A 119,138-nucleotide genomic window follows, 5' to 3' on the forward strand; every position below is an offset into this window, starting at 1 on the left:
TACATGCATAATATTCAATGTTTATATGGCTAATAAACAATTATTGACCAAATTGTTGTTTTTATAATTTGCATTGTGATATTGTATTCTAATTCTTTTAGTCTAGTTAAGCCATAATAGAAATGAAAACAAATCAGCTCAAAAAAGTGTTTATGACTGTAAGACTGCGTCGATACACAATTCAGATGAAATTTATAGTTGAGAATGTGTCTAGACATATTAAGACATCATTAAGAATGTCGAGATTGTGTCGAGACATATTCATACATCATTAAGAATGTCGAGAATGTGTCGAGACATATTCATACATCATTAAGAATGTCGAGAATGTGTCGAGACATATTCAGACATCATTAAGAATGTCGAGAATGTGTCGAGACATATTCAGACATCATTAAGAATGTCGAGAATGTGTCGAGACATATTCAGACATCATTAAGAATGTCGAGAATATGTCAAGACTTATCGAGACAAATTCAAGACAGTCGAGAATAGGTCAAGACAAATCAAGACACATTTTAGACTGTCGAGAAAGTGTCGAGAAAAATCGAGAAACAATACAGATAGTCGAGAACAATGTCGAGAATATAAATACATATTTCAGACAAATTAAGACTTTGTCGAGAATTTTTACAAAAATTTCATACAAAACGAGAATGTCGAGTAAAAGTTCATGCAAATCGAGACAAAAACTGGTCTTTTCAGACTTTTGGAATTTTGTAGTGCTATCAGCAAAGATTCCATTAAAGCGATATGCGGATGCATATATACACCATTGATTGACTCCTATGCCATATCACCAGATACCATCGACATTAGTAATTTGGATATGCACATAGAGGTTTCAACTGATACCAACTGGTCAGAAGTCCAAGCTATGGATCCACTACTCCACGCATGGAGAAAACAGCTGAAATCTGGACAGAAACCAGTAAAAGGAAAGATATTATCAAGTCCACTAAGTAAACAGTTTAACCATCTCAGACTTATAGATGATGTGCTTTACAGAGAGATTACCATCGACGAAAAGATACATCATCAACTCATCATACCATCTTCACACATCAAATTAGCATTAGAAGCACTACATGACGAAATGGGACATCCAGGGAAAGACAGAACCACCAGTCTAATAAGAGAACGTTTTTACTGGCCTGGGATGAATAAAGATATTGAAGAATGGATTCAACGATGCGAAAGATGTATTAAGAGAAAGAAAGATCCAGGAAGAGCACCACTAGTCAACATCACAACAACTCAGCCAATGGACCTTATATGCATTGACTACCTTACTCTAGAACCATCAAAGGGAGGAATTCAAGACATCTTGGTAATCACCGACCACTTTACACGTTATGCACAGGCCATACCAACACGCAACCAGACTGCAAAGACAACTGCAGAAGCATTGCTCAACAACTTCATCGTGCATTATGGTTTACCTAACAGAATTCACTCAGATCAGGGTCCATCCTTTGAAAGTAACATCATTCAGGAACTTTGCCGTCTAACAGGGATAAAGAAGTCAAGAACCACACCATACCATCCGATGGGCAACGGCATGACTGAGAGGTTTAACCGTACATTACTGTCAATGCTTGGGACTTTACAGCCAAAAGATAAGATCAACTGGAAAGTGTACGTAGCTCCGTTAGTGCATGCGTACAACTGCACTCGTCATGAAGCAACAGGGCAATCACCTTACTTTCTGATGTTTGGCCGACAACCAAAGCTTCCCATCGATTTAGCATTTGGACTGGTAAAGGACAAAGATAGGAAACCACACACCAAGTACATACAAGAATTGAAGAACAGACTAGTGGATGCCTACAAGCTTGCTTCCGAATCAGCAAAGAAAGCGCATGAGAAACAAAAAGAACATTACGATCTGAAAGTTAGAGGAGCAGTGGTGGAAAAAGGCGACAAGGTATTAGTGAAGAAAGTTGCATTTGATGGAAAGCATAAGCTGAGTGATAAATGGGAGAACGATATTTATTTAGTATTATCACAACCTAATAAAGACATACCAGTGTACGTTGTACAAAAAGATAGTGGCGAGGGGCGTAAGCGTACATTACATAGGAATCTTCTATTACCTGTGGGATATATTTCAAGTCAACCACCAACGGCAGAACCATTACCTAGACCAGTCCCTAGACCAAGAACGAGATTGCAAAAGAAGATCAGCTCTAACACAGACTGTACTATGGAGGATACCGATATCGAAAGTGATGATGATTATGAGATATTCGTACATCAACGACCAATGGTTGACAACACTTCATCCAGTGTTGATGATGATGAAACAGATAGTCTTGATGATCACGAAGAAGTACTACACACTCCGGAGTCAGATGGGGACGCCCATGATATAGATATAGAGGTACAGGAACTAGATTCCTTACACGAGGATGAAGAGCAGGAGCCGTCTTTAGAACCAGAGACGCTAGATCCAGCTCATGATGATGATATACCTCCAGTTGTGCCTCGTCGATCAGGCCGAGAGAGGACGCAACCTAAGTGGTTACAGTCTGGTGATTTTGTGACGAAGTCTGCAGTTCCACCTATTGATACACCTGTATTGCCACCAGCTGAGTGGAGACAGAAGGCAGATTACCTGTCTAGCTGTATTGCTAGAGGTTTATTTTCAGGGATAGAGCTAGAAGCAGGGAAGGCTTTATTAGCCATTTTGACCGATCATTGATGTTTTATATTTTAGCTTTACTATTGATACTATTAATCTTATATTTGATAATATTTCAGTGGATTATCCTGATTGATTCCTACTGTATTTATTAGTGATTGCAGTATCAGTACATTGCAGCTTCAGATATAATACTATTTCATTTTTATTTTTCATAGATATTATGTTGTATACTCTGAAATGACGTGGACGTCATTTTAGATGCCAGGGGAGTATGTGGTAGAGTGTTTAGCATTAATATTTATTTTCTTTTAGAATAATTAATATTAATAAGTAGTTTTATTATATGTTTATTAAGAGTTCATCAATTCTTCTATTCTCTTATATCTTCTTAGTACATTTCTACTCTATTTTTCTGGTTCATTAGTCAGTCAGTCATGTGTCATATTATCTTGTCTACTATTGGTCACAGTCATTAAGTTCATAGTTTTTGCCACTCTTTTTGATATACCTTGAGAGAAAGCTTTACATGTAGCAGCCATATTTAAAATAGTTGTATAGTTAAATATTCTGGACACTTATTCCATATTAATCAGGTCAGTTACTAATATTTCTAAGTCTTTAATATTTGCACAGTATTCCTTTAGTTTGAATCTGAGAGAAAATGTATTTTGAATAAGTCAGAATGATTGTGCATGGATGATAGATATTTTATTTTAAAGAAGTATTTTCATGAACTCAGAGCAATAATATATCATAGATATATTAATGATACATGTATTGGTACAGTTATTTTATTATTATAAAAGGTCCAAAGTAATGTTTTCTGAACATTAAACTTATTGTTTATATAAATGCTATGCTGATATAGTTAGTTCATTAGACTTATGTAGGTTATATTTGTATTTTTAACAGGACCAGAATATCTTCATATTCTATTGATCTGGTGATGTTTCCAAATACGGAGATAGACCTTTGTACCATATACATGGTAAGATCAGTGTTACATGTATTTTTAGTTTACTGTATTGTCTGTGTTTGCCTATTTAATTTTAGTTCAGTATATGTATTGTTTGTGTCTTGTGAATAGTAGTTACCTGTATGTCAATTATTACATGTAAACATTATAGTAAGAAATTGTAGTTCATTCATAAATCTATGAATGAGTAGCGTAATACAATTGGACATATGTAGTAATTAATCCTGACTTGGTTTATAATTGAGTTTGATTGAATTCATATAATTATAATATACACTTAAATAGTATTGGTTGTATTCTTACAGAAAAGAGCTAGTTTATCGTATTTTATACATGTACTTTCCGTTTTATGATTTAGAGTTATATCCCTTTGTACACTGTACTGTCTATGTATTTACGTTTTGTTATTTGTGTACTTTCAGGGTTGATTTATTTATGTCGTATGAATAAATGAATAATTAAACTTGACGAATCCTTTTATTCGCCACAAGAACCCTATTACATAGATATGGGAAAAACATTTTGCACATGACACGCAGCCGATTTGTCTCACCTGGACTGTCAACATTTGTTGCATGAGATTCTTAACGTAAGCAGTAATATACAGCAGGAGTGAATATACAATCTATACCAATGTATGTAAGATGTGTGTGATAAGGATGATGACCGTTATAATTATAATAGATTTCTAATCACCTATCAGTGTCACCAAACGGATATACAAATGAACTGAGTGTATGATATACATGTAGGACGAATAACTGAACTCTTCGTTCATGAGTTTATCCCGAAACACCTGTCTATAGATGGACTCACTGGTCATAAATAAGCGAACCGGTTAAACCCCGCCCAGTCAAGTGAAATAAATCAAGTAATATACATGTATATTCGATAAAATTTATATAATTGTCTTAATCTATCGGGGAATATACATGACTTTTTGTTTACTTCTATAGTTAACCAGAGACATAAATGGTATACACAACTCCCATTCCATAGGGACTTCCTTAGTGAAAATTCTGCATGGATGTTCATTAAATATTCATGCAGTGATTTTATTTATTTTCATTTTCACTTTTAATTTGATAAAAAAAAATGTCGGTACACAAAATCTAATTACACAAGTTCGAACCGTCAAGCTGTCCAATAACACCAATAACTCCATACTGCTAAAACTTTGATAGGTTTTTCCATATGAACTGCATTTTGAATAATTAAGCATATTCACCTGCGCCGGGAAAGGGTATATTCACCGCGCAGAACGTCGCGTGCTTTTACGTGTATAAATTTGGTAAAAGACGTTTTATGTACTATTGGTTTTGGTAAAAAAAAATCATTACATACATTTCTCTCGGAATATAACTGCCTTTTGTTTCGGTAAATATGTGGTTTAATTGACTTTTCAACCGTTGGCCTCAGTGGATATCAGTTTTTCACTGAAAACTTGAGTCAATAAAACCACACATTTAACTCATCAAAAGACAGTAATTGTATAATACTCATTCATCGATTTATATTATTGGTATTTATTTCTAACTGGTAAAAACCTAAAAAAAAATAATACTAAAAAAATCGAACAAATTAGGTAAAATGGACAATTTCGTATTTTTTTCTGTACTGTGGGACAGGGACTTTCTATAGTATCATATCGTGTATTCGATTTCAAAATGAAGTGAGTTTTTAAATATTTTAATTGTTTTTTTTATTAGAATTTTAAACCGGAATTTATCTTTAACAAATATTTTTGTATTATTTTGTATATTTGCATTTTATATCCGTGTATTCGGTTCCAAAATGAAGTACACTGCAAATATTGCGGACGCCTGACGCGTCTGGACGCGTTCCAATCTCAAACACAATATGTTCAGTTATTAACATTAGTGTTCCACATTGAACGCCAGCGTTAAAAAATATAACACATTGTGTTCAGTCTTTTAACGCACATGTTCAAGACAAGTGTTCTAAATTGAACACTGAAAATGTTCTAATATTGTAATGGGGAGTGAAAAAATATTTCATCGCTTCAGAGTCAAACAGACGATGAATAAGGGTGATTCGTATTACGTTTGACGATAAATGTATTTTAGCTTTATCAACACAAGCAAATTATAGTTCGTTAAAAAAAATTGATACATGTTACAAGAGCGTATTTAAAAGCGTGCAAATGATTGATTTTTAATATAAATCTTTTTCCTTAACGACTTTAGTTCTATACTTATACTTTTTAAACAATTTAAATGCGCAAATGCTCATGAAAACGTTGCCATTGTAAAAGCGTTCTGGAGCCGAACATGATGCGTTCAAATTTACAATTTTTCCCGTACGCCATGTGTTCAATCATGTCCGCGTATATAACAGCGCGTGACGTATTTATGTACCGGAAGTTTGGTTTTTGATCGTGATTGAAGAAGCTTCACTGAAGAAAATTAACAACAAAACTTTATTTAACGGGTATGTTTATCGATATCAATAACACATTATACGAACATAATTTTTTTTAGTATTAAATCAACAAATTTCTTCTTTGACAGGACACACTGAAGTATAAATGGAAGAAAAATTTATTTGAACACATAACTGTGCTATTATGCCGCCATAATTCGATTAAAAAGTAGGATGTTCTTTGAGAGAATACATTTAAATGATCATGTTATTAACAAAAAATTAACCAATGTAAATGTATACGTAAATGTTAAATGATAACGTTAGTATTGTAACTGTGTTCTGGTCTCGAACATGATGCATTCCAGCTAATCGTTTTCTCTGAACGCCATGTGTTCCAAACATGACGCAACCATTGTGTATAGAAAGCAACAAGAAGATTTTGAACGATTATCTTCACTTTTGAGGATGTAAATTTGTTAATAAAATAAAACCAATGCAATTATAAGGATTTGTCCAAAAATACAAAAAAATGTCATGGCATTGCACTGTCAAGATAGAAGTTTGTAAAAAGGCATACTGGAACACAAATTAAATTTCTCATTTATATGTTATTAATAGCTTTCTCATTCTTAAATACTTAATTCTTAGTAATTCATTTTAGAAAATGTCCACCGTTGTGCACTTGTTCATGTATTGTAATGCATTCCTATGTTACTTTTATAGGGTACAAACACAGTATTTAGGGGTAATTGTTCGTGCATACCTCGAGAATGAAGAGAAAATTTCGCAGTTCAAGAGATGACTACTTATCCTGCACCATAAAAGTACTATATGTAAGTTTAAGAATTTTTAATAGGAGTGCCCATTGACTTCTGACAAGTTTTGTTATTGCAGATTTATCAATAAAATGTGCACCATTCACTTGTTTACATTAATCATAAAACTATTTGAGCTAAATTCGATATAATTAAATCAATTTAAAGTGGAATTATCCGTATACAGATCATAAGTAAAATTACTACATATCTTCATATGTCTTTGCTGGACACTTTCTATCATCTTTTTTAAAAAGCTATAGAACACTTACTTGAAAATACATGTTTACCACTTTTAATACATGCATCTTATCTAATAGTGCTGACAAGTATAATGGAATTACAAAAACAAATAAAAGTTTATAATTCTTAAGCAATATCGACATGATGATTAATAATTTGTTTACTCATACACTTTATATTTTACATTCTAGAACTTACGGTTGATGGATAATAAAGTTAAAGAGTAGTTATAACCCAAGGAGACAAATCCTCTAAAAAATGGAAGCTCAAAATCAGTTTTAGACGACTCAAATCATGTTTAAAAGTACCCAAGGTAGCAGTGTTACATGAACGTTGATTCGACCACTAGCAGCATATACACAGGGTATTTTATGTTTGATATTGACTATCTGAGTGCTATGCAGGCTGAGGATTATTGAAATTATTGGTGATAAACGGGCCATTGACATCAGTATTTTGAAAAGAAATTCAGGACAGTGCTTGACTTAAGAAGTTGCAAACGATGAGTTAAACTGTGTTCATAACATAAGCCACTAGACATTGTGTCACATAACAATTTTAAATATGATGAACATTTTGTTTATGATAAATATTTGGACACATTTTGCAAATTACAGATGTTATATTATTTAACTTGTCGAACTTGTCATTTTAAAGTTGCTTTTCACATTGTATTGTACTTTTTTTTAATTCTACCTCTTTTAATCAATTAAAGACGTTTTTAATTAATTACATTATTTGTTTTACAAGACCACACTAATGTTTCAGAGAATAGAACACTTTTTTTCTGGAACATGTAAAATTGTGTTCCAGTAATATACACTATGTGTTCTGGATATTAACACATATTTCTGGAACGCAGTCCGAGTGTTCCAGAAGTGTTACAAGGCTTGGAACGCGTAACGGCATACAAATTTGCTCACAAGGACATGTTCCAGATTCAAACACTTGGCGTTCAAGGAGTACACACTATATGTTCAAGAATAACACACATAGCGTTCTAAAGATGCACACATGATGTTAAAAACTGGAACACCAAAGTTAATATTTAGAACACTGTTATGCGTTCCAGATTCAAACACTAGGCGTTCAATGAGTACACACTATCCGTTCAAGAATAACACATAGCGTTCGAAAGATGCACACATAATGTTAAAAACTGGAACACCAATGTTAATATTTAGAACACTGTTACGCGTTCCAGAAGTGTTACAAAAGAGCGTTCAAAAAGTGTTCAGATTCTTAACACTTTTATTTACAGTGTACATACATTTAAATATAAAAAAAATAATTTTAACCGGAACAGTGTCACTATTAAACTTTTCGCAGAAGCTTCGATCTTATTTGATTGATAGTTAAATTTGATATCTTTCTGGTTATGCGTACAATATGTGTCACTAGATCATTTATATGGAAAGCCACAGTGAACCCCCCGATTATTTTTATTTTTCCCATTAGAAATGCATTAAAAATAATTATTCGGCGGCCTTCAAATTCACGGTTCAGTTAACAAGCAAGTTAACCAAACATCACTACCTTTACCTACACACTCAATGCAATCGGCTGTAGTTCTATGGATACAGTAAATTGTATTTATTTCCGATCAAACCACATCCTCGTTAATTTCATATCAGTCAAAATAAAAATTTCTACTAATTTTTCTGCTCATGTCCTTCTTTTGGTGCAATATGTTATTGTATATATTGTTTTGTTTTTAAAGTTGAATCCTTTAAATGTATGTTATTCTATTTTTTTTTACAAATTCAAATCCTTATTGTCATAACACAAAATATTAATAGTATATGACACAACATATCAAAATAAAAATAAGCAATAACAAAAAGGTTATTAATATACATACAGGAATTAATTTGATTTCAAAGGGGTATTTTATTTATGACATTTGTATTTTACTTTTATATATCCGTGTAAATAAGATTTCAAAATGTACCTGGAAACTTAATTATGTAATTCTAAACCGGAACATTACAGCTATAGATATATATATACAATGATATTTCACAGAACCTTCTTCTTCGATTGATAGTTTAAATTGATATCTTTCTACAATATATGTCACTATATTATGTGAATACCAAGTAAACGTACGTACATTTTATTACTGTATTAATACATACATGTTGTTTTTGTCTAAATTAATGTTTTATATTATATTATAATGTCCCTTCTTGATCCATGTAATAGAAATGATAAATTGCCGTCTTCTTCTTTTCCTTCCATTGAAAATTCCGAAGCGCTACGTACCTGGATTAACCTCCTTAACGAGTCCCCCAACCATTTTCATCATTTCCAATATTTAAAACCAAGGATGCACAAGTATGAAAAAAAACGTGATCAGGTTTATATCTAGTTGTTATTATGACTTCTATCTTTTTGTTCTAAAGTTGCTTGAATTTTTCTTCTCCTTACGGCTGTTCCTTTCGTTGTATCGCGTAATCATGGTAACCTAATCAAGAGAGAGTAAAAGACTGTGTTTGTATATATGGTTCGTATCTGTCATATTCATTAATTTGTCGTAAACCATTTGTTAAAAATTAGGTCGTTAGTTTTCTCAATTGAATTATATTTAAAAATTCTTTATTACAAGAAGTTTACAGTTCGATCATCGGTGTCATTACAAAATTGAAAGTATACTGTATACTATATAAACGCCTAAAAAAGTGTACACAACAACTCCAAATACAAAAAAAGGTAACTATAAATGTAATTATTTATAAATATTTCGGATAACAGATATCCTTCGTCAGTCAGATTCTGATGTGAAATGAATCATCTTTGAGTCTCGTTAGATTAAACTTTTACTAAATCTTGAATTTTATACAATAAAAAAAGTCAAACCGAACATCAGTAAAGACGCTTGCACCATTCTAAAAAAATGTTAACATGACATAGGTTATATGGTTTATTACAGCAGAGAGCTCATATATATGCTTTAAATACAAATAATAATGTGCGATGTGAACTAGCACAATTCTAAAACTGTATCGGGAACGACAATTATGATGATATAACATGTATACGCATGATAACGTCTGTAAAATTACCAAATAGACAGCACTGAACGATCTAAATATTTGAAATTGAGAGTAAAGTAGTTACAACAGAGTCTGAATATTTAAACATCGTGAACAAACGGCCATAAAAATGTAATAATATTTTTTTAATAAGTATAACTAGAAGAATGTGGCTAGGTACTTATACATCCCTCAAAAAATTAAGCAATTTAAATTGGTATCTTCAACAAATGTATTTAACAAATGAAAAAGGTTGAGAAAAAGAAACAGAGACTGTAATAATAAGTAATATAACCTGAATGTGAAGCACTACACGGAGTCGAACTACATCTTTTCATTTATCCCATTTGGTGCCAAAGTTGTTAATTTTCGTATCCAAAATCCCGAGACGTTCTGTATACTATATATATATATATATATATATATATAGCTATTAAACAGACAGAGAATGTTCATGTTATGATATTGTCTCTGATTTTAAATGCATTAAAAATGTATTTTCTTTAATTGGTCAACTGTTTGATGTTCTCAGTTTCAACTCAAAAGTATATTAAATTTCAAAACACTTGATCGACACTGAGACTACTATAACAGTTATAGAATAGACCGTCGGTTTTCCCGTTTGAATGGTTTTACACTAGTAATTTTGGGGCCCTTTATAGCTTTTTGTTCGATGTGAGCCAAGGCTCCGTGTTGAAGGCCGTACATTGACCTATAATGGTTTACTTTTATAAATTGTTATTTGGATGGAGAGTTGTCTCATTGGCACTCACACTACATCTCCCTATATCTATATAGTAGTAGTCTCAGATCGACACCAGTAATATTTCCTAAAAATCTTTACTCTAAGTTCTTTATATTTCGGACACACTAATATGAAATTGAATGCGTCTTCAATACAGTGACGGAAAATTATACATATATACGAAGTGAAAACTCAATGCTTTGGTAGCGTCCAGTTGCAATTTAACTGCTATAACGAATAAGAAGAAAGTCTTATTTTTGAAATTTTTGAATTTCTCATGTCGAAAGTCGTACGGTTGTTCATAGTTGCTTACTTCCACTACATTTAAACTATGGTGGATAGTTGTCTCATTCGCAATCATACCATGCATAATTTCTTGTTTTATATAGTTATTAGAAATACCTTTCAACAGGTATAAACACTTGGTCCAAGTAATCCGTTATCATAATCAAAGTTTTTCATCTATAAATTGGTCAAAGAAAACAACTGTGCTGTGGTTAATAAATCCAGTCCTGTGACATCCAAGTTTACCAGAAAAAAAATAGAATGCAATTATTTTCCACTTTCTTTGATGGTTGTCACTATAAAAATACCCTCATAAATTTGACCGAGAAAATATGTACAAGAAAACTTTGATATTGACAACAGTCACAGTTGTCTTTCTTAGTACATTTGGCTGTACAATATGTTATCTTACTTGGCCACTCTTATAATTTACGCAACTAGTTCTGTTTATTACAATTTTCGTTTAATAAATTGTAGGATTTTTTTTTTATATAACTCACTACTATATAGTTTGACCATTGATTTATGCTAATAATTGGTAGAATTAAAAGTGGGCAAACCAGGAGGATATCGTATTGAAAATATGTCAGTACAACAAATGTCCTTCGATCGTCATTCTCAACATGCAGACACATACATGTCTCAGTCTGGACACATACAATCTCACGTTGTCCCAAATGCAATCTGAAAATCTTTCGTGTTTAGATGCACAGTTACTGTTGAAGTTTTTAACCATTATCTTTAAAGTTATACAATTTATAGCAAAATTTAATATTGCATAAAAAACTTGTTAACATGTTAAAAAATAACAAACGGTCGTACTATGTTTGCATGATACATGTACAGTGTGGTTGTCAAACATATCTTGAAAGTTTTGGAAAATTTAACACCAGAACTTTAACTGATCTCCATCTTAAATTCTATCCATTTGCAATAGATGCTAAACAAAAGACCTGAGATGCGAGTAGTAATTTGGGTGCTTTCATGACGATTAACGTACGTTAAAAACTCTTGCAAAATGACGTTGACAATAATTTTTGGTGCATGAATATACAATGTACACTTTCTTTTACATGTTAGACGATAAAAAAAATCGACTGATTTTACGCATCATGTTAAAATAAAAAAAAAATGACGCTAACGATAAATATTTGAGACCTCTGACGAATCACGATAAAATTTTACTCAATTTGACGCTAACGGTAGCCGAAAATGACCGTTTAACACCGAATGCTAAAGGTCATTACTACCCTATAAGATTGTTTATATGAGAGGCAATTTAGCTAAAATTGATATAGATTTTTGAAACCGTTATCATGGTAATGCTCATATAAAATTAGTAATTTTGTGAAATTGAATAAAATCCCCTAAATTTCAGAAGATTTTTATAAACACTGAATTGATTAGTGAAAAGAACATTTGTATTAACCAAGTAACAATAGTTTCCTTTCTTAATCATGTTAATGATTATAGGTAATTTTTTTTATATAGATAATTATACCGTAACAGTTGATTTTCCTGTTTGAATTATCACAGTTTACACACTATATAGGCCCTTTATATAGCTTCGGCTGTTTTGTGTAAACCAAGGCTCAGTGTTGAAGGCCGTACTTTGAACTACAAAGGTTTACTCTTCTTCTTCTTCTTCTTCTTCCAGGTAAGGAACCGAATTCAAATCTTGAATGTATGAGGTCCCGCGAAAACTAACGCAATGTCGGACAACACAGAAAGTTTTCTCTTGGCTATTTGCAGGATAAAACGTTCTCTATATATACAAATAAAACTATTTACAGGATGTTACTGTCTAAATTTTAACAAAGCATGCCTTCAGGGCAGCTCTGAATCCATCAACTGTGTCAGCTGATGTTGCGGATGTTGGCAGTTGGTTCCAGTCTCTAATGGTCCTTGGAATAACTCAGTTTACAAATTGTGGCTTGGATGGAGAGTTGTCTAATTGACACTCATACAACATCGCCTTATATCTATTTTTATTTTCGGTCAACTTTGCCAGGGAGTTTATTGAAATATCAAAATCATTTCATTCCTACTCCTATGATATATACATCAGCAGGGACATCTGTTGTAAATTGACGGTTTATATGTTTTATTCAGTGTATTTATTCTATTCCGTCCGCAACTGCTGTAATTATCAAAATGAAAAATATCTATATCTGGACCTAATCATCTTTTGCTGCGTGAACGTTCAAGAAAGCACCCAGCACATGAAACGCGAACGTCCAAGACTGAATTAAGAAATCGTTCCTTTCTTCTTGATAAATAAAATGTAATCTTTCTATTATTCATTTTAAGAAATAAAGTTACCTCCCTTCTCATCCAATAGAACGGAAAAGAGTTATTTTGGCAGACGATACCAGTCATTGTTTACGTGCTCCTGGGAAACAACAAAGCTTCAATTCAAAATAGCAGCGCGAGGACACATGCTATTTAAATAGAACTTTAGCAATATTAACATTATGTAGAGGTATAGTTATTAGTCAGTTCACTACATTTTTTGTTGAATGGTCAAAATTGGCGCATAAGTCGCAGAAATGTATTCGAAAAGCGATTTATACCACTAATTCATGGCGTGTAGCTATAAATTATTTTGGCCGTGGGTATACATAATATTTATTGACCTCAGTTGGCTATTTATTATTATGTTGGCATTTTTCAATCAGACTATTACTATACATGTATATACGTTTTGGAATGAAATAGAATTTATGCAACTGATATTTTGCACATAATATCATTTTATTTTCCCTCAAAATGTTATTTAGCTACACGACATGTAAAATTTGATCTATTGTGGGCACAAAAAAATACTTATGGAAAATCTAATCTTGTACAATAAGAGTAAATGATATCACTGAACAATCAATTAAAATTGTACTTAAACATGTTAAAAGAGGTCAGTAATGGTGGTACCTTCATGATGTATAACAGTAATGTGATGCATTCCTGAGAGTGCGTCAAAACAATGGAAAAAAAAAGAATTTTTTAGTTATTATCTCAAGCCACAGACATATGAATACATGTACATGCACATGTCTCTGCTCAAGTACATATACATGTATCTTGAATATTATTATAGATAGAGATAAACAGCAGTTGCGTTCAGCAAAGTAAGATCTACAAATAAATCAGCATGTCCAACATGGTCAGTTGACCCCTTAAGTAAACAGTAATCTTACAAAAATGTTCTCCTGTGGAAAGCTTAACTTGATATAGATCTTTGAAAACGTTATCATGGTTATGCTCATATAAAATTAGTAATTTTGTGAAATTAAATAAAATCCCCTAAATAACCATGATAACTGAGACAATTTTAATTAAACTTAGCCACAAATATCATTAGGTTATCTTGTTTAAGAAAGGAGTAGGTCCGATAAGGACTCATTTTGGCCTCAAATTTCAGTTTCATCTGACGAAAGATTTTGACCACTTTTTAAACACTTTAGTGTCCATTTCACTTGATTCAATTAGTTTATGTGAAAGATTTTAACTGATTAAGTTATTAAAAATGATCCGATTGAAGCTCAAATATGAAAAATCTCTCAAATATGCCAAAAAACGTCACTTTTCAGATTGTTTTTGTCAAAAATGAATGTGGCCGCATCCGTGTTCATCCACAATCTTTATATATGTTATGTATTATCATAAAATACAACTTACATTGCAATATTAAGGATGAACACGAATGCGGCCACTTTCGTTTTACACGGAAACCGTCTAAAATTTAACTAAAATGATAGAATTTTGAAGATTTCAGTAATTTAGCATGACTTAATGGTGCTACAACCCGATATATGTGCACTGTATTGTCAAAAACAGCGCATATTTATGTAGCAGAAGCATTTAACTGTCCAAAAAATAACTAAAAGTTTACATTTTAACAATTTTGTAAAACTGTTATATTTTTGGGCCAAAAAGTGGCCTTACCCGACCTACTCCTTTGTAAGGAAGCGGAACCCTGCTTATGCTGTTGTTAATGTTTTCAGTGTGATAACTTTAGGTTGATCAACTACTACAAAATGTTGGATCGCTATGTCTGACTTTTGGGACAAAAGCTGCAGGCTCAACAAAAATGGGACGAAAAATCAATAATTATTACTCTAAATACAAGTTTTGGATTGTAAGAACCTTCTATCCAAGTTTGGGTTAAAATCCAGGATGGTTTATTGAAAAACATTAACTGGCTAAACTGCAGACTGTAGTGTTAACCGATTGTTAACTGGAAGGAAAACTATGTCCATTTATCAAATGTTTATAAGTACTGTAACCATGGTAATATACCAATAAAACGATTTTTTTTGTTTACAAATTTCCTTCTAGATCATTTAGATGTACTAAATGTAGCTTTTGATCATAAACAAGCTTGACAAAAATGTCCCCAATGACCTGCCTGTCAAGTCGCTGTAGATCTCGTTTGTTATTACTATAAAACATTATGTACATGATGTATGATACTAGTGTACAATGCACATATCATTATAAGAACAAATGCTTGTTTTCAATATTTATCTAACATTTTTCTAACTTTTTTTTCAAAAGTAATTTAAGTAATTAATTACAGTTGCATTTGGTAATTGGAAAGTAATTTTAAATTACATTGGAAAAAAGTCAAATTAATGTAATCTGTAATTTAATTGAAGATTTTGTAATTGTACATGTATGTAATTAATTACTTTCAAAAGTAATTGTACCGGTTTGCTGCTTAAAAAAAGCATCTAGCAGTAAAATGCAAGTTTTGTCTATAATTTTCAGAAAATTGTTGACAGAATGAAAAGCTCTACCAATTGTCATGTTAAAACTGTTACACAAGTTCTTGAAGGACTAATTGTTCATACACTTAACAAATTTTACCATTTTTAAAAATTTTTGGCCTATTATCATTGATTATTACATGTATTATGAAAACGATGATATTTAGAGATTTTTTTTTTCGTTGTGCCTTATATCTGAGTGTATGATAGATAAATAAACACTTTTTGAAATCACAAAAATGATCAGCAAGGCGCCTAATTAAGATCTAAAAATGATACAAATTATTGCCGATATAATTAGTACACTGTCAATGCACTATTCATAGAAGTGATCTAAAGCTAAAGAATATCTAGAGAGAAACTAAACAGACTAAACATCTAAAAGATCATTAATTTAAGATCGACAAAATGAGAATTTTGTCATGAAGTTGCTCGTCTACAATGTTTGTAAGTGTCCTTTTTTTGATGTGCACATAGACCAAGCCCTTATGAGCAACATAGGCTCTTAAGATCCTCTTGTTTCTGAAATAAAAACAAGGAATTATTTGAGTCTGGAATAATTTTGAATTCTTAAGAATTGAAGAGAAAAGTATGTTGAGAAAACTAACCCATCTAACGCAGGTACCTTGCTAAGTAATGATGTTTTTATCCACAACACATTTTTTTTAAAAGATTTTTTAAAGATATAGACAATGTAACCTGCCGTAGTCTGACACCTGAGTATTCCAACATCCTACTTTAACCAACACATTTTTATAGTCCCAATATACATGAAATATGCATATCCTTGCAGAAAAAAAACTGACACCCTGCTTTATCTGACATTTTTTTGTGGTTCCCCAGTGTGTCGGATTACACAGGTTGCACTGTACTTTTTCAATCTGCTGATAAAAAATTAAAATAACTAAAATAGCATTTAGTAAGAAAATCTTGCTATTCCATTGATCAAATGTTGATTGTGTGAAATAGCATTTAGTAAGAAAATCTTGCTATTCCATTGATTCTGTGTTCTAAAAATATTTTATTATTCCAATTCTACCTTGCAACATTTATTATTAATGATGTATAGGTTTTTATTTATGCTCAAACATGCAAATGATTTACATGCATTGGTCAAATTCTTTACAAAAAAACCCAAAACACTTCCAATTCAAAGATACAGTAATAAATCTATAACTATAACATGAATTAAGATTAAATCTATTTTATGTGTGAAAATCAATATTCAGTATGTACAATTAAAAAAAAAATCCTACTTGATATAGCCTGATTAAACAGAAACTATCTAGAACATAAAAAGAATATTGATAAAACTAAGACATAGATATAATTTCCACCTTGTATAAGATGATAAGATGTAGGTGTATGATACATGTATGTCTTCTTCATGATATATATATAAATACTATTTAAGAGGGTTTTTAATATCATTTGACATTCAGTGGATAAAATGATGCTGTTATTTGCTCTTTGGGTGGGTTGTTGTCTCTTTGACATATTCTCCATTTCCATTCTCAATTTCAATATCAGAATTATTAATGGATCAATAATAACAGATTACAGGAAAAAAAACCAATGATCTTCTATTAATAATGATTAAGTTCAGAGAACCTAGAACAGGCTATTATTTGAATGTGGAATTATTTTTAATTATGGAATCTGCATAATTTCTTGTGTTTGAAATTTTTGATAAATTCCATGTTTATTCTGTATCATAATCATGATAATGTTGTGAGCGCCAGCGGTGCATAACACTTTCCACACAATGTGTTTTGTATAGATAGTGTTGTGTGCAGCACAGTACATTCTTTTGAAAATGTGCTATCTTCTTTGTACCAGAAAGTGCAGTGCGCCGCACAGAACATTATAATACAGAATAAACAGGGAATTCATTAAAAAATTCAAGCACAGGAAATTATGCAAATTCCATAATTAAAAATAATTCCACATTCAAATAATAGCCTGTTCTAGATACAATAGCTTTATACTAGCCTTTGACATTTAATTTGATTCTACAATTCAGTTAATCAACTTAATGCACAGGCTTGAAAAATATTATGAAATATGTAAGAATTTTACTTGCAAGCTTTAATTTATTTTTGTTACAGTACAGCCTGTGACATCCTCTTAGTTATGTCCACCCTCTTGCATGGTCAACATCCAATGGTGAACATTTATTGGGGTATTCAATCTCGAGATGTTGGCCATTTATTGGGGGTCATAAAACATATAGGTAGATTTTTTAACTCATTATGTTACCTGTTAAAATCAATCAGGGTTGAAGCTTTCAGCTGGTATGTTTCATTAAAATTTACCTGTACAGGTAACTCGGGTTTCTTTCAAAAATGAAATTTCACCTTTTTTTGAAAATGTAGAATAAAATATTGTTTTAGTCTGTTTAATTTATTATTTGTTTTTTTGTTTTAATGTTATTTAAAATTTTTATTTATTTATTTTTTTTTTCATTTTTGTATAGGTTTTTTTCATTACTTTTTGTTTCTTATTCTTTTAATTTCTTCTTGGTAAGAATCTTGAGTAGCAATGGCAAAAAGTCAAAGATAAAGTTATTGACTAGCATTTGAAATAAACACTTTTAATAATTGTTTTTTTAAGTAAAAGGTTTATATAAATGTACATGATGTACATTGTATTCAATTGTTTGTTAGCATTATTAAATGAGTTATTACTATTAATAATAACTAATAATCATGCAAATGATATTTAAAAAAAAATATAGTATTAAACAAGTCGGTTTCTTAACAAAATAAGATGATCAATATCAATCCTTTTACAATAAATTTTGATAACATCTAATATTATTCAGGAAAACTACAAGTTTCATTATATGGTTTAGGAAAAAAAATAATTTTGTTTATCTCAATTTTTTTCAAATCTCAAAACAAGAGTTGTGCACAAACAATCACTGAAAAGACTTATTTTCCAAATGCCCACCTAGTTATCATCAAATTTTGATAAATGCATGCTCATTGAAAATGCTAATCACAATAAAAAATGTTCTTATCTCTGAATAAAGTGAATCTTATGAAAAGAAATTATTTTAAGAAATTGAAATTTATTAAATATTTTATTTTCAGTTTGGTTAATTTCTTTCAAAATTTGTCTCCAGAAAAAATAATGTGCACTTCTAAAAATGGTGACACTTTTATGGTCTATTAATTAAATCATATTTTTTTTTCAGTGTATTATATTGTTGAAAGTGCTGGACTGGCATAATACATATTCTTGGTATACATTTGCAAAGAATATTTCACTCAACCTAGGCCTTTTAGATAAAGTTAATAATTGCAGGGACTTGAATGAATTAAGACTTTGAAAGTCCTTAATAAAAATGAATTTAAAGAAAAATCTAAGAATAAAAACTTATGATAAAAACTGTAAACTTGATTGTGTCAATAGGTAGAATTTTTGGTCATAATTTAGAAATAGAAAATAATGGACAATATAAAATACCTAAAAAGGATAGATTATGTAAACCGTGTCTCTTGTAGGTCAACGAAAACACCTATTCCTTGATTGTACAATTAACAAAACAACTTTGAGATAATCTATATGAAAATTATTTACCTTCTCATAATAATGTCTCTTACCCAAAAACAAAAAGTAAAAGAAATGCTTAACCTCTAAATCATTGATCATGTTTTAAATATCATATGACAATAAAAATATTATCAAATTTTGCTGTAATGAATATTTCTAATATTTATATGTTATTTAGTTAAGAAATAATTAACAGACTAAATTTTATTTACCGTAAGTCCTTAAAAGACAATCTTAAACATATATGTTAAACAATGTTGAATGCAGATCAGTCTATCTAAAATAATAAACAATTTTGATTTAGGAAAATTAATTTGAGAAACACCTTTTCATTAGAAAAGGCAGGCATTGCAAATGTGTGCAATTATATTTGAAAATGATACTTAATATAAAAAATAACTTAAATTGATTAAAAATTATTTAAAAGGTATAATATTAAAACTAATAGTCATGAGACAATTATTTTTTTTTGAGCTGTTTGTTCACCTAGTTTTATTATTTCATTTTATTTTTGAATTTCTTGTCATAAACACAGTTATTAAATTTGACAAACACATACATGTATATTTTACCTGAGACACATGACCTGTAAGTTATATAATTTTAACACTTCAATGCATTCAAGATTTCCCTTTATCCTTGACTAGTTTTTGATTAATACCTTGTGTATTAAAAAAGCAACAGGGACATATAGGGCCACCATGGTGAACATATTTTTTATGGCCACCATTAATAAGATAAAGTCACAGGTAGTACTGTACTTATCTGGCTTCATGTATGGTACCAAGCCATGTATCCTTTCAATAACAAGCATATGATGAAAGTGCTGGAATGAAAAAAAAACCAAAACAAACTTGTTGCCTTGCTTCATTCATGTACATTTTTCACATAAGGAAATGTTTCATACAGTTTTAAAATAGAGTTATTTCCCCTGCTACAAGTAGAACGACAAAGGTTTACAAATTAGAATCAGTAATGAAATTTTGGCCTCTGTTGACAATGTTTTCTCCGAGTAATAAACTGCCACCCTCTCAGCTATGTGCTATTTATGTAATATCAAACAAATACATTATTTTTCAGGGACACTTTGAACACAGTCACAACATAAGATGCAATGAAAGCGAAGACTTTTTTTGATGTAGATAAACCTAGTGAGAAACTGAACATATCTAATGGCACATTGCCAGGTATAAATGAAGAGGCATCAGATGGAGAAGGGGACAATACTGGTTTCTTAACAGCCGTTAGTTCGGCAGTGAAATTTCGGAAATTGAGAAAGAGGCATTTGAAGAACAACCCGTCAATAAGAAGATTTGAAAGACGCTATACAGAATTAGGTTGGTCATATTATAGTGGAGTAATTTTAAATCCTGTTTGAGTCCTCTGATCAGACTAGAAAAATGAAATAGAAAGTATGATCAGGATACTTTTTGACCCTATGCATTTGAAAATCAAAAAGGATTCAGAGGCAGATTTAGGGGGGAGCCCAGGGGGCCTGGGCCCCCCCTTTTTGGGAAAAAATTTGGTTGCTTATATAGGGAATCACTGAAGCGTGAACAGAGCGGATTATATTTTAATCTATCAAATATATCCTTCAGATATTATTTCAATTATGGGGGTCAAGTAATTTAATATCTGTTGAGCATGTTTAGTGGAGATGATGCCTGATAGAAAATGGAAAATAAACAGCATTTAATAATAAGGTTAACTTTTTTCATCAATAATTGGAAATTTCCAGAACTTTTATCACCAAAACAAACAATTTGCTGTCAAATATTCAATTCAGTTTAAATTTTAGGTATATATATACATACATTGTATATACAATAAATGGTATTTAAAAAGTTGTAAGTATTTAAAAATCATATTTAAAGTCAATATTTATACTTCAAAGATCATGGTACAAATGTATTGGTGATTGGTCAAGGTTACAGTGAATATAGACTTAAACTAGAGCAAAGATTGAGTTTCTTTTTGATAATTCAAGACTTTTACATGAGATTGGAACTACTTTGATATTAAACATGTTAAATATATGTTATATCAAATTACATAAATTATTATATTATTCGAGATGGCTTGTAAAACTAAGATTTATTGGCAGCTTTTTATTATTAAACACAAATTTAAATATGTACACATATAGATTCAACGATATATATTGTTCAACTAGATAGATTCATAGATAACTAGATTCATAAATGTATAGATCATTTTTTGGTTACCTCTGGCAACCTACAGATAACTAGATAGATAGATATATATAGATAGATAGATGTATGATCCTGGGATACAGCGATCAACTAATTTAGCTGTTGGATCCTGGGATACAGCGATCCACAAAATGCACTTTATCACTGAAATATAAACAACTGTAACTACAGTTTATCACACGCAGCAAAGTTGCCAAACACATTTTTCACTTTTTAACGATCAAATGTTTCTATACATCCAACATCTAAATGACTACTGCAATCATTAAAATCACATGGCAAATCATCAATGGAGAAGAATTTTTAATACTGGAACTCTTAACTACTCGTATATACATGTACCTCAAAATAAAAAGAACAGAAGAGCAGTACCCAAACAAAATTACATGGTTTAACTACTGTAGAAACATTAATTTTCGTGGGGTTAAGATTTCGTGGTTTTGTCTCTCAATAAGATTTCATGGAGATTTAATTTCGTGGTTTCCTTAAACTGGAAGTGGTTTTATATGAAAGTTAAATTTTCGAGGGGGTTTTATTTTCGTGGATATATTCTTTCCACGAAATAAACGAAATTAAATCCTCCACGAAAATTTCGGCTTTTACAGTATATATAGTGGAGGGAGGGTGGGTTTTTTCAAAATACTTCTCTCTGTAATTATACACGTCTGCTCAATTGCAGCTCAAAGTTAAAAAGAACGCTTACCTCAAATTGACTTCACCACTATACATCTTACCGACTACATATGAGTTTATAAAGGAAAGCACTGCAACGGACGAGATTAAAACTTTCCACTAGAATAACCGAATTTATGTATATTAGATAAATTCTTTTATGTTTAAAGAACCCTCCCTGCACGCTATGCTTCATATGCCTAAATGTGGTTGAAATCTGGGACCATTTTGTCAACTTTCCTCAAATATCCCATATCATGCATATGGTATTTGAATAGATTGAGGCGTAAATGTCAATGCTTTACAAGATCAGCTTGACAAAAAATTTAGTTCTATTTCCTTTCCCATGTCTATATTCATCGACTTGAAACATTTTTTTTATACCCCCGCTTTAAAAAAGGGGGGTATACTGTTTTACCTCTGTCCGTCCGTCAGTCCGTCCGTCCGTCCGTCAGTCAGTCCGTCCCATGAAACTTTCGTCACATTTTTCTCAGGAACTACACATCCACCCTTTCTGTCATTTGGTATCAACATTTATATATGTTAGCCATACCGTGTGATGCGTTTTCAGATTCATCACTTGACAACTTCCTGTTTACCGAACACTTGTATGATTTTACACATGATAGCCAAGTTGAAAATTTTCGTCACATTTTTCTCAGGAACTACACATCCACCCTTTCTGTAATTCGGTATCAACATTTATATATGTTAGCCATACCGTGTGATGCGTTTTCAGATTCATCACTTGACAACTTCCTGTTTACCGAACACTTGTATGATTTTACACATGATAGCCAAGTTGAAAATTTTCGTCACATTTTTCTCAGGAACTACACATCCACCCTTTCTGTAATTTGGTATCAACATTTATATATGTAAGCCATACCGTGTGATGCGTTTTCAGATTCATCACTTGACAACTTCCTGTTTACCGAACACTTGTATGATTTTACACATGATAGCCAAGTTGAAAATTTTCGTCACATTTTTCTCAGGAACTACACATCCACCCTTTCTGTAATTTGGTATCAACATTTATATATGTAAGCCATACCGTGTGATGCGTTTTCAGATTCATCACTTGACAACTTCCTGTTTACCGAACACTTGTATGATTTTACACATGATAGCCAAGTTGAAAATTATCGTCACATTTTTCTCAGCAACTACAATACAAGGATTTCTGAAATTTGGTTTCAGGATTTATATAAGTCAGCTATACCGTGTGATGCGTTTTCAGATTCATCACTCGACAACTTCCTGTTTACCGAACACTTGTATGATTTTACACATGATAGCCAAGTTGAAAATTTTCGTCACATTTTTCTCAGGAACTACAATACAAGGATTTCTGAAATTTGGTTTCAGGATTTATATAAGTCAGCTATACCGTGTGATGCGTTTTCAGATTCATCACTTGACAACTCCCTGTTTACCGAACACTTGCATATTTTTACACTATTAATATTATCCACTTGCGGCGGGGGTATCATCAGTGAGCAGTAGCTCGCAGTTTCACTTGTTCTTTCTTCTATATATATGATATATATGATATATTTGAATTTTTGGTTTAGTTATTTTATAATTATAATTAATTGAAATATGAATGACTGGAGGATGTCATTTTTTCTGTAGAACAAAAAAATAGATATAAGGATGAGAAATAATCTCATTTGAACTTTGGTGGATATTTGTCTCATTGGCAATCATACCACTTCTCCTTATATCATCAATAATTCCTCAGCAAAACAAACAAAGCAAATTGTATATTGTGTATTGAGCATCATTCATGTCATTAGCATTTTCTACAAATCATTATGACACAAATTACTAGAATAAATAGTGTATTGGACATCATTAAGATTTTATATAAATCATTGTTGACACACATTACTATTCTATTGATTTTTAATGCCAATTGTTTATGATTCTGAATTATTGAGATTAGAATTTAGAAACCTGTCCATAGGATTGATTATAATCATGATCATGATAATGGAAAAGGTAAAATTGGGTTTACTTATATCATGTATATAACAATAAGTATTTTGATATACATGTATCATAATTATTCAAATGTATGAGGGCCATTGAGGGGCATTTTATCATTTCTTCCTTTTTGTAAATTTATGTCATTTTTCTCTATTCTCATTTTTTGGCTCATTTATTTGTGGTCTTTGGTCATAACTCTGTGTTCTGCAAACCCCATATTGGCCCCTGATTCACTACTACATGTACTGGTGGTCAATTTTGAAGAATATGGAAGAATGTACAAGTTCATATTCACATACATTTGAAAAAGGTTTGATATTTTCTTATTGTATTTTATAAAAAGTTGTAATTTTGTTTATCATAAATTGATAATAAAATCTTAGTGGTGATATGTGATGTACTTTTTGAACAATTTATTAATTTATTAGTTTTATGAAAGTTTTTATATTAGTTTGACTAATTTAAGGATAATTTGGATAAGACAATATTGCTGATAAGGAGGATATTGTATTCAGATGTATGGACCTTGAAATTGTAAGAATTATTTAAATTTTCAATGCATTTTAAATTATGTAAATTTTACAGATAAATGAAAAGCCAATGCAAACATGCTTATGAAGCAATATTTTGTATTTTCTCATGTTTCTGTAGGCCCTCTATTGAAGCCAGAACAGAAAGGTATTAGAAACGTATTGACCACATTCTACTTTATGATAACAAATGATAACCTTTGCTTATGAAGCGATCTTTTTTTATTTCTGTCGGACCTCTATTGAAGCCAGAACAGAAACGTATTGACCACATTCTACTTTATGATAATAAATGATTATCTTTGCTTATGAAGCAATCTTTATAGCTGACTATCAGTCAGGGGTACTACTTGTACAAGTGTATTTTATTTACTTGAAGAAGTAAAAAAAATATACACATATACACATAAGTAAATAAATAATGTTTGAATAATCTCCCCTTAATTTTCCAAAAAAATTTACTTGTATAAGTAAATTTTTCTTACAATCCCACAAAAATCCTCAAGGTTTGAGATGTAAAATCATGCCTTTAATGATTTTTCAAGGTTTGCTCAAATTTTTTCATTTAAGTTCAATGTACGTTTCATCTCATTAATTCATCAAAGAAACTGATTGAGCAAAGATCTTGTATATTTGTGCAAGGCAATCAAAAATTGCTCCTTTGGGGCTTGTAAATGAGCAGTGTTATGAAAATAACAGACAAATGGGATTTTCATTGTCCATAAAATTACACTTAAATGATTAGTAAAGACATCTGTAAAGGGTACACAATTTAAAATTCTATTAGAGCAAAGAAATCTTAAGAATTCAAGAAAAGAAGAAAGGATAATTTTTTTACTTATACAAGTAAAAAATTCTGAATGCCTAAGGGACATAACTAAGCCAATTTTTGTTTTATCTGTACAAGTAAATAAAATTCATTTGTATAAGTATCCTACAAATTTACTTATATGTGTATATTTTTTTTTTACTTCTTTAAGTAAATAAAATACACTTGTACAAGTAGTACCCCTGACTGACTATGCAGTATGGGCTTTGCTCATTGTTAAAGGCCATACAGTGACCTATAGTTGTTAATTTCTATGTCATTTGGTCTCTTGTGGAGAGTAAAATTGTCTCATTGGCAATCATACCATATCTTCTTTTCTTTTTTTGTAGGACCTCTATTAAAGCCAGAACAGAAACGTATTGACTACATTCTACTTTATGATAACAAGTACTCAAAGGATGAAGAAGATGAGGTCAAGCGAAAACATCTGGAGGTTAAAGAGTCCAAGAGAGAAAGATTTAAAAATGCCATGAAATTGGAGGGATTTCTCCTTCAAGAAGAAATAATCAGGAACAATGTATTTATCAAGATTCACTGTCCATTCAAAAGGTTGTGCGCTGAAGCAGAAATGGTCAAACTGGAAATGCCAATTAAAGATGTAAGCTTAATAGATATATATAATATGTTATATAGTTATATAGGTTGATTTTCTAGACACATTATATATATAAAACAAAGAATGGAAATGGGGAATGTATTAAAGAGACAACAACCCGATCAAAGAGCAAAATACAGCTGAAGGCCACTGATAGGTCTTCAACACAGCAAGAAAATCCTGCTTCCAGAGCCTTTCTTCAGCTAGGCCCTTAAAAAATGTGTACTAGTTCAGTAATAATGGCATCATATTAAGACTCCAAAACATATAAATGAATGAAAATAAAAATCATACAAGACTGACAAAGGCTAGAGGCTCCTGACTTGGGACAGGCTAAAAAATGCATAAGGTTTTGGGAGGGGGGAGCAGGAACAACTAAACAAAACCCAATAATGGGATAAACTGAAGTCTGAGTCCCATGTCAGAATAGGTAACTAAATTACTTATACATATTGTGATTTTGATGGAGAATTGTCTCATTGGCACTTATATCACATCAATTATATCTGTAAACTGACAATGGTAGCATAACTTTTAGGCCGGGATAAGAAAACGTTCAAAGAAGATAAAATATATCTATGAGGTACCGGTACTTAAAAAGGAAGAGGTTGATGAAAATAACAAACAAATTGATGCCACAGAAAGAGAGGCTGCTGAAGTAGGAATAATTGCTGTTTTGATAATGAAAGCTGTTTTTAATTAGAATTAACAATGCATGCATATGCATGCTGTTTCATTTGGCAGTTTTGCGTAATTGAGTTTTAACTTTGTGTGTGTTGCTTTATGATTGGAATTAAACAGTTGTTGGGTTATTGTATATTAATAAGTTTGTATATAAGTGAATTATTTAGATTTTTCGGCGGCTGGGATTTTTATAAACAATGTATTGAACTGCATGTGTTAAAACATTTTTTGTGTGGACTAGCGAGTACAATGTTTAAGATCTACAAAATTGTCAACACAAAAACCTCCTAATTGCAGTTATAGCCCTTTAATGAAGATTTCACCATTTTATCAAAAAAGTACAATATCTGGAGAATAACTTAAAAAAGAAAACTGACAAATCAGCAAGACAAGATCTACATAGAAGTTTATCATTGCAGAAGTTTTGAGTTGACCTCTTATAGGAATTATTGCCCTTTTATATATAATAATGCTTCACTTTTTTTGTGGTACATGTACTAGCTATTATTTTGATATAATTTGTTATTATTAGAAGGTAGAGAGAAATTTAAAATAGCAAAACATATCCACAAAACAAGATCTAGATCTACAAATAAGTACATGTACATGTTGTTGAAAAATATTTGTTTACTCCATATATAGAAATTATTGCCCATCAATGACATTTTTACAGCAAAATGTCATTTGAAAATTTGATTAAATCTCTTTAAGATTTTAAAAGTTTTGTTTCTGTTTCTTTTTTTTCAGTGTGACAAAAAAGAACCAAATTTGGGATGTTTTGGTCAATTCTTAGAGAAACATTTTGAAACAGATAATGAAGGTTTGTCAGAAATCATCTTTATGTTATTGAGGCTCTGAGAAATTGTTTATATACAAAATTTGTATATTAGTCCAAATGTCTTTTAGTTTTGCATTTATGTGCATTTCTGAAAATTCACAGGATAATGGAAATTATTTGCAGACCTCTTGCATAGTGCAATGCTGTTCAGCAACATTTGGGTCATCATGGTCATGATGGCCAATGATGCTTGAGTGACTGTCAGAAAGAATTTGCATTTCATTTTCATTCCAAAATGTTACCATGCAGCACGCAAAGTTCAGAGAACAAAATTAAGAGTTTGAAGAAATTTGTTGTCTTTTGGTCATTATTACTTCAAATTGTGGATCTGTTGCAAATCAGAAATCCAAGATGGCCATCATTTTAGCTAGAGCTTTATGTGTTATACATATATTATAAAAACATTTTATATTCAGGACAATTTCCAGCAGGTATGGTATGACTTAGGGTTTGTTTGTACCTTAAAAGTGAAATTCAGCCACTATTGTCTCATAATCTTTACACAATTTGTTTAAGACTATTTGAATTCATTTGCATTCTTTGTGTACAAATTTTCAAGATTATTGTGAAGCATGCATTTGACAAATTCTTTATTCAAGCTTTAAACAATTTAAGGGGTTATAGGTATCTAAAATTACAGGTTAAGCTCTAGAAAATTAGTACCAATGAATAAAAAAATGAATTCACAGTTGAAACAAAGAAAATCAATAAACTTAAGTTCGACTAATGGACAAAATGATGGATGGTAGTATTTACTTTTAAATTGTGATTAGTTGTAATACTTTGATTATGGATACAATGCAAATACTTCTGTGTTTTATGAAAAAAATCTGGTTTTACCAACATCAGAAACATCCAAAGCAAATGATGATTTAAGTACAGTTTGAAAAACTTGAAGTGAATTTTAAACAACATTTAAAAATATAAATTAACTTTCCTGATAAATGTTGTTGAAATTCAAGAATATGTTTCCTTCATTTTTAAAAATTCTAATTGGAGTTATTAAATCTAGAATTTTAAGAATTGGTTATGTCTGTATCTGTGTTAATTCTTTATAGATCTGATCCTGATATGAAATGCACATTTATAGTGAATGAAAGCACACTCAAGTGATTTCTTCTCTCAACCCGATTCTAATGCTATGTATTTCACAATTTCCTATGCTTTCCAACACTAGTTGATACAAGATGTTTAAACTGTGTGCTCATAACCTAAAGTTCATTTTGCAGTGAAAAGGAGACTTCTAAACAGCACCCCTGTTTGTGCAGTCCACTTGCATTTATTTTGTGTTATTATATAACAGTGTGTACTTATAATGACTTTATAAAAAGAATAATTAGGTTTACAATAAGTATTAAATTTTACAAATTAAATGTATGGTTTTTTTTATTGATCCCAAACCATGCAAACTGAGGCAAAATATAATATTTTTATATATCAGCAATTTTCAGTATAAATTGATTGATGAATTGGTGTTAAATGCCACTTTTTGCGCTATTTTGTGACGGTCAATTTTTATTGTTTGACGAAGGTAGAGTGCCCATATAGAACCATTAACCTTTGGTAGGAAAACTGACAATCCTAGTAAATTAAGATTCGAGTCTAAGATACCTGTCGCATGCAGTATTCAAATGATATAAACTTCAACATGTACAGGCTAGTGTTTTTTTAATTGTTTTACATTGTTTTATCGGGGCTTTTTATAGCTGACTATGCGATATTGGCTTTGCTCATTGTTGAAGGATGTACGGTGACCTATTAGTTGTTAAAACATCTGTGTCATTTTGGTCTTTTGTGGATAGTTATCTCATTGGCAATCATACCACATCTTCTTTTTTATAGTGATACAGTAGTATGACTACTTAGAACACTCAGCCACCCAATTATAGCATACAACCTTACTAATTATGAGTAAACAATCCAAGAAGATACTGTTATTACAATCCATTATTTCAAGGTATGCTGTAGTGATCTTTATTGTGGCAATTGATACCATTTATCAGGAACATGAGCTTCTACTATGATAATCCTGTTATGAAACAATTTGTATGTATTTGACGTTTTTTTAATTTTTAATTATTATAAAATTCTTACTGTTTTTCAGTTGATTTTGTCAGTGCACCTTTTGTTATGGACAAAATCCAGTTATATGAAGGCTATGAAGATCCAACAAACTTCTTTAGATCTAGTGTAAGATCTATGTTGGTAAGTCAATACACTGTTTTCATACATGTGTCATCCTTGTTGTATGATCGATATGTCAGAATTATTATGTGCTTCATAGGCGGATCCAGGGGGGGCCCTGGGGGGCCAGGCCCCCCCTTTCGTGGGAAAAATTTGGTTGATTATATAGGGAATCACTGAAGCATGACAATTAACATAGTGTCTTAACGGCTTGTGAATGATCGTATTGAAAATATTAAGCTTACAATATAAGATAATTATATAATTTAAGGTGGTACCCAACACTTTAATTAATTTGGCTCGTTTAATTTTCTTAAAGTTTTGACAAAGTATTTATTTTGACCCTTTGACAAAAATATAAAAGATTTCAAAAAATTTGTACCAACCATTTTATCAGAAAATTTTACTGGTTATATAGCAGTTTGACAACCACTTATTTTGATCATTGAGAAGCTTAATATTCCCTTAACAACACAACGTAATCAAAACGTTAAGCTGATTTTACAGAGTTATCTCCCTGTAGTGTTAGGTACCACCTTAAATATTATGAATAAAATTAACTATATGTTTTATCTAAATATAAAAAAGAAGATGTGGTATGATTGCCAATGAGACAACTCTCCAGAAGAGACCATATTACACAGAAATTAACGACTATAGGTCATCGTATGCCCTTCAACAATGAGCAAAACACATAAGTCATGGTCAGCTATAAAATATACTTTTCAATCAGCTAGACTTGAAAACTGATCAAGACAAGAGATCAAGAAAAATGATTCCAATAAATCTTGTTGAAGAACATAAAAAAACAAACAAATCAATAGTCAACAAAACATAACACACGATAACCAAGATACTAAATTTTTAGCAATACCAGCCTATCAAAAACTTTGAGTGCACTTGGGTGCTTTTAAAGAGTGAGCAAAATTATGTTCAGCTAAAATTTTAAATCATGTTGTTTTTAAAAAAAAAAAAATAAAAAAATAAAACCAAACCAAACCAAACCAAATCAAATTAAATGAAGCAAACGAAGGTAACAATATTCGACATGCTTTTACAACAGCAATATTGACAAAAATGTCCTAGCAGAGGAACTGATGTTGACACATGATTGATGTTGTGTTTTCAATACTCTAAGCAAAGTCTGATACTATCGCATTATTATTATTTTTCATATTATAATTTCAATTAATTTTATAAACAGGTCCATCATATTTTGATAAATTTGGACATCAGAGACAAAAGTGACAAGGAAAGGAAAGTCCTACAAATTAGAGGTAATATAGAATATATTTAATAATAGTACATGTTTATATCAAACCTAAATTAAGTCAATATAACGTTTTTCAAAATAAGAAATAAGAAAAAAATACCTAATACTAAGTGTAGTTTTAAAACAGAGTGATGTGCAATTTATAATTTAACACATTTTTATTGTGATGAAAATAAAACCTTTTCCTATAGAATCACCTGGCCTTGAAGTCATAAAACATTGCTCAGAGCATAAAAAACATGCAGAAAACATGAAATCCAGTATTTTGATTGATTGATTTTGAGTCTGAGTACAAAAATCATGCCGAAAACATGAAATGCAACATTTTGATTGGTTGATTTTGGAGTACGAGTACAAAAAACTGACTCGAAAGTTTTATGACTTTAAGGCCTTGTGTTTACTTTTCACTTTAAATTTTTTCAAAGTATTGATCAGAAGTCTTTCATTATATTACTGACTTTTAACTCCCAACAATGTCATTTACCTCCTATGCAGTAGGACATTCTTGTACTCGGTCAAGTATGAGCAACCAAAAGTAGTAAAACAAACATATAATGAGTGCAATTTGTGAAGAATGTTCCTTCCAAAATTTACCAATTATTAGCCTGATTTTACTTCAAATGGAAGTTTTTAACGACTTTGTATGGCTATACAGCCCTTGCATGGTCAGTCCTGATTTTAGTTCTTTAAATACTTGATTGAGTACCAGCATGTCCTACATCAAAGATGCTAACCAGTTGAAAAAAATTTAAACTTTAGTGTCCTGATTCTAGGGAAAGGTTTCAATTCTTTCAAAATAATAGCACAAAGTCCTTACTAACAAACATTTACTTCAGTCAAAAACAGAGGAAAAAAATCACCATTCCGGTAAAATACTAATCTACTTATAAATGGAATTGAAAATCATTTACTTTATTTTCTGTCTATCTCATACATGTCATATGCAAAGTAGTTCTAAAATTTTCAATTAAAATAGCAATATAGAGAGGGGATAGGACCTTTATCGGGACTCCGGGATCGGGTGTTTTTAAGCTCGGGATTTCAGGATTGACCCTTTCAGGATCCGGGAATTCTTTTTTTGCGAATTTGGGGACCTCAGGATTTTGTGTTTTTAAGCCCAGGATTTCAGGATTTCGTTTTTTCAAGCCCGGGATTTCCGGATCAGGACCCCTCCTATCCCCCCTCAATATAACATTAAAGGTAGATCAGCACCTTTTATAGACTCTTTCACTGCTAACACCAGCTTCAAATGAATTTAATGACAATAAGAACTGAAAAAATCATTTGCTTGTACTAAGGTTAGGATATTTTCTTGATGGCATTAGAGTTTTCTTTTATTATCCTTAGTTTCATCAGTGGTTTATAGCAATTGTATGATACCAAATTAAAATTTTGTTGTTAAGAACTTTAGAATGTATTTATAAAAAGTGTTGACTATGCTCAAACATATCATGGATTCTTGATTTACACTTTGTACAGGGATCGGTTCAAGAAAAATTCAGTATTATTAAACTTACTGAAAAGATGATAAACAGTTGAAAGGCGAAATACTCTTTAAATTTTCATTTGTCTTTTTCACCTCCTGTCAATCAGAAAACGAGGAAAGTCCTAAAAAATCCAGCATTTTGCCCTTCACACTGCCTTGTTTTAAACCTGAGGAGCTTAGTGAGGATGACATTGAGGGGGACATCCATTTGACTGCCCTTGGTAAGAATAGGATGGCGGTAGATTATCTGTTGGTACTCTTAGGCTAGCTAGAATAATTCTTCAGTAGTAACATACACTCTCTGATATTTCGATCATGTATCAGGAATTCTCTTTCTTTGAATGTTGGTCTATATCAAAGTAATCTGTTAGACGTCTTAGCTAGGATAATCCTTCAGTTAGAACAAATAATGGCATTCCCACCTTTTCACTATGTATTAGGAGCTCTTCCTTTAATTTAGTTCTCTTCCAAAGCAGTCTGTTACTCGTCTCAGCTAGAATATTTCTTCATTTTTATACGCCCGTCAAAATTTTGACGGGACGTATTATGGTATACAAATGTCCGGTGTCCATCTGTCTGTCCGGCGTAAACATGTCGCACCGTAACTTGAGAACGACTTATCCAAATTTCATGAAACTTAACATAGTTGTTTCTTATGATGATCAAATGATCTGTATACTTTTTGGTGAAAATAAGATTAAAACTTTTTGAGTTACAGCACTTTGTAACTAAAACAGGGGTGTGTTTTTTTTTCACATGTCGCACCGTATCTCAAAAACGATTCTTGATTATGGCTTAAAACTTTAAACACTTCTTTGTTTTATTAATCTAAAGATCTGTATACTTTTTGGTGATGATTCAAAATTTTATTTTTTAGTTATTGAGTATTTTGTAAAAAAGGGGGAGGGTTTTTTTACATGTCGCACCATATCACAAAAACGATTTATGATTATTGCTTAAAACTTTACACATGTCTTTGTTAAATTAATCTAAAGATCTGTATACTTTTTGGTGACGATTCAAAATTTCATTTTCGAGTTATTGAGTATTTTGTAAAAAAGGGGGAGGTTTTTTTCACATGTTGTGCCGTATCTCAAAAACAATTTATGTTTATTGCTTAAATCTTTACACACTTCTTTGTTATATTAATCTAAAGATCTGTATACTTTTTGGTGATGATTCAAAACTTTATTTTGGAGTTATTGAGTATTTTGTTAAACAGGGGAGGTTTTTTTTACATCATGTCGCGCTGTATCTCAAAAATAATTTATGATTATTGCTTAAAACTTTACACACTTCTTTGTTATATTAATCTAAAGATCTGTATACTTTTTGGTTTTGATTCAAAATTTTATTTTTAATTAGTGATATTTAGTTTTTTGTAAAAAAAACCCAGGTTTGTGGGTTTCACATGTCCCGCCGTGTCTCAAAAACAATATATGGTTATTGCTTAAAACTTTTTCAGAAACTATTTATGATTATTGCATAAAACTTCCACAAAAGACGTCAGGTGTATCATGCGCTCATGGCGCAGCTGTTTATTAATACAACAAATACTCTCTGATCTCCTTACTACTCTGAATGTATCAGGAGCTCTTCTTTGAATGTTGGTCTATACCAAAGCAACCTGTTTATCTTCTTATTAGAACATTTCTTCATTTGATATAACAAATACTCTCTGATCTTGTATCCACTATGAATGCATTAGGAGCTCTTCTTTGAATTTTGTTCTCTTCCAGAGCAATCTATTAGACATCTTAGCTAGAATTTTTCTTCAGTATGTTAGAATCAACAATCTCTAATATTTCGAATATGTCTTAGAAGCTATCTTTTTGCAACTTATGTTCTATACCAGTATATTTAGCATCCAGTCTCTTTCCATTCTCTTAAACACAGAGATTAACTGAAAGAAACAGAAGATATTTGATTAAAACTAAAATTTAGTATCCACATATATACGATTTTTCCTCCATCCACGGAAATATATGAATCCACAGTATTTAAAATTAGGAATTTTTGTTTAATTATCAGAAAACAGCGCACGTAACAAGAGTTTACGTCAAGTTATAATAGATAATGATGATGAGGATTCTGATTTGAGAATCTTGGGTAAGAAAAGCACCTGTTACCCTTGCATATTACATAGTGTAGTCTCTCAAAAATATCTTTTCTATTGATATATTATTTACCATAGGTATAGCAGTCCAGTATTTAGAAAAATAGCTTAATATGTTTGTGATTTATCCCAATAATAATTCTATTTCTAATATATATATGTTGTCTTTAGGTGGTGGAATAAATATAATTAATGTCATTTCTATAATACAAGTTTATGTCTGATTGCGATAATAAAGTTTACATGTAATGAGCAGATATTACATTTTTTTAACCCCAAAATGAACTGTTACCCTTTTCCAGGTTTACTAGAGATTGACAGACAATTTTGTTCTCAATTGCGAAAGTCATCTTTATTTTGTAGATTTAAATTTGAAATTGCAGCACATTGAGAATTTAGTATTTTTTTCATTTACTCTTGCAGATTTTTCATTTACAGTACCGACTTTTCTTATTCAATTATATGAATTATCAAAAGAAGGTGATACAATACATTGTTAATCTGTGGTTGACAAGTTTGCTTTGTAATTATGTGTAACTTTGAAAATTTATATTTGTTTGTATCTGAAAGACTATTCTTTTTGGCAGTGAAGCAGATGTTTTTTTTAAATACCATAAATGTTTTTGTATAGATGTTGCTTTTTTCTATTTTTATGCCCCACCTACAATAGTAGAGGGGCATTATGTTTTCTGGTCTGTGGCTCCGTTCGTCTGTCCGTCCGTTTGTTCGTCTGTTTGTTCGTCTGTCCGTTCGTCCTGCTCCAAGTTAAAGTTTTTGGTCAAAGTAGTTTTTGATGAAGCTGAAGTCCAATCAACTTGAAACTTAGGACACTTGTTGCTTATGATATGATCTTTCTGATTTTAAAGCCAAATTAGACTTTTGACCCCAATTTCACAGTGCACTGAACATAGAAAATGAAAGTGAGAGTTTCAGTTAAAGTTTTTGGTCAAGGTAGTTTTTGATGAAGCTGAAGTCCAATCAACTTGAAACTTAGTTCACATGTTTCCTATAGTATAATCCTTCTAATTTTAATGCCAAATTCGATTTTTACACGATTTCACGGTCCATTGAACATGGAAAATGATAGTGCAAGTTGGGCATCCGTGTACTTTGGACACATTCTTGTTTGAACCTGAATTAGGACATGTGCAGGTAAAAATGTATGAAAGATACCAGACTGTATAAAAATAAGAAGATTTGATTTGATTGCCAATGAGACAACTCTCTACCAGAGACAAAATGACATCTTATGATGTGGTATACAAATACATGTTTCTTCTTCAAATAGACTCATCAGCGGTGCTCGAAAGCCTCGAATCAACATAGGTAAAAGGCAAAATATTAAGGAAGTTGAAAAACACTTAACACAAAAAATTACAAAAATGTGTGACAAAAACAGTTGAGGTTATTTATACCTGGGGTAGATAAGCCTGAGGAGAAAAACCCTGATTTGTGTGTATTCGTTTTTTATCAACACTTGTAAACCATTTCATGTTCATGGGACATTGGTGGCCAAGTGGTCTAAGTAGTTACTACTGTAATCATTAGCAAGTCAACACTGAAGTTGTGAGTTTTAACCCTCCTCGTGCAGGTGCACTCGACTTCAATTTTAATTGACTGGGTTTTTTAGTTTTCCGAACGAAGGTCTTGGTTTTCTCCAGCACTCCAGCTTCCTACACCAATTAAAACTGGTTGCCACAAAATAGCCCAAAAGCGGTGCTTAAAAGTGGCGTTAAAAATTTAAACCATAAAAAAATCAAAAATCAAATCTCAAGTTCATTTCCTTGAGCAAGCTTTTCATTGTTTGGTGTTTCTTGTCTATATTGTCATATGGTCAATTTTTAAGAATCCCAAATTTTGCCAAATAAAGATATGGATTGCATGAATTTATAAATGATCTCATGAAAGTACAATACAAGTTTTAAAGAGAGATAATTAAAAAGGAGCATCAAACTTATGTTTATTTCAAGAAAGATTTAGAATGGGTTTTGTGGGTCCATAAGGACAAATATGAAACTTCTTAGCTTATTTACTGATGTTGAATTTGGAGTCAGCTTTTTTAGTTAGCTTTTTCTTACCTTTGTGACTTTGTCAGTGTTTTTAATAGTTATTGTAAACTGATAAAACTAGCAACATATTTATCAGGAGTTTCAACTGATATACTCTAGAATTTAATATGATATACTTATTATTATGAATCATTGACATATAAGACAATATTAATGTAATGAATATTTATAGATACATATTGTAGCAGATTATAAAACATAAAATTACATACCAGGTATTTCAATAGGATTATCATCATCTTTTCATTTTTTCATATTTTTTCAAACATTGAATATTTTCTGATTTTACAGCAAGTAACGTTTTTCAAAACCTTTTCAGGGAAGGAAGTGAAAACATTTATATTTTCTTGCTAAATAACAATCTGCATATTATGAAGTATGCAAGTATGAAAAAAATATTCTCTGGCATGCTGTAGGGATGTTTATTTGGAAATACAATTTTCAAAAATGTTTTATAAGGAAAAAAAGAAAAATATGGCACTGTATATTAATAGAAGAGCTCATCTGTTTTCTTCAGTGAAATAAATTTCAATAGACAACTTTCAAGTTCGATGCATTTCCGTGAAAAACTCTGGTTTTAGTGAACGTCATTTGTGCGTTTAGGGGCATGGTCACTTCCATTCCAATGTTGAGCGAGTGGTTGGAAAACTATAATTCTATATTGTACGAATTATTCAGCAAATTGAATTCTCAAAATTGACAACCAGCATTGCTGTCATTAGGGAATTGTCATTAAGTACCTACAGAACAACCATTATTTCTAGTTTATCCTGCACAATGACAATCACTAAGATGCTTGATGAACGTAAATAGTGCTGGGATACAGGCGACCCCCTCTATCTGGTAAATGACGTCATAAAGGCACGTATAATTGACGAGTTTTTTCCGGTGATGGATGAACTCGAAACTGGTCTATTGAATGATACACTGTTTGACATCATTCAAAATCATGTTACCTTTTTATTTTTTAAACATTTGGAAACCAGATTTTCAATTAAATGTTTATATGATTTTCACTTTGACGTCTTTAAAAGACATGTAAAAAGACATTTTACTAAGTCCTGTTATTGATACACAGTTGTATTTCTTACATTATTTATCTTGATGTTTAAGAAATTATATGTAATGTAAACCATTCTTGTGGAATTATAAATTTGCCAATGTTGTTAAGAAATATTTCAAATGTTAATTCCTTCAAATACAAAAAAGCAGACTATTTATTGAAATCAACTTGTTGAAAAAAAATATTGAATACTGATAATTTCATCATGTTTATTTTTGCTTAACATTTTTATATGAAGTTGTATTGGACATTATCATCATTATTAACTTGACTTTTTACACGTCAAGTGTTTGCCATGTAATATGTTTGCATATATGCATGCTTTTCTATGATGACAGCCTCAGGGAAGATTATTTATAAAGCTAACTGTGTAACCCTCTTTAAATAAAGTATTGTTTTTGTTGTTATCTCATGTAGCTATAAAATATGTCTTTTTGGTTTTAGGCTTACCTTACCTGTTAATGAAAGGTGTATTCAAAGATGCCTTCCCTCTTCACGAAGAATCATCAAAGAGTAAATTCAAAGAAGAAAGAATGGAATGCTTTAAAGAAGGAAGACCTGACGATGAAGAAGAAGACTTGAAGATTGATCCCCGGAGAGATTTGGATGACACTTGGACTAAACTTTATAAATTTCAGCCTTTGTGGAAGATCAGAAACTATTTTGGTGAAAAGATTGCGTTATACTTTGCTTGGACCGGCATGCTGACATCATCGTTATGGATACCAACCATATTTGGCTTTTGTATTTTCTTGTATGGTTTAATAGCCAGGTATGCATAAATAGCTTAAATCATAACAAAATATAAAATAATTGAAAAAAAAACACAAATCACTAAAATATTGAACAGTACAACAGATCACTCTAACTACCAACAACTGACTCTTGTCAAAATAGGAATACTCCTGCTTTCTCTTCCTCTTCCAATAAAATTGACCCACACAGAAATAGAACAATAGTGTTGACAGTGGCATTTAACATCAACAATCTGTCAATGAAAAAGCAGCATACTGTCTTCCTTGGTTCAGGTACAAACTTTCGTGTGGTGGAACCAGTTAAATATGTGATCAAACTACCTTTTGCTATATTGTTTCTAAACTGTATTTTGTAAAAGTAAAAAAAAAAAAAATCACACTATTAAACTAAATAAAAAGTCAGCCTATTATTTGGAAAGCAGGTATATTTATTATCACTGGAAGTTAACCAGTCAAATTGCATACCCTTTTATTTCTGTTTACAAGCTTAAGTAACCATGTAAACTCAAGTTTCTAAAATATTTTATAGAACAATGTAGAAACATCCAATAACAAGAATGTGTCCAAAGTACACGGATGCCCCACTCAATCATTTTCCATGTGGAACATGTGTACTAAGTTTCAAGTTGATTTGACTTCAATTTCATCAAAAACTACCTTGACCAAAAACTTTAACCTGAAACTTCCACTTTTATTTTCTATGTTAAGTGGACCGTGAAATTGGGGTCAAAAGTCTAATTTGGCTTTAAAATTAGAAAGATCATACCATAAGCAACAAGTGTACTAAGTTTCAAGTTGATAGGACTTCAATTTCATCAAAAACTACCTTGACCAAAAACTTTAACCTGAAACTCCCACTTTCATTTTCTATGTTCAATGGACCGTGAAATTGGGTCAAAAGTCAAGTTTGGCTTTAAAATTAGAAAGATCATAGCATAAGCAACAAGTGTACTAAGTTTCAAGTTGATTAGACTTCAGCTTCATCAAAAACTACCTTGACCAAAAACTTTAACCTGAAACTCCCACTTTCATTTTCTATGTTCAATGGACCGTGAAATTGGGGTCAAAAGTATAATTTGGCTTTAAAATTAGAAAGATCATATCATAAGCAACAAGTGTACCAAGTTATAAGTTGATTGGACTTCAGCTTCATTAAAAACTACCTTGACCAAAAACTTTAACCTGAAACTCCCTCTTTCATTTTCTATGTCCAATGGACCGTAAAATTGGGGTCAAAAGTATAATTTGGCTTTAAAATTAGAAAGATCATATCATAAGCAACAAGTGTACCAAGTTATAAGTTGATTGAACTTCAGCTTCATCAAAAACTACCTTGACCAAAAACTTTAACCTGAAGCAGGACGAACGAACGAACGAACGAACGAACGAACAAACGAACGAACGAACGAACGAACGAACGAACGAACGAACGAACGAACAAACGAATGAACGAACGAACGAACGAACGGACGAAAGGGAGCCACAGACCAGAAAACATAATGCCCCTCTACTATCGTAGGTGGGGCATAAAAAAATGGTACTTTGAAACACCCAAAGTATATGTTTATGGCTCAGAAATTTTTACTGCAATAGAATGCAGGGTTAACGAATTACAGCTGTCAAATTCGAAGGAATATTTAATTTTCATATCGAACCAGAAGTGATGTTCTATTTTTGGTGGTAATTTACACCTTGATTTGAAACAGTCATTTTGATCTTGTCTGCTCTTAATCACAGCAATTGGCTGTTGCAGAATCTAAAGCATGATGGGTAATTTCATTGTTCGTACCCCAAAATGAAAATAATGTCTCGTCATTGGTTAAATTTACATTGTTTATGACGTTTTTAACCAATCATGACGTTTTGGTGTATACTTTTGAAAATATTACACAGGATCGATGCATTAGATTCTGAAATGGCGAATTGTTTGAAATTCAATTGTGGACATTTAGTTAACTGTCTTTCTGTCCTTTCATCCCATATTCATTGCAAAGCTTGACATTTTGAGTCCTCAGACACATAATTTCTTGTTCGAAATTATTTTAAAATTCAAGGGTACAATATAAGGTAAAACACCCTACTAAGAGGGGACAGGAGAAGTGTAATCCCAAATTTCTGAAGAAGAAAAAAAGATGAATTCCCAATTCTTGAATCTTTCTAGGATCCAGGAAAAATTTATCATTAATTCCTAAGTTTGATAAGTGTTAAACCCCAATTCCAGCAATTCAAAGACATAGTGATTGGTTTAACTTTTTGTAACAAAAAAAAGGAGTTTACCTATCTTATGTCTTCATAGTGCATATATTATGTCTTAGAATTGTATACATTCACATACATTTATCTTCTTTTTGACAGCCAGATCAATGGATCAGAGCCACTTGTGTATCCACCGAATGCCACTGCGTTACAAGAGTAAGTACACAAAATATCGTGGATAATTTCATTTTTTTGGGTATTATTTATAGCTCACCTGGCCTGAAAATTATCATTTGGGTATCTAGTTTTAAAAATAAGTCGGACGAAACGACCTCAACCTTTTCTCAAACTTTAAATGGGTGAGAAGTCTGACTTGCTTAATTGGAGTCGCGACCTTCGAATGTATAACATGCCCGTCTGCCAACCAACATGGTTACCCCATATCAATAAAACATATGGAGTGAAATGCAGTTTTGGCTCTGCCCTGAAATTTTCAGACAAATCAGACAACCTATTGTTGGGTTGCTGCCCCTGAATTTGTAATTTTAAGAAGATTTTGCAGTTTTTGATTATTATCTTGAATATTAATATGGATAGAGATAAACTGTAAGCAGCAATAATGTAAGGCAAAGAAAGATCTACAAATAAGTCAACATGGCCAAAAACAGTCAATTGACTCCTTAAGGAGTTATTGCTATTTAAAAAATTGTAAGTTTTTGTCATCTGTTAAAAAAATCTTATCCTCAGAAACTATGAAGACAAAAAAACCCAAACTTAGTCACAATCGTCATTAGGGTATCTAGTGACAAAAAAGTGTCCAGTGACGCGGCCTGCCAACTAACACGGCAGACATGGCTAAAAATAGAACATAATGGTAAAATGGGCGTTTTTTTGGCTTAAATCTCTGGAACTAAAGTATTTAGAGCAAATCACACTGAGCAAAAATGATCATCAGGTTTAGATCTGTCTAAATTGTAAACAGCAATCATGTTCAGCAAAGTAAGATCTACAAATAAGCCAACATGGCCAAAATGGTTAAAATTTGATTAAAAGGCAGGTCAGTAGTTTTGAGTTAAAAAAAAAAGCAGGATGACAATTTATTTAAAAAAAAGTCAGGATAAACTAATAAAACATAAGACAGGACCAAAAAGAGTGAAATAATAAAAAGGCTGGACAGAAATTACAACTAAAAAAAAATGCAGGACACAATTTTTCATCCTTTTATATAGAGTTGTAAATATAGATTCCTACACTGCAACAAGTGTGTTACGATATTTCTCCACTCGTGACAGTTAAATTTTATTATTTAAAGCGTGAGGCTTACTGAGCTCTTTAAATAACTAAAATTTAACTGTCAAGAGTGGAGAAATATCGTAATATATGAGTTATAGTGTCAGAATCTGTTTCTCTAATGATTTTTTATCCTTTTTCGAAGATTTTCAGAAACTTGTGTTCTTTATATGCTATGTCATCAGGTATTGCCGCCTTTTTTCATGGCGTCACAATAGGAAAATTCAGAAGAAAAACAAAACATAATCAAATTTCGACTAATCCTTTGCCAAGAACAGATTTTTCACTAGTGAGGAGAAATATTTTTCTCACAGCGGTCAGGAAATGTGAAAATAGCACAAAATTAGAGAATTAGAGATATCATCCTATGACATGGTTTGAATAAATAAAATTGTCACATTTACAATCTTGTTTGCTATGCCTTATTAATTGATAATGAAAAATATAGTAACTGCTTTGATAAACATGTTTTATATGAATTTATATGAATTTATGTTTTAACAGAATAACAGTTAAAATGAATGGTTTGCTCAGTACAATAAAGAGAGCCTTTGACAATGACGTTACCCCGTTCTTTGCCTTAATCATCTGTCTCTGGGGTAAGTAAACAATTTTAAATGATGGTTGTCTTTGGCAGCCATGAATATTGATTTTGTTTGGCTTGCCATCAAAGTCTCATTTAAACACAAGTATAGACATAAATAGATGGCAAACTTGTGCAATTAAATTTTTCTTGGTCTGTTTAATTTCATATTATAGTTTAAAAATATATTATAATCACCATTTATATAAGAATGAGTGTTTTTTTTTTATCAAATCAATCAATCAAATGATTTTCCTTTGTTTCACTTTCAATGTTGACATTCTTTTCCTTTAAGGGGGCTCGCGGGTCTAAATCAAATTTTTTATTTAATATAGGATTTCTCTATATTTTTCAATAAATGAACTTTATCTTATACTTAATGGAAAAATGAAATAAAAAATGGGGTCACCGTTCATTTACGCTCACAATCTGCCTTCGAAAGAAGCATACTTTTTATGCCCCATCTACGATAGTAGGGGGGCATTATGTTTTCTGGTCTGTGCGTCCGTGCGTCTGTCCGTTCGTTCGTCCGTTCGTTCGTCCGTTCGTTCGTCTGTCTGTCCCGCTTCAGGTTAAAGTTTTTGGTCAAGGTAGTTTTTGATGAAGCTAAAGTCCAATCAACTTGAAACTTAGTACACATGTTCTTTATGATATGATCTTTCTAATTTTACAGCCAAGTTAAATTTTTAACCCCAATTTCACGGTCCACTGAACATAGAAAATTAAAGTGTGAGTTTCAGGTTAAAGTTTTTGGTCAAGGTAGTTTTTGATGAAGCTGAAGTCTAATCAACTTGAAACTTAGTACACATGTTCCTTATAATATGATCTTTTTAATTTTACAGCCAAGTTAAATTTTTGACCCCAATTTCACGGACCACTGAACATAGAAAATTAAAGTGTGAGTTTCAGGTTAAAGTTTTTGGTCAAGGTAGTTTTTGATGAAGTTGTAGTCCAATCAACTTGAAACTTAGTACACATGTTCCCTATGGTGTGATCTTTCTAATTTAATGCCAAATTAGATTTTTTACCCAATTTCACGGTCTATTGAACATGTAAAATAATAGTGCAAGTGGGGCATCCGTGTACTTTGGACACATTCTTGTTTGTTTATGTTTTTTTTTTCTGTTGAACTAGTAGGAAAAATAGCGGCAATATCGAAATAAAAAAAGAACTAAATTACAGAAATTGCTTAAATTTTACAATTATTAAGTTTATGTACAGCTTATTCGAAAACAACAATAAAAAATATAGGTCACGAATGAGTTAATCAAGATATTTCAATTTTAATGCCAAAAAATGGCATTTTTGCACCAAAGCGAGATAATTTGGAGCTTTTTCAATGATATCTACATTTTAAAAGTCACCTGGGGCCAACACGAATTGAGTTTTTGGAATGATTTTTGTACCATATGATAAAGTAACAACTATTTCAGGTAATAAATAAAATTTGTAATGAAAAATTAATGTTTAATTTTTTTCTGAAAATCTTATACCCGCCAGCTTCCTTTAATAATTGAACATGCATAATCCATCTCTAGCTAGAGGGTGACTGATTTAAATTGAAGGTGACATGAATGTGGATTGAATGAGGTTGAATTATTCACTTGCAAGTGAATCATTGATGCTGCATAAAGTAGAACCTTACTGCCTGCTAAAGCAAATTATTATTTCACTATTTCACTTTCATTAATTTTGATTTTTATGCCCCACCTACGATAGTAGAGGGGCATTATGTTTTCTGGTCTGTGCGTCCGTTCGTTCGTTCGTCCGTCCGTCTGTTCGTTCGTTCGTTCGTTCGTCTGTTCGTTCGTCCGTCTGTCCCGCTTCAGGTTAAAGTTTTTGGTCAAGGTAGTTTTTGATGAAGTTGAAGTCCAATCAACTTGAAACTTAGTACACATGTTCCTTATGATATGATCTTTCTAATTTTAAAGCCAAATTAAACTTTTGACCCCAATTTCACGGTCCACTGAACATAGAAAATGAAAGTGCATGTTTCAGGTTAAAGTTTTTGGTCAAGGTAGTTTTTGATGAAGTTGAAGTCCAATCAACTTGAAACGTAGTATACATGTGCCCTATGATATGATCTTTCTAATTTAAATGCCAAATTAGAGTTTTTACCCCAATTTTACGGTTCACTGAACATAGAAAATGATAGTGCAAATTTCAGGTTAAAGTTTTTGGCTTCAGGTTAAAGTTTTTTGTCAAGGTAGTTTTTGATGAAGTTGAAGTCCAATCAACTTGAAACGTAGTATACATGTGCCCTATGATATGATCTTTCTAATTTAAATGCCAAATTAGAGTTTTGACCCCAATTTTACGGTTCACTGAACATAGAAAATGATAGTGCAAATTTCAGGTTAAAGTTTTTGGCTTCAGGTTAAAGTTTTTACCTAAATTGCCTGATTCTTACACAGACTGGCACTTAATTGCCAAATTAGACTTTTGACCCCAATTTCACGGTCCACTGAACATAGAAAATGATTATGCGAGTGGGGCATCTGTGTACTATGGACACATTCTTGTTTTAACATATCTCGTAGCTAGTGCCCTTAGGTTTTCTGCTTCAGTTAGTTTGATAGTATCTACTTCTCCATAGTACAATTTTGAGAACCTTGAGGGGGCCTGCCCCCTAGGTCATGGTCCAATGATTTTCAATCAATAAACAATTTTTTAAAGAAGTTCAGTAAGACCCCTTTTTGGCCCCAAAATTTAGCAGTTTTACAAAATTGTGAAAATGTAATCATTTAGTTATTTATTGGAAAGTAGAATGCTTCAGCTACATAAATATGGGCTGTTTTTGACAATGCAATGCACATATATCGGGTACTAGCATCATTAAGTTATGCAAAATTACTGAAATCTTCACAATTTTAGCATTTTAGTTAAATTTTAGACGGTTTCCATCTTAAATGAAAGTTACCCCAAATCGTGTTCATTTATAATATTGAAAATAATGATGAACCTGAAATTTGAGGTCAAAATCGACCCTTACCGGAACCTACTCCTTTAGTTGTTCTGATTAAAATGTTTGAACTACTGCAAACAACAATATTTTCTGTATTACAATGTTATATGTACATCTCAGTTTGTCGACCATATCGAGGCAGACTACCCACTAGTTGGTTCAGCGATTCCATTTCAAGGCAGACTACCCACTTGTTTGTCCAGCAACTATAAGTAAAAGAGCAATTTTCCTTATTATCCAGCATATTGAATTTTTCTTAATTTTATGCCTACAGTCAAGACATAAGTATGTGTAAACAGTTTGTTAATAATAATTATAGTTTATAAAAATGCTTATTTTATAGGTACAGTTTTCTTAGAACTATGGAAGAGAACCAATGCAACTTTAGCTTATGAATGGGATGTGGATAATTTTGAAACCAATGAACCAGATCGACCTCAGTTTTATGGTTTAAAGGTCAAGACAGATCCTATTACTTCAGAAGAAAATTGGGTTTATCCATTCAAGAGATTGATTTTGAAATACACAGGTTCTACTATGGTTGTAATCTTCATGGTGAGTTTATTACTTGGAATGCATGTTTTCCATTATGACCGATTAACATAGTATCTATTACGAGGTCCAATTTGTCAGCCGTCATCACGTAAAAACGACGAATCACTGAATTCAACTTTATATATAACTAATATAGTACAAAGGTGTAGATTAAAAATTACACCACTCCAGGCCCTTTTGTTTTCCACGTTATTAATATTGCCAATAATAAAGAAGTTCCGGGTCGAGTCCGCTACCGATATCAATAGTATATTCACCTGTTACCTATTACCTTATCTGTACGTTCCGCATCTGACAGGCGCACCACCAAACGTTGTATTCAGGATTAATATGCTATATACACGGGTCATAACCACAGGGTTGACACTACTAAATTGTCAAATTGTTACCTATTGTAGTATTTTAATCAGTTAGACTTTCTAAGATAACAATACGAATACTAAAAATCTGGACTAAAAATAAGGCGTATAGGTACAGTTTTCAATTTGTTAGTGGGCATGACGTAAAACAGCGAGGCAAATAATTCAACTTTACTTATAACTTATATAGGACAATGCTGTTGATTAAAAAATACTCCATTCCAGGACCTTTTGTTTTCCAAATAATTAATATTACCAATAATTGATAAGTTCCAGTTCGACGGGTTCAAACAGAAAGACTTGAAAGCAGAGAAAAACTGTGTATCTTATAATCAGCATGACTTTAACAGATGACAATACTAATACTAAAATAATGCTTGCGCATAGTTATATACTTTAATTCAATCACGGGTGTGTTCTAGTACAATCTAATTAAAAACCGATCTCTCATCGCTCCTGTTTCTGATATGTCGCATAAGAAGATTTGGTATGAGTGCCACAATTTGTAAAAGTGAACCATTATATGTCAAAGTACTGTCTTCAACATGTAACCTTGGCTCACACTAAACAGCAAGCTATAAAGTGCCTTAAAAATGACTAGACTAAGTGTAAAACTACTCAAATAGGAAAACCAACTTTCTAATCTATATAAAAAAAATGAGAAACCAAAAACACTTATGAACCACATCAACAATGACAACCACTGACCAATAGATTCCTGACTTAGTGGACTTTGGCAGGTGCAAACAAATGCAGCTAGTTTTAAATGTTGTAATAGGTACCAACCTTCACCCTTACCTGAAACAATAGTGTAAAATCACACAAAGTCTGCAGACAAGCCCATTATAAGAACATTGATAATTTGTGTTACATTTAAGTTTTTCCTTTACACACAAAACCACCAGTAGTCATTTTTATAAACATGCACATGATAAAGGATAAATTGTATATTTTACAGATATTAGTAGTATTTGCTTGTGTTGCCAGTGTTATTTTGTATCGAGTTATAGTGAGCGTAGATGTATGTCCAGGAATGTCGGCAGTAGATTGCCTAATACGGACCACTGTCTTTTCGTCTGTAATGAATGGTGGTATTATTTTAATACTTGGAAAGGTAAGTTTACTTTAAATTTTTTTTTTTAAGTTTTAATGAACACTGATTTTATCGTCAGTACATAGTTAATTTTAAAAGACACGATATGGAAATGGACATATGTTAAAATTAGATTTTTCATATTTGAGCTTGAATCAGATCGATTTTAATGAATAAATCAGTTAAAATCTTTCACATAAACTAATTGATTCAAATGAAATAGACACTTAAATGTTTAAAAAGTGGTGAAAATCTTTCGTCAGATGAACCTGAAATTTGAGGCCAAAATCGGTTCTTACCGGACCTACTCCTTTGTTGTAATCACATTCATTTCATCATAGATGGGTACAGAAAGTAAAATCAGGTAATTATTAAATCAAAAGGGTGCCGATTGCATTCACATATTCACAAACCATTAAAGAAGACTTCACATCACATAAAACACACTTATTTTGGGCATTCTATATGACAAAATTTATAGACTTTAAGATGAAACTTGTATTTATTTACTATTAGAATTTTTTGGTTAATTTATTGAGCAGTTCAGATAGTTTTTCAGTTAGACACTACCAAAATCCATAAATCTTCATAGTCTCGTAAAGTTCGAGATTTAACAAATTTTATAATGAAAAGCCTATCAGATTCATCTCCCTTTTGATACACTGTACCCAGCCTGACCACAACATACTTATTTATTGCCTAGTATGTAGATAGTATCTTTGAAATTGTAATATATTGTATTTATCGCTATTTTGTGCATTTTTCTTTTCATCTTTTTTTGTGATAATTTTCATATCATGCTTCTCGCTTGAGATGGAAAAATTATCGCTAAAAACTAAGGAGGCCACGTAGCCTTGCTAACAAAATTGACATGAAATTGACAACGTCGTCATAGGTAAAATAGCGATAAACAGATTATCATTGGTTATCTCAACTCGATTGCTTTTCTCACTTTCGCTGTACCAGCTCAAACGAGAGAAAATCAATCTCGTTGAGATGATCAACAATAATCTATAAATCATGTATGTGTTCCTAGTTCTTCTTTACGTTGACTTTAGCAAGAAAAATATCTATCTATTTATAATGATTTTGAATATTTCAATTTTCAGTTTTATGACAAGTTAGCTTTGATGTTAACAGATTGGGGTAAGTGTTTTTCTTGTTGTGTGTAAATGCATTCTGGGTAAATTTGAAGCAGACATCTATATTTTTTTTACATTTTAAGTAAAGGTGACTGGAGTTTTTTTTTAGGTTGATATCAAATATGGAGAAGTAATATGATTGTATTAATGAGACAGCTTATTGAACTATACTCCCCAGGTCCACATCACTCTATGGACTTCAACAATGAGCAAAACTATAAAAAAAACTATAAAAGCACTCAACGAATTGTGAAATAATAAACCAGACAAAACAAAGAGTCAATTTTCATATTAAAGAACTATTCCAAAGGGATACAACTCTACATGTATAAGGTTTTACAAACTGTATCCCTGCCTTTGGAAATTTAATGGAATGGGCAAGTTTTGATTTAGGTATTAAAGCAGTTACAAACACTTATGACTTTTCTGTTTCAATCATTACTTTATAATTGCTTTGCTGTAAATCGAGAAATTATTGTTTGAATTTATTTTGGGGATTTTTTGAAAAAACGGACAACATGTGAGATGCTGTCACATCTAGTTACATATTTGTTCTTTACTTGTATATCATACTTTTATACTTTACAGAGAACCACAGAACACAGAGTAGATATGATGATGCATTGATAATCAAGGTTTTTGCGTTCCAGTTTGCCAACACATACGCTTCCTGTTTTTATATAGCATTCTTTAGAGGGGTATGTTTTGCTCAAATTTATACAATTACATTTAATATAAGGAATATTTGCCATGCCTTGCTGTTTCTGGCTGCATTAATAATTTGTTAAAGTTTGTAATAAGCCAGTTTTAAGTGAACCAAGAATGGTATGCTAATGATATTTTGTTATGCAGTTCTATTAGAATTAGCACATCATATATACATGGAGATTCTCACTCATTGATGGTCTATTTACTTTTGCTAGAGGTATTAAAAGAGGAGGGTTGAGATCTCACACAACAAGTTTAACGCTGCTCAGTTTTTTGCCTCTGTCCTATGTCAGGAACCTCTAGCCTTTGTATTGAGTCTTGTGTGTTTATAAAATTTAAATTATTTGGTTCATTTGTAAGTTTTGAGAATTAAGTGTGATGCCATTTTGCTGAACTAGTACTGTGGATTAATTTGCTTTCGTAGGTACAATTTTTTGTGGATTTAGGAAAACTTACTTTCATTGGATATTTTATTTCATGGTTTTGTAGAAGTCTGAATGCAAGTCTATAGAAAATTCGCAATTTGTTGCACATTTTATTTGATGGTTCACCCTTACCCATGAAAAATCCATAGAAATTCAGGTATCCAATTTCAAATGACCAAAGAATAGTAATGAATCCATTTCCACAGATAATGCATTATTGTTTTGGACCAGCTGGCTCAATATCTTTAATTGTTTTTACATAGGCGGTAATGGTAACGTTTTTTCCTGTAGCTCAGTCCATATCGTAAACTTGGATATGTATGATAGCTCGTTTCGAAGCTGTGACATTTTCACATATGTGGTTAAATTTTCGGGGTACGAAGTGAGATTACTTTTTCCGTAAATTAGCAAACCCCGAACATCCTTTTGTGATGCGGCTCCATGTGGTAAAATATCCCCTTTTTAACACAATAAGTTCTTTGAAAATTTAATACTTTGAACACATTCAATAGCTCCATAGTTTTTACACATTTATTTTATGGTCCTCTACTTTCCTAATCACCACAAATAATTAAGTTCAGTCATTTGTTAAAAATAGAAACATGTCCAATATCACTACACAGAGATTTTTTCTTTACACGTGACTTTTGAGTTCCTCATTTCGAGGCGCATTAGGGATGTTGTCCCAGCTGACATACTGCCAATTTGTTACCTTTTTTTGTGGATTGAGAAACTTCTGGATATTTGATTTTGTGCTTTTGCAAATGTTCTGCATACAAGATTATGAAAAAGTTGTCATGTGTTGGAACATTTAAGTTAGTGGTTCAAAGAAATCATCGAAAATGGGATTGCATATGATGAATTCACAGAACATGTAAATAGTTATCAAAGGTACCAGGGTTTTGATTTATCGCACCGCAGGTAAAATATCACGTTGTGATTGGTTTAACCCTGTCACGTGGTCACCCCCTATGAGACCGTAGGGGGTTAGTAAACTTCATAGGGGGTTCATGTCGCTTTAATGGTGACGTCATCTATTAATGTTGTTGTGTTTCATTGTTTATTTTTCAACAAAACGCAGCAGAAAAAGTCCAGCATGCAATAAATTCGTTATACGGTTAACTACTGACCCCCTACGGACCATAGATGGTGAATAAAATCCATAGGGGATATCAGCCTCCGGCCTCACCCCCTATGAACTTTAATAACCCTCTATGGATCTGTAGAGGGTCAGTAGCGAACCATATAACTTATATTAGTACGCCAGACACGCGTTTCATCTCATAAGACTCATCAGTGACGCTCATATCAAAATATTTAATATATAAGTACAAAGTTGAAGAGCATTGAGGATCCAAAATTCCAAAAAGTTGGGCCAAATACATCTAAGGTAATCTATGCCTCGGATAAGAAAATCCTTAGTTTTTTTTAAAAATTCAAAATTTTGTAAACAGAAAATTTATAAAAAATTACCACATTATTGATATTCATTTAAATTTGCCACTGGACTTAAAAACACCAATTAATTAATCACTAGCAAGACCACAGCAAGCACTCAGGAATTAATTCATCTCAACCATAGAAAATAAATGAATCAACACTATTTTGCAAGAGTGGGTTTCATTGGGGTCTAAGCGTGATGCCGGATTTCTGATTTTTTGTCAAATGAAAGTCAAATTATTGTGCCGTGAAGAAGGGAAATGATGTCAAGCGGGACACAGGAAATAACAAACAAAATGAGAATTGCTTACATGCATAGTAGAAGCCGGATACAGGAATCTTGACAAAACAGTAAGGGGGATCCGGGATCAGAACCCCCAATGAGACCCCCTGCAAGAGACAATGTATTCACCTTTGTATTTGCAGTAACAATAATATTTTGATATTACATAATTATTTTTCAGAAATTTGAGATATTTGGTCTAGGAGGTGATTATTATGATGCATGCTCCGATACCTGTATGTCTCAGTTGTCATTCCAAGTGATGGTTCTCATGCTCATTAAACCGTTCCCAAAATTCCTTAAAGATATTGTTTTACCGTAAGTATCTCTAATTCCTTAAGGTATAGAACCACTAATTCAGGCCCAGTCGTTAAGGACATACAAGGAAGTAGTACATATTTTTAACAAAATAGTTCCTATGCGTAGCTGTATCTTTGTCAATTGCGGGTATATTTCGTTAGTTGTGGTATCAAATGAAAGCTTGGGGTTGGGATCACTATAGAACCCTTGTTGAAAGATTTATTTCAATTATAAAGAAGTATATGAAATTTTAATAGAAGGGCACATTCGACCTGTTGTTCAGATCAGAAGTTCCTGTTTTTGTACTATCAAACTTCAGGGAACCAGTATGCTCTAATATGCAATTAAAGGTTTGCTGATTTTTGAAGCACAAGTCAGGATAAGGTACTGTTTTGACATGAAATAACTGCCACTTTAATTTGAACTTAAGACAAAGAAGCCATTAATGCTTGAAACTGCAGAATTTAACATAGAAAGCAATGGGGCTATGAATTAGTGGTTTTATACCTTAAAAATATTATTTTACCGTAATTATACCTAATTTCTCAAAGGTATTTGAAATCAAATGTTTATCTCTGCCTGTTGAATTGCTTTCAATAACAAATATATTTGAGGGCAAATATAATATGAAAGTGGGGGGTACTTGGAATACTCAGCAGACGATTCTACTTTCTCTTGTCATTGATAATGTGTGTTGTTTTTGATTTATGGCTTTTAATTGCACTCTTTGTATCGTCTTACTTTTTCTTGCCTAAAAACTTCAAAAGTCACGGGAAATTTATAGCTATAACTTTAATAGGCAAGGGAAATTTATAGCTATAACTTTAATAGGCAAGGGGAATTTATAGCTATAACTTTAATAGGCAAGGGGAATTTATAGCTATAACTTTAATAGGCAAGGGGAATTTATAGCTATAACTTAAATAGGCATGGGGAATTAATAGATATAACTTTAATAGGCAAGGTGAATTTATTGCTATAACTTTAATAGGCAAGGTGAATTTATAGCTATAACTTTAATAGGCAAGGTGAATTTATAGCTATAACTTTAATAGGCATGGGGAATTTATAGATATAACTTTAATAGGTATGGGGAATTTATAGCTATAACTTTAATAGGCAAGGGGAATTTATAACTTTAACTTTAATAGGCAAGGGGAATTTATAGCTATAACTTTAATAGGCAAGGGGAATTTATAGCTATAACTTTAATAGACAAGGGGAATTTATAGCTATAACTTTAATAGGCAAGGTGAATTTATAGCTGTAACTTTAATAGGCAAGGGGAATTCATAACTTTAGCATAAATAAGCAAGAGTACTTAAAAGCTATAACTTAAATAGGCAAGAGGAATTTATAGCTATAACTTTAATAGGCAAGGGGAATTTATAGCTATAACTTTAATAGGCAAGGGGAATTCATAACTTTTGCATAAATAAGCAAGAGTACTTAAAAGCTATAACTTAGATAGGCAAGAGGAATTCATAGCTTTAACTTTAATAGGCAAGATAACTTTATAGCTATAACTTTAATAGGCAAGCGAAAAAAACTAAGCTCTTAGTTCTCCTTATCACTTCCTTTTAAAATTGTTATACGATGATGACTGATGTACCCATATTTTGACTGTTTTATTTATTGTGTCTGTTTAGTTGACGCATCAATGTAAATATAACGGAAATTGATGAGACTGTCATCAAAGTGAGAGGGTTAGAGCTATAAAAGCAGGTTTAATCCACCATTTTCTACATTTAAAATGCCTGTACCAAGTCAGGAATATGACTGCAGTTCTTGTCCATTCTTTTTTGATGTGTTTTTTTATTTGATTTTGCCATGTGATTATGGACTTTCCCAATTGATTTTCCTCTAAGTTTAGTATTTTTGTGATTTTACTTTTTTCAACAAACAAGGAGAATTTAGAGCTATCATTTGTTACCTTCTCTTTTAACTTTTTGTAGGACCGTAAGGAAATTCTGGCGTAACCGTCCAAATTGGTGTTGCCGTTACCGATATTGTGATTTTTGTCAATGTTGTAAAAATAAAGTTACTGACGAAGAGGCATTAGCTGATGAAGATAAGAAAATGACCTTTGATTATGTAGAAAATGAAAGATTAAAGCCCGTTCTAGATGACTTTACCCTAAGTGAATATACAGAGAAGATTCTTCAGTATGGTTTTCTGATGGTAAGTTTATCGTAGAAAAAAATAAAATTAGAGAGACAACAACCCGACCAAAGAGCAGAAAATATGGGACGGCTACCAATGGGTTTTCAACACAGCCAGAAAAATCCAGCAACCAGAGTCGTGCTTCAGTTGGCCCCTGAACACAAATGTGAAGTATATCAGTGATAATGGACTTCAAACTAAACTCCAAAGCATACACATGAAGTAAAGTTAGAAATCATACCACACTAACAAAGGCCAGAGGCTCCTGAGAATTTTTATTATAGAAGAGAGTGCAATAAGCTCCTTAATTAAACTCATTGTACCCCTGATATTTGACCTTGATTAGAGATTTTAGTTTTTGGGAATAGGCTGTTTTTTTAATCATGTCTTGCAATAGTATGACTAAATGATAAAATTCCTACCCCCCCTTTGTTTTCACAGAGTGTATCGCAACAGTCTAACTTATGAACAGATAATAAATCTTTGAAAGAGCTGAAATTAGGACACAAAAAAAATACACCTTTGGGCCCTTTATAGCTCGCTGTTTAGTGTGAGCCAATGCTCCATGTTGAAGACCATACTTAGACCTATAATAGTTTACTTTTATAAATTGTGACTTGGATGGAGAATTAACTCATTGGCACTCATACCACATCTTCTTACATTTAGTTAAGTTTTAGACGGAAAAAGTTATTCGATTTTCGGTACTTATACATCTTCGGATTTCAAATGTTTGGCTTTGAGCGTTCCTGATGAAGGTAAATCCAGAAAAGCGCTTCGGACGCAATACATTATTAAACGTGTTGTTTTATATTTTTATATTTTTATATTTTTATATATTTTTATATTTTATTCTAACACACCAATATTTTATACATGTTATTAATTTTTTTTTACAGTTATTTGCAGCATCTTTTCCTCTGGCACCATTATTGGCCTTGTTAACCAATGCCATTGACATCAGAGTTGATGCTAAACGAATGTTGTGGATGTATAGACGTCCAGTGGCAGCTATTAGAGGGGATATAGGTATTTATGTTGATATCTTATGAGACTATTCACCATGATGAACAGGTCTAGAGTTATTGAATGTTTTAATTCATAAGTCGTCATTTTATGGTCACTGCAATGTGCTGATGCAGCTTAAAGTAATCACCAATCAAGCCTTTGATTTTAGATTATTGATCACTTGGCCCAAGGAACGTAATCATTCAAACCTAAAGATGTCAACATAATGATAAGGATTTGTCTTTTTGACCATATTTATGTGGATAAATAACCAAATTTTAGTTCAAATTTTCAAAGGTCAATTAGCAAACAAAAAATGATAAGTGTTGAAGTGAGTAGACATTGTTTTGGACTTATTCTCCTCCTACAAGCTAGGTAAAACTGTAAAATGCTAATCCACCATTAAATAGTCCTTACTCAGACATTTTAAATTGCTAAGTTAAATTCTCTTGAATCAAATCTTCACAGTCTTTTTGTAGTCCTTAATATTGTGCTTCACCTCGAAGCATGTAGCAATTTTAACTAGAAACTGTTACAGGAAGTGTTTTGCTTGCTTATAATTATTGGAGACACTACAAAATCTATTTTTTATCTTGTATTTGATGCAGGACCTCAGTGGCTGAGCTATCTAATACCGCAGTCCCACTAGGCCACAATCACACTACGATCTGTGAAAAAAATGCAAATTTTGATGATGGTAGTACGATCGTGTAGATCACAGTAAGGTCGTATGACGGTCGTGGTGAGGTCTTCAAGATCGTGATGAGCGTGGCCAACTTTGAACATGTTCAAAACAATCGTGGTGCGGTCGTGGCCAAATCAGGTCGCAGTAGAAGCGTAGTGAGAGCGCACTAAGGTCGTAGTAAGATCGCAAAGGTCGCTGTACCATTGCAGCGAGATAGTAGCGAAAGCGTGATTCTATTCGGAGAGACTGTGCTACGATCTCACAGCGACGTTATTACGACCTCACTACGACCATTACGCTCTCACCTCGACCCAACCGCGCTTCCACTACAACTATACAACGTTTACACCACGCTGTTCAAGACCATAAGTACGATTCTAGCATGCCCTTCCCGTCCTCATCACGCTCTTCTTACGACCATCATTCTAATTGTCATTTTCGTGTAAAATATATTAAATCTCTTCAGGTTTTGTTTGTCTGTATGTAATTAGACTTCTTGTCCATTTTCTCTAACGGCTCAACCATGCTTCCCGTTTTTATATAGATTAGACTGTTGGTTTTCCCGTTTGAATGGTTTTACACTAGTAATATAATTTTTGGGTCCCTTTATAGCTTGCTGTTCGGTGTGAGCCAAGGCTCCGTGTTGAAGGCCGTACCTTGACCTATAATGGTTTACTTTTATAAATTGTTACTTGGATGGAGAGTTGTCTCATTGGCACTCATACCACATCTTCCTATATCTATTGACACATCTGTGTCATCTCTGCTATCGTTCACTAAAATATCGTCATTTGAGCTTTATGGACCAGCAATAGGTTGTAATTTAGGTTGAATTGGTCGGTTCGACATCTCTGCTTGGTCAGGATTCGTTAATATCAGAGCCGCCTGCCTCTACATTAACATATAATTGAGAATGGAAATGGGGAATGTGTCAAAGAGACAACAACCCGACCATAGAACAGACAACAGCAGAAGGTCACCAACAGGTCTTTAATGCAGCAAGAAATTCCTGCACCCGGAGACGTCCCCTACCACAACGCCCATGTGTTCTAGTAGATTTTGGTGGCATGACTGTATTGTTTCCGAATTAATCAGAAATAGAAGGAAAGGAACTGCATTGATATGGAACACGATGTTGACGTTTTTGCTGAGAACGTAGTAAGATCGCAGTATGAATGTACATTTGTAGTATAATCGTAGTAAGAACATGCTATAATCGCAGTAGAAGCGTGGTAAGATAGTGTTGCAATCGGATAATTTGTGGTATGGTCGTAGTGAGAATGTAATGAGCATAAAAAGATCTTGATTAGAGTAGTGAGATAGCAGAATAAGCGTGGTGAGAACGTGGTATAATCGTAGCGGGATCGTTGTAGAAGCGTAATGAGGACGTAGTAGCATCGTGAAAGCAACATAAATTTACATTTTCATGCCGCTCATACCGCGACCTCACCACGATCTAAATTTATTTTAGATCGTGGTGAGCGTGGTGCGATCGTGGTCTGGTCTAATGGGACTGGGGCTTAAGTAGTCTGTCTTCTGTATAACAAAATTCTTTACTTTTTGCCTTTTTGTGTTGTAAATGTAATGCTTCATAAGAAAAACTATACAAAATAAGTGCATTTCACTGTCTTGTGTGTCCTTTTAATTTACTAAAAGCATGTATAAACAATGGACTTTAGACTATTTTGGGTAGGGGGCTGTGATGACCAATTGGTTTAAGAAGTCGTACTACTGTATTACTAGCCAACACTGAGGTTGTGAGTTCAAATCCTGCACAGGGCAGGTGCACTCAACTCCAATCTCAATTGAAAAGGATTGTTTTCCTACTAGAGGTTGTCATTCTCTTAGGGCACTCAGGCTTCCTTCTACCAATAAAAACTGACTGCCACAAAAGAGAACAATAGTGTTGATAGTCAATCAATCAATCAAGGCATTTCTGGGCCTTATTTAACCCTCACCAAAACTTGCACAGCTACTTTTTCATAGGTACTATTTCTGTACTAAAAATTTGTAGTACTGGAAATCTACTTTTAATATTCAGTACTATTTTGTTACTCTAAAATTATTGTAATATTCAGACTTGGGGTAATTGTAATTGTAATCGTTAATCAGCTGTAATTGATTACAATTTTTCAAGTAATCAGTGTAATCATTAATCAGCCAAAAATCGGATTACATGTAATTTAATTTAATCAATTACTTTTCAAAATACCCTGTAATCATGATTACTTTTTGATTACATTCTGATTACAATGAAAAAAATCTAAAATTGTGTTTTGGTCATTAAATGAACCTCTTTGTTATTCATATTTGATAAATTTTAACATACTAAAATGGTTTGGTTTCTTTAAGCATGTCTACTTCAGTAAAAAATAAACTGTTACAGTATTGAAAAGTCATCATTAGCCTAAGCAGAGACATATGATATAATTATAAACCTATTATCTTGGTAAAAGATATTGTACATACATGTATATTCATCGTTTTATAATGATCTTCATATTAATATTTGATAATAACTGTTATATATTCAAGCAATACTTTTCTTTAACCCTGAATTGTAATCTTTTGTTAATTTTTGTGATTTTTGTCAACTTTGAATTGACAGGTAGGAGACTAATTAAGGTTTGTTTTTATTGCAGTTACCAATTGAGTATAGCTGTAGGGAAATATATATGATAAAAGACGGTGCATTACGTTTGCGCGCATTACCACTACATTTGCTCGCAAAAATCATTACGTTTGCGCGCAGCTTTTGCTTACATTTGCGCGCATTTTTTTGACAGGTAAACTAAGGTGAAATACAGGTCATAATACTTTATTATTTATTAATTTGTTCAATTATTTACAAGTATCAGTACCCCTCCCGTTAGTTTAAGTCTCGTAAGGCACCTATTTTGAAAGAATTCAATCAATAATATTTTAGGGAAATACAGGTCATAATACTTATTTATTTATCAATTTGTTCAATTATTTACAATTATCAGTACCCCTTCCGTTAGTCTAAGTCTCTTCTTAGACAGGGAAAAAGGAGATAAAGCCGTATATTTTTTTTCGATTTTCAGATACAATTCAACAAGTCAAAGGTGTAGACAAAACTTTAAGAAATCTGTGACATAGCCCATTCATCATAACTTGAACTTAAGATAAAAAGGGGTTTTAAATTGATTTTAAAATTCAATATGAACAATATATGATTTGAATTAACAAACTATTTTCAAAATTTATAATTGATAGTCATATCTATTATGAAAATACCAATAAAATATAGTCATTTATAATTTAATATATATGAATTATTATTTTACATGAGATTACCTGTAAAATGAATGCACGCATATGTAATCAAAAGCTGCGCGCAAACGTAAAATATTTTAATCCCCAAATGCGTGCAAACGTAGTGCGCCCATAAAAGATATATCAGACATGAAAATTGATCTAATTAGCACAAACTAAATTAAAAGTTGGACAAATATGTTGTTTAAATTTTTTTTGTATTTGGACTGGACATGTAAAATGCAATGATTTTTAGTACTTACATATTGTTTACAGTTTGATTAAACATTTCTATTAACATTTAACATAGTTTTAACTGGTAACTTTATTTCATCCATATTTAAACTTCCATAAACTGCAACTTGGAATACATATAAATTATGAAAGAGGTCAGAAGACAAACAAAAAAACACTGGATTATGATATATCTTTATTAAATTTAATTCAAAATAATTCAGAGATCATTGGTGAGAAAGTGTAATGTATATGTATGAGTAAAATTTGGTGTTTATTTAAATAGGTGAAGTTTAATTTGAAGTTATCATTTTATAATTGAACCAAATAAAATACTTTCTCAAAAATGCTATAGTTATATTGAACGTTTATTCATTCACATCATTCAAAATGTTTTGTTTTTAAATTCATTGTAATCAGATGTAATCATGATTACTTTGCCAATGTAATCATTAATTTAATCAGATACTTTCAGAAATGATGTAATCATTAATTTAATTTAATCGTACAAATGACAAAGTAATTGTAATTTAATCAATTACATTGAAAGTAATCAGACCCATCTCTGGTAATATTTAGGTACCTGTATTTTACAGTACTTTATTTGTACTTGAAATTTAGGTACTACAGATTTTTGGTTACTACTGTTACATTTTCAGCATTTTGAAAGTCTTTCTATTTCAAATCTGTCAAAGTTATGATTTTCAAACATGGAATATTGTATTATTTCTGTACCAAAATATTTAGTACAAATTAAGTACTGTAAAATACAAGTACCTAAATATTACAATAGTTTTAAAGTAAAGAAATAGTACTAAATATTAAAAGTAAATTTCTAGTACTGCATTTTTTTAGTACAGAAATAGTACCTATGCAAAAGCAGCTGTGTACTCGTTTCTATATTGTGTTGTTCTGAAAATGCATGAGCTATTTTTGACCTCTAAGCATTTAAAAATCATATTTCAGTCAAACAGTTTTATGTTTTAGGTAAATGGTATGGAATCCTCCAGTTTGTCAATTTAGTTGCTGTAGTTACCAATGGATTTATCATTGCTTTCACTTCATCGTGGGCTCAAGATTGGACTACAACAGAAAAGCTCTGGCTTGTTATAGGATTTGAGGTATGAATATTTTGATAAATAGTGTAATCATTATTATTTATATGGAACCAATTTTCTTAGATTTCATTGGTAAAGAAGAATTACAAAAAAATTGGTACCTATAAAAATAGGTGAATTGACAAATGTACAACATTTCAAACATGAAAACTAACAGCCTGATTCATATAAAATAATATAAACAAAATACAAAAATACTAATTGCTAAATTAAATAGATAGACCAAGAATAAAATTGTTGATAACTGAAATATTGAAACTGGACTATATTTAATGTAATGATTATTTACAAATACCTAGATGTTATATGCAAAGTAAAAATCTAATATAGATTATCCCTTATTCTTGAATATCACTCATACATTTGTACAAAAAAGGTAGAAATTATATGATTTTTTTTTCTTTAAAAATATAGATATCTGACCATAATAGAAAAAAACACGAAAAGATAATGGTGTATACATCCATAACACATAATCATTACATGAACAACAACAACAGAAAATTACACAAAAAACAAATGAACTTCATTTTTATTGCTGTTCTTCATCTCAACTTTACTGTGAGGTCTTCAACACAGAGCTTCGTCCTAAATATGCATGAAATATTTGCCACTGGTCATTAAGCAACCAACAATCAATCAACACGGAGCTAAAAGAAAATAAAACTTTCACCAGATATTTGTTATGTCCAGATACTTTTAATTTCGAAACAAGAACTGTTTCCCATAGAAAGATTTATTTGGTCTCTGAAAAAAGTACATTTTTAATATAAAAGTGGCAGATTTGAAACAAAAACTTTCGAGATAAAGCTATTCCTGCTATTATTTGCATCTTTTCCTTTTCATCTGCATTCAATGTTTTGATAAAACCCTGTAAGAAACAGATAATATCTCGTATTAATAACAATTTACGATTGTTTCAGCATATAGTTTTTGGATTGAAGTTCATTTTAGCCTATCTCATTCCTGATGTACCAGCAGCTGTTGCATTAGATATTAGAAGAGTAAGTTTTTATTTCTTTTTATGCCCCACATATAATAGAATGCCCAACCTACGATAGTAGAGGGGCATTATGTTTTCTGGTCTGTGTGTCGTTTGTCTGTGCGTCCGTCCATCTGTTTGTTCTTCTGTCTGTCCCGCTTCAGGTTAAAGTTTTTGGTCAAGGTAGTTTTTGATGAAGTTGGAGGACTGTCCTATCAATTTGAAACTTAGTACACATGTGCCCTATGATAAAATCTTTCTAATTTTAATGCCAAATTAGAGTTTTGACCCCAATTTCACGGTTAACTGAACATAGAAAATATCAGTGCATATTTCAGGTTCAAGTTTTTGGTCACGGTAGTTTTTGATGAAGTGCAATCAACTTGAAACTTAGTATAAATGTTCCCTTTGATATGATCTTTCTAATTAAATGCCAAATTAGAGTTTTTACCCCAATTTCACCATCCACTAAACAAAGAAGTTGGGCATCCGTGTACTATGGACACATTCTTGTTACTAAGTACTTTGAAAAAATGTTTTGTAAAAAGTAGTGTTGTCAACGGTTAACCGTAAGAACAACCCAATACCAAATAACCGGTTAACCGGACTTTTTTTTCAATTTTAACAGATTTGATATAAATTTGTATTGAAATCATTAAATATTTCTGTTGTCTTTAAAAATTGTCGTCGTGGTAATTAATTTGACAGATCAATTGTTCAGTATATTAATTGCTATTGTTAATCCAAAAATATAAAATTAATTAGAACTTGTCTCTCAACTTGGGGCAAGATATTAAGGAAACATAATTAGTTACATGTTTTTTTAACAGTAACTTTAAATCAATAATACAATTAAATTTTACGATTTACTTCATTATTTCATTTTTGATCTAATATTGTGCATACCTACATCTGAATGTGCAATCTCCGTCGTGCAAGTCTATGTCATATTTTAAACGAAAAGCTAACTCAAAAACTGTTTATAAAAAAACCAACGTAAATGTAATCAATATATACTTGATGGATGGATAAATCAATTAAAATTAAAAAACTTCACATTATTTTCGGAAACAAAAGTGAAAATGAAAGGCATATTCAAATCTACGAGATCAAGATTTTTAAAATTATTTTTCAAGTTAAAACGCCATAGTTGATACCGTGTATTTGATTAAAAACCAAACTTCGACAGGAATCTTCACAGACAAGCATTATAATACCAAAGGACAAACTTCAATGCATGGTATTATAAAAAACGTAAATGTATGACTTGAATGGAAGGTATTCACATTGACACTCATACCACATTTTCTTATATATATGTGTAGGGTACTATTGAAAAGACTTTTAAACATAAACTTAAACCACTGGTTAACTGGTTAATTGGTCAAACGATTATCCGAGTAACCGGTTAGGCAAAAGTGTACGATTTGACAACACTAGTAGTAAAAAGGAATGTTTTTCATTAATAATATATACACAGTTGTAGATGTGTTGAAAATTTTACAGTTGGGTTTTTAGAGCCAATAGGTAGCAGAAAAAAACCATCAAAATAAATTTTTGTGAAGATTTGAAGCTAGAATTTTGTCTTATATAAGATTCATCAACAGAGTTGAAAAATTGCAAAACTTTATTCTGTAGAAATCCAAATGAAATTCCTAAATGGAAAAAAAAGGATTCCCTGAAAAGATAGTGGTTTTCAGTATTTTTTTGAAATTTGAAACCTGGGATACAGACATACACCTTTAGTTAATTGCTGGTTATTTGTAACTTTTTGATAACTATATTTAGTTTTGATGAAGATTGGCTTCAATATCTATAGCATGTCTTGAAGGATTCATAACTGGTTTTTTTTAGAATATTTTTTCGTTTTTTTTTACAAAAAACATAGATATAAGAAATATATATATATCCATATGTACAAAGATAGCAATTGCATGAATCAGATCAGATTTAGATGAAAATGATTAAAGTTAGCATACTACACTAAGTAAACTTAGAGTCCTTTAAGCTGCATATTTTTTTATGCCCCACCTACAAAAGTAGAGGAGCATTATGTTTTCTGGTCTGTGCATCCGTCTGTCTTTCCGTTTGTTCAGGTTAAAGTTTTTGGTCAAGGTAGTTTTTGATTTAGTTGAAGTCCAATCAACATAAAACTTTGTACACATGTTGCTTAGGTTATGATCTTTCTAATTTAAATGCCAAATTATATTTTTTATCCCAATTTCATTGTCCACTGAACATAGAAAATGATAATGGGAGTGGGGCATCCGTGTACTATGGACACATTCTTGTTAAAGTCTGCTTTATGTTTTATAATATTGCATTACATTGATAAATAATGCATTAATTGTGTTGTAATATTACAATAAATTTCAGGAAAAATTCCAAGTGGCAAAACTCCTTGGTACATCTACACTAGACAAGAAAGGAAAAGGAAGTCACGATTTAGTGGACTATTCTGAACTTGTGCCAAAATATTCCAAGAGAAGGTAATATTGTATTTCATGTTTTTATTTCATTCTTCATGATTGCTGAAGGAAGTAGAATTGGAGTTGTCTCCCTTTTTATATTTGAAGAGTAACTATAAGAAGTTTCAGCTTGTCACAAAAGTTTAGAAAAAGTTGTAACAATTTTGAAGTTGTTTGATTTGGTATATTAGGGACAACATCAAAAGTTCAATGTAGGATAAAAAAACTTAATTCACATAGTTTTTTCACTGACCCCCCCCCCCCCCCCTCTTAACTTAATTTGGGAAAAATTGATTTACCTATATGGATATAGGTAAAATCGATTTTGGATTAACAAAACTTGCAGCAATGTTGACCCCCACCCCCACCCCCAAACTATTTGATTTCAGTTTTTTATCCTACATCAATCTTTTGATGTCGTCCCTTATTGAAAGATGTAATTGTGATATGGTAGTAAATGTAAAAATGAAAAAAATATTTGAGTTTTTCCTCAATAATTATTGTTTAGAAAAAAATATTCAGAAATATTTTTGAGAACAAGATCCTCCCCCAACAGCTGAATGTTTCAAGTGCGAGTTTTTTTAATGATTTTATATGTGGCCACCACTCATGCATTGAAATCTTGGTTTAAAAGTAAAGAATATTGTGTAAAGATTGTTATGCAAAAATATGTGTGGATGAATTGTGGCACCACTGTTATTTTTTTTGAAAAAATGTCATAATTGCCAAATCACAGGTGAAATTTTACTGAGTTTTTGAGCCAAAACTATGGTTTTTGAACCTACTCCTTTAAAAAAATATACTGAAAAAAGTGCTATCTTAATTTTCATTTATCTTTTCATGGTACATTGTTGGTTTTTTATTTTAAGCATGCAACTAATATAATATAATTGAAAATAATTTAATTTACAGTTTGACGTAAGTTAACTTTAAAATGCATGTTATTGATAAAAATTCACCAAGACATTAATAAACTAAAAAAAAAATAATGACCACGCTTGCTTTGTTACTTATAAAAGAATGAAAATTCAGATAAATATTCAGCTAAAGTAAAATGGTGTATTTTTGTGGTGAATTTTGTAAGTTTTAGGCCAAGCCTGTTTGCAAATTTTTATTTTCCCATTTTCTTTGTGCATGATTTTGAACTTCTTCAAAGCTGAAATTAATACAGAAGGGCTGGGATGTTATATGTGAATTTATTTGAATCCTGAAATTATCAAAGGTACACACTTGCGAAAAATACTATTATTATACACTCTGTTTCTGTTATTTTTTCACATTAACATTTTTCTCTAACGTATTTGGCCCTTCTATAGAAAAGACCTTGTCATTTTGATATGCATAGTTTTTTTCGGGAAGTATAAGGGATGGCAAAATTTCACATTTCCCCATTAAAATTCTTTCAAAAGATTTTCCAGGAAAAACGCTGCATGTTGTCATTTCAATCAAACCTGCATATTACCATATATATCAGGAATAGGTCTAGTGTCTTACTATGTTTACATGCCTATGTTTATCAGGCAATCATCATGATCATTTGCAACACCTTCTAGACCAGGAAGCTTATTTATAATTAAAACATTTTTGATAATTAACTGTAAGGGCAGAAATTTTCGTGGAGGATTTAATTTTGTTTATTTCGTGGAAAGAATATATCCAAGAAATTAAATCCCCATGAAATCTTAAAAGAGAGACAAAACCACGAAATTTTAACCCATGAATATAACTGTTTCTACAGTAAATGGAAGGATGCATGTAATTGTTTTCAAGCACAAACACATGCAACAAAAAGTTGGAAGATGTCGTTTCAGATAGAGTGAAATGAACAGCTTCCATATAACTTTGAAATCCATTTCAGAGAAAATTCAAAAAAACGTTTTGCTTAAAGTTTAATAGCTTGAATTGGTATTAGTAAATTGTAAATTTGGATTAGTACAAGAAATTGTGTTAAGTATAAAAAAGAAGATGTGGTATGATTGCCAATGAGACAACTCTCCATAAGAGACCAAAATAACACAGATATTAACAACTATAGGTCACTGTAAGGTCTTCAACAATGAGCAAAGCCCATACCGCATAGTCAGCTCTAAAAGGCCCTGAAATGATAATGTAAAACAATTCAAACGAGAAAACTAACAGTAAATTTATGTATAAAAAAATGAATGAAAAACAAATATTTAACACATGAACATAATAGTTTATCAACCCAATGTTTTATAAAGAAATGATAGACACCTCTTGTATTCCCTCATCTGCTTAGAGTGCATGGCTCAGACTCACTTGTTTGAATGCAAAATGTGCACCATATATAAATCACTTCCTCTGAATTCCTTCTTAATTTGGTTGTGGATGTATATGAAAACCTTCTATTTCTTTGCACATCTACTGTATTTTAAAAAGTTGCAATATTTCTGATTTTAAACTATCTTATTTTCTTTACTCTTCATCTAACTCTTAGTTGATATATTTTTTTTCCTGAATGGTTTATTTTAATAATCAATGTACAATTGGCTGTTTCAGAATCTAAAGCATCATGGGTAATTTCATTGTTCGTACCCAAAGTGAAAATAACATTACGTCATTGGTTGAATTTCCATTGTTTAGAACGTTTTAAACCAATCAAAACGCTTTGGTGTACGCTTTTGAAAATATTACCCAGTATGCATTAGAATTTGAAACGGCCAATTGGCTAAATGAACTCGTTTGTTAAAATCCATTTTCTTGTTTTCTCTAATTTACTACTGTCATATGTCATGAAAAAAAAGTCATTAAAGGTACAAGGCAAATAATAATGTATGCTAAATGTAGGTTTCCTCTACATAAGACTCATTAGTGAAGCTCGAATATAAACAGTTGAATGGTCAAGTCAAATACAAAGATTAAGAGCATCAAAAATTTTAAGTTTTTATTTGATAAGATCTAGAGTTGATAAAAAAGATAGATGTATGGAATATGCATACAGGCAGTGAAAGGTATCTAGTTATAAATATTCTTTGTTGAAAAGTCTTAAACATTGAACAACTATTTTGTGTTTGCCCTTTAAAATACATATTTTGACCTCTCTATTGACTTACTAGGCTTTTATCCTATTTACAAATCAACAGGTGAAAACATGTCTAAATACATGTAGATATTCAAATGTGACCATATAGTACTTCATGGTAATTTGATTGAACTATTTAAGAGATCATTTAATCATATGTATTTAAACTATTGTTTATAATTTTTTTTAGGCGAGAACGCTCCTCCAATTATGACACCTTTGAGGAGAATGACGACACTTCGAATTCATTATCAAAGAAAATAGTAAAAAAAGAAAAAGAGAAAAATAAAGAGAAAAAATCTGACTCTGATGTGTAGGTATTTATAGTGACATACAGTTATCTTTATTTTTGGTATTTTAGAGAAATAGTTTTTTTTTGTGATTAACACATCACTTATATTGTTTGTTATATAACTTTGGCACCTAGTGGTTGTTTTTATTGAATTATCCTCTGTTGGTTGTACAAACTGCATTCATGTATAGAACACACACCCTTTTTGCCCTTGAAACTTTTTCTTGTGTTAAACATATTTGAACTTTTTGATAAAATCTCAACTTGAAGCTTGGCAAAGAATGATGTTTTTCAGAGACAAATTAAACTCCTGTCCTTGTTTGATACAATATAATGACCATTTTTCAGAATAAATTATCTAGCATTAACAGTGTTTGAAATAATAGGAAAGGTTTATGCTATGCAAAGATTTTCCTCCAGAGCATCTGGTTTCTTGGTCAGAATTTGGCCTGAAAAAATAAATCTAAAAAACAGTCTAGCCTGATATAATAAGCACCCCACTTTCCAGAAATCATTTCCAGGGTACAAACCTGTGAACTATACACACCTAAAGACGGTACACCTAATGCCTTTTTGTCTGTCATTACAGGATATCACAAAAATAATTCCATGGTAACTGTGTAAAAATTATTGTTGATTGATGTTTAAAGGTGTTGCTGAATACCAAATAGTCTGATAAAGAAAGTCCAAATAAAGTGTTTTTTTATGACTAGTTATATTAATTACTAATTATTATACAGCCTTTGAACCAAATAATTAAACAATACTTTGATTAATTAATAATTAGGAATTATGGCTTTTGTTAGCTTTAAGACTATAGGATAACTTAAAATTAACCTTAACATTGTATTTTCAACTTCATGAAAATTGTAATCATTTATCAAATAATTTACCAGTTAAGAGGGTAGACAGGGTAGGAATGGGGAACCCCATATGAAGAATGATGGTAAAAACTACAATAACCTTAACGACAACCATTTTACTCCATTTGACGCTAACAGTAGCTACATGATGAGATTTAATGAATGCATGAAGATAGAAAAATTAAGGCTTACATTAGCAAAAAATGGACATTTGAACTTGACGATAAAAGGGTATTCCTACCCTAAGTTAAGGTTCTTGAGGAGGGAATCAATATTAATATAATAGCAGGGAAATGGATTGGCTATTTAAAAAAAAGTCTTGCTAAGTTATAGGTTGCTAATAAGAGGTTTTATGAAGAACAGTTTATAAATTTTGTAAGAATTGTGATTTTTTTATATATAATATAAAATAACAATATGTATAAAGTATATATATCGGGTTGTTGTCGCTTTGACACATTCCCCATTTCCATTCTCAATTTTATCTATTCTTCTAGCAAAAAATATATACCTATGCTTTATTATATTTTCTAAAATTTGCTTTACAATTAATGTCAACTAACATACGTTTGATGAAGGGATGTAATCATCAATCATTCGTCCATGAATAAAATAGAAATGAAAATTTTATTACAAACAAAAGCTCTGGAGAGCTCATTGCCAACATTTAAATGACATTATACAACACATGCAATATTAAGTTTTGTAAAACACACATTAGAAACAAAATGAGACAGCTCTGTTGCATAAGACTTTTTATACAATATTTCTTTGGTATGGGCAATACACCAAGTTAAAAATGTCAGCATGCAAATTTATGTTGATTTGGTATTATTTATAAATAACCATTTAATAGCATCATGTTAGGGTCACAAAATGGGAAACAAAATGTGTGTTGCCTTGCCTGCAATAATTGTGCATTGAGGTGGGAAAGTATATTTATAATTGCTTACCTGGTGCAAAAATAGTTGAAGGTCAACTTTATTTTATCTTCAGAATCATTGTAAATAAGGTGACAATTATACTCTTTTGGTGTGAATCCCTATACATATTCATTTGACCGTCTTTGCATACCTATTGAAAATTAGTTGTGTTTTTCTAGATAACATTCAAATTATAGTTTTTGTAGAATTAGATATTTTTTGTCATCTTTTAAACTTGATATGTCTAGTATGCTATTGACTATACTGAGTTTAAGCATATACACTTTTATTTAATTATAACATACAATTTTGTTAATCCTTCACTGTTAAAAACATTTAGATTAACATGTTCACAGGATGATTTTTTTTTGCACAGAAAAGAGCCATATCCTTCTTTACCCACAGTAGATTTAATATATAAGAAACCAGAATACACCATTCCCGAAAGGTAAAAGACAACATGCATGCTTCATTGCACACTGCACACTCGTCAACAAGAGTACAAACTCCTGCATGATTCCCACTCCTGTGCATTGGGTTTAGGGTTTTAACAATTGTAACATGTTTCAGGAATAGCATAACATTTCTCAGGAATAGCATAATTTTCCACAGGAATAGCATATCATTTCTCAGGAAAAGTATAACTTTCTTAGGAATAGCATAACTTTTCTCAGGAATAGCATAACAATTCTCAGGAATAGCATAACATTTTCTCAGAAATAGCATAACATTTCTTCGGAATAGTATAAAATGATCAGAAATAGCATAACATTCTAAGGAAAAACAGACAATTTCTCAGGAATAGCATAACATTTCTTCGGAATAGTATAAAATGATCAGGAATAGCATAACATTCTAAGGAAAAACAGACAATTTCTCAGGAATAGCATAACATTTTCTCAGAAATAGCATAACATTTCTTCGGAATAGTATAAAATGATCAGGAATAGCATAACATTCTTAGGAAAAACAGACAATTTCTTATTAGCTGTGCATGTGGTTCTCCACCAGTACTCTTTTTTCCACAGGTGTAAACTTTCTTTCAATTCTAGTTGAAATGATTATTATAAAATGAGGAAAAAACACATTTAATTTTCAGTGGAACCATGTGTTTATCTACAATACATATACCTATTTTCTATGATACTTTTATAGCTAATTTATGTCAAACTTATCAGCATGATTTTCTATCTTAAAGCTTGTTAATGTATTTATACATGAGTAGATCAAAAATGTCCAAATTTCGAAGATTCTTCTTACTTTTCTGCTTTCTAAAGTTTCCTTAAAAATATGTCTGAAATTGAATATTATTTTTTAATGAACTTGAAAAATGAAGAACCACTTGTACCACATTCAAAACAAAAGGTTATTTTTATAGCAGACTGATTGAGCAATATCTAGCACATTTATGTCGAAAGACTAATTACAATTGCTGTTTTCAGACCAAACAGATTCAGACTAAATGACAAAACATTAAAATATAACTAAATTAAATAATTATCAAATGCAACGCTTAAACTATGCTTACATGAATATTTTACACATGCATTATATATACATGTAAAATTTTGTTAAAAAATATCATGATCAAATGTAATGTGTAATTTAATTAATTACATTAGTAAAGTGATTGTAATTTAATTAATTACATTTCAAAAACTGTGTAATGCGTAATTGATCATTTTTGCAATATAATGTGTAATTTAATTAATTACATTCCAATGTAATTGACCCCAAGTCTGATAGCAGTAGTAATATTCTTTTTAACCTCTTTAATTTTACATTGAACATTAATATGAAGGGTGAGGGAAGTATTTATTGGGTTACTTAGCACTGTTACTTATATTATTGTTGTATCTTCTGTTCTAAGATGTAATCAATTTAAAGACTGTGTAAGTCATCAGTACTAGGACATTACAGAATTAAATACCTGGGACAAATTGCACTTTATTTTCTTTACCTAGATGTGGTATTTCATCTGTAGCATGCATGGATGTGTTTGCGCTTACAGGAAATACTTTTGATTTTGTAATTGATATTACAATATAATGAATTAATATAAGTTCTGATCTTCCCTTTTTCTTTTCCATGAATTTTTTCTGGCAAAGTCCTTGCCTTTCAGTCATTTAATTTTATTCAGTACTCAGAGTACCACATTTTTGCTTGAAACACCAAATTCAACATTTTGGTTCAAGTTGATTTCTGATTCTGGTACTATAATCATGATAATTGTATATTGAATCATTTCATGAATGTGAAGCCCTGAGATCTTCTTTTTGGTGTCACTGAACTCATAGTATTTTTAATACTTAAATTCTATAAAAGAAGCATTTCAATGTATTAATTTAAAAGAATTAATTAAAGAATATTAGATTATCTTTAAAAGAGGGACGAAAGATACCAAAGGGACAGTCAAACTCATAAATCTAAACAAACTGACAATGCCATGGCTAAAAATTAAAAATACAAACAAACAACAGCACACATGATACAACATAGAAAACTAAAGAATAAACAACAGGAACCCCACCAAAAAACTAGGAGTGATCTCAGGTGCTCCGGAAGGGTAAGCAGATCCTGCTCCACATGTGGCACCCGTCGTGTTCCTTATGTGATAACAAATCCGGTAAATAGTCTAATTCGGTAGGTCACATTCATGAAAGGGAAGGGGATTGTAGTTACAACGTAAGGAACATATCCGATATCATTTGTGTAACGGTTATTCCATAACGGTCAACCTACTCGGGATGTTGTCCGTAAAATTTACGAAGGGATGATTTCAACTTCACCATTTGGAACTCTTGATTTAATAGCTTCCTTGTGAGCAGCAACCCTCTATCAAGAAAATCATGATAGGAAATGCAAGCACGGGAATAATGTATCAATTGGGAGATATATACCCTGTATGCAGGTGCTGCTGGAATGTTGCTACTTAGGAATGGAAAGTTCACAATTGGAAAGCTAAAATCATCTCTTTTGTCGTAAAGTTTTGTTTTTAACAATTGTGATTCACTTGTTAAATGAAAGATCAAAATTTTAAAGTAACAATGTAGAAAAAATTAAAGAAACAATAAAATACAATGACAATGTACAACCAACAACAAACCCTTGTTCACTGCAAATCAATTTAATTATGATTAGGAATTTTGTGTCCATGCTTTACTTTAAATGTTCTGAAAACTCTACTTTCTGTTTTAAAGACCTTTAAAGATCCTCTTGTTTTGTCATTAGTATTCATGCCTTCAAATATTTCAAGGCTAAAATTTGATTGGCTGATGTAATTTTTACAAGAACAGACAGTAGAATGAATAGTTGTTTATTTTAGATCCTTATAAACAAAATGTGCACACATTTTTGCACACTTCAAACATTTGTGTCAAATGTGGTTTGCTTTGAAATGACTAAATATATGGGATATGAAATAAATATGGTTTAGACTAAACTCTTTCACTAAGTTTGCATGTTTAGATAAATAATCTGAAAGAACTTTATGTATTTATAATTTATATTCTACTCTCTATGGTAAATGTAAGTCTGTATTTGTTTTTGCACACAGATTTTCTGATCCTGAGGTTAAACCTCCTCCTGATAGGGAGGATTTGTATACTGATACAACAGTAATGAGGTATTGAAATGTGTATCACATATTTTGTAGTCATTGTAGTGTTAAAGCATCAATACCCTGAGTTGCTGTTCTTTGTTATATGCTACATGAGGCTGAATGCAGGGGGTCTCATTGGGGGGGGTTCTGATCCCGGATCCCGCTTACTGTTTTGTCAGATTCCCATATCCCGCTTACACTATGAACGTAAGCAATTCTCATTTTTTTGTCATTTCTTGGGTCCCGTTAGACCTCATTTCCCGATTCACAACACAATAATTTGACTTTACAGTGTCACACTTACCAAAAATCGGCAATCCCCCGTCACGCTTAGACCCCAATGAGACCCACAATGCAATGTATAACATAGTCATGATAATGACCTAGCATGGCTAAGTTTTGCTGTAAGGTGTATATCCTTTATTGCACTTAGGGTTTTGTGTAGTTAGCTTGAACCATGAGATTAATCAGATGCCGAATTCTAAATATATTCCCAATTTGGCTTTGATGAATTTTTTTTTCAGAAATTTTGGTTTTTGGGCTTTTTTTATATATTTTTTCATTTTCACATGTGGTGGAAGCACATCGCTCAATTCAATATGTATGTTTGTTTACTTATATCATGTCACATTATCAACATGGTTGGTCAGATATTTTATCTTTATATATTCATCCCTCATACAAGGATTAACATCCATTGGCAAATATTTCAGGATGACAAGAAATTATAGGAAAATAATCAAGTAGATAGCTAGTTTTTAGTAGAGATTAGGTAAAGTTGTTTGACCATTAAGACGGAGGTCAGGAACTATGAGTTTCCACTAGAAAAAAGGATGTGTTTATAGTTTTGGCTATAACTTTTGTTTAGTGAAAGGTCACATAATGTGAATTTTAACTCCTGAAAAATTGTATCAAGTGTTCTTTAGTGAGGAACAAAACACCCTCTTTACATGTGACATCAGATTGTAATTCTTTCTTAATAGGAAAACCAATGTGCATCCTGTCAATCAAAATAAATTCCTTCTGAATTTCAGCACTTGAAAAGTGTATTTTTTCTAGGTAACTGTGTTCCTGTATGCAGGACAACTAAGTGATTACTGCTTTTCCCTCTAGCCTTATTTATTGAGTAATGTTGCGTACAGGTATATGAAAAAGATTCTTTGATATTTTTCAAGATTGATAACTTGAAAATAAAGTATGCATGACAAGGTCACCTTTGAACTGCTGAATTTCGAAAAATTATAAAAGCATTTAAACTCTATCAAATAACATAAGATTGGCATGTCATCAGTATTAACATTTACTAATTTCATCCTTTGAACATGTTGAATTTCATATATTTTGCTCTACCTAAAACCAACATTAATTTTATGCTGCTGGTGGACCTTTCGTCCCCGAGGGTATCACCAGCCCAGAAGTCAACACTCTGGTGTTGGCATGAATATCAATAAAGTGGTCATTTTATAAATTTCCTGTGCACAAAACTTTGAATTTTTCGAAAAAACCAAGGATTTTCTTATTCCGGGCATAGATTACCTTAGCCGTATTTAGCACAACTTTTAGGAATTTTAGATCCTCAATGCTCTTCAACTTTGTACTTGTTTGGCTTTATAAAAATTTTGATATGAGCGTCACTGGTGAGTCTTATGTAGACAAAACGCACGTCTGGCGTACTAAATTAAAATCCTGGTACCTTTGATAACTATTTATGACTAAAATGTACCATCAATGAAGTTTTTTGTATGATAAGTGTAAAATGTAGTTAGTGGTTTATCTGTTACATGTATATACTCACTAATAATATGTCATATCTAAAATTTGTTTACTTAAACTCAATGAAGCTTGAAATTTTATTATTTTTAGAGATTTATCTGCATATTTTAGATAACAGTGTAAATTATGTTCTCAATGCATTATGGTATAACAAAATTCAATGAAATTTTCAGGTGACTAAAATCAAGAAATTGTAAGCGTATGATAAAAAATGTATCTTAAATAAATATATCTGGCCTTTGTTAGTCTTGTATTATTTTAATTTTAGTTTCTTGTGTACAATTTGGAAATTATATGGCGTTCATTATCACTGGACAAGTATATATTTGTTTAGGGGCCAGCTGAAGGACGCCTCCGGGTGCGGGAATTTCTCGCTACATTGAAGACCTGTTGGTGACCCTCTACTGTTGTTTTTTATTTGGGCGGGTTGTTGTCTTTTTGACACATTCCCCATTTCCATTCTCAATTTTATTGATAACATAAAGAACTTATGGCGTTGTCAGTTTATTTAAGATTTCTGAGTTTGACTGTCCCTTTGGTATCTTTCATCCCTCTTTTAATATATTTTTTTTCTCTTTTCAGTTTGAATGACAGCTCATACACCATCAAAAGTATATCAGGTATTCAACCTACCATTAATCAAGGTAGCATATAGTAATATTTTTTTATGTCTAATAATGAAAATAAGAAAATGTGGTATAATTGCCAATGGGACAACACTCTGCCATAAACCAAATAACATAGAACAGTGGCGGATCCAGCCATTTTAAAAAGGGGGGGGGGGTTTCTTAACCCAGGACAAAGGGGGGGGGGGTTCCAACTATATGTCCTCATTCAAATGCATTGATCGGTCTAAAAAAAAGGGGGGTTGCAACCCCCGGAATCCCCCCCCCCCTCTGGATCCGTCACTGTAGAAGTTTAAAACAACAAACAACTATAGGTCACTGTACTACCTCCAACAAAGGAGAATTCATACCATGTAGTCTGCTATTAAACCCCAGAGAATGGCAAATGCAATACAATTCAAAGGAAGAACTTACAGCCTGATTAATGTATAAAACAATGAAAACAACAACAAACCTAATATACAGCAAAATTAACAAGATAAAAAGACCTAATTAAAGATTCCTGCAAAGTTGAGCAAAGTACAACTTTTCTAAAGGCTTGTATGCAGGCTTTGGAAAAACCATTCAATTAAATATCGATGAAAATACATTTATTTTCCAAATTCACGAAATTTGTACCCACAAAAAGGAATTAATCCATGGTAGCTTATGGTTATTGCATCTAAAGCTGTAATTTGAAAAAGTTGCTTACTTGGAATTTCCTGAGAGTCCTTTTTATTTCAGTTAGATTACATGGAAATTAGTAATTATGTTGATTTTCATCTGTACTATTATTACTATATTGTGATGTCATCTAAACACTTATGATGATTTTCTATTACAGATACAGAAGTGTGACGTTAGAAAGGTGTGAAGTTAGAGAAGTGTGAAGTCAATCAAGTGTGAAGTTAGAGAATTGTGAAGTCAATCAAGTGTGAATTCAGCGAAATATGTTTTCAAAGAAATTATAAGTAATAGAATAATAAAGCAGTGCTATTTTTATATTTGTTGTATTTACTAGATAATGTTCTGTGATGACAAAATGTTTAATTTATTTCTTGTTTTATATATATTGATATCTTTTAATCATTTTCCATCCTTTTTTTTAAATGTTGTGAAATCCAAATATTAGTTTAATTACTATGTATTATTTTGTGATATTTGTAAAATTTTGTAAACTGATGAATTTCAATATTTTATAGCAGCTCAACCCACTGGTATTTTAAAACTTCAAAATGGAGTTTTGCATGGTCATGGTTTTCATTCTCTCAAAATCAACATAAGTTTATGTACAACCCTGTACATTTTATAAGTTTTGTAATAGTAAATGGCATGGCATCTCATGGTTCAGGATATTTATTCAGAATATCAATGAATAGTTGACAATCAAAGAGTTATTTTGATAATAGTTTTACTTTGTCAGTTATAACCTAAAATTGTTGTCTTTGTACATTTATCTAACATAAACTTCCAAAAAAAATATTCAGATTTCAATTTCATATTCACGAACATGATTCTGAACAATATGGCTCAAAATGAAAAAAAAAACAACATGGAAAATCTGTATACCTTAATATTAAGTATGAAACACGTTACATTTGGCAGCAGAGGTTTATTCTCAAATGATTTGAGGAACTTGATAATGTTCTATTTTGTGTTATTTATTAGTTTTAGATATTCTGTACTGTACTTTTAATTTTTTTTTAACTGTTTTGTGATATTGTTCTTCCGTCCACAGAAAGAAAATACTTTTTCGTTGTATTTACATCCTTATACTTCAGAATTTATATTTAAAGTTTTTTATGTAAACTATTATTGTTTTAATGTTTTCCAAAGACTATTTTTTATGTATTTTCATTCTGCACAATCAGCTATATACATACATACATACATACATACATGTATTTAATGGTTATTTATTAACCTGTTATTGAACATTATACAGCTATTTTTTTTAAATTTTGATCTCATTATTACATCTTATACATGATAATTTTATAAAAAAAATTACAATGAATTTTAAAGAAATTCTTTTGGTGGAAATTGATTACTTTATTATAAGATTGCACAACATTTTTTTTTTATGTATATTTTGACAAAATCATATTTTAGAGCTTTTTTTACAATCATGATTGTGCAATTGAGATACACAGTCAAAATCATGTAGTTCACATCCATGATTGTGCAATTGAGACACACAGTCAAAATCATGTAGTTCACGTCCATGATTGTGCAATTGAGACACACAGTCAAAATCATGTAGTTCACGTACCAATCCAGAAATTTAGCACTTAAAAACATTTTGTACATAATATATTGAATCTCAAATTTTTTTACTAATCCATCTAAACAAATATAAAATGAGTAATTGTAGTATAAAATTTACTAATAGGTGAAAACTCGAAAAGTTTAAAATTATCAACTTTTAACAAATAGATCATGGCAGTTTTGGAACAGATGGTCAATTCCAGAGAGGTAAAAGTACAAATCTAATGTTCCTAAAGCTATTCTTAAAATAATAAAAATGAAATGTTTTGAAATTTTAGTAGATCAGTTGAAGCAAAGCAACCAAGACGGATTTTGTGGAAAGTTATTTTCTGAAGTAATTATGAGGTTAAATTTGTTTAGTGGGTAATTCAAGCTCCTTAGAGCCTCTCTTTGGTTTATACTAGTGTATTATTGGAATTATATAAAATTTTGTCATTGAGTATGGCTTACTAGGTATTTGCACTAAAATATCTCTTAACTGGCATGCAAATGTAAACATATTTTTTATATGACTTAACTGTGACAGTTTTTAAAGAGAGATTTCTTTTTACCAATATAATGATTTTACAATATATATATTTTATAATTATGTTATTTTTATATCACACATTTAAAAAAACAACAACTGTAAAGGGATAATTTATATGAAAAAAAAATTTTGAGCAGAAATGTGATATTGATAAATGTTTTGAAAATGTTTATCCTAAAAATTGTAATTTGTTGTGTACAGGACATTGTTCCTTTGATAGTTATTTTATGATATTTGTCATGTTACTAGTGTAAATGTTTTTTCAGCTTGGAACTAAATCTACCTCTATTTAGATGATAATTTTTTTGTTGAGATTGATAATGATTCACACAAATCATTTATTTTGGAATCATGGATTTTATGTGATATCAGATTTCCTTGATTTCATGAATAGGGAAAACACACATTAAATTACTCAATGAAAAACAATTTTTCAGTTGCTTTGATGAAGACAATGTTAATAAATAATCTGTGGAATAGTAAATTTTACTCTATCCACAGAAAAATAAATGAATCTTTATCCATATTGTAAATTATAATGAAATATATTGTGTTGGAATAATCTTTATTGTCATATAAACAAATTAAACATGTTTGTGACAAACTGAAAAAAAAAAGCATCAAACTAACATACACTAATACAGTGACCAGTAGTTGGCAGTTACACTTGCTTTTCATGATTAAAAATGTTGTGATTTGACATCCTGTCGTATTATACCTATCAAGTATACAAAACTCAATTTTTAAATATATTTATCAACAATCAATTAGGAGTCCTCAGTGGCTGAGGGGTCTTAGGTAGTTCATCTAAAGTATGAGGTCCAACTATTTTTCTTGGCATTCCATTTTAAACTTAATTAATTACAAACAAAGTTTTCCTGCTTATTGTCTTGGTACTCTCTTTTCCTTGACAAATAAAAGTTTCTGCCATGATGTAACAAAAATGCTGAAATAGGTGTTAAACGCCATCAATCATTAGGATTGACAATCAAAAATCATCCTTAACAAGAACATTTAGTGCTGCTCATCTATTTTATAATACTGAGATTATGTTATCAAATGTAAGGCATAGTAGTAGTGGATTGTATTAGTCATTTGCCTTTGAGCTCTACATAATTATATAAGGCCCATTGTTTTTGATGTATGAGTTTGACTGTCCCTCTGGTATCTTTCACCCCTCTTTTATATTAAGATACTCTATCATATTTGGAAAGTGGAGAATCACCTAAATTAATCATTTAAAACTTTAACGGAAAGAAACAAATGCAGGCTTATGTTAGGGCTGTTCCAGAGTTTTTAAAAACACATTTTTTTTTAGGGGGGGATGTCATCAGAGGCACATTTGTAAAATCCATACTGTCCATAAAATAAAAAAAAATATTTTACTTAAAACTTTTTACAAAATGCAACCATCCGTGTTTAAATAATTGAGTGCCTCCCATTTCCTGCCTAATCAATCTTGATAAATTTTTGAACAGATTATTTTTTGTAAAGTTTTGATAGTTTCCAATTGAACCAACGAGAATCATGTTATCTGATCATATTCACATTGTCATACCAATTCCTTTTTGAGAACGCAGCTATTAAAAGCTATTTGCAATTGCACTAACAATCACTTTTTTGATTCTGTTCATTGCTCAACCACAGTTATTGATCAGGGAAAAAGTTGAATAATGTGTTAAATGAGATACCTAGTATGGGTGATGATAAAAATAAATAGATCCTCCCTTTTCTATTCCAAGTTTAGATGACTATTTGGTGGAAAATTTTGTTTTTTTCTTTTGTATTGGCTTGTATCAAGGTTAAACTAAGACATATATAGAAAATGTGACAACACATGTTTTATCCTTGATATATGAACTCCTTTTGTTTAAGTGTATGATTACGGGAAAAGATAGTTAAGAATAAGAGCGCTCTATAGTTGTTACTGAGAAATGGGAATTTGATGTTCACAAGTTCATTTTTATCTGCGACTCAATGTGGAAAGCCTTTAGTTTAGACATTAAAATTTGTGGGTAAACAGTAGCCAGTGATGAAAATGAGATTGTATTTATTGTATCAGAAGACATATATAGTACTCCAGATAGGAAAGTCGCATTAAAGTCTTGTGTTTGTTTTGATATGATTTCCCAAAAAACTTGTTATAAACCATACAAAAGAGTCAATACTCATTACCAGAAAACTCAAAATGTCAACAATATCGAGATATACTTAAAAACAATATTTAGATTACTCCTTTTATATATTTTAATATTTTCTGTTTTCTTTTTCTAATGTAACTATTTAGTTATAAGTAAAATATGTGAAATCTTATTGATTTCAAAAGATTTTTAATATTTATAATGTGAAATGACCTATCTCAGGTATTATATATGTCTGATTGTATGTACTAGTATAAATCATTGGATTTTGTGACCTTTGATCTGTGATACTCATTATTATTCTTTCCTAGTAAAATTATTATGAAATTCTGTATTTTGTTTTTTGTTATTCAGTTTCATCTCCCTCTATGCCTGACCACTTACTGTGTTTTACTTATCTTTTCATTAGGTGTTAATTTTGCATGGTTTTCTTTGGTTTAGGCAAGGTGGTTATATGAGAAGGAGAGAGGAGGAAAGACGATAACTACACATAAAATGTTACCGACTTTTCTGTAAGTGAGTGTTAATTAGTTGAGTTTAATTTTAAATCAGACAACTTTAAAAAGTAAAGGAGTTAAAATATAAAATATAATTCAATGAGATTAGAACACTGCTGCACTGGTCTTCAGCTACTGCAAGACGTTATTAAAACTACAAAGACATCAGCCTTGCTAGATTCTATTGAACTGAGTGTGAACGACATAAAAAGTAACATTAAGAATATTATAGAAGACGGTCAACGAAATATTGCCAAAATCCATGACCAACGACAGAGACATCAGGCCTTGAAGGCATAAAACTTTGCTCAGTGCTCGGACCACAAAAATCATGCTCGAAACATGAAATCCAGCAATTTGATTGGTTGATTTTCGAGTCTGAGCACAAAAATCATGCCCGCAAGGTTTTTGACCGTGAGGCCAGGACAAAATCAAACAGATATGAAATGAAATTAACGCTCACCTAGACATGCTGGAGCAAAAAATGTTTAAAGAGGTAGATGCTTCAGAAAACTAAACAAAGACAGAGATAGACCATTTCGTCGATAATTACTTATTAGGAAAAGCAAAAGTCGCAGATGATTTGGTGCAAAACATTTCCGCCATTAAAATGTATGCATCAGACCTGCAGGCATTTATTGGAAATAAGTCGATTGAAATCGAAGTAAAAAAAGAGGAAAATTATCTGCTGTCTTTAACAGAGGATGGAAGTCTTAATCAACTTCTGCCGCAATTGAAATTGGATGACAAATTATCAAATATTGATTCAACCATACATTCCTTTGGATCAGTGACTATCGAAAAAAAATCTTTGTTAGTTGTTCTAAAAAGAGAGGACGACAAACAAGCTCAGATTTTGTCAGTTATTCCTCAAATTGTGCCAAAATCGTTTGATGAAATAACACTCTCTCAAATATCCAAATTATCTTTTCGTAAAAGGTGACTTGCTTAAAAGAAACTTTAGAATTCGGGGAATTACTACTTTACCTAGTGGAAAAATAGTAGTAGCAGACAGGGGCAATTATAACAGTTTGATAATAATCAATACCGATTTTTTTGTTAGACAGGTCTATACGTATACCATTATCAAATACTGGGGATGGACTTTTTGATGTCACCTACGTCAAAGATGATTTAGTTGCAGTATCAGCAGTACGAGCTATACAGATTGTTAACATAACCTCAGAAATGATTGAAGAAATTATAATAACAAATGACGAATGTCGAGGTATTAAATATAATAATGGCACGTTGATATACTGGTTGAAATCAAATGGAATGCAAACACTTCAGATTTCAAACAAGACTAAAACAACATATTATGTTATAGAAAACGACATCAGTGATCGTTATGAAGTATCTGCCCGTGGAAATAAAATTTATGCAACTAGATTTAACGATCATATCGTCAGCTGTTATAAAATACATGGCATGAAGTTGTGGGATTTCAAAAATTTATCTGTGTTGAGCAGTCCAACAGGAATAGCTGTAGACAATAACTCTAACGTATGTTGCTTCACACTCTTTTGTGATGATTGTTTTGTCGCCTGATGGAAGGAAGTTTCAAACGGTTCTTACTTACAAAGATGGGATAAAGCAATCGAGAGCCTTGCATTTTGATGAAACCAAAACGTACTTGCTCGTCGCTAATATAGACCAGCCTGTATTTGTGTACCATGTCTCATGAAACCTGTGTTGGCTTTATTGTTTTTCTGTTATGTTTTGTTACTATAAAATAGTTAGTATCTAATTTTGTACAAAAGAAATCTCTGTATTACTGAAACATCATCAAACCAGAGTGTTTTCTAGTGGAGATAGCATATATTGCTTTTTATATTGATTCTCTCACAAGGTCATTGCATCGGAAATAAACACATTTATTCTTAAACCAGTTGTTGTTATAAAACCAGTTATGTTCTTCTCAAATATTGTATGATGGTACGTGATGGTATGATGCTAAACCCTTAACATAAGGGATTGAACTTGATACTACTATGATGACGACATAATATATCAATCAGTTCAATTGAGGTCGGGAGCTGGTATGTCAGTTATTGCAAGTAGTCCTTTGTTAATTTATGTATTATTGTCATTTTGCTTTTGTTACCTTTAACCAATTCTGACATCGGACTCGAATTTCTTTTCAACTAAGCTTTACTGTGCGTATTACTGTGTGTTTTTTGTCTACATTGGCTGGTAACTATAAATGCGCAAAACCAGCAAAGAAACGAAAAGGTAAATTAATATGTTAAGTCAGAAATTAAAGTCCAAATCTACATTTTATGACAATAGCTATTGTTGCATAAACAACTATCCGATTAAAGGCCGTTCTTTGACCTACTAGTATCATATGTTTAACCTTTTATTCATTGAGACTTGGATAGTTAGTTGTCTCATTGGTACTCATATCACTTCTTGTTATTTATATATGAAAGATGTGGGTGATTTATATTTAGAACAAAATTATCAACCGTACCATCTTAAGTGCACCAGCTGCGCACAATGGAAGTAAATCACGAAAACGGCACAAGCACACTTATCTATTAAGTGTAATTTTGATTTACTAGTTCTTGGTTGAAACAAATGGTTTTGCACTGTTACTCCCCAAAAATATAACTGATCAGCAGTTAGTACATCGGTATACTTGCATGTTTTTAACATATTTTTCTTAAACTATCCGTTTATAAATCAAGCATTTAAGATTTATTTCGATACGAAGATGTGAACTCACTGAACCAGGCAGTTGAACTTAGACAAATAGGGCTATTCTTTAATGTGCTTTTTTTTTAGTGATAAAGCTATCTTACTCTTATATTTATACAAACTTGGCTTTGAACGTTCGCGGTGAAAGTAGATTAAAAAAAAATTAACTATCTGAAATCACCCCCAGTTTGTGTGGGGTTTTTGTTGTTCAGTCTTTACTTTCTATGTTGTGTGTTATATGCTGTTTGTCTTTCGGTCTGTTTTTTGTTGTTGTCATAATTGTCTGTTTATTTTCTACTTTGCTATATTTCGCCATTCTTTTAGTAATATATTTATGTAAGAGGTTCAACTAGTTGAATATCTTAACGTATAACAAAAGTTGAAGAGATTATAGAACCAAATTGGATAAAAAATATCAAAAATTCGCAAAGGAATCAGTTTAAAGATAGGGATCTAATGCCCAATACAATGATATCGTAAGATAGCTTTAAGGTTATTTTTAAAACTTTAAACCCACATATAGAATTTTGAGGATAAACCATATTTAATTCCATTTATACATGTTATAAATGAATAACTGATGCTTATTACATATGAATAACATATTTTGTAAGGCGTTATTCTACTTATATTGAGAGGTAGTTACAATTATAAAGTCTGAATAATGCACATGTCAATACGTTTGTTTTACATTGAATTCAATTGTTAATAACTATGCGATAGTATATAAGCAAATTGAAACGAATTGTTTAAATGTCACCAATTTAATCAAACAATTGATAAAAATGTTCCTTATTTGAGTAATTTAAGAAGCAATGAGTTGAGAGTAGCAATAATCTGTTTCACCAATTGGTCACAACATCAAAACTTCTTTAACTCCTGCCCCAGAGTAAGTAAAAATGAACTTTAAAGTCCGAACAATTACTTTAAGAATTTGGCAGCATTTTGTTCATTTTTTTTAATGCTATATATGGCTGTATAGATTCAATTGCAATTAAAAACCAATTCTTCAGAGAACAATTGAAGGTCTTTCAACCTCGATAATAAGAATGAAATTAAAAAACGATGTTAGAAAATGTCACTCCTTGTTGGTTATTTGGTTCTTCAAATTGATATAAAAAAAGATTAATAGGTATATGCAGAAGACTTAATTGTTTTATTATGAACAGAAAATAATTTTTAGCAAAGATCAAAATCTAGAACGTCAAATTGACCTTTGACCTTACCTCAATTTCAAGGTCATAGGTCAGTGATCTTAAATCAAAAGACCCCAGGACAATCATTTTTTTTGGTTGTGGAGAAATACTGATTTCAAATACTTAAGGGGAGAAAACTCCTATACTGGTTAACCAAAACACTTCGACTGAAATAAGTTGAAGTTGCGCCTTTTTGTAAACAGTAATTTGGCAAACAAATCATAGCATTAACTGTAACAGTTTCTTTTGAATAACGATAACAAGCAAAATTCAAAATTTATAACATGACCTTGAATTTCGACCTTGATCTCAATTTCAAGGTCATAGGTCAGTGAACTCAAAACGGAAGACCGGAGGTCAATCACTTGTATGGTTGTGGAGAAATACTGATTAGAAATACATAAGGGGAGAAAACTCCTATAAGGGTTAACCAAAACACTTTGACTGAAATAGGTTGAAGTTGCGCCTTATTGTAAACAGTTATTTGGCAAACACATCATATCATTTACTGTCGAAGTTTCTTTTAAATAACGATAACAAGCAAAATTCAAAAATTTAGTACATGACCTTGACCTTTGACATTGACCTCAATTTCCTCCAAATGGACCAAGGACTTCATATCAAAGGACTGTAGGCCTCTACGACTTATAACGTATGAATTTATCCAACAAATCGCCTATTTTAAATTTTCAAAGGGAAAAACTCTTCTGATCACTCAAGTCAAAATAAACCAAATCATTCTCAAGAGTAGACAAACAATTTGGTGAAAACAGTTTGCTAAAATCTTTTACGGTTTTAGAGATATAGGGATACCAAGAAAAAGGGGACGCGGGGAGATAACTCCTATAAGAATAAGTGTTCGGTTACACAGGGCGAGTTTTGAAATCTCCATTACTGTACAACATCCATTCGATATGTTGTAAGACAAAAAAGCATCTCAGACGGCAGGAAAAAAAAGAAAAAAAAATCAGAAGAAAAACAAAAGGTCTTTCCACGAAAAGGGGAAAGACCTAATTAAAGTCACTAATATATAGTGACACCTGTGTTTACTTAAACGCTTATACATTTTTCATGTCGGGGTGTACTTAAGAAGGAAGAAATATATATATAGTTATATTTCTACTTCATGACGTTTAGACTGTATGTATACTATACTCATGATACTATTGTTGTTTCTTTTTGTTATTGCCATTATCTTAATTATGTCTTATATTGTTCTATGCTCCTTGTGAGCCCATTTAAGGGAAATAAACGTCTTCTTCTTCTTCTTCTTTTTCCCCAAGGGTGACTGGGGTATAGAAATATGGTCACTTGGTCTTCTCCCGACCGGCAGTAAAACGCTTGCTGAAGTGGGGCGTCCGTTTGGCTGTGTGGGATGTATCAAGTTCGCAGTCACGTCCGTCAGAAGGGGACGTTAAATCCGATGCCTCGTGTAAAGAGAGTGCCACGCTCTTTGCACGTTAAGAACCCTTGCAACAACTCTTTGAGGGGTCCGTAGGTGGCCTGTTGCAAGGCAAAATTTCTGTCCCTATCCAATATACCCTAATTTTCCAGGGGCAGTCCAAATTTCCCCGACCACCATCCTAGATGGCCTCTATTACAACAACCTACCTATTGTATTTATTGTAAACTTGTTCTCGTCCTGAATATGCATGAAATATTTGCCACTGGACGTTAAGCAACCAACAATCAATCAATCAATCTTCTTCTTCTTCTTCTTCTTTATTGCCTATTAGTTATCATTAAACAAAAATAGTTTAATAGTACACATTCATGTATTGTAGTATTAGACAGTATAATTATTTCATTTGCTATTTAATATATATTATAAAAGATTTACCTTTGAAACTTTGTCTACTGTTTAATAATACGTAATGTGCATGTACTATCATGTTATAATCCGGGTACTTGAATTTCGTAATACAAATGGTGTATACCAGTGTATAACCATAATGAAGCTGCTGGGACAATTGGGATTCTTCATTAGCAAATAAACATATTTTGTTAAAGGTAAGAAATAAAATTATTGTATTCCTGTTTTATCTTTTTGTCACCCAGGTGTGCAATTCAGTTCCATTTAAATGTAACACACTTATATCAGCCAAGGTAATTTGTAACAATGACTTAAGTATATAGATAAATATATATATGTGTGTTTATTTAAAGGTAAAGGTAAACACATCACAAATCTACCACTTTATTACAATACATATCATAAAATGCACGTATTAGGATTGAAACACATATCCTAATTTATGATGAAAATTTTGTGTAGATTGATTGATTGATTGTTTGTTGCTTAAAGTCCAGTGGCAAATATTTCATGCATGTTCAGGACGAGAACAAGTTCACAATAATTACAATAGGTAGATCTTGTAATAATAGAGGCCATCCGGGATGATGGTCGGGGAAATTAGGACTGCCACTGGAAAATGAAGGAATATTGGATAGGGTTAGAATTTTTGCCTCGCAACAGGCCACCTACGGACCAATAAAAGAGTTGTTGCAACACAGGTACAATCAACCCTTCTCCTTACACTTAACGCCCTTGAATCATTATAATCATGTAACATGCTTTATGGGGCACTTATGTTCACCAATTTGCCTCAAATTCTCATATTATTAATTTATCATGTTTATAACCATGTAAAATATTTATCCAAAATATAAAATAAGTCTTAAATAAATAGGGCGCGGGCTCGATAATATGCAGTTTCGTTTCGTTTCGTGCGTATTTGAGTTTTATGACATGGAATTACCCATCGAGTTGACCTCTGAAGACCTCCGATAGTCATTTAAGCGATATAATTAGTTTTCAAAGATACCAGGATTATAATTTAATACGCCAGACGCGCGTTTCGTCTCATCAGTGACGCTAAAACCAAAATAGATATAAAGCCAAACAAGTACAAAGTTGAATAGCACTGAGGACCCAAAATTCAAAAAAGTTGTGCCAAATACGGATAAACATGAATATACTAGACTTAAATAGAAAGCGCACTCATGCAATTGGATTTTTTTCTATGTCTGTTTAATTTCATTAACTACGACACAACAGAAACACAACTTTAAAATATAACACACAGAAACGAACTATGGCCATTTTCCTGACTTGGTACAGGACATTTTAAGAAAAAAATGGTGGGTTGAACCTGGTTTTGTGGCATGCCAAATCTCCCGCTTTAATGGCAATGTTAACTCTAACATTAAAATGACAACATTACATGACAGGAATACAATACAAATAAATTGGAGAACATATTGAACAGAGAAACACACGAATAATAGCTAACAAAAGGTATCAGATTTAAAATTTAATACGCTAGACGTGCGTTTCGTCCACACAAGACTAACCAGTGACGCCCAGATGAAAACAGTTTGAAAGCCAAAACAAGTACATAGTTGAAGAGCACTGGTCGTGTTTACTTTTATAAGAATGATTTAATGTGAACAGAATCAGTCAATCACTTTTAATGTTGACATTATTTCCCTTTCAATAACCGAACACGCACAATGCATGCGTTTTCCATCTCTAACAAAGGGGTTCAATTAAAAATCAAACAAATAAGAATTCAATAAGTTCTAATCATTCACTTGCGATCATTTATCATCAATGTTAATTAGCATAATTTGACAAAATTGGACCATATTGACTGCTTAAAACATTTTAAAAATAATATTATTTCATTATTTAAAATTCATGGATGATTGAAGAAAAAATCATGAACTCAATTTTATTTAGATATCTCATAGCTTGTGCTCCTTTGAATAAATAGAAAGGCAACATAACACTAAAACAGATAAAAAGTAAAATTCTTTGTAAGAGAAGATCTTCTATAATAACCGTTCACAATTGATCATTTAAAAACGTCTTTATTAGTTTTATGCTTGACTTCTTAATCATGCGTTTATTTGAAATGGTAATTTTTGAAATCGTATAACACCTGAAAGTTTAAACTGGTTTTAATTTCTATTGCTACATTGTCGAATATAAATATGTAATATCGATTTTTGAATTTAATTATCTGTTATGGACGTTTCAGTAAGAAATATAAATAACTAGATATTTTGTAGGATTTAAATAATACTGTAGAATGTCTGTGTGGCTTTTTGTTTTGCATGTAAGTATAATATAAACAATGTTAATGAGCGTATCAATCACTTTGATCTTATTACAGAAATATGACATCAAATGATCATTTTATTACGATACATCTATTTGGAAGAAAATAATAAAGAAAAAAAAAGTTGAAATTATCATTTGTATTCTTTTATGAACATGAAGTATCGATAATTATTTCATGCTCCAACGAGCATGTTGAATTGCACTTTTTGTGAGTCAATGGTTTGGTTGAATTATGTGGCAGTTCTGAGATACGGTTTTTAGTTGAATCTGTCATGTGACTTCCATCACCACGTGCCCAAATTGTCGACATCGTCACTTCCAACACATGTTGAGCAAACGGGTGAACAAGTTTGGTTTTGTACTTCACAAAATGCACAGGAAATTAAAATCCAAATTTTGATTACCTCCCTCATTTGTACGAGAATAAAAATTACGTACTTACGGAACATAAATTATTTCTATGCTACCCTAAAGAATGACGATTATAAAAGTGCTTGAAACTATTATTAGAGAAGGGGTACAGGCGCAAATTCTATCTGGTAAATGACGTCCTAAAGGCGTGTAAAATTGACGATCTTCTCCGGCGATGGACATGATTCAAGAAAGACGTATTTCACTGTACTTTGTTTTAAGTTCTTTTTTTAATTTATTTATTTTCATATTCAAAGTGGCTTCAAAATGATTTTTACAGCTGTTGAATCCAGCATCGTTGCTGCAAACATTTGATATACGATGTCCCGATAGTTCACAGTGGCAGCTTAAAGAAACGGGGGTTTGCAACCGATCTTTACCTGATTATTACTGTCTGTTTGACGAAAATAGAAAATCTCTAACTGAATTTTGTAGAAATGGATCCGAATTTTTCCGACCAGGTGAGAGTTATTTAAATATATGTTGGGACCTACTAATACTGTTCTAACTTATATTTGTTTCTTTAAAAACTATTTTCATAATAAATGTTTTGACATCTTTTTCTCTTATTATTAAGAAGGCTGATTGAGTATTCAACAAGCAATGCTCGGCAAATGAAGATAACAACATGACATGCTCCTTTAGTATTTACTAGATATACATATAAGTAACGCACTGGACCAACATTCACCAGACTCTAGGTGTACTCCTAATCGTGTATCTGAAGGGAAAACGTTGAAATTTTCTTGGTGTTCCGTACTTTTGTGATTTTAACTTTTTAGACATCTTCGTTGAACAAAAATGTGTAATGGTTCTTTATCTAAAATGTATAATGTTATGTGTAATGGGTTTTGTCATTACAGGCTACAAGTTAGTAGTAAGTGGTGCTTTGACTGGAAAACTGTGTGGCGGCGATTTCTTTCAACCATTTAAATTTTGGACTAATTACAGTAATGATTGCGCTTTGACAAAGTCGAACTGTGGTGACGAAGGCCAAAACAATTTCAATAACGGAAGTTCAATCTCTGACAGAGCATGTCGATGTGATCACACAAAAGGATACGCGTTCGTGCGAAAACCAGATAATGACTGTTTTTGCTATCCAGCATATGAAGACTGTTCCTGTTATTTCAGGTCTTGTGGGTATGATTACGTATTAACACCAGGTAATTCATGAAGGTTTTTTGTTTATCAGTTTCTTCTGTATTTTTTTCACCGTTCTCATTTGATAATAGCAGTAATAACAGAGTCCTTAATTTTAGCCGGTAAAAGTATTTAGCTGCAATTTGTACATTTTCCCTTTGATCTTACTGCCTGATATTGTTTTAACCTCATAGAAGGACTTGATACTCAAAAATATTAGGCACTGACGTCATGTATCAGTGCAGCAACGTCACGGACTCAAGTCAATTCGTGTCAATTTATAAATGAATTACTGGAAACTTTATTTATACAACCGGAACACTACAGTTGTATCCCATCGGTTTGTATGTGTAAATTAAATTACTTTATTTCAATTTCACGCATATTCGCAACAACAACAAATACAGTTATGACAAATTACCGATACACAGGATAATCGCATTTTATTTTGTTCATACTTCATCAACTCGAATAGTATCACGCCCCAGCAAGCTCGCTTAATATTCTTGCTGATAAAGAAAGTATCAAAACCAAAAATGCCATTATTTTATTTAAAGAAGTTTGATTGATAGGATTTATCACTATTGAATTAAATATATCAACAAAATAAATAAAAAATTGACAGTGAAATTGACTACATCATGTACATCATCCACCACCACCTGACTCCAAAAAAAAGCAATGAAACAATGAATTCACACCAAACATGCTAAACGAACACATTTACTCCATATAGCTTATAGTGGTACAGTTACGAGTTGTTGTTAGGTTAAACAGGTTTAACATGTAACAATACTCCACTTTCTCTATCTACAACACTTCAGAAACTACGCCAATATCATAAAATACGTAAACATTTTCTTCTTTCAGATTACCAGTGTGTTAAAACATCAAATTGGACGGGAAACTATAAATGTGCAAAAACTGGCAAAGAAACGACAAGGTAAATAAATATTTCAATTGAAGTAAGCACCGGTTACAGATTTCTATCAAAATAATACCAGGATTAAAATTTTATATATACGCCAGACGCGCGCTTCGTCTAAAAACAACTCATCAGTGACGCTCGAATAAAAAAAAATGTTAAAAAGCCCAAATAAAGTGCGAAGTTAAAGCCTCGGTCACACCTTACCGGATAGCTCGAACGGACGCCTAACGGATAACTTTTTTTCAATCCGTTCATGTCCGTTAGACGTCCGTTCTTATCCGTTAGGCGTCCGTCCATATCCGTTGCATGTCCGTTAAGCGTCCGTTTTATCCGTTGACGTCCGTTCTGTCCGGTGGAAAATTTTGAGCATGTTCAAAACTTTGAACGGACGTCCAACGGATAAAATGTCCGTTGAACGTCCGTTAGGCGTCCGTTTTGTACGGTACTCGTCCGTTTTGTATCCGTTACGTGTCCGTTATGCATCCGTTGGAGATCCGGTAGACCAATTCACCAACGGACGTCTACCGGACGCCTAACGGACGCCTAACGGACGCCTAACGGATAAAACGGATGTGAAACGGACATTAACGGAAGGATAACGGATAAAACGGATGCCTACCGGATGTAAAACGGACAAATGCCAATTGAAATTTCGCGTTAGAAATGCCAATAATTGGTATGTCAGATTTTCTTGAGTGTCATGAATATTTATTATTCGTGATGGATCTTGGAGTAAGAGCACGTCTTCGCTACCAAACAGCCCTTATTCAGGCCAGACTCAACTTAAATGTAGCAAATATAAACCTTATAGCTGTCGAAAGGAGAAGAAGGAGAAGACAAAGGAGATGGTGGACACGACCATGGCTTAGTCCTGAAAGACGATGCAGTTTTGGTCTATATGACCAACTCATGACCGAACTTAGGCGGGAGGATCGGCAGTCCTTTGTACACTTCCTTCGAATGCCCACAGAGATGTTCGACGAGATATTGCAAGTTGGACCTCGCATAGCCAAGCAGAATACCTTTTACAGAAATCCACTGGAACCAGGACTCAAGTTAGCAATTACACTTAGACACCTTGCCTGGAGCAAAATATCGTAGCATGCAGTACGGATGAAGAGTTCCGTATAACACATTATCCGTTTTCATACCAGAGGTACATAATATAAACAAATTCAGAAAATCAACTTAAACTCTATAAGACTGAATTACCACACTGCTTCTACCTTGATTTTTTTTAATCAGAGTAGCTCTATATTTGCACACATATCATGCTAAACAAGACGCAATACAAAATAAAATCAACTAAACCTGTTAACTAAAGTGACCCTCGTGTGTAAAAACGTAAAAAAGAATCGGATAAATTGTTCTATTTGTGTGGTACGTGTGACCTTGATACCTGTCCTACTGACCACACTTTCCCAGAAGCAAATATTATAACATATATACATGTACTAGATACAATCATTTTAAGGTCACGTGTATGTGGTTTATTGCCTTTAATTTTCAGATGGTTTATTGCTTTTAATTTTCCGATGGTTTATTGCCTTAAATTTTTAGATGGTTTATTGCCTTTAATTTTCAGATTATTTTGTTCATCCGTTTTATCCGTTACGCTTCCGTTAGGTGTCCGTTTTATCCGGTACTCGTCCGTTGGATGTACGTTCGACGTCCGTTCTGTCCGGTACGTATCCGTTTCACGTACGTTCAATGTCCGTTGTGTGTCCGTTAGGCATTCGTTACATGTCCGTTAGTAAACCAACGGACTCCCAACAGATAAAAATTTTGTCAACGGATAACTTTTTTTTTATCCGTTAGGCGTCCGTTCGAGCTATCCGGTAAGGTGTGACCGAGGCTTAAAGAGCATTGAGGACCAAAAATTCCTTAAAGTTTTGCCAAATTCTGCTTAGATAATCTATTCCTGAAAAGCCTTAGTTAGTATTTCAAAAATTGAAAGTTTTGTTAACGGTCAATTTATAATTATGAATATATCAATGATAACTCAAGCCAACACAGAAGTGCTGACTTCTGGGCTGCAAGAGATAACATAAATCGACATTAACATATTTTTTTCTGTAATTAGGTATTTTATTCAAAATGACCTCCCTCCACTTATTCCAAAATTAAATACACTTAATATTCCCAATTTCGAAAAGGCCTAGAATGTATTCGGTTGAGATAGCGTATAAACACATGTCTCACTTATAAAACAACAATAGTATTAAGGGAAAACTAGTATATCCTTGAAGCCTAGAACCGAGTGCAAACATTTTCTTTCAATGAGATACCAACGTGAGATGAAAATTTATTTATCAACAGCGCAAGTGTTAATCATTATATTTTCAGAATCTTCAAGATAGTTAACGCTTTTTAGTCATTCGATGATATCGGGATATATGCCTCACTCGAGTGCGGAGGGTAAAATGAAGAATGCAAAAGGGGAATGTGTCAAATAGACATAAACTACCAAAGTTAAAAAAAAAAAAAAAAACCAAGCCAAAGGCCACCAATAAACTTAATCACAACTAGAAAGTCTCGCACGCGGAGGCGGTTTTCAGTTGGCCCTTCAACAATAATACATACTAATTCAGCTGTTAGGTTTAATCCAGTTTAAATACTTAAATGTAGGAGACTTTGGAACATTTCCTATAAGTATTCATTACTCATGAGTGAAAACAAAGCAATGCTCGCTCTTATTAACTGGTGAGGCCACAAACATGGATACGGATTGTGTCCTTAAAGATGCAACTTCATAACATATGAAAACCCGTATAGTAGGTACTAATCGATGGGTAAAAGTATAATATTAAACATACCTTGGTCGTTAAATCTTTAGACTATCATTGCATTTACAGATAAAAAAGAAGTCCCCTTTTCTTCCCATATTGTAAATTAAAAGCGGGACGAAAGATACCTGAGGGAGAGTCAAACTTATAGATTGAAAATAAATTTACAACGCCATGACTAAAATAAAAAGACTAACAGACAAATAATAGGACAGAAGACACAATATAGAAAACTCAAGACTAAAAACACGAGCTCCACCAAAAACTGGGGGTGAACTCAGGTGCTCCAGAAGGGTAAGCAGATCCTGCTCCACATATGGCACCTGTCGTGTTGCTTAGGATATTACAAATCCGGTAAATAGTATAATTTTGAAGGTCACATTTGTGAAAAGGGAAAGAGTATTGAAGTAACGACATAAGGAACATATCATATATCATCTGTGAAACTGTTATCCCATAACGGTCAACCAAGTCGTGATTGCGTCCGTAAAATTTTCGAAGGGATGATTCAACTTCACCATTTGGAACTTTTGTGAGCAGCAATCCTCTATCAAAGAAATCATGATAGGAAATACAAGCATGGGCATATCGTATCAATTGGCTGATATATACTCCGTATGCAGGCGCTGCCGAAATGTTCTACATAGGAATGAAAAGTTCACAATTGGGAAGCTGAAGTCATCTCTTTTGTCGTAAAGTTTTGTTTTCAACCGACCTTCGTAGTCAATTTCTAGATGTAAGTTAAGTAACCCGTTCACATGTAACTCTGTCATATTTAAGCATCTGATGATATTTGATATCACCACAGCGGAAATGATTTTTATCTTATATTTTTTGTATTTAAATTGTGCAATTGATGATAATTATATAAGCAATAGCTTTATGGAGTATACATTTCATTACATTGAAATAGGAAAACACTACAGGTAGAATCGCAGCTATCCTCTATGCTAGATCATGGCTTTTGGTGCCAACATCTGGACGCAAAGGACACATGTATGTTTGTTTATATAAAATGTATAGTTTAAAATATTTCAGTAAAATGTTTTTTCCAAAACAGTTGTGTTTATATTCTATATTTTCAAAATCAAAGATAACAAAATACAGGAAACAAATGCATTTTGATGTTGTACACATTTATCAAAAGAACGTATTATTTAAACTATAAAGGTAACACAGTAACATATCGTAATGTAAATAGATTAAAACTGTGTAAATAGCATAGTAAATAAACTCATCATAGATACCAGGATTGAAATTTTGTATTTGCGAGTTTCTTCTACAAAAGAAGACTTATCAGCGACGCTCTAATAAAAAAGGTTAAACAGCCAAACTAGAGTACTTATAACATTAAAAATAAAACATACATATATACATACAGTTTAATAATTGGTTTTCTTCCAAAAATGATCGAGGAATGCCATACTTTCATAATGTGTGTAGATTATTAAATAAAATTTCAAGGTTTTTTCTTTTGATCTATTTCCTATTTTGTCGATGTTATTTTACCAAGATATTTGGTTCTTAATATATAATTCTAAGTCCGATATTTTTCTTATTTTTATCATTTTTAACCGGATTTTTGTGACAAAAATGTCGGTTATTGATTTGGGGATGTACGGCGGGCGGGCGGGCGGGCGGGCGGCAATCAAATGTTGTCCGTGCTTTAACTCATGAACCGTTCAACCAATGCTTTTAAAATTTTAATATGTTGTTACTGACGACTAAATGAAGGTCAAGTTCAATAATGGCGATTTTGACTTTTACCGTTCAGGAGTTATGGTTCTTGAAAGATTGAAAAATGGAGTTTCCAGTCGTGTCCGTGCATTTACGGATGAACTGTTCTACCTAAGCTTCCCAAATTTTAATATGTTGTTACTGATAACAAAATGGAGGTCAAGTTCAATAATGACGATTTTGACTTTTACCGTTCAGGAGTTGTGGTTCTTGAAAGATTGAAAAATTGTGTTTCCAGTCGTGTCCGTGCATTTATGCATGAACTGTTTTACCAAAGCTTCCCAAATTTTAATATGTTGTTACTAATGACAAAATAGAGGTCAAGTTCAATAATGACGATTTTGACTTTTACAGTTCAGGAGTTATGCTTCTTGAAAGATTGAAAAATGGTGTTTCCAGTCGTGTCCGTGCTTTTTCTCATGAACCATTCAACCAAAGCTTTTGAAATTTTTATATGTTGTTACTGATGGCAAATTAGAGGTCAAGTTCAATAATGACGATTTTGACTTTTACCGTTCAGGAGTTATGGTTCTTGAAAGATTGTGAAATGGCGTTTCAATTCACGTTGTTGCATTTACTCATGAACCATTCAATCTAAGCTTTTCAAATTTTAAGATGTTGATACTGATGACAAAATGGAGCTCAAATTTGATATTGACGATTTTCACTTTCACCATTCATCAGTAATGGTTCTTGTGATATTGCCAGGACACAAATAAATATTAATAAATCCGGTTTGCTGTCGTTGTGACAGCCTCTTGTTATAAATGCGGCTGCATTTGTACTTTTCAATAACGTTATGGTTTGTTCATACAAATTTGGAGCTCATATTTAGGTATCGTTCGTGCATATATATAACATCTGTTATTACTTATATGGATATCTTACACCGAATGTATTCCTTTTCTTCAAATTGCTTACTTCAATAATTTGTCAACGCAATTTCAAGATACTATTTTCCTTTGGTTTTGTCGTTAATTACATGTTAAGTCAAATGCACTGGACATGGTTTGCAATATTCTTTTATGCACTGAATTCGTATCACACTTCATAATACTTATACGACATGAATTACAGTAGTATTCCGAGTTCCTACCTTTCAGTGTCAAATATTAAAGCGTAAAGATGTTATAAGAATTAATAAAGAAAACAACTTACTATGGCAAAGGTATCAAAAGAATATTTCAACCATTTTTGTTGCTGAGAGTGCAGTACTAAATACAGTGTGTCTTCCCAAATAAATAATTGCCGACAAAATAATTAGTTGTTATACCATTATACTCTTAAAGGTGGCGTAAAATATTTTTTTTCAGATCAAAGATCATCTCAGAAGAAACACATTCAGATCTTCGTGTTTATTGTTTATACCGCAATTGTAGCTATGTGTAAGTACTTCAGTTATATACTTAGCATTTCTCATCCTAAACAGAAAACATAGAACAAATGCAATAATCAAATATTTCCTTGATTTAGCTACGATAGATTAACATTAGGTGTCAGACCACCAATTACTCCCTCCAATTTAGAACGTATGCAAAGGTAGCCCTACTCTGACACAAAATAGTGCTTTCGATGTCCTTGTTTACTTAAACTAACCAACAAATTTGCAGAAATGAAACTTTTGGTGAAAGAGAAATATATCTAGATCATTTTGAGCCAAAATTTACTTGTCTATGAGTTTGCATTAAAACTTGAGGATTAATGCGCTCCATACATCCATAGTATACTAATTTTAGATTTCCTGAAAACCAGGTATTGTTTTTGGAATACCTCTATTTGAAGGTCAGTTATTTTGTTAGAAGGCTTCAAAGGTATGGTGAAAATTGGCATGTGAAAAGCTGATACATGTACAATTAAGGATATACCTGGTTTCTATGAAGTTAAACTTAAGGTAAAATATTTAGAAAGCTGTGAAAATTGCAAAATTTGGTTGAACAGATCGGGATTTTTAATTGGTGGTCTGACACCATTAGGGCACTTCACTTTTAAATGATATACTCTGCAAATAAAATCAAACCATCGTTTTACAAAAAGAAACGTTTCTTCTTTAATGCAAAACTCTTACTGGTTTTGTGTAAACCTCAAAGATGATGCCTATAATGCAAATTAAATTAAAAAAAACAATCTTCTAAATGATGATATTTTTCTGAAAGACTGATCAGTGACGGTCGGATCAAAAGTGTACAATACGCCGAATAAAATACGTAGCTGAAAGCAAAGAGAGATAATGAATGGAAAAATCTACAGCATAGCATCATGATTTTGTACTTACATTTTTGCATATTCGACGTTTTGAGTTGCAAAATACATTTCTTTTTTTTCTTTGAATTTCATAGATCATAGATAAAAGGGTTTTGTACTAGTGTTAATAAGACAACTCTCCATCCAAGTCACAATTTGTAAAAGTAAACCAATATAGGTAAAAGTGCGGCCTTTAACTAAGAGCATGGACTTTTACCGAATATCAATCATGTATGATCGGCATCATATTTACACAATGCAATGTAAAACTGCCAGTGCTGCGAATTGTCATGGATTTCTTATTTTCATGGTCATCATAAATACTACTTTAGATTCAGTTATATTTTTGAAATACTAAGGCTTTTCTTCGGCAAGCATAGATTAACTTATCTGTATATGACAAAACTTTTAGGAATTTTGGTCCTCAGTACTCTTCAACTTCGAACTTCATTTTGCCTTTTATTACTTCTTTTGAATCGATCGAGTCTTTTATAGACGAAACGCGCTTTTGGCGCAAATACAAACATTAAGTCCCGGTATCGATGATGAATTCATTCAATAATATTTGCCAGATACTCTTTTTAGTGGATTTCGAGTTCCAATGATAAAATTCTTCACATAGTAAGCTATAAAAGGCACAAAAAGGAAGAAAAGATGGGTTATATATAAATCAATAAAACCCATCACTATTTCTAAAATGACTATAATAAGTGTGAAAATTGTTGCCAATCTTTAATATATAAACCATATTTTTTGGTTGCTAGATATTAAATAATGACTAAACAACTATTTAAAGTATCAGAGATTATTATTATCATTAAAAATAAATACAGGTAAATAACATACAATATATAAAAACGGTTGAATGTGATTTCGTGTATTTGTTATTACCTCTTGAAATCTTTCAAGATCGGTTCAAATTCGTTTCGTTGTAAGAAAAGTCCGGTTTTTATAGGTCTTAGCACGCCTTATCTTTGCGTATAAGCAATTCGTTACCGGTCAAGATTTATGATGTAAATAACGGTCATTACGTACATAAATATGAATTATCAAGAAAACAAGCATGATTTCGTACATCTTGACACCGATTTAACAGTATAATGCATGTAAACACAAGTAACTAAAGAAATGTATGACTCATATCAAGCTAGAAAATGCCACATGTTGGCGTAATTTCGTAAGTTCAATCGACAACTGTCAAATTTGCTGTGGACGACGTAACCTTTACAAAAAGGTACTGTCGCGATATTTAACGTTCACAACAATAAGTATCCGTAATTGATGATTGGTAAATATGTTGATCTTTCCAGGTGTAGCAATAGTTTTATCAGTACTGCAGTTTCCAAATTGGTTAAGTAAGTTAAGTTATAAAATAGAAATTAATCAAAAGAACGGTCAATGCTGACGAAAAAAAATCGTTGTTATATTATTGTTTTCTCAAAAGCCCATCAATATCAATAAAATAATATTTCTCCAGTTATACAATATTTCCCAAATTATACAGAACTTATTATACATTATTACTTCCCCGAAAAACATTGCGACAGTAACACATATAGCATAAGCAAATATTTGAGTTCTAAACCAAGTATATTTTAATAAAGAATGACACAATACATCAGATGTATATAGAAACCACAAGGATACTAGCAACACATAACTCCAAAGTTTCCTAAAGAAAGTTAAAATGGCCAACCAAGTTGCATCAATCTTTCCAAGAAAATGGTACGAAAGTGTGTTAAGACATATAAATGAAAATATCAAATAACTACTCGTTATGTGCCTCGTATTACAGTGTCAGTTTTTTTTAAGAATCAAAAAGCTGATTTTATTATTTTTGTAGACGTCCTTTCAATTGACATGAGACATAAAACAGAAAGCAGTCCAAGAGGCATGTATTATATATATATATATGTTAAATCTACATACAATTTAATATCCAAAAATTTTGTTTTTTCTTCTTCTACTGTTCTCTTTTTTGGTTAAGAAACGCTAGTGGAATGTACGGAAATCAGACATTTTATATTTGTTATCCTAACACTATTTTCTCGAAATGAAAGATATTGAATTGTAATTAACTGCTTAAATTTCCAAAGTAAATGTATTTGATATAATATAAATGGAATAAACACTGTCCGGACATTATATATTTGAAAAATGTATGAGGTACAAAGAAAAAAGCTAGGCCAGCTGATACATTCACTAAAAGACTGACGGTAACATGTCTTTCTTGTCTTCTGGTTACCTTGTGGTGTAGTAAGCGTTATCTGATAAATTATTATAATTGATCAACATATTATTAAACTCTTGTTAACACTTCTAAATGAATACATATAAGCATTGCACATCTTACTCTGATGAATATTTTATTTGTTTTCAAATGCAGATATGTTCAGGAGGCGTATTAAGGCAAACTATTACGATATCATCACGACAATAGACTACGAAGCTATAACTACATATATGATAAGCAAAAACGTTTTACGCAAAGATGACCTGCCTATTACATCAGGAAAAGGCTTAAGGCGAAAGGTCAAAAATCAGGAACTTCTTAAAAAACTATGGAGAGGAAATCAGCCTTGGTTCGACCATTTTATTCAAGCTTTAAAAATCCATGAATATTCAACACTTGCCAATCAGATCTTAGAAACGCATGGTTAGTTTTTAATCATTGACGTACCAATATAAACACTTATCAAATATCAAATTTACATTCCTCTGAAGTTCGATATGTCTTCTATGTTGGCTATTTATATATTCTCCTAAATTCTGTTATAACAGATTTCACCTAGCAGCAGTTTCATTCAAGCGAGGAGTATAATGTAGACGAAACGTGTGTCGGGCATACCTTATAAGCGTGATCTATGTGATGACGTTTAATACACTGCCATAATATTTTATCAGCATTATTCTGTTTATTGAAATAAGTAATTATGCTTACTTCAAATGTATTTCTGACGTTTGTAGTTAATTCTGTATAATGTAATAGAAATTAAAAACACACGATACAAATCAAGCAAGAAAGAAAAAGTTAAATGTACAAGCTCAATAATGAGTTAAATACTACTTTCAAAATAGTTCTTACTGGCAATGATCATTTACCTAAATATATATCTGTTGTACAAGGCGGCATAACCAAATATTTACATTAAAAAATACTACTCCTTTCTTTAAAATCAATGTTCACTTATAACATATAAAGTCTACATTGTTTTACTTTCATTTTTTTTTTTATTAAATATACATTCAAATTGGATCATGTCTTTTTAATATCAGAGTCAATATATTGTTTCTGTTTTTAAAAGAAATTAATTACAACAAAGTCATCGTTTGCAATTAATGAAAAAATGTTTAAATATGAAATATATATTTTTTAATTTTTGGTGTATAAACGCCACCTTAAAGCACCGCCCAGACTATTTCGTGGCGGCCAGTTTTTCTTTGTGGAGGAAACCGGAGTGCCACCGACCTTCGATTAGATAACTGTAAATCCTAGCCAGTTAAGATTGGAGTCGAGTGAACCTGCAAGAGCAGGGTTCGAACTTACAACCTCAGTGTTGACTGGCTAGTGTTTACAGCAGTGAATACTTTCATGACTCGGTCACCGGGGCACCTAAACATAAAATATGATCAACCCCTAAAATCAACAAAAATGTCATGAGTGATGATATTTCTTTGTTAATGTCCTTCAATTGTTTACTATTTGTTCTTTGCTCTATAGGATAGTTCCTTCATTTTGGTAATAAAAGCACATCACTTAAATTCAATATTTATAATTAATATAAATTGAGGTATATGAAGCCGTTCAATTTGTCTATTACAGTATGCGTATGTTCGGTATTATAAATATAATGATGATATTAAGTAGTTTATTTGAGACCCATGTTCAGAACTTTTTTTGGGGATTTGTCGCATGTATTTCTCTTTAATAAATCATTCCATATCATCTATCTTTATCATAGAAGTTTTGTATTGTAGTTGATCATTGTGGTGAATTTGACGAGGATTTGAGTGATGATGATGATGGTAACAAAAACATCCCGCAGTACAACAGAGGTATGTTCTGTCAAAGGTGTAAACAAGATATATGCCGTTCTTTTTCTCGTTGGAATTGATTTACGTTAGTCATTTCGGGGCCTTTTATAGCTGATTATGCGGATTACTTTGTTTATTGTCAACAGTCGAATGGTGACCTATAGTTGTTAATATCTGTGTAATTGGTTCTGTTGTTGAGAGTTGTCATATTGGCAACCATACCGCCACTTCTTTATATATAGATGCTAATGGATAAAGTGATTATGCCCTTCCTATTTAAAATTTAAAAAAACACTAAATGCACAGTGAGTTAACATATTTGTGACCATATAAAAGCTTGTTTTTTTAATAAACAACAGTATTCCTATTAGCTACATTCTTTTAGATAATGAAAAGGATATTTTACCTCTGAGTTCCACATCGTATGTAATTTATTGTCTTGTATTGATACCTAAAAAAAAGGATTTATTTTATATTTAGAGCTCAATACAAGGTATATACATGATTGGCTCGATGAAGACACACATTTTAGTCCAACAACAGCTTCAACGAAATTGGAAGAAGAGATTAAAAAAAGGAACTGCGTTCTTGTAGTTGCAGACTCAGGAGAGGGTAAAACTTCACTGATAAGACACATTGCCGTCAAGTTGTGGCTAGAGGAAGATTACGATATAGTGCCTATAGTAATGGTACCACTTATAATAAGAAACTTCTACAATGCAGATAGGAAACAAGTATTCGTAGTAGATGATTTTTGTGGAAGGGACACAATTAACGGAACGTCTGTTGATCTTTGGGTCCTACCGCATTATACAACACTTTTTGAGGATATTATCGAAGCACAGATACGTTTAGATAAAAAAGATATTGCTAAGAAAAATATAAAAATATTGATAGCTTGTAATAGTGCAGTTTATAATGATCCATCATTCAGTATGCTTGATTTTTATAAACAGTACACTTTTAGTCTATCAAAATGGCCTTTATCAGACACTGAGAGAGAAATTATGATAAAAAATAAATTGTTTCACGCTAATATGATTGACAGTATAAAGGATTTAAGTTTTCCATTACTCTGTAAGCTTTCTAAAGGGAAATCAAACGATCAAATTCGGAAATTCTTTGAAAGACCAATTGAATGGATAACAATAGACATTAACAAGATTAAAGAACAGCAACGTTATCAGTTCTTTCTAATTAGTCTTTTGGTCATATTAGATAACCAATTCAATGTTAATTGGCTGGATGCACAAACATTACCCGAAGAGATAAAAAGATCAGTAGTTGACATATCAAAACATTTGTTTTTAAATCTTTGGGATAAAACAGTGAAAGCCGAATTGGAGAAAAATCTTGATATTTTGGAAAAGACCTTTGTTGTTAGGAGCGACAAAACTTGCAGGTTTGTACACGATAAGATTTACGATATTTCTGCAGTAATATGTGGTGAATACTTTTTTTGCCATTTTGTTAAACATGCAAGTAGTATGTTCATTGCAGAAAGATATAAACTTGAAACAATACACAATGAAACAGATGAAAAGGAAATGCTTATTTCCATTAAAACGGAAAATGAGACCCTGTATTTTGATAGACTGATTAATGATCTAGAAATTGGTGATACTTGTAGCTTTTTTCACAATAGACAACTGGAAGATAAAATGTATCGTAAAAAATTTCTAAAATATTGTCGAGAACATCTCATTTTTAATAAAATTAAAGATTGCATAGCAAATTTAAAAGTCAGGCAAAATAACAATGCATTCCAAAAAGATCGAAATATATCAATCACGGACTGGAAAAATTACGATGATCATCATGACTCGTACTATACTGATTTAAAAGAAAATCGCACTCATGAAATCAGCAGCTTGGGTAAACCTTTAATTGAATCGGTAATAGAGGGATATGCCGATATTGTGGATTTTGCATTGGAAGCAGGATGTGATATAAACGGTACTCATACTTTTGGCAGGTCATCTATTTACATTGCAGCGCTTTTAAATCATATTGATATATTGAAATTACTCATCGAAAGAAAAGCTGATATATATGTGCGTAATCACAAAGGTAGATCTGCTTTATATGTTTGTTGCAAAAAAGGTCATGAACAAATTGTTGAGGTTTTGCTTCAAACAAACCTAAACATTTCACAGTGCGATGACAAAAAAAGGACACCACTGCACGTAGCATCTAAGAAAGGACATGAACATGTTGTTAAACTATTATTGGATAAAATGCACGCCGTAGATTTATTGGATATCGAAAAACAAACACCTTTATTTCTGGCATCTGGACGCGGCCATACAGAAACGGTTAGAACATTAATACAAGCAGGTTCAAGTATATCTATTAAAGATAAAAATGGATGGACGCCACTTTTTGCTGCATGCAAAAGTGGAAGAAAAGCAGTAGCAGAATTACTTATAGACATGAAAGCCAGCATATCAGAATGTGACGAGAAAGGTAGATCACCACTGCTTATTGCCTCAAGCAATGGACGTGATGAAGTCGTCAAACTGTTGATACAAAATAAAGCTGACATTTCAAAATGTGATATTAAGAGTCGTTCAGCAGTTTACATTGCTTGCAAAGGTGGACATAAAACAACAGTGAATATATTATTGCATAATCATTGTTCTGTCAATGTATGTAATAAAAAGGGCAACTCACCACTTCATGTTGCATGCGATAAACGAAATCTTGAAATTGTAAAAGTTTTGCTCAATTACAATCCTTCCGATGAAACGTTAGAATGTCAAAATCAAGCAGTTTCATATTGCCGAACTGAACACGACAAGTTGGAGCCAATTAAATCCTCATTTAAAAATAAACAAAATATTAATATCTTTAATGCTGAAGGAGATTCTCCTTTGCATGTTGCTTGCAAACGGGGAGACCAAGAAATAGCGACTATGCTTGTGCATAACGGCGCAGATATAAACCATTCGAACGATGTAGGCAAGCAGCCCTTGCATATAGCTTGTAGTGATGATCATTATGAAATAGTTGATATGTTATTATCGAAATCTGCTATCGTTGATGGTCGTGATAAAGAAGGAAGAACACCGCTTATAGCTGCTTCAAAAAACGGTCGAGCTAAGATAATACGACTTTTGTTAGAAAAAGGCGCCGTACCCACAACTCTTGACAGGAAAAAGAGGTCACCTTTGCATTTTGCTTGTATCAAAGGATTTGAAGAAATCGTTCATACTCTTCTCGATAAAGCACCCTTATTAGTTTCAGAGAAGGACATTGAAGGGAAAACAGCACTCGATTTTGCAAACGAAAACGGACATTCTAACATTGTGCAATTTTTGAGTAAATAAGAACATAATTCAATAATAATAAACAGTACATGATTTAATGTTATAGCAGTTTTGTGACTTGTGTGAAACTAACATGTCATGAAATATAATTGATGTCTTGTTGTAAATTTACTAACGAAACGCAAGTGTGGTATACAAATTAAAATCAGTGTCTTAAGGGGGCTCGCGGGTCTAAATCATTTTTTTTTAATTTAATATAGGATTTCTTTATATTTTTTTATAATTGAACTTTATCTTATACTTAATAGAAAAATGAAATAAAAAAATGGGGTCATCGTTCATTTACGCTCACAATCTGCCTTCGAAAGAAGCATACATTTTTGTTAATGTCCTTTTTTTCTGTTGAACTAATAGGAGAAATAGCGGTATGATAGAAATAAAAAAATAACTAAATTACAGAAATCGCTTAAATTTAACAATTATTTAGATGATGTACAGCTTATTCGAAAACAACAATAAAAAATATAGGTCACCGATGAGTTAAAAAAGATATTTCAATTTTAATGCCACAAAATGGTATTTTTGCACCAAAGGGAGATAATAAGGAGCTTTTTCAATGATATCTACATTTTAAAAGTCATCTGGGGCCAACAAGAATTGATTATTGGAATGATTTTTGTACCATATGATAAATTAACAACTACTAAAGGTAATAAATAAAATTTGTAATGAAAAATAAATGTTTAATTTTTTCTGAAAATCTTATACCAGCGAGCCTTCTAAAATAGAAAAAAATACTTAAACTGTCGGTACCTATGATAATTGATGCAACATCATCTTAGTGTGTGTCATATCACAAATAAACACGACTTATTGCTGGTCAGAACTTTGAGTAGCAGATGCGAATCCATGGAATGCAATTAATTATGTATAAAATACTAGATGCATATTTTGTGTCAGTTTCCTTTTTTTAAATTCATATGCAAGTTGCAATGATTAAAAGGTTGACACATTTTGAGGAAATAATAAAATTTAATTAAAAATGACAAATTGACAGCTATCATTAATAGCATTGTATTCATATTTAGTATCATTTCCGTTTGTTAAGCAAGGTCGTGCAATTCATTGTGCAGTAATGATCAGAATTCCGTAATTGCTAGAGCATGATAGTTTAAATCAGTCCAATAACAATTACCATCATGTTGATTTACATACTAATATTTCATTTAACGCTGGATATTTGTATTTGTGATGGAATATGTAGCAAAGATTACAGGTATTGTAGTTAATTTAATGGTACGTCAACGCAAGTCCATAAGTAGAAAGACACACATTTTTTTCTTTTAAAATATTTTTACGATGACATGGTTGATGTATGTTTTCTAGGGCGAAAAAAAACTCGGGGAATACATGTTGTAAATCAAATTTAAAGGAGGTATGTTGCACTAGAATAGTTCAAATAATTGTCAAACATAAAAAATATATATTTCTGTAGTTTTAGATAAAGTCTTGTGGATTTCATTTTCATTTCATGAAATGTGGAATGGGTCGAAATACTAATGGTTATCTGTCCCCGTTCTATGTTAAGTCGTATTTAGAACAACTCTCTAAAAATAAATTATTAATTAAAATACATTTACTTTTACTTCGTTTTTTTGCCTTTCAATTGTCTTCATTCGATGACAACATATGATTCGTATATATACTAGATGAGACACACACAAAGTAAGAAGCCTAGTAAATGTAGTAACTTAGATGTGATTAACAGAAGGCTTTAGAAATGAAGCCTTTATGTGAACTATTGTTTTTAATTAGAAAATACCTTGGTACGCATTTGTTGTTTGCACAAAAATATAAAGCATCGTTTACCTATCATCTTCAAAATGATACACGACGGTCCTGAAGTATAGATTCTGCGTACTGACATTGTATATCATCTTAATAACCTGCTATAGTATTTTTTATTTCTCTTTATTAATATTACTTTTACATGTTTTACTGTTTAATCTGTTTTTAGTTTTTTTTTATTTGACGTGGTTATGTACTCATACATCCCGTCATAGTTCTATAATTATTGTATGCTTGTCCTTTTTTTTTGCTAATGTAGTTAATGTTAACATAATTATGTACCTATCAGGGTAAGGATTTGGTCCCAGTACTTGAAATCGTATAAGCAATGAATGAATGATGATTTTTAATTTGATATATGCCTTTTTGTGCGTCCTAGTTACATATTTGTTTGTTTTTAAAGTGATGAAGATTGTAACACAAAGATGACTGCTGTAACCCTATTACTGACATTTTCATCTATTTTGTGTGATTGTTTTGTTCACGCTTCATTGTCTTTATAATGGATTTGGATGCGGCTGTCATACCAGTGGGTTGATTAGGTAGCTATTAAACAAGGTTCAACTCACCAAGAAAATGCCTGTTCCAAGTCCGGAATATGACATTTGTTATCCATTCGTTTGTACGTCTTTTAGTTTTTGATTTTGTCATTTGATCGTGAAATTTACATTGTGAAATTCCTCCAAGTTTAGTGTTTTTTTTTTGTGATTTTTCCTTTGTCTATATGACTTCTTGTGTTTCTTTTATACATATGACGTGGCTCTGTACTTAAACATCCCCCCATTGTGTTATTGTTTCATGATAATTTTTGTATTCTTGGTTTTGGTTTTTGTAAAATTGAATATGCTGTTTCTAAATACCCTTTTGTGTTTCTTTGATACATAATTAAGTGGCTTTGTACTTATAACTTCTGTCATCGTATATGGTGCTTTTGTTAATTTTTGTATTCTTGCCTTTCATTTTTGTTAAAGTGCTTTGTTTATACGCCTTTTTGTGAATGTTACATAATTATTTGTTTGATTTTATATAAGATTTTCGCACGATATTGACTGCTGTACCCCTTTATTTTGACAGTTTTAACTATTAAGTCTGTTTGTTTAGGTTTGTTCTAATGTTGACAACACGACAGTGCCAGAAGTTGTGTTGCTACACCACTTTTACTAGAAAATTCGAAAATATGAAAAAGGCAAATATCTATGGAAAAAAAATATAATTTGTCTTTTTCTTTGTTTTATAGATAACTATAATGAATACATTTCTTATATCGCTTTCTTATATCGCTTACTGAATTAAATGGTCCGTTAAACATGTTAAAAGCACGTCATAATTTCGAAATTACATTTTTGTTTAGCTTAAATGTAAGAAAGTTAACATGGCCGATGGTTAACGATATGGATTGTGTCTAAAAGTTGCATAAGAGGAAATAATCATTCTACTACTAGTATTACAGTGGGCATAGTTACTTGATATGAGTTGCAATGTATATCACAGAAGTAACACGACAAATATAGAGCAAGATGTACTATATTTTATATTACGTCTTGCGATACCGAGATCATTCAGGATTTCGATTGATGGGGTTCGTCTTGCTCAATCATAAGTTTCTTTTGTATTGTTTCGTTTTGTAAATTATGTTTTTATTTATCGTATATCATACTTTTTTGACATGTCATTGTCGTTATTTCTGATCTGTTTTCGAATGTTTGTGTAGTACATGTAGTATGTGTAGTCGTTAATCTTTAAATCTCAAGGACGTTCGCTTATCTGCTTCAAAGTAGCAAGCTTTATAAAAGAAAATGTAAAAAGACTAATAAGGCGGAAATAAAATAAAAATCTATCTTTTTGTGATACAATTTAAAATTTGGTGGGAAACTGGGGAATGTTTTTGTAATATTTCATGTTTAACTTTTTACTTTTGAACAATTTTTTTTGCATGTATGCTTTTGAAACTAGATGTGATAGAATTACGAAAAGAAAAGTAGTGTTAAGTAAGCAACAGTTTTACTGACTTTATCTGCATAAAACTAGGATTCCGAATATCTGAAAAAAAGATTAAATAAAACAAATGTAGCGAACAAGCGTACATGTAGGAGGAAGCACCAAGAGCGAATTACTACTTGGTAAAGTATACCCTTGAAGAGTACTAAAAGTCTTTGCAAGTTTGTTTCAAACAACGAGTTCTCAAAAGATTCCTTTTAACGATTTGAGAAATATGCATGGTGAAACTTATAAGGCAATCACAACCACAGTTTTACAAAAATGTATAAAAAGATAAATACAGAGATAAAAAAAAATTACAACTCGACGTCAGAAAAGTTATCCTTAATGTGCTTATAACTCGCTCAGGCATTCCTCGTTTGTTTAACAAAACACGAAAACTCACCATGAAAAGTGGTTTACCAAAAAATTGAACAACAGGTAAAACGTTTTTATAAAATAGTAATATATCAAAAAATTGATGTGGTATGATTGTCAGTGTGACAACTCTTCTATGTGACCAAAAGGCACAGCAATTAACAACTATAGGTCATCGTATGGCCTTCAACAATGAGCAAAGCCCATTACACACAGTCAGCAATAAAAGGCCCTGAAATGACAACTGCAATTCATACGGGAAAACTAACGGCCTAATTAATGTACAAAAACACCGAGTGGACGTGGCCGAGTATTTGTACTTCCCCCCCAAAAAAAATACACTAAGTACAGATATTAGAGTAAACACAGTTACTAACAGGTAGTTCAACTAGAAAAACAAAAACATGCATCTAAGACTAAATTATTAATCAGTACACAACCAACATCCAAAAGATTTAGTGTAAAGACGTCATGCACTGTCAAAAAGTAAAAGTTAAAAAATGCAAATTTATCGACATATTGTAGGTCAATACATGTGCAGATGTATATAAAATGGTATATTTAGTTTGCTTTTACTGATAACAAAATCAATATCAATATGTCTAATGACCCTTTTATATCCATCCAACAAAACATATAAATATAATATCCTCATCTCCTCTTAAATATATATAAAATGTGCATTTATTCAATCATTAAGCATATATGTCTGAAAATTCATTATAGCGCTAAATCACATAATGGAATATTTTACTACAAAAAGATGTTTTGCTGTGACAATTACGAGAATCGTGACGGAAAATGTGAACGTAAGTTTATGATTAAGATTATTTTCCTGGTTAATAAATTCATTTGATAGATGTCAAGTAGTGAACAAAAAGAATTTCGTTTTGTACATCTAATTTCGTTTGGTTCCAGCTGACAAAGCCTCAAAGAATATTGTTTGCAAGAAACACTACATTGACTGCCTGATTAAGGAAAGTTATATTGCAGGTTCTTCAAAGTGTCCCACTTAACCCCTTTCTAAAATGCTTACTGCCATACTCACTGCAGTCAAAGAAGGACTTCAGAAATATTCCGAAACGGCATATTCAAGAAGTGGTGTTAATCTGATGTGGATACTGAAAAATTCAAAAGAGTTATTGGTGAATTTGCAATCTCAATCATTAAAACATTGTACCAACATTAACACCTTTGATTTTTAACTCTTTATACCACTATTCTACATACTAGACTTAAAGCTCTACTGAGAGAACTCGTCAGCTAATGTTTCTTTAACAAACAAAAACTAGACGTTTAAAATATCTTGTTTTGGGCTGGAATTCAGCTTACTTTGTGAAAAATCATACTGAGTCAAGGAACACATATACCGACGAGGATATCACTGCCATGCTTGCCTTTTTAATTGACAACTTATTTGTTGAATTTAGAGGTTTGGTCTTCCAACAGACTATTGGAATCCCAATGGGTACCAATTGCGCTCCTCTACTTGCAGATTTGATGTTATATTCCTATGTAGCAGAATTTATCAAAGGGCTTGTACAGAAGGGAGAAAAAAATTAGCCCAGACTTTTAATTTCACCTTTCGGTATATTGATGATGTACTGTCTCTAAATAATAATAGATTCAGTGATCCTTTACATTTAATATATCCAAGTGAACTTGAAATTAAAGATACTACCGACACAGATAAATCTGCTTTAAATTTAGACGTTTTTTCTCGAAATGACTACTTATGGTAGGTTGAATACCAAAATTTATGACAAACGCGATGATTTTTATTTTCGTATAGTCAACTTTCCATTCCTGTGTAGCAACATCCCAGTAACACCAGCATAGGGAGTATATGTGTCTCAATTGATACGTTAATCTAGAGCTAGCTTAAAGTAGGCTGATTTTGTTGAAGAGGAATACTTCTTTCTTAAAAGTTGCTAAGACAGGGCTATGAATCAATCAAATTAAGGTCATCACTCAAGAAATTTAACGGGCGTCATCATGAGTTGATTGGTCTTTAGAACAAAAGTGTGTCAGACATCATATCTGATATTCTTCCTCAGTCATAATAACCTTCCATCATTACCGGATTGAACAAAGAAATAACACGAGTGGTGCCGTATACGTTACAGGAAATGTTTACCCCTCCGGAGCACATGATTTCACTCCCGGTTTTTAGTGGAGTTCGTGTTGTTTCTTAATTATTATTTATAACTGTTGATATAAATATCCTTTTTGTGAGTCCTTGTTTACTCCTTGGTTTTGATTGTTATTGTCTTATAATCGATCGTCATGATGCGCGAAAATATACGCGTTCCACACATATATTTAACAATAGACAAGAAATTATAAATTTTAAATATTACAAAATGAAACCAAGTGTGTAGAATGTACGTAAACTTATCAGTTTATAACCAAAATTGGTCCATTTGGTTGACAGTTTAAACACTATCTACCGTTATCCTGTTGATATGTCTTCTTTAAATAATCCAAAGTTCTCTAAATATACTAACGAAATTTACCCAAAGGAACTTACTTCAAATAAATCAAACATAAACACCAGTAGTTGTCCTTTTCTAGATTTAGCGAATTCATTATCTCAACAGAAACTCCATACTAAAATTTGTCATTCCCTATTGTTAATTTTCTTTCAAGACAAAGTTGTTCTTTTGGTTCAAACATACGATGTTTAAATATTCCCACTCATTCATAATGCCCATGTATGTAGTGATGTCATAGAGTTTAACGAAAATATTTCTTAATGGACAATCCAGGCGTAAAATTTACACAGGGATACTTTCGAAAGAAAAAAATAACGGCCTAAAAAAGAAAGCGCAAGATGTCAAAGGAATTTTCAAATGTATAAGTCGAAATCCAACAGGCAATGTAATGTCAAATAAACGAAAAACGACTGAGAAAAATTCAACAGTACACAAAACACATCATAACAACCTAAAGACTGAACAACGCCATTAACTCGAAAACACAAACAAAAAGCGGCAGTGATTTTTGGTGCTGATCGATAACTAATTAATTAACAAAAAAATAATAAAATATGACAGACATGAAGCAACGACAACGACTTGAGCTGCAGATTTATAATTGTTTATGACTTTGATCAGGCACATTGAGAATATGGTGGGGTTGATATTGTTGTGAGTGATCGTCCCTCTCCTAACCTTGGACAGTGATGTAACAGTTCAACGTAAGACCAAAATGTACACCTCAGTTGCAATTATATTAACCAAAAAGAGTTGATCAGTTTAAGATGAACCACTTTAGATAGGTCGATGATATATTGTATTTGCAATTCTACCTGTTTTCCCCGTCCTATTTAAGGGGAGACTATTTGGCCAAACAATTTCATTCAAGGTTCATTAGCGTTAAAGGTTTGCATTTCATAGATGTGTTTAAGTATTTAAATCTTTATTTCAATATTTCACTTCTTGATTTTGATCTGAACATCTCTTTAAATGCTGTAAAAATATATTATTAAATAAGTAATATCTGTTTTAAGTAAGGTTTCTGACTTATCTACTGAAGTTAATTCGGTACTGATGAGACAATTCTTTTGCAGTCAATCGCGATCTTTTCAGTCAATTTTCAGATTGTTGAGTAGTTGTTACTTATCTATACAGATAAACATCATACTAGATTGACTGGACTGAATGTTCTGGAAGCGAATTAATCGCAGTCGATTAATCAAAAAAAAATCCCGAAAGACTGAACATGACTCAATAGTGTATAGTTTATACTTTTCAGATAATATCAAGATTGCACTGACAGTTTCAGACTCGAATTCGTTTACTAGTTTTTGTATGATACTATCAAAATGACATACACTGGATTACTGCGTAAAAGGCCAATGAAATAAATGCCATCTACTACCACTGAGAAGTCATAAATTGTTGAAATCTGTCACAGTAAACAATTATATTTACAACAATTAACATATTATGCGCTTTTACGTCAAACGATAAGTTTTTAAAACAAAGCAGAACAGAATTAAGTTGAAGTTATGAACATGAAAATATAAAATACTGATTTAAGGTCATGATACCTTATCATTTTTCTAGTATATATATTTTTCCTTCACATTAGGGACAAAAGTATGGAAAGTTTGACATTCTGCTCATGTAAGTGGCAATCCAACTTGACGCCAAGCTGGTGCACCACGAGACTATTGTTAAACATTTTTAGAAAATTTGACATAAATATTAAGCAGTTATTTCCTATGCTAGATAATTATCATTATATTTTTGTCCTTAGTTTCCGATAAAAAGATACATATGATGAATTTCATCTGACTAAGTACTAATCGACCTTATTCAATTAGCTGTGTCCTTCCTGATGATAAAAATAAAACGATAAGTACTTTATTCGATTAAGATAAATGGCTAACCATTTTTTTTTTATTAAAATCTATGATTTTCCATTGTTTGGTGGCCACTATTCCTGGTTAATTGAGCGCGTAGTGATATTAGAATACTTTTATATATGACAAAAAATACATTTGTATTACAAGTTAATGGCACAAGAATCCGATGACTACTTAGAGATGTGCAATATTTTTTTTTGAAAACATATTTTATTAATATACTTATATATCAAGATACTAGCCAGAATATAGGGATATGACAAAAAGTTAAAAAAAAAAAGAAGCAGTTTTTCGATCCTAATTTCATCCAAACATTTCCAGAAACCACTCGTTCGTTAATTATCTGAAAACTGTCCATTAATTCTTTTGTTTAGCGTGTACTACCGGGTTCATCTCGGCGGCTGAATCACCATGCGTACCTTGTCCAAGGAACACATTTGGTATGAAATGTGCAGAGTACTGCAAATGCAAATTAGATCAGAGGTAAATAAAATGTAGATATAATTGTGATGATCATTTATTTGATATAAAAACATATAACTTTTATGCAATGTACATGATGCAATATCTAACAAGTGTTTGAATATCAAAAAAGTTAAATTAATAATTATCAGAGGAAATTTTAAAACATATTAATGATTTTGAGAGTAACGTCAGTTATATCCAAGATATAAACGGAGGGAAAGAAGGATGTTTACAATATGAAACTTGTTATTGTTGTAGATGTGATAACAAAGTTGGATGTATCCAGGCGGAAGAGACAACATTGCTAACAACCACCGATACTGAAAAAAGTGGAGAATGTGAGAAACATGATTTTGAATTTTTACCACTTCAATATGTGATGTTTTGAAACATCATCATCTTCTTCTTCTTCTTCTTCTTCTTCTTCCATTCTTCTTCTTCTTCTTCTTCTTCTTCTTCTTCTTCTTCTTCTTCTTCTTCTTCTTCTTCTTCTTCTTCTTCTTCTTCTTCTTCTTCTTCTTCTTCTTCTTCTTCTTCTTCTTCTTCTTCTTCTTCTTCTTCTTCTTTCTCTGCCTTTAAATGTATTCCTTTGTTATTCAAATACATTTGAATATTGTAGACTACTATTTCACTAATACAAATTAACTTTGATGTGCTGCGTTTGTTTTATCAACGTGAGTAACCAAGGCTAAAACCACTGCCTTTCTTGATGACACTGTTACCAATTAATTATATTTTGTGATTATTTATATTAGAGAAAAAGGAATGGGCTAAAGGGGCAACAACCCGACCACAGAGAAATGAACAGCACCAAGGCCACCTACACAGCGAGAAAATATAGCACCCAGAGTTCAGTGAAAATGGACGTCACACTAAACTCAAAAACATATAAATGTACTAAAATAATAAAAAAAAAAAAAAAATACAAGACTTACAATGATCAGAGGATCATAGCTTGGGCTAAGCGCAAAATAAGCGGCAGGATTAAACAGTTTATGTGAGTTATCAACTCCTTCTATGCATTTATCCAAGGAAATAAACAAACATACACAGTGCGTACCCTATAACTCAATTTAAAAGCTTTTATTTTGTTAATCACCAATAACTCTATATACATTTAAGTCAAACTAAAAGTTTTTGAAATTTGATTATTTTCATTATATTTTATTACAGATTTGGTAAACAATTTGACGCAGACAACATTGACATACCATGAGGTTACAACAAACACACAACGCCCCTCTATAGCAACGCTGAAAAACATAAACCACAAAGACAGTTTGAATGTTACCAATAAATATAATCAAACAGGTTAAGATCCATACCAATTAAATACTTTTATCCTGCATTTAGGTGTTCTACTATACAGATACAGCCCTACAGATATCGCTATGCTGTATCTGTACACTATACAGATGTCGCTTTAAAGCTCCGCCCAATGTCGGACTGAGTATTGTTTGAACCTGCGTGACCTCAGAATGTGTATTGTAGTCTCATTCCAATGACGTATTAATTGCGAATTTACGATTACTTTTATTCGTTCTGTTTGTTTTCAAAGATTTATTTAGAGCAATAAGACTCACACCACATTTCTGATAACATACACATCAATCAACTATCAATTTCAAAACTTGAATGTGTATGATTGTGGAACAAAAAAAAACCATGTCAATTTCAGCATGCATGTTCATTGAAGTTTAAATCATCCCTTCGTAAATTTTACGGACGCCATCACGAGTTGGTTGACCGTTATGGAATAACCGTTTCACAAAGGATATCGGATATGTTCCTTACGTCGTAACTACAATCCCCTTGTTTTTCATGAATGTGACCTACCGAATTAGACTATTTACCGGATTTGTTATCACATAAGCAACACGACGGGTGCCGCATGTGGAGCAGGATCTGCTTACCCTTCCGGAGCACCTGAGATCACCCCTAGTTTTTTTGGTGGGGTTCGTGTTGTTTATTCTTTAGTTTTCTATGTTGTGTCGTGTGTGCTGTTGTTTTGTTTGTCTTTTTCATTTTTAGCCATGGCGTTGTCAGTTTGTTTTAGATTTATGAGTTTGACTGTCCCGTTGGTATCTGTCGTCCCTCTTTCATTGAATGTCGAGTATGAAACGTAGGACAACTCGTGCACGCCTGTTTCAAATTGGACAATGTTTTGGTATTTGTTTTTACTGTTGAAATTAGTTTTTATAAAATAGATACTTATTCACCTTGAGCGATGTATTATTGTTGACCATTAGAGATTCTTTTTTTGCAAACCCGACTTCAGCTGAATGTGTGATTACTACACGGGCCTCAAGGGATTTTAAATCGTGAATAAATGCAAAACATGACTTTTGTATCATTCAAAACACAAATAATATACAGAATTAATTGCAGGATAAAAACAATAACTGTTTAGTGTCTTTAAATATCAGTTGTATTTGTACTCGGCTTGAAACAGGTATAGTAGCTCGCATACACCTTGTTTCATAGCCTCGTACAAATATAGCTGATATTTAAAGACTCTAAACAGTTATTGTCTATATGTTTTTTTTTAATTTGTAAATTTGTATAATTTATTTACCACGAAAACTAATTTTCAGAGAAAGTTTATACGACACTGCATTGCATTCGAAAAAGGTATGCGTGCAATGAAACACACGCACAACAGTCTAACGAAAAAATCACTTGTTATCCTACGGAATGTCGAAAGATCAATTGAAAAAAGGTGCTTATAGAATATTTCCAAAGCTTTAAATTGTCTTAAAATGTTGAAAAGGAATATAAGAGATGGTTGCAAATGCTGTTATAAATTAAACTACTTAAACTAAGATATACAATCATAATACTTATTCATCGTAAGACTAGAAGAGAAATCCGTAATTTTTAAACAAATATTAACGTAAGTGGTTTTTTGCATTCGGACCCAGACATTTATAGTTCCGATGAATGTTCGCTGATCTTTTGCAAAATGAAAACAACATACTGACACCTAGTAATCAATCGAAAACATATATCTATAAATAAAGTGTGATGCTTTAGTTTGAGATATTTCATGTACAAGTAACTTATGATATAAAGACACGTCTCGGAAACCATGCAAATCACTGTCTTGAATTCAGTTTCAACCATTTGAAGAAAACAATAAAATTGAAAAGAGACAACAACCCGACCAAATAATAGAAAACAGCTTTAAAGCATATGAAATGAGTATCCATATTTTGAAAGATTGAACCATCAAAGTTGAATTAGTAAATTATAAAAATAATAAGTTAAGTCAAGAATTAGTTGCACGAATAAAGTTTATTGACAGCGTAGACAGGTATAGTATTTGTTTTTCATATCATTAAATATAATAATTTAATTCATAAAATAATATAAAATATTTTTGATAGAAATTGGTGAACACAAAACAGTCGTAGTCATAGTTGGAATTGCTTCGTTTTTTATCTTTGTTTTCATATGCATTTTGTTTGTGCATTGCATACGTCGAAAACTCCGACCTAGAAAAATCTTCCATGTCATACCGAACAATTCTCCCGGTCAACAAGATGATAACGAACACAGAAATTCACGTCATAATGAAATTGAAGACGATATAAATGCTTATGCAGAAATTGACGAAGAGAGAATGTGTCCCGACTCGCCACACTCAGATCAAACTAGTAGCGACTCGAATTTAAGTTCTTCGAACAAAGACTCTAAAGAAAGTGTGAACGATGGGTACATAAATCCTTATCAGGCGTTAATAACCGACTCTAAAATGAAAATAAACAGTGAAGTAGTATTTGAACAAGAAGACAAAAAAGAAGACGAACAACAAAGGAACTATTCAAAACTGGAAAATAATGTTATCTCTGAAAAGGTAGAAAAAACAAACAACAATCCTGCAAAAGTGATTTACTTGGAGTTAGAAGACATGAATAATGCAGAGATTAAGCCAGTGGTGGAATCTGAGAATACAGATAAAAAGGAGGATGCAATTGAACATCATATTGAATGGACCTTCAAAAGGTTAAACACAATGTAAAAATGTTTTATATTTTTTTTTGTCTTTTACTGAACCTGCTATTTCAAACACGTAAATAGAATATAACAATGTATTTAGTTTTGCATCTGTGAATTAAAATTAATCGTTAACTTCCAGTATTTTGAGACCAAATCTGAAAATGTACATATCCCTATGTGGGAATGTAAATATTTTGCAGTGGAAGTGTTCAAAATACGCTAACGTCAACAAAAGGGATGTCCCCACTCTTTGTTTTTGATTAATTGATTATTGGTTGCCTTACACTGCATTAGCACAAAAAGACTATATCGCGGCGATTTTTGTAAATTTTATTTAAATAATTGCGCTTTATAGTTATATACTTGTGTCAATGACCGCCAATGAACGTTATTTTATCAAAATATATCGTTTAAATTTATTGCTTACAACCCTTTGATTTATGATAAATAGACTCCATGTACTTTTAAACTTTGAGATACAAATGTGTGTTTTTCATTTAATATTTACAGTTCAAATAAAATTGTGTTTTACAATTTTCAGTGTTAAAGCTACTGAATACATATTTATATAATTCAACTGTTACAGACACCTTGCACGTTCATAACGCTTGAGTTGGTAGAAATTGAAATAAGTCCTACAATCAATAATCCAAACAGAAGTATTAAGAAATACTTTAAAAATGATTGTTATTTCTTTTCCATTGACAGTATACAAAAGTGTGTGTTAAGCTAAGAAACTATAAGGTACATAATTATGTAATACACAAATTACATCATTAATTACTGTCATCGAGTCTAGAAAACAACAATATCATAAAAAAAAAGCACATTGCATGAATTTTTTGAAATTTTCGAAAATCATGAGTAAATTTTTAGTTTCCAAACAATATAAATAGTGATTTTTCATTGGTTCTGAGAAAGAATGTTTTTGGGAGTTAGGTTGAAAATATAATGTACTC

The 119,138-nt window shown here is 31.7% G+C and overlaps 2 protein-coding genes and 2 long non-coding RNA genes across 9 annotated transcripts; all 4 read left to right on the top strand.

Moving 5' to 3' along the window:
• Nucleotides 1–5,923: 5,923 nt before the first annotated feature.
• On the top strand, nt 5,924–7,634 carry LOC143043462 (uncharacterized). Its single transcript, XR_012968409.1, has 3 exons — nt 5,924–6,074; nt 6,732–6,841; nt 7,258–7,634. It is a non-coding gene; the product is annotated as an uncharacterized LOC143043462 (long non-coding RNA).
• Nucleotides 7,635–13,486: 5,852 nt separating this feature from the next.
• Nucleotides 13,487–80,400, top strand: LOC143042394 (anoctamin-7-like). Of its 6 annotated transcripts, XM_076214671.1 has the most exons (25): nt 13,487–13,613; nt 20,536–20,792; nt 26,024–26,292; nt 27,721–27,793; nt 29,916–30,016; nt 31,200–31,272; nt 32,862–32,975; nt 38,447–38,774; nt 41,113–41,169; nt 42,748–42,842; nt 46,135–46,346; nt 47,664–47,819; nt 48,908–48,944; nt 49,529–49,638; nt 51,978–52,114; nt 54,052–54,277; nt 55,159–55,288; nt 60,450–60,583; nt 61,504–61,584; nt 63,939–64,051; nt 67,264–67,386; nt 69,528–69,599; nt 72,708–72,776; nt 75,108–75,145; nt 75,975–80,400. In XM_076214671.1, exons 2-25 carry the CDS (start codon nt 20,570–20,572, stop codon nt 75,986–75,988), a joined length of 2,985 nt encoding a protein of 994 aa, XP_076070786.1. In that variant the 5' UTR covers nt 13,487–13,613; nt 20,536–20,569; the 3' UTR covers nt 75,989–80,400. The 6 variants fall into 6 exon arrangements, with proteins under 6 accessions (XP_076070786.1, XP_076070788.1, XP_076070789.1 ...); XM_076214673.1 differs by lacking the exon at nt 72,708–72,776 and having other exon boundaries at nt 75,108–75,169; XM_076214674.1 differs by lacking the exon at nt 72,708–72,776.
• Nucleotides 80,401–86,388: 5,988 nt separating this feature from the next.
• On the top strand, nt 86,389–94,853 carry LOC143042395 (uncharacterized). Its single transcript, XR_012967970.1, has 6 exons — nt 86,389–86,474; nt 88,539–88,585; nt 89,282–89,462; nt 89,865–90,167; nt 91,015–91,087; nt 94,772–94,853. It is a non-coding gene; the product is annotated as an uncharacterized LOC143042395 (long non-coding RNA).
• Nucleotides 94,854–102,588: 7,735 nt separating this feature from the next.
• LOC143043753 (uncharacterized) lies at nt 102,589–105,200 on the top strand. The gene is made up of 2 exons (XM_076215934.1): nt 102,589–102,605; nt 103,910–105,200. The coding sequence occupies exons 1-2, from the start codon at nt 102,589–102,591 to the stop codon at nt 105,198–105,200; spliced, it is 1,308 nt and encodes a 435-aa protein (XP_076072049.1).
• The last annotated feature ends 13,938 nt before the right edge of the window (nt 105,201–119,138 follow it).

The sequence above is a fragment of the Mytilus galloprovincialis genome, chromosome 8 (assembly GCF_965363235.1).
Source record: "Mytilus galloprovincialis chromosome 8, xbMytGall1.hap1.1, whole genome shotgun sequence".
Classification (NCBI taxonomy): Eukaryota; Metazoa; Mollusca; class Bivalvia; order Mytilida; family Mytilidae; genus Mytilus; species Mytilus galloprovincialis.

Excerpts from the sequence above, each read along its gene's own strand:
- LOC143042394 (XM_076214671.1), top strand. The coding sequence starts at position 20,570 with ATGAAAGCGAAGACTTTTTTTGATGTAGATAAACCTAGTGAGAAACTG. Across the intron at positions 27,794-29,915 it reads TTTTGAAACAGATAATGAAG|TTGATTTTGTCAGTGCACCT; the intron begins GTTTGTCAGAAA and ends ACTGTTTTTCAG. Across the intron at positions 67,387-69,527 it reads AAAAAATCTGACTCTGATGT|AAAAGAGCCATATCCTTCTT; the intron begins GTAGGTATTTAT and ends TTTTTTGCACAG.